At 46.4% G+C, this 142,900-nt stretch overlaps 2 protein-coding genes across 4 annotated transcripts; one reads left to right on the forward strand and one right to left on the reverse strand.

Annotated features, from left to right (window-relative positions):
* The first annotated feature begins 212 nt into the window (after positions 1–212).
* MAP3K9 (mitogen-activated protein kinase kinase kinase 9) lies at positions 213–70,076 on the forward strand. Of its 3 annotated transcripts, none has more exons than XM_076003897.1 (12): positions 213–801; positions 8,067–8,480; positions 43,033–43,213; positions 53,161–53,309; positions 54,242–54,417; positions 59,133–59,373; positions 60,949–61,071; positions 62,407–62,560; positions 64,857–64,925; positions 66,361–66,473; positions 67,341–68,210; positions 69,556–70,076. In XM_076003897.1, the coding sequence occupies exons 1-12, from the start codon at positions 399–401 to the stop codon at positions 70,038–70,040; spliced, it is 3,378 nt and encodes a 1,125-aa protein (XP_075860012.1). In that variant the 5' UTR covers positions 213–398; the 3' UTR covers positions 70,041–70,076. The 3 variants fall into 3 exon arrangements, with proteins under 3 accessions (XP_075860012.1, XP_012611596.2, XP_012611597.2); XM_012756142.3 differs by having other exon boundaries at positions 67,407–68,210; XM_012756143.3 differs by lacking the exon at positions 64,857–64,925 and having other exon boundaries at positions 67,407–68,210.
* A 43,446-nt stretch (positions 70,077–113,522) lies between these two features.
* Positions 113,523–141,084, reverse strand: TTC9 (tetratricopeptide repeat domain 9). Its single transcript, XM_012756141.3, has 3 exons — positions 140,471–141,084; positions 117,563–117,745; positions 113,523–115,114 (listed from the first exon to the last, which is right to left on the reverse strand). Exons 1-3 carry the CDS (start codon positions 140,871–140,873, stop codon positions 115,035–115,037), a joined length of 666 nt encoding a protein of 221 aa, XP_012611595.1. The 5' UTR covers positions 140,874–141,084; the 3' UTR covers positions 113,523–115,034.
* Positions 141,085–142,900: the final 1,816 nt, after the last annotated feature.

Below are 142,900 nucleotides of genomic sequence, written 5' to 3' on the forward strand. Positions count from 1 at the left end.
GGGCTGGGGCGGAGCCAGGCTCACGTCAGGTGGCCCCGGCGAGCGGGCGGTGCTGGGGGCGGGGCGGAGAGGGGAGCGGCGGCCGGCGGGCGGCGGCGGGCACCGGCTGCGCGGGCAGGTACCGGAGGCGGAGGTGGCGAGGCCGCCCGGGGGTGCGAGCGGGCAGGCGGGGACTCCGGCCCGCCGCGCCACTATGCTGCAGTGAGCGCTCGCGCCCGGCGCACTTGTCGCCGCGCCAGCCCCGCGAGCCGGCTCTCCCAGCCCCGCCAGCCCGGGCCCTACCTGCGGCCACCGTCGCGGGAGGGGGGTCCTCCCAGCTCCGCGGAGCCGCATGAACAATAGGCAGCGGCGGCTCCTGCGGGCGGCGGCAGCCCCGCACCCTATGGATCGGCCGCTCCATGGAGCCCTCCAGAGCGCTTCTCGGCTGCCTGGCGAGCGCCGCCGCTGCCGCCCCGCCGGGGGAGGACGGAGCGGGGGCCGGGGCCGAGGAGGAGGAGGAAGAGGAGGAGGAGGCGGCGGCGGCGGTCCCCGGGGAGCTGGGCTCCGACGCACCGCTGCCCTACTGGACCGCGGTGTTCGAGTACGAGGCGGCTGGAGAGGACGAGCTGACCCTGCGGCTGGGCGACGTGGTGGAAGTGCTGTCCAAGGACTCGCAGGTGTCCGGCGACGAGGGCTGGTGGACCGGGCAGCTGAACCAGCGAGTGGGCATCTTCCCCAGCAACTACGTGACCCCGCGCAGCGCCTTCTCCAGCCGCTGCCAGCCCGGCGGCGACGACCCCAGTTGCTACCCGCCCATTCAGTGTAAGGCGAAGGCGGGGCCGGGAGCGCGGCGGGGAGGGGAAGGATGGAGGCCGAGGGCTGGCCGGGAGGGAGGGGAGCCTCGCCAGGGTTAGGGTAGGGGTGGGGGGCTGGGGTGGGGAAATGCCTGACCTGGGTGTGGGTGGGTGCGCGCGCGCTGGGGCTGCGGGAGCCTTAGTTGGTGCAATGGGCAATAGAGGCGCCGCAGGCCCTGCCTGGAACCTCAGGGCGGTTGGGCTTCCTAACCTTCCTGCGGCTACCTCTACTGCAGCTTCTGATTTTCACCCGAGCAGGGGATCTCCCTGTCTCCCACTCCCTTCCTCTCCTCCCTGACCTCCCACCCGCCCCCTCTCCCAAGTCTGGAAGGATTTCTGGCCAGCTGGTGGTTACTGTCCTAATCTTAGTCCCCAAATCGGGGACCTAGCCAATGTCTTCTATCACCTGTCTCCACCCCTGAAAGGCATTTGCTTTTAAAGAGGTGGGGGTGTCTCCCGCTGGGCTGGGCTGATCCCGAAGTCCCGGAAACGTGTGAACTCAAGGCTGAAGTACCTTTAAAAGGTGTTGATTTCTTGGATCTTAATCCTGTATCTCAGAAGTTGTGCTAAGAAAGGTGTGTGTGTTGGGGGTGAGGGAAACAGGTGATGGATGGACACATGATTAGAGAGGGAAAAGTATGTCGTTCCCCCATGAGAGATCAGGAGTACAAGGTACATTGGTGAAATCCCAGTCCCTTGCAGCCAGGCTGTTCAGGCAATACATTTTCTCCTTTCTTCTCACCCTAGATCCTTGCCTATATTTGGAACTGGCCAAATCTCAGGGGGTCCATGCCCAGGGGTCCCTCCCAGGCCCTTTCTCCCAGTGTCCTCATTTCCCTCAATTTCCCAGGAGGCCACTATTCCACACCCTGTAATGGAATTTCTTTTGTTTTTTTCAAAGAAGTTAAATTGCCATCAGCTTCCCTTAATCAATTATACTAGGCCGTTTCAGAAGAAAGATGTAAATATCTACTAGCACAGCTTATACTATTTTGTATTTGAGAATCTACATAATTTTTCCCTGTTAAAAAGATATTGTTGGTGCTCGCTTCGGCAGCACATATACTAAAAAAAAGATATTGTTAATATATATTTATTACAGTTTATTCCTTATTTTGTATACTTTGTATGTTGATTTTTTTTAAAAAAAATTATTACCAAGGACCAACTTTATTTAGTTTTTAAAAATTTCACTTTAACAGTTGTTTTTCTGGCCCTGTAACTTATTTTCACCTGAACAATTGTGTTACTTTATCTAAGATGGTTTTTACGCACCAGTACTTCATATCAAAATCATAACCTCTTTCCTTGTTTTTCTGATCTTCTTCTTGTATTGGTGTTTTGACTGTCAGATTGATGTTCAAATCTTTAGTTCCTTTGTTTCTCTCCCCCTCTCATTCAACTGAAAACTTCACATTTCTACATTTTGATCTTTATAATGCCTGGAGGTAACACATTATTTTAAATTGTTTCCAGGTACTCCATCATTTTGATCCTGGTTCTGGTGAGATGAAAGCTAAGGGTCCTGGCATAGTGTTTTGAAATAGTATTGAAAATGAACGTAGTCATATATTGGAAGAAATATGAATAGTCTGGCATGTTAGAAAACACTGTGTAATTTTAAACATAAGTCTGATTTTGAGGTTCTTTGTAGGTGAAGTTTGGTAATTTTGTTTTTAGGGATAGCTGATGTCAAAGTAGAAGAGCTATGAGAAGTTAGTGAGCAGAAACTCAGTTTCTTTAATATCTTGTGCTTCTGGCTGTCAGAGCAGTCAGGAGAGAACATGACTTAGGCTGAGAGAACCTATCCTCAGACAGCCAGGCATGGCAACACTTTCTTCATTAGGTGACCTTTATTGCAACAGAAGTTACCTTGGCTAGAGTGGACTTCTAAATCTGGAACCCAGAGGATAAGAAAGAAGGAAGTACCTCATGCTTTTTGAAAGAATTGACTTGAAGAGTATGGCATTTGAAAGGCCTGGTAGGCTGGGCGCGCACTGGCTCATGCCTGTAATCCTAGCTCTCTGGGAGGCTGAGGCGGGCTGATTGTTCGAGGTCAGGAGTTCGAAACCAGCCTGAGCAAGAGTGAGACCCCGTCTCTACTATAAATAGAAAGAAATTAATTGGCCAATTAATATATATAGAAAAAATTAGCCAGGCATGGTGGCACATGCCTGTAATCCCAGCTTCTTGGGAGGCAGAGGCAGAAGGATTGCTTGAGCCCAGGAGTTTGAGGTTGCTGTGAGCTAGGCTGATGCCACGGCACTCACTCTAGCCTGGGCAACAAAGCGAGACTCTGTCCCAAAAAAAAAAAAAAGAAAAAAGAAAAGAAAGGCCTGGTAAGTTTTTTATTTGGCCCCACCAAGAGTTCTGATCTTGACTAGAATGAATCTTGTTAATTCAGAAAATTTAATTCCGGTCAAAAACTAATTATTGAGTACCTAATGAATGACAAATACTGTACTGTGTTAAATACTAGGGGATAAAGAAGTGATAAGGAGGAGCTCATAAGTCACATAAGGGAGATTGGTAATGTAAATATAAAATTTCAGTCCAGAGTTTTGATAAAGATGAATATGGGCAGTGCTGACAGGTGCATCTCTGATCTGCATGCACTGTCTACCAGTTCTGTTAGTATCACTCAGGAAATAAAGTGATCAACAAACCTGGTCTCCAAAGACTTGGAATAAAGTTGAACCACTGACAACTCTTCCCCAGAGTTACCTTTTGAACTTCCCCTCTGGGCCTGCAATGTGATATATTGTGGATTGTAAATGGAAGACAGTAAGTTAAGCAATAATGTTTGGTTTTAGTTTCATATTATTGCTTTTTGAAGTGAAAATTTGTTTCAAAATTTATTCAAATCAGAGGGGAAATTATTAAATTTTGTGACAAAACATATAGTAGTGATACTATAAACCATCTTACATTTATATAGTGCTTTTATCCCCTCCAATATAGATATGTATTAGAGTTTAGCTCTCTATGGATGAAAAATACAAATAACTTAGGGGCTTACTTGTCTCTTTATTTTAGTGAAAGATGAAAAATGTGCAGTTTAAAATTTATTATCTTGGGAGACATAATTCTAGCTGTTAAAAAAAGTTTCTCATTTATAAGAAAGTTGTGTCTATTTTCAAACAGGGCATACATTAAGGTTATTATTAATTCATACTTCTCTTTCCTACATCCACTAGAAATATAAGGGTGTATTTTCAGATGTACGTAAGATTTTCAAATGAGTGAAGTGTATACCATTCACTTGCCCACCAGAATGTGCCTATACATTCATTCAGTTTCCAGGCATACAATTGGGAAAGAATCACATTTAGACTCCAAAAATGCAAGAAATAAGGTTTTGTTCCTGATATTCATGGAAATACCCTTCCACAGAAACTGAAAAATGTGCTGAATGCAACTCGACCTGATTCTTACTTAAAACCAGGACTCTACTGGAGCAGCGAAGGGGAGGAGAGCCGAACATACTCTGCTGCTGCTGCAGGTCTAGTTCCTTAGTTCCTATCCAAAAGGACTTAGGGAAGGAAAAAGAAAGTCCCCCTTCCCTCTTCTCTTCCCGGGTTTTATCTATTTGAAAGTTGTGTTCTATGTGTTTCTTGGAGACTAGTCGTAGTATTTCTTTAACTAAATAGCAAGAACCTGAGATTTTATGTTCTACCCAAAGAGAGATTATTGCTTTCCCTTCCCCACAGAGGTTTTCTGTCTTCTGTGAGATCCCCGGGGGGAGCTGTCCTTTCAGCACTCTAGTACTGAATTCTATCTTTTAACCACTCCTGCATTTAAATAAATATTTTACACCTACTATGTGTTCACCACGTGTTCAGACCAGAGATTAAAAGGGAAGAGTACAAGAGACAATACAACAGTTAATTCTCTTAAGGAAAATTTAAATACTCAGTTGAGGAGCTAAGATAACAAATACAAATTTTTAAATGGTCACCCATCTTTTCCTCAATGTAAAAGCCAGTAGAAAAAAATGACTATTTCTTCCTTCCATAACCAAGGAGACTCTTCACTTATACATTTCCCTGAGAGGGTTTTTCTAATTTTTCTTTTTTTTTTTTTTCTTTTGAGATGGGTCTCAATCTGTTGCTCAGGCTGGTCTCGAACTCCTGGCCTCAAGCGATCCTCCTGCCTCAGCCTCCTGAGTAGCTGGAGCACATGCCACCATGGCCAGCCTCCAAGACAGCTTGTAATCTCTCTTTAACATAGACATATTTTTCTCATTCATACAGATGACATCAGGCAAAATTAGTAATCAGTTGAGATTCATTTTAGGACTTAGAAACACTCCGGCTATTTTTAAGCAAGAAAAGGAGTGAGCGCAGGAAATTAGGTACTTACAGAATCATTGGTAGGGCTGGGAGAAGAGGCTCTCAGCTGGACCTATACAGACAATTCCCAGAGCATCCGAACTGGCCTATCAGCAAGCTGCTGCTTCCCTAATTGGGAAGGTCCAGCATCAGTAGCTGCTGTTGAAGCTGTTGACTTCAAGAACCCCCTGTTGTATCTGCAGCCCAGAGATTAGGCCATGAAACATTCCTCTCCACATCCGTGGAGCTAGCAATTGGACACTGACATAGTATTGCAGAAAAATCCCACTTCTCTACAGCCTTGCTTGTCAGGAGAAGCTTCAAGAAGATGGTCGAGGCCAGGCACGGTGGCCCACATCTGTAATGCTAGCACTCTGGGAGGCTGAGGCGGGCGGATCGCTCAAGGTCAGGAGTTTGAAACTAGCCTGGCCAAGAGCGAGACCTCATCTCTACTATAAATAGAAATAAATTAGTTGGCCAACTAAAAATAGATAGAAAAAATTAACCAGGCATAGTGGCACATGCCTGTAGTCCCAGCTACTCGGGAGGCTGAGGCAGGAGGATCGCTTGAGCCCAGGAGTTTGAGGTTGCTGTGAGGTAGGCTGACACCACAGCACTCTAGCCTGGGCAACACAGTGAGACTATGTCTAAAAAAAAAGAAGAAGAAGAAGAAGGTTGTCATTTCACTTCTGCCTTTCAAATCTTGTGTATCTCATTGGCAGAACTTAATTTGCTTCAGAACTCTAGCTGTAAAGGAGGCTGGGAAATGTAGTTTCTAGCTTTCTGACCTCTGTAGTACTGAAAGGCCTGCTGTGAGGATTTTATCTGCCCACCATTTATTCTTCAGGAAGACTCCTAGATGAGGCAGTAACCTTTTGAATGTTTGGAACTTTTGGGGTCAAGATGAACTATACTTTTTGTATACCTAAAGACTGCCCACTTAACTTTTCCTGAGAGTCTCCTTTGTGCAGACTGCCAGTTGTATAATGAAATACAAATGAATATTAACCCCATAATAGGACAGAAGTGCTATAATTAGCAAGAACAGATTTTTTAGAACCACCAGCATCTGAGTGGCGAATGGAGGCGTCATGGGGCTGGCCAAGTAAGGAAGGGAACAGCCAGTAGTGGGCAGTTCCTCTTTTGGTCTTGCCAAAAGTTCAGAAATATATCTTTGTTTTCTTAGTTTTTTAGTAGAGTGTGATCTGTCTCTATATTTGTTTCAGAAAGCCCAAAAGTCCAATTCAAATTTTTTTTCCAGATCTGAATTTGGTTTGTTTCCTACTGAGGAGGATTTTTTCCTTTTCATTTTATTTAAACAGTCTATTGGTTGCCAAATGTGCGGCATGGCTAGTGCAATGGTGAATAGGCAGAGGGAATCTCTGTCTTTGTGGGTCGTGCAATCTAGCAGGACAACAGGCATTGAACAAGTAATTAATTAGAACCTTGATGAATCTTGCAAAATGAAAATTGCCACAGAAGTGTTTGATGGGGACCTGACCTCCTTTGGTCTTGGGGTTAGGAGAAGTTCCTCTGTGAAACTGATATTTAAGTTGAGCCCTGAGGGATGAGTATGAATCAATGAGGTAAAGACAAAGGAGACTGAGAAGATAGGGAACAGGGTTTCAGGAGAGAAACATAAAATTCACTTTGCTCATACAGCATTTAATATTACATCTGGCCCAAGTTATGATCACTGGTAGCTACTATTATGTGTCCGTGGAAGCCGTTCCAAACAGAGCTAAAGATATAAGCAAGTGCCTTGGGTTCCAACACTGGATTTGGGAAGGAGAACGAGTGGCTGGTGTGATACTGAGAACATCAGCGATTGAACCGGGGTACAGACCACTGCTGGAGTGAGACGTCTCCAGTGAGGCTTCTTTCCTGTATGTCTCTGTGTCACCAGGTCCTGGTTGAATCAAGTTCTGAAAGTCTCCCACATTGACCCCGTACTCCCCGCATTCATTGCTGCTGAGGTTTAGACCTCTGTGCTGCAGTGGCCTTCTTAGTCGTTCCTTTTGCTGCAAGCTTTCTGTCCTCCAGGTTATATTCTACATGGCTGCCAGTATTGGTTTCCATTCTAAAATACAGGTCTAATACCACTCCCCTTCTGAAAGATACATGCCTTCTATTGTTTACAATGCGAAGTTCAAGACCCTCAGATATTTCATGACCTGGTCACCCCCAAAAAGGCTTTGGGTCTCGTCTCCTATCCTGATGCATTTAGCCCAGCTGCACTGGACTCCCTGGAGTTCCTAGTGTACCGTATACTCTCATGCTCCATGTTCATGCTCTTTTTCTGCCCTCTGCTTGGATTGTCCTTCTCCACCCTTATTTCCTTTATTGCCTGATGAGCTCCCTCCCTCCATTCTTTCAGGCCCATGTCAAATGCTGCCTTCCCTGAGAATCCTCTCCCTACTAACCCTCTCAGTCCTCTCTTCTGCTGTGGAGTTGGTGCTTTTCCTAAGCCTCTGGTCATATTTCTGCAGAAGCTCTTCTCACACTGTGGTTTGCTTGCTGTGTGTCTGCCTTGGCACTGGACGGTGTGCTTTGCACACTGGCTACACAGTAAAGCTGAGCAAGTCTCACAAAAAGGGTCTCCCCCAGTGTTCCCTTTAGTTAAAGTGGTTGGTCTTGGTCCAGGATTCTGCATGATTTTTCAAGTGGGATTTAATGAATATTTATTGAATATTCTTAGAGACTATGTGCTAGTCACTAAGGAAAATGCAAATGAAAATAATTTAATCACAGTTCCTGCCCTTATGGAGTGTACCCTGTAATGGGGAGACAGAAAGGCCCAGTGAAAAGGCAACTTGTGATGCTTACCATCCAGGTAAATGGGTGGTTCCGTGGTGTTTTCAGGATGTTTTTGACGTTCTTCTTCTTTCTCTTCCTTTCTCAGTGTTAGAGATTGATTTTGCGGAGCTAACCCTGGAAGAGATTATTGGCATCGGGGGCTTTGGGAAGGTCTATCGTGCTTTCTGGATCGGGGATGAGGTGGCCGTGAAAGCAGCTCGCCATGACCCCGATGAGGACATCAGCCAGACCATAGAGAATGTTCGCCAAGAGGCCAAGCTCTTCGCCATGCTGAAGCACCCCAACATCATTGCCCTCAGGGGGGTGTGTCTGAAGGAACCCAACCTCTGCTTGGTCATGGAGTTTGCTCGTGGAGGGCCTTTGAATAGAGTGTTAGCTGGGAAAAGGATTCCCCCAGACATCCTGGTGAACTGGGCTGTGCAGATTGCCAGAGGGATGAACTACTTACACGATGAGGCCATTGTCCCCATCATCCACCGCGACCTTAAGTCCAGCAACAGTGAGTATGAACAGACAGGCTGGAGGGGCTAAGAGCAGTTGCAGACTCAGTGTGTGGCATCAGGAGGAGTGGGTTCCTAGTAGAACCTTAGTGGACAGTGAAACTCCTTGCTCAAACACATTCCATCCTTGCTTTGAGATGTGTATGTGGGGGGCATGGGTGCCAGGAGAGATTTGTTTAGGAAGAGAGGAACGAGGTACCCGGGGGGTTGGATGTAATTTTGAGTTCATATCAGCAAGTAAAATTGGCAATGTGTAATTCTGATATTCTGTGCAAAAAATATATAGATTTATTTTTCCACTTGAGGGAAGTGTATATGTAATCATAAGAGAGTTTTCCTCTTTGTGCGACAACAGGTAAAGCAAACCTGCACCACCTGTTTGAATTTCTCCCTAAACACCTCCATTTGAGATACCAATCACAGAAGGGACCATAAGAAGAGGAGGAGTACTGTTTAAACTGTGAGGCAATTTGGTGGCAATGTCCATTTGGAGAACATGACCTGGCCTGTAGCATTATAGACCTCTGATAGCCCAAGGGTGATACTAATTAATTGCCATAACTGCCTCATGTTTACTAGCAGGGAACTTGAGAAGTAACTGTTTATTAAACATCCAGAACCCATAAACTGGATTGTGAAGCAAGTGTTAGATATAATTAAATGGTGAGCTGGTAGAAGCTGCAGACTGTCACGCTGGCTGAACCCGCAGGAGTAGGAATACGCTTCTCTTCTGGGGTGGTGTGTGCTCTCTCTTGCCTTAACCGAGTGGTAGAGGGGATGTGTAATGTCATGTGCTTAAAATCACTTTGCGCATCCTGTCCCAAGGAGGAGGCCATTTGAGTTGAAGGACTTTGGGGGTGGCAGGGGCCCCAGGGACTCCACTCTCTCTGCATTCTTCAGCTTTGAGGCCAGAAATCCTTCAGACTTTGTTTTCTTCCAAGCTGTTCCATGTGTGGCTTTTCTGCTGATGCTATTGTGAATCTGTTTACTTTAAAAAATATATATTTTAAAATTATGTAAGTAGTGTTTGTCATAGAAAAATTAAAAAGTGCAGATAAAAAGAGAAAGTTAACCCATAATGTTTTCCCGTAGAACAACTATTACATTTGGGATATCCTTCTAGACATTTTTTTATTTTTTTTATTTTTTTGAGACAGAGTCTCACTTTGTTGCCCAGGCTAGAGTGAGTGCTGTGGCGTCAGCCTGGCTCACAGCAACCTCAAACTCTTGGGCTCAGCAATCCTCCTGCCTCAGCCTCCCGAGTAGCTGGGACTACAGGCATGCGCCACTATGCCCGGCTGATTTGTTATATATATATTTTTTTAGTTGGTCAATTAATTTCTTTCTATTTTTGGTAGAGACAGGGTCTTGCTCAGGCTGGTTTCGAACTCCTGACCTGGAGCAATCCGCCCGCCTCGGCCTCCCAAAGTGCTAGTATTATAGGCGTGAACCACCGCGCCCGGCCCCCTTCTAGACATTTTTAAAGCATATATGGTTTATAAATATATGAATATACTGTTCACTTTACTTTAAAATAGCCTTTATTATCTTTATCTCTGCCACCTGTGGCTTTCTCCTCCTTAATAATAGAAAAGTTCCTCTTCACAAGAGTGTGGAACATTAGGTGTGTATTTTAGATATGATGCATGTGAAGCATTTAAATTACATAAAACAAAATCTTGTTTCTCTTTTACCCTTTGGCATTTTCCTGTCTCTTTCTCATATGGTTATTTTCATGCCTCCTCCAAACTTCTATTCTTTAAGTGTATTAAATAAATTAAAACTTTTGGTGATGTCATTTCAAATAATTTCTGCCTAGAGATTGCTTTGGACGATGGAGTAAAAAGCATATGTGTTAGTGGAAAGTGGGAAGGAGATGCTGAATTTTCTTTATTTTATTTTTTTCTTATCATGTTGGGAGAACTAGGCAAAATGCTATAATGTTACATAATCGAGCCCATTTAGAAAGTTGGGCTAGGGTAATAGAATTGTAAAAGCTAACACTTCCTCGATGAAGTTTTTAATTTGAATATAATTTCAAGCTATACATGCAAGGTTTTACCTTTTATGAGATTTGTGTTTGGGAATCTAGGCTCTGGTGAAGAAGGAAAACTGCCTTGCCAAAGTTCTGGTGTTTGTAGAAGAGGGCCAGAGACGTGAATGTCATTCTGAAATCCAGAGGACAGAAAACTCTGGCCCTTTCTTTGTCCTTAAGTGAGTTTTAGGATTGCCGAGGCAGAGCCTTCAGGTGCAGTGCGCTGTGGCAGGAGTTGGACTTGTACACAGGGCAGTGTTTTAAAGGACCTCGTCATGACAATTAATGCCCAGAAACGTGCATGGTTGGTGCTGCTGTTGATGTCTGCTGTCAATCTCACATTGGAGTTGGGGCAGCACCTTGAAATTTGTCTGCTGTTGGATGTTTGTCTGGGATTGTACATATCCAGTAGGAGCCTTGGTGACACCATTGTTCTTACTGCATTACGGTGTGTGCATGACTTGAAAATTATTTGAGAAACATTATGCCACTTCTTCTCCCATTGCCTCCAGTTTGACTGTCATAACTTCTTTGTGTTTTGCAGAATTAGGGGAACACTGGCCCGTTTCCCCTGTTTCATTAGGGGTTTCAGTGCATTGGATTTTGGTCATTGTCACGTGAGGGCAGAATACTAGGAATTATATGTGTCAGTTGACTTTGAACCAAGAGAGAAGAGTATGTCTTTGTGAGAAAGAGAAAGTAGTTAGTGATAAATGTATCGTTGTTATAAAGGTTCAGTAAAAAGTGGTTTATTAAAATGTTTTATTATCCTGTTTACTTCCTTTAAAAAGTCATTTGCAGTTCACTGGCAGTGAACTGTGTATGGCATATAGTGTCCTTTGTTGATATATAATGTGCATTAAGTTTAGGTTTGACTGTATGTAGCCTAAAAAACAACACAAAATAACTGGCCAAACCAAGGTATATATGTATTTGTCTTAGCAAATAAGTCTGGAGGATTTTAGGGCAGCTCTGCAGTGCCATCAGGACCCAAGCTCCTAGTTTTTACCCATCATCCCTGTACATGGCTCGCGTCCTCAGGATGGCTGCTGGAGTCCCAGTTGTGTGGTCCAAGTCACAGGCCTGAGGAGGAGGAGACGCAGAAGCACAGGGAAAGGGGCCCCACGTGGCTGAGTCGGCTCCCATTAATTTTCCTGAGGTCCAGCGTGACACAACTGTTTGCATGAAATGGTCACCTGGCCGTGGCTAGCTGCATAGGAGTCTGGGTTTGAGTTGGAAGCTTTTATGCTGGGTGGCAGTGAGCCCAGCTGAAAATCAGGGTCTGTTATGGAGGAGTCACATGGCTGGTGGGGGAGCAGCTAGCAGTGTGACCAGGGACTCTTAATGCAGGATGAGCACCGGGAAGAACTGTTACCGCAGGTATTTAGCATCACACAGCCAAACAGGTTTACTCAGGCCCTGGGACTTGTGGCTCAGACCCCGGGTTTAACGGCTGGTTTATACTGCTTCACCACATCACATCATTAACTGAAGCATCACATCCCCAAACTGCTTATTAAAAGCCTCTGGCTATAAAAATGGATTTATGTGTCTCTGCTCCATCACATTGGGGAAGACCAGTTCCTTGATTATTATTAGCAAAGGCACTGGTGGAAGATGGTCTTTTGGTGGAAAGCTTGTCCTTTTGCGGGTAGGTAGATGGATCTCAGGATTTTGTGTGATAGGTAGGCAGCTTGGCACGAAGGCATTTGACGGAAGACTAGTTTAATAGTGGCCATTAAAAGTTAAATAAGTAAAAGATGAGATATTATGAAAAAGCTTTGGAAAATGTAAAAGTGAAGGTAGGGGTTATTATTATTATTACTTTTGTTTTATTATTAAATAACTTCTTTCCTTCTTTTAGAAAACACAGAAGGCAGTGTGTCTTTTTTCAGTTTTTCTGTGCATTTATACTTGTTTGTTTTTACCCTTAGATAGTATCCTAGTAAACATATTAATTGTAGCAGGATTTTCTCCCTCTTGTCAGTGTGTTGTCAGCCTGTGTCCCTAATCAGTACACTATCGCCTGCAGACTCCTGTCGGACACCTGGGGTATTTCACTGTGCTGTTTTGTGTGGCCCTGTAGTGCTTTAGTTTCATATAATTGGGAATAATGTCATTCTGCTCACAGGGCCATAGCATCCACATTTCATTAAGGTTTGATTTTTCTCCTGCCTGTACCTTCCTTAGGTTTTAAGCTGCTCATTCTTAATTGTATAGCTGAAAGGGCAGAGGTGAGTGGTGCACTGTATTTGGTTTGGGGCTAGCCACACCTCTCTTCTTTTTCTCAGATGTCAGCTTAAATCTCTTATGAGGTCTTTGCAACTTTATGTCCCTCTTCTCTTATAGAGGCACTTTCCCCTTAAGCCAAGCTTGTCTCCTCTCTCCCCCAGGAGTATACCCTGTACTTCCAAACCACTATGCTCACGTCACACTCACTCTTGCTCTGGGGTTAACCCTGCTTACAGAGGTGCCCTCGCCTCAGCTCTCTCTGCCTATCCACCCCATATCCAGTTTTCTGTGCTCAGCTCAAATGTGGCTGCTTCTCCTTCCAGTGACCCAGCGCATGTCCTTGCTGTGGTCAGTGCTAAGTAGTCATCTACTAAATATGCATAACCTGGTGGTACATAGAAGGCTACTAGAGTGACAAGGGACTAGAGCTGCTAGTCCAGCGGTTGGAAGCTCAAATGCCTTCCAGCCAGGGTAAGTACATTTGGGAGGCAGCTGGTAGGCGTTTATAGGTCATAAGAAGACAGAACACTGTGCTGGCCTGAAGGCCAAGCTAAGTTGCATTCCCTGGCCTCCTCTTTTGGTTGGCTGTGATCTCAGGAACATCCCTTATGTCTCCAAGTAGATTTTGTGTCTTTAGCTCCCAGCACAGTCCCAGATGCATAGTAGGGCCCTGAGCAAATGTATAGATAGAAGCAATGAATAAATGAGTGAATGAAGCATCACTTGAACTGGTTTACTTACAGGATCTCAAAACGTAAAAGGTCACTTTCTCTTATCCAAAGCCATCATGCACACCCCACTTGCGTGAAATTTGCTTTTTATCCTCATTAGAATCCCCTGGCCCTTGATCCATCCTAATTGTCTGAGTCCAACAACCTGTTTTGGATGCCCAGGTGTGGCATTTTGATGGTGCATTTGTTACCAACTTTGAACACCTCTGCCCCCTCCTCTCTCTGCACCCTCTGGTCACCATGCTGGGTAACTCTCTGGCCGATGTCTCCGCTGCGACTGTTGCCAGCTGCCAGAAACTACTGGAGAAGCCCGCTGCACCGCGCTGCCTGGATCCACCCCAGTCTGTTCTCTGCAGCCTCAGCGCTCCTTTTGTTCCCATTTGGGCACTGCCCATCATGCTCCTCACGGTGCCCGTCCTGGTTTTGTTGAGTTGTTCGATTGGCTGCTCCTCTTGCAGCTGGAGGCCCGTGTGGCGTCCCCTTTCCCAATTCTGTGTCGCATGTGCTCCGCCCGTGCTCTTCTCCAACCTGCTGTCGGAGTTCACAAGGCAGACGCTCAAGATGGGTTTTCATCAGTGCGAGGATGACAGAGCTTCCGTCTCCCCCTTGGCCTCAGGCCGGCTGGCTCTGGCTTGCTAAGCCCTGCAGGGTTCCTGGACCAGACACTGGCCCAAGCCCCTGAGTGGGATTTCTCATGGCTGAGAGTTTGCTGGCTGCCAGACTTGGGGTTCCCTGTGACCCGCCAGATTCAGCGCCCAGATTTAGCCCCCTTGTTCCTGCACACGTGGTAGAGCACATTCCACTTCATGGATGATGCCACTAAGGCATAGGCACCCCAGCCAGGAACAATATGACATGAGTCTTGCCTAGAAAAGAATGATGAATAGCTGTAAAAGCAGTTTTTCCTACAGGAGAATAAAATAAGAAACCATAAAACATTCCCAGAGTGGATTTGGGAGGTAGCAAAGTATCAGCTGGAGAACCCAATTCCTGGTCCTTTGTGAGAAGTAAACAAATGACTCTTTGCACACCTCATGACTGCATCCCCAAATGACATATTTCCAGTGGTGCCTGGCTCATGTCCTTCTGAATCTCTCACCCCCGTTTTCCTCCTCGTAGGGGTTATTTGCTACAAGTTCCTTCTTTCAGAGAGTCGGAGGATGACAGATGTGTTTTGAGGATTTTTCTAGGCAAAAGCGTATAAGCGCTCAAGAGTTGGATTTATCGTTTGGTTGCAAGAGGCCACACCTCAAGTTAGCTAGTAGCTGTCAGGCATGTTCTGGAGCATTGTGTTCAGTTGACGGATAGCATTTTCCCTGAACACAGAGACAAGTTCTGTAAGCCAAAATGCACCCATAAGTGAATGAAGTTGAAGTGAAGCAAATCACCAGCCAGGTGAACAGGACGCAGCAGAAGAAACCACCATGGCCAGAGGGCTGACTTGCAAGTTTCGTTGTATCTCTGGGTTCTTGAACTTGGCCTGGGAACCTTGGAGTTTGGTGGCCATTCTTATGGGCCATTCTGAGTGCTTAGTGTTAGAAATACAGCAGTCAGCAAAAACTGACACAGGCCCGGCTCCCTGTGGGGTCAGATGGATGGACCTAGATCAAAATAAAGTAACAGAAAAATGTAAAGTCAAGACTGTGGTGAGTATCATGAGAATGACTTATAAAGAGACAGGCCTGGACAGGGGTGTCGGAGGAGGATTTCTTGAGGACGTTTTGTTTCAGATGTGATCTGAACGAAGGAAGAGGAGTTGATTAGCCTGTGGAAGGGGCAGGTGGGGTGAGAAGGTTCCAGGCAGCGAGATGGGCAGGCCCAAGTGCCCAGAAGAGTATGGCCTCCCGGGAGGCAGATGGCATCTTTGGTGATCCCTTTGGATTGTTTTGCCTCCCTCCTTTCCTGTGGTTGGTGGAACAGAGGGACCACTGAAGAGGCTTCATGGAAGACATTGGTCTTGTTGTGGGCCATGTGCCTTCATTTCTCCAGGGGTTGCTCTAGAGTCTTGCCTCCCTTTGCTTGCTGTTTGTCACATCTGCGGCTTCTCTGCGGCTTACTGAGTGAGGCAGGAAGTAGAGGGACCCCGGGCAACACTTAGGCACGCACAGAGCTTGTGTCGGAGCTGGAGCAGAAGATGATGCTGTGTGGAGGGTCTTCGTCGGGATTTCTGGACTATGGGCTCTTAGTTACAGAAAATGGCCTTGGTGAGGGGTTGAGTTCAGGGCAAAGTGGGCTGCAAAAGGTGTGCAGGCTCTGACTTCCCGAAGAATATTTAGCCTCTCTCCATTTGCCTCTGTTTCCTCTGATTTGTGCCACTATTGCCTTGACAATTTAATAAATTCTTGTCTTCCCTTCTCCATATCCTTCCCCAAGCAAATGCGGTAGCAACTAAATAGTGACCACCTCTTGCAGGTGGCCTGTGCCTCTGTCATTGCTCAGGGTCAAGAGCTGTGCTTCCAGATCTTTAAGGAAACAAGAGTCTGCCCATCTCTCCTTTCCTCTGCATCTGTTGGCAAAATTTCCATTCCTTAACTCGGTGCTTCCCCTCATTCCTATGAGGTAGCTCAGGGTCACTTCTGGATAGGACACAAAGCCGTGATGTCAGTGGTCTGGTTGAGCCAGGAAAAAAACAGAGCTTCTTCCCTAGGTCCAGGGAGCCCAGGCCTTTACTGTGGAGTCCCTGTCACTACCCCTCCTGGCAGCCTGTCATAGAACCACGCTGTGTTCCTCTTATAAAGTATGGATTGTTAGCACAGGGCCTGTGAACCCCCCGGAATCTATGCAGGTTCATTCTGGGGGGAAAGGGTCATAGCTTTTATTAAACCAAGGCTCAGAGAAGGGTAAGCTTAATCGGGCATCTGTGTAAGAGGCGTTCTGGTGCAGCGGAAGGAATGCGGGCCCCAGGGCCGTCCTTGACACTGACTGGCTGGGTGGCCTTGGGCACACCTTGTGATCTCTCTGGACTTTAAATTCTCATCTGTAAAATGAGAGGTTTGGATGCCGTGGTCTCTGAGGTCCTGCCCAGGACTTAAAGCGTGAACGTCTGTGTATTCGGGAGCAGGTGAAGTCTGCGCCTGCGTGTGGGGCTGCAGTGTGCTCAGGTTCCCCCCTTCCAGGTGCTTCTGGCAGGGGCTGGATCTCCTGAAAGGGAGCCTTCACCGAGTGGGTTAGTGGAGAAAACAGCTGACAGGGGCCCCAGGTGCTCCCCTTCCCCATCGCTGCCCAGGGCACCACAGATGGCCTTGCTGAGAGAAGATGCTCCGGTCACATGAATCACTTTGTGGCGTCACAGCAAACCAAGGACAGTCCTTGTCTGGAAGCAGGACACAGTTATGTGAATGCCCCTTCTGTCCTTGCAGCTGAGCAAGGGGCGTGTTGGTGTCTCTGATCTTTGCTGCTGCTGCGACTTACGCTTGCTTCCTGCCCACTTTTCTGAAATGACACAGGATTGTTCAGGTGGTTTTACCTGTGTGCCTCCGTATCCCCACCCACCAACAGGATCACAGGAAGACCTTGTCCCCTGTGCAGTCCACTTTGCTCTACGTGTGAGACATAGAAATTAGACATATTAAAAGCTACGAATTGCATGTGCTTTTCCTCCTAACTTCCACAGGGGTTTTGCTCACTGTGGGAAACTTGGCGGTTTTGATCTGAGAAGGAAGCATTTCTCCCCTTAAGATTGACTTTGGGAACCGGTGCGGTCTACTGGGAGGAGCCCTGACTCGGGAATCAGCCAGACTCGGATTTAAGCTACTTCTCAAGCACCCGACGCTGGGCATGTGCTTATTAGCCTCTTGGAGCTCCAGAAAGCTCATCTGTAAAATGCAGACAATATAGAAAAGAGCAGTGTTGTTTTAAGATGGTACAAAATAATATGCACCAAGTATCACCTGGGCACTGCATTCAGTGAAGGGTGCTGTGCTTTTTCCCCTCTTTCCACGAAGTAGGAGAGACTTCCTTCCATTCCTTGTTATTTAGTCATACGCAGGACAGGGCTGGATTTCCCCTCTTAGTGGTGTGAGGATTTTAGGCAGCCCTGCACGGCCTTCGCAGCCAGCCAGGCATCGTTTTACTCATCCCACTGAAACAGGTGGATTTATTTCAGCTGAAGCCACTGAAAGGGCTTAATCCCTACCAGCCCTTCTAACTGTGCTAGCCTGCCTCTTGCTCCCTCTGGACCCAGCCTTAACTCGAAGTACTCAGACCCCTGAAAAATGCTGCCTTGTCCTGTCTGTTAACGGCCTTTGGCCTGATTGAATGGGACAGCTGGCCAATTTCATGGCTCTGCTGGACTCTCAGTTGTTAATTAAAATGCTTTCGCCCCAGGAGGAAGGCAATATATCTAGCTCCCTCTCTTCTCTGCTGCATCAGTTCTGCTTTTTTCACATCCCCTCCTGACTTCCCCACATCAGCTTGGCATTCTTGTTGCACAGTGTCTTTGAAGATTTTGAAATATTCAGGGCGGGCCAAAGAGATCCTATTTTGAGTTCTGTGGTCTTATTTTGGAAGGTGAATGGAGTGCATATGCTCCCCTTTTCCATCTCTGTGTAACCACTTTGTTTCCTGCAGCTACTCCCCAAAATCTGATTGTGCCCAGCACTTAGGAGGTTCCTAAGAAATGTTTGTGGTTCTGATCATCATGGATTCCAGCAGTGTGTCTTCTCCTATGCGTATCCCTTTTCCCTACACACACTCTCCGAACAACACCAAACCTTGTCTCCTTTCGTGCCCACTTTTAATGATACGAACCTTGCTTTCCATTGAGACATGTCCATGGGAGCTGTGGGTGAGGCTGGGTTTGAGTCCTGCTTGGCTCTGTTACTTGCTAGCTGGGGAGCTTGAGCAAATGACAAACTCTCTGTGCCTTAGCATTTGCAGATGTTAAGTGGGAATAATTATATCATCTATCTTATTTTACAGGATAAAAGTAAGGATTAAATAAGATAATCTAGGTGAAGCTCTTAGCAGGGCCTGGCACATAGTAAGTGCTCAGTATATTCACCATTTTTATTGTAATTCCAGCCACTACCTTTGTTCCTTCAGTATTTAGATCATGACTTAAGAAAAGTCAAGTCTCCTTCCCACCCTAAACCCCAAGCGTACTTTTTTTTTTTTTTGAGACATAGTCTCATTCTGTTGCCTGGGCTAGAGTGCCCTGGCGTCAGCCTAGCTCACAGCAACCTCAAACTCCTGGGCTCAAGCAATCCTCCTGCCTCAGCCTCCCTGATAGCTGGGACTACGGGCATGTGCCACCATGCCCAGCTAATTTTTTCTATATATTTTTAGTTGGCCAATTAATTTCTTTCTATTTATAGTAGAGACGGGGTCTTGCTCTTGCTCAGGCTGGTTTCGAACTCCTGACCTTGAGCAATCCACCTGCCTCGGCCTCCCAGAGTGCTAGGATTATAGGCGTGAGCCACAGCACCCGGCCCCAAGCGTACTTCTTAGAAGCAAATGCAATTAAGTTTTTTTTTTGTTTGTTTCCTTTGATAACTTATTTCTGTGAAAACATGGAAATCCCAATAGGATTCTTGACAGCAAAAGTGTTCCTGTTTATATCTTCCTTTCATCTTCCCCGGCTCCCGTGTCCGCCTCCCCTCCCCTTTCCTCCCTCGTATTGTGCATAATACAGCAGTCCAGGTGTTTGGCAGCAATTCCAATGTGCTAAGAAATCTTTCATTTTTTTGTCCCTAGTTCCTTTCTGGATGGACTTAAACTCCTTTACTCAATGAGCTGTTTGCTCTCTTCAAGCCCTTGCCTTTATAGATCTATTTCATAAGCTTTTCCAGGAGCCTGGGACCCTAGAGGAAGGCGTTCCTTGGAGTAGCTTGCGGAGTCGGAAGCCTGATGTTGGCCTCTGGAATTGCCCAGCTGTAGAGGCTCTGAGTGTCCATCCATCCCTTGCAGCAGGGTTGGGGGTGGGGCCGTTGCAGCACCAGGGGGACACCAGGGCCCTGGCTGCGACTGATCTCACAGCTGAAACCTTTCTTTGCAAATCCTTGTGACTGCTAGCAGTTGTGCCTGATAAGAAGGTGATATCACAGGAAAAAAGTATCACTGAAAAAAGAAAAAAAGTTATCCCAGATTCCAGTGTGCAAACATAACTGTTTTCATCTTTATATTTGGCTTTCCTATTCTGGTCTATATACCTCGTCTCCTCTTGCCATTTTAATCATGGTGTACGTGATGTCTGGACACTTGCATTTTTTTGTTTGTTTCTGTATTCTTTTTTTTTTTTTTTTTGGAGACAGGGTCTCACTTTGTCACCTGGACTAGAGGGCAGTGGCATGATCATAGCTCACTGCAACCTCAAACTCCTGGGTTCAAGTGATCTTCCTACTTTAGCCTCCTGAATAGCTGGGACTATAGGTGCCCAACATCACACTCAGCTAATTTTTTTTTTTTTTCTATTTTCTGTAGAGATGGGGTCTTGCTCTTGCGCAGGCTGGTGTTTCTGCATTCTGTTAACCTTCAGGATCCAGGAGGAATGAGGAAAGGACTATGGTTAGACAAAATTGTGATAGTCTTTAATTTTCGGTCATTCTTTCGTGTTTATCGATAAGGTTAGTGCTGACAGGTACCTACAGCTGTGACCCTGAGAAGTTAAGTGACTTGCGTAAGGCCATGCTGACGGATTCCTGAGTCTCCTGCTCTTTCTTTCAGCCACCCCATCCCCTGACAGTGGAGCCCTGTTACTCCGCCGGGCTCTCCAGCTAGTTCCAAAGTATTGCGGGCAGCAGTGGGAGGAGGATCCGTGCCCCGTCTGAGCCCCGAGGTCAAGGTTTGGGAGTGAAGTCTGAGTTTTTTCCTGGTTACTAATGTGAACACAGTCATCTTTATTGTGTTTTATAGAAGGATAACAATGTCCCTTGTTCTTCTAGGTGGTATCATTTTCATAAAGAAAGGAACAGTAAAAACATTTTTTATTTCTTAAGCACTGGGCAGGAATCCCGAGGCGGGTCAGTAATGATCTCTTTGCTGTTGGCGCAGTTGTGTGGAGAGTTGTTTTCCCCTCCCCTCTGCCATGGGAGACTGACCCTTACTGATTATTTGGATTAAGTTGGTAATAAAATGAGCTTGGTTTTTCCCAACTGCATGGCGCTGGTGACAAGGAGAGATGCCCCATCAGATCCCGTAGATGGCAGTGGGCAGTCAACTAAGGACTTAAATTTTTCGCACATAAGCTTCTCTCATATGATTTAAGATTATTAGTGTAATGTGACATTATCTGGGTTTTTTCTCCTAGCTTGTTATTCATGGTGACAATAACAAATGGTCCTCATCCCCCCACCCCCAACTCAACAGAAATAGGATGAAGAATATAGCAGTTTTCCCACCTTACCTTCAGTTTCGCTTTCCATGGTTTCAGTGACTCATGGTCAACTGTGGTCAGAAAATATTAAATGGAAAATTCTAGAAACAAACACTTCATAAGTGTTAAGTTGTGCGCTATTCCGAGTAGCATCGTGAAATCTCATGCCTTCCTGCTCCATCCTGCCCAGGACGTGAGTCATCCCCCGCCCGGTGTACCCATGCTGTATACACTGCCCGCCCGTTAGTCATCCACATCACCTGCTCCTGACATCCAGCCATCAACATTGTCATGGCTCGATGATCCAGGATCACCCCAAGCAGGTGATCCTCTGACTATACGTCAGAAGGTCAATGGTACCTAATGCTGTGTCACTACGTGACTGTGCCTGCATCATTCACTCACTTCATCTCATCCTGGAGGCATTTTATCATTTCATATCATCGTGAGACCTATAGTCAGAGGATCACCTGTTTGGGGTGATCCTGGATCATCGAGAGAGAGACCACGTTCACATAACTTTTTTTATAGCATATTGCTATAATTGTTCTACTTTATTATTAGTTATTGTTAATCTTTTACTGTGCCTAATGTATAAGTTGAACTTTATTATAGTTACACATGTATAGGAGAAAACATGGTATATACAGGGTTCTATCCGCGGTTTTGGGCATCTGCTAGGAATCTTAGAACCTATCCCCTATGGATAAGGGAGGACTACTGGGATCATGTTTTGTATCTGGTGCTTCAGAATTTTATTTGAAACTACCTGAGGTACTCCAGGAAGGAGGTGGTGGTATCCCCATTTTATGGCAGGAGAAACCGAGGCTCAGAGAGGATTAATGCATTCATTGCCCAAGAACAAATAGCTAAAAAGAAGGGGAGAGCCTGAACTTGAATTCCAGGGTCTCGAGTGCTTGTGTGGTGCTCTTTCTGCTTTGCTCTTTGGGAACAGACTGCAGTAGGAGATCCTCCTCTAGCCCCTCTTTCTGCAGGACGGACCTATTGGGTGTGATAGAACTAGACCTGGCCATTAAATCTGGTCTTGGGGGCCTCAGAGTAGATCATTCTCACGTCTGGAATTACAGGTAGGGGATCCTTCACTGCTTCTACTCAGGGCCTGTGGCACCTCTAGACCGGATGGCCCTAAAATGCACCTGGGCCCTAAAATGCACCTGGGAGCTAGTTTCTCATTTCCCTTTCCCCCAGGGCCCCTCCAAAAGCACAGTGTGAACCTCAGCCATCATTCTGTCACCTCAGCTTTGCTTCTTGTTAGTGTTTGTCCTGAACCAAAATTGTGCTTATGTATAACTGTCCGAAAGTTGGGCCATCACAGAAATTTCTACCTTATTAGACTTTTTTTTTTTACTTGTATTTGTGTTGTGGTTTTGTTTTTATTTAAACAAAAGAAGTATATATAGATTTTCAGGTAAATTCAGGTAAGAAGTTCAGGTAAGTTCGTAGATAATTGTTTATTGAATTAAAACATTTTTAACCAGAAAAGTAATATAAACATTCACAAATGGTTTAGGCATGTTCGTTAATGGCAGAGTCCTACGTGGTCATTCAGATGCTACAACTTTCAGCTCTGGGTCCTCTTGGAGTCGCCTCCTGGGGCACTGGCCTTTGCACCTGAGTTTGTGGCCACATGGGCCGTGTCTGGCCAGCATGGCAGCTCCAGTCCCCGTGGAGGAGGGCTGGGCTGGCTTTGTGTGGCCCACTTACGTATTTAGATGAATACCATGAGAGAGGAATTTGACTTCACTGTTCATTCCTTAATGCTACAATCCGGATTGATGGCTGAGGGAAGCTTCCTATCTATTTCCTTCTTCCACCTCACAAAGAGAATTTTGACTTTGCGGCTACTGGAACTTTTGAACTTTGTGGTGGGAGGAAAGAAATTCCTCTTTTAAAAGAGGAATTTTGAGCAGGAAATTTGGGCACTTCTTTGGAAGGACGGGATTAAAAGGGGGTTTGAAGAAATGTTGCCATGGACCATATGAATCCTCTGAATGCTGGAGAGAAGAGACGGACTAATTTTAATTTACTTTGGGACATTGTCTTCCTTCCTACCTTCTCCTTAATTGGACACATCTCTGCCCTGGGATTCTAACATGTGAGTCTTTTTGGCTTTATATGCATAACTGTAGGTTGCGTGGGCCAAGGGTCTGGCCAGTTTTAGGTTTTTCATAAACTTTTCGGTGCTTGATTTGTAGTATACTAGAGTAGAAGCTGATGGGAAGGGCATTGACAGTGACCTTTTCTGAAGAGTCAGAATATTCCTATCCACCCAAAAGGAGATATTCTAAGATCTTTCTTCACACGGGCATTCACCAAAGGCAGGGAATAGGCATTTGGAGCAATTTCCCAGCAGTTTCTGGGGATGCCTGTTCAGCCTGCCTGCCCAGGTAGCAGGGAAGGAAGGAAGGGACTGGCTTTCCCCCAGGCACTCAGGCATAGTGTCTTGCGAATCTGCGATTTTGAGTTTGCCCAACCACGGTAAGATCCTCAGCTCTGTCCCACGTGGAACTGGATTTGTAATCTTTGGAGGTAGGCTGGCAAGGTGTGGGCGCAGGCCTCGTCTTCCCCACATCCGCAGTGGACGTGGAGATGGGAGAAGGAGCCAGAAAAGGCATCCGTGGCATAGACTGAAAGACAGTGAGTCAGGGCAAAGCTAGTCTTGGCCTGAGGAGGTCCTTGAGGTTGGTCCCTCCCTGCTCGTAGATGGAGAGGTCGAGGAGTGACTCACAGGAAACTGTAATCTGTGTTTCGCAGGTTTCCAGGGCTGTTAAGGGCTGGTGGCTCAACATGGCAGCTCGTGGTGTTCTGGGCCTTTGTGATGGGGCTTCCCTGCCTGCCAGGGGGGGTGGGAGCAGGGAGGGGGGGCGAGGGGGTAGGGGGGTTGGGTAAGCAGGGTCTGTGGTGAGCGTGCTGCTTCCCTCCCTGCCCCTGGACTCTTTCTCCTCTGTGAAGCCCTGGTGAGATGTGGTCACAGAGCCTGGAGTGCTTGCCTGTGTTGGATTATGATTCACAACCAATTTAGTCACCCAGCAGATCCTCCCGAGATGCTGATGTGCCTGCCACGGTATGGGCGCTGTCGGAAATAGGATACATTGATTGTACACGTAACACAGACGGCTCTTCCACCACGTTTCTCCCATCCTCGAGAGCCATACTGTGTAAACACACCCCAAACAACTGTGACAGGATGACACAGGGTGAAATAGCGTGCCAAGGGGACATGAGCTGGGGTCTGGAGAAGGCAGAATTCACGGGAGGGCCTTGATGGTGGAGTTAGACCTTAAAGAATGGGTAGGATCAGGAGGAGCTGGTAATAGGGTGGGTAGGCCACAGCTGTGACCTTCCAGGGAAGGGGCCCTGCCCCAGCTCTGACAGCCAAGTGCTTGTCGGTTTCGTGTCCCATCACCTGGGTTCTTCAGGCAATCCTCACACTTGGAATGTTGAACTAGAAAACCATGTTCCAGTCTCCCACGTAGAAACAGCCCCTCTCTCCAAGTGGCCAGAGAGTGTAGCCTGGTGCAGTGTTGTAGGCTCTGAATCACACAGACCTGGCTTTGGGCAAAGTCCCTGACCTCTGAGTCCATTTCTTCTTCTCTTAAATGGGGATCATTCTAGGATTTACTCACAAGCATTGCAATAAGGATTAAATGAAGTTATGCATGCAAGCCCTTAGCATAACACCTGGCGCAAAGTAAATGCTCAGTAAAAGGTCACTTTTCCTTTTTAAAAACTTCTATTTCCAAGAGCAGCTGCTTATCTGGTAGCAGCAGATATGAGACTAGACTCACACACAAAGTGTTACCCACTGTTTCCATTACTACTTCGGAACAAACCACCCCAAGCAAGAATGAATTTTAAAAAATTTATCTCTCTCTCTGTCTCTCTCTGTCTATCTAATAGAGATTGGATCTCAATATGTCATGAACTCCTTGGCCTCAAGTGATCCTCCCACCTTGGCCTCTCAAAGTGCTGGGATAGGCATGAGCCACCATGCTCAGCTAAGAACCATCTTATTAAGCTCGTGGAGAATTTGGGTCAAGATTTTGGAAAGGGCCCAGTAGAGAAAGCTTGTCCCTGCTTCTCAGTGTCTGGGGCCTCAGCTGGGAAGACTCAAGGCTTAGTTAGGGTGAGGCCGCATGCGGAGGCAGGAATCGTGTGAAGGTTGTTCAGCCCCACGTCTGGTGCCTGGGCCCGGCGGACTTGGAGGCTGGGAGTGCTGATGGGTGGCCACGTGCACTCCCTCCGTGAGTGTGGCTGTCTCAGGGCTCTTGGCCCTAGGTGGTGGCCCAAGACTTCAAGCACAGGTGTTCCAGTGAACAAGGTGGAAGCTGTATCACCTTCTCTGATCTAGCGCAGAAGTCGTGCAACGCCATTTCTATTCTGTTAGTTGACGTGAGTCTCAAGCGCACCCAGATTCAAGCAGAGGGGACACGGACCTCCCGCTCCGAGGGGGAAGTGTCAGGATCATGCTGGGGAAAGCACAGCAGATGGGAGATGTTGTACCATTTGGAACATACAGCGTTCCCTGCCCGCCAAGGGAGCTCTGCTGGCGGTACAAGGCCTCCGAGAGCCTGTGTAGCCGTACCCCGTGGCCACATGCCAAAAAAGAACTGCTTTCTGTTGACAAAACTGTCAAGCATCTGATATGCTTCCTCTTTTTTGATTATTTTTATCCAGTATGTCGCTGGGTGCCTCTGAGGCTTGACAGAAATCTGGCAGCTCTTCTCAGTCAGTTTGAGCTGGGATGGTGAGAAAATTCAGGGCAGGTAGGTTTTGAGGAGATGTTGTTTAGTAAGGAAAGTGGCTGCACGAAAGCTCTGCCTCTGGCTTTTCTGTTTCCTGCCGGTGACATCTGTGTCTGGACAAGCCCGGGGCTGGAGTCCCAGCTGTGTTATCTGGGCTCAGTTTGCACAAGATAGCAACAGCTGTGGGTGTCCAGCTTGACGCCTTTTGAAGAAGTGGTATTTTAGGATGTTGGAGCGAGCAGGATGTCCTGCGAACACACGCTGGGAGGTTTGGTCAGGGAGATGGCAGCTGGTTTTCTGCTCTAATCACAAGAAACTTTTACTCAGCAGCATGAGAGGTGTGGGAAGGAGGTGCAGCCTCCAAGGAAGAGATGAAAGTGAAGTTCCCGTGGAAAGCTGGGGCTGGTTAAAGAAGTCATTTTTCAAGGCTGATGAATTGTGCTGTGTCTGTTTGAGGCCTATAAATACATTAGTTCCCTATCATGTCCCCTTCTGTCCTCCAGCCCAGCAAGGCCACAGAAATCCACACCTCAAGCTGTTAAGTCACGTGGCAGGCACAGGTGTGGCCATATTTTGAAGAAGCTTGAGTTGTGTCTCCAGCGCTGGTCCCCATGTATACATCTGGTTTTTTCCCTTATTCCCCATGGCACGCATTCCTGACCTGGCCAGCCGGAGTTGGGAGTGGCTTGGAACCCTGGACGCCCTCTGGGGTTTGAACTGTGGTCACAGTATCCCAGTTCTGTTAACCAGCAGCCTGTCTGAACACTGCGTGTAACCAGGTCCTGTCTGAAGGCCAGTCTGCAGGGCAAGGCATTAGCCAGCCCTGGGAAGTTCATCTATCAGTTCTTCAATTCTGTCCCCTCCGGCCTCATTCTTAGCCTGCTCGATTTCCTGAGCTCCCTGCTGCATGCCCTTGATGGACATTGTGAAGTGCAGTGCACTCATGTTTGGGAGCCTGCCAGATGTTCCAGATGAATGCAGAACTGAGCTGCTTTGGCAAATAGTGTCTGTTTTCAGCATGCCAGAACTATGGAGTTGCCTGTGGTCCAGTTAGTGGCAGTCAGTAATATGTGAGTTGGTGGCTACAACTGAAAATGAAGAAACCCTTTTCCTAGGTGGTTATGGAGGGGCTGGAGGGGCATGGGAAGCTTCAGTCCCTGTTGGAAGGGAAGAGTGGGTGGGTGGATGTTAGCCCAGAGGTAGGGGGAGTGGGACCCCTTATGCCCCCTGAACTCACTAAATGCTTTTCTCTAAGATTGGTAACATACAGACAGGTACCCAGCCAGAGCAAATAGGTGATGCGATGCCAGAGAGATTTCCCAGCACTTGTTGGCCACTCCTTCTCCCTATATGTGAAATTAATTACTCTGTCCGGTTGTCCCATCATCCCCATCCCCAGTACCTGAGTTTGGCCTTCACCATCTTCCCCTAGACAATTATAATAGGTTACTTCCCCTATCCTTGTTACCAAGCTGTTGCTTTTCCAGATGAATTTGTCTCACTCCAGCCGTGGTTGCTTTGCTGAAATCAAATCTGGTCACACCACTTCCCTGCTTGTGACTATGACTCCAGGGTTGCTTGCAAGCCCCTCGGCAGGTCTGTAGCTTTCCAGTCCTGCCGCAGCCTTCACTCCAGCTCCCTTCTGCCTTTTCTCTTCATGAAAGTTCTGCTCCAGCTACAAGGAACTATTGCCTACACGGGTCAAGTCCCACCTGCCCCCTTCGGCCTGGAATCATGTTATTCCCTCTGCTGAGAGTGGCTTCTCCTGATTCTGCCCCCAGACCCAACCCTCTCCTTTCTTCACAGCCCAAAGAGCAGCTGTATGTTCTGCGAGCCCCTTCTGAGGAGCTCCTTCCTCTGCACATGTGTTGTTTCCGGCATCCTCCAGAAGTTCACACAAGATGGGCGGGTGGGGTGGAGTCACTAAGAGCACGGCAACTGAAGTCAGTGGACCCTGCTTGACCACCCACTGGCTGTGTAGCTTAGGGGAATATCCTCACGTTGTTTAGCCACACTTTCTTCGCCTGTAAATAGATTAAAACAGTACCTATCTCATGAGGTCTCTACCTGAGACAGTGCATGTCAAATGTAGAATGCTTAGCACAGTGCCTGGCACGTAGTAAGTGCTCAGTAAATGCTAGCAATGGTGATGATCTTGTTATAGGTGTAGATTTATGGCCACTGTAAGTTGTGACAATGAGGGATACTCCATTCTGATTCCATTACAGGATCATGTATTTGTTCCTCTCTCTTTTGCCTATGTAGGTGACTGATGACCTTTTCTAGTAACCAAAGCTGTTGGTATCTTTTACCAACTTTTGCCAAAGTCAGTAGCTTCTCAGACAGGGAGGAGTTTTAATTTCTTGGAGTAACAACCTTGTTGTAATTCTGACCTTGGATGCTGGTCGTGTCAATATTTTAGAGGCTTTGGCTAACCCCACATCTCTTTCCACCCATGGTGGGGGTACCCCTTGCCCAGAAAACTGGGTGGATGCTGCATGAGTCGGGGTGGGGCCCTGTGGTCTGGATGGTATCTCTTCATGGCCAAGGCCTACTGCCTCAAAAGTTGACTTGCTCGGGTGTGTGACCGTCCGGTGACCAGCCAGTCCTCATGCTTCAGGACTTCACCCAGTATACCCTGACCACTTTTAGTAGAACCAGATTGGTCTGATAGGCGTGACTTTCTAAACCCTGGGCTGTGATGGAGTAAGGAGACCCTCCTTCTGTCAAATGACCTTTCCCTCTGTTTTCGAGTGTGAAGAATGTCCTTCCTGGGGTGAACGAGCAGTGAGTGACGTTTCTCCCGTGGGTGACCGTGGCTGTTGGTGTACAGTGGAGTGGAGGTCCAGAGGTTTTGGAGTGGACACTTATTCTTTGACTTTCTGATAGATGAGTCTCAGCCTTGCTGACCCTTTCTAGAGGCCCTTTCCACTTCTTTGGGGATGAGACCCTGGGTAGGACACACATTTTAGAAAGTAAAAAAGATAAGTGGATTGTGATTTGGTATGGATGGGGCAGGGACTGGAGATTCCCCTGGGCATTGGGCCAAGCAACAGGGTTCTAGAGATGGGTAGAAAGTGGGAGATCGGTCAGTCCAGGTGTTTTATAGTTCCTCCAGCCTGGTGTCTGAAGGGCTGGAGGGAGAGGACTCTAAATGGAAGTGGAGGTCCTGGATTGTAAATGCTATGTTTTGGGGCCCACTGAACAGCTGTATTGGGCCTCCCCGCTCCTGCTAGCACCCAGCACACACCTGTCTTGAGGGTGAGGCTCTAGCGAAGACAGCAGAGCTTCAGCGTCCTAGAGATTCCTCTGCTTTATTAGTTCTTTTCTTCATATGTTTGAACATTTAAGTTTTTGGTTCCTAGCTCTCCCAGTGAGCTTACTAATGGTTTTCTTGGATATATCACGTAGAGGATGCCACTTAAGGATATTGAGTTTGGAAACTCAAAACTTCTAAAATGGTTTCAGACCTGGTGTGGGAGGATTTCTTGTCTTGCCCCTCACCAACCCCCAAGCTAATGTGTGGTCTCAGCCATGTGCTTTAGCACATATTTGGCCTAAATTATACCTGGGGAGATGCTACCTGCCAGCAAGCTCTTGCCACCACACCTTGCCAAAGCTGTCATAGTTTCATCCTGAGTGTCCGTGAGCTTCCCAAATCTTTACAGTCTTAGCTTCCGAGGCACTCTCATGTATATATAAAGGGCTAGTTCCCTTCCTTAGAAGGATATGGAACAGTACTCAGGTGGTTTGGTTGTAGTCTAAGACCCCCTGGGTTCTAGTGGAAAGGGCAGTTGACGTAGGGGTGGAATTAGGTTTGACTCCTCTCTTTGGTGACCCCTGCCAGTTCTTCTTTGTTCTATTTTTTTTTTCTTTTTTTTGAGACAGAGTCTCACTTTGTTGCTCAGGCTAGAGTGAGTGCCGTGGCATCAGCCTAGCTCACAGCAACCTCAAATTCCTGGGCTCAAGCAATCCTACTGCCTCAGCCTCCCAACTAGCTGGGACTACAGGCATGTGCCACCATGCCCGGCTAAATTTTTCTATATATATTAGTTGGTCAATTAATTTCTTTCTATTTATAGTAGAGACGGGGTCTCACTCTTACTCAGGCTGGTTTCGAACTCCTGACCTCAAGCAATCTGCCCGCCTCAGCCTCCCAGAGTGCTAGGATTACAGGCATGAGCCACTGTGCCCAGCCCTTCCCTTTGTTCTAAACACAAATGTCCTTCCTTGTCCCTGCCATTGAGGAGTTGCCATCAGCTTGACAGTGCTGTGTAGCAAACCACTCCTAGTGGTGTCTCTGTGTTCAGCAGAGGAGTGGGCATTGGTCCATTCAGAACATAGGATTAGGTGAGTTTCTTGCCAATCAATTTATAATATGAGACTGTGCCAAGGGAAATAAAATGAAGATGTGGGTCATACACTGTGGCACACGAGAGACCAGTATTGTAAAGGTGTAACTTCTCAACATCTGTCCCCCAAGCAGCACGGTCTAGTAGAAGCAGCATGAGCTTGCAAGCCAGAGTAGTATTCCAATCCTGACTCTTTCACTTCCTAAATGTGGAAAAGTTGCTTAACCTTTGAGCCTCAGCTTTCTCAGCTATAAAATGAGGATGCTACCCAACTTGCAGGGTTGCCACGAGAACTGAATGAGGTAACGGGTATGTGAAGTTCCTAGCATTGCACCTGCACCTGGGACATAGTAGGCATGCAAGAGATAGTAGCTGCCGCTGCTGCTATTATTGTTATTATTATCATCAAATGACTTAATTTTTGGGAGTAACAAAACTACATGTTTATTACACATGATTTCAACAAATAGATAAATGGGTATAAAAAAAAAAACTTGTCACCTGTAATCCCATTACCCAGAGATAACCACTGTTGTTAGCATTTGGTATATATCCTTCAGGTATTTTTCTATGCAATTGATAGCATATCCTTAAAATAAAGAATTGTGACCAAACTATGAAATTTTACATATTAATGTTTTATTATAATATAGTCACATATATTATTAAACTGCCTACTATCTTTTTGATATAAATTTTTTGAAGTAACATGTGTATATAATATTTTAAAAAGCCAAAGTATTTTGCAAGGCGTATAATAAACAATAAAAGTCTCCTGCTCTCTCCTTTCTTACTCTCTAACTCTTCTTCCTGGCTAGTTAGTGATCTTCTTGAGGGGAGGTACTGGTTTAATTTATATAGTATTTGAACACCCAGTGCTTAGCACAGTGCCTGTTACATATGGGCTTTCAGTACATGTGGGTTTTATGTTTTTGAAAGGTTTTAGTCAATGCTTATTATGTTAATAGAACATGACATACTATTTTAAAAATATGCAGCTGAAACCCACCTTTCAGGTTGATTCATTTTATAGCAGCTTGGAGAGGCTGTCCAAATCTTTGACTATATATAGCACTGAGATTCTATTGGCTGGAATGTTTCTTTTGGTTTAGATTTGCAATTTTAGTATGTCTACTTCTGTTTTGCTATAAAGATATTTTGTAGTGGAATTGAATTTTGTATTGGTTACATTAGGTTATCCATGAGAAACAGATCCCTGGGGTAACAATAGCTACAATAAGAAAGAAGTCTGTTTCTCTTGTGTATAAATGTCTGGTGGGCAACAGCCAATGGTTGGCATCAGCCTGTGGTTGGCATGACATCTCTGTTCCATGAGCCTTGCACTCCTTCTTGTTCACAGCTCTGCCAGCTTTCAGGGCATGGTCCCATCCTCATCGTCCCAAGATGGTAGCTAGACCTTCAGTTATCACATTCACTCTCCAGGCAGCACAATATGTAGGAAGGGGTGAGGAAGAACAAAGGCCAAAGGCCCTGAGCTGGGATCTTTTGAGACAGGTAACAGGAAGCAGCCACATGACACTTCTTAGTTACCTGGCTACACCTTGGAACAAGGAGACCAGGAAATGTAGTTGATGTTATGAGTGGCCAGGTGCCCATCTTGAAATTGTGGGTTCTATTTCCATGAGAAGAGGGGAGAATAAGCACTACAGGGCGACTGGCAGTCTGGGTCACAGATTCCAGGCTCTTTTCCTATCATTAATCCCTTGTTAGCCCTTCCTATATGCTGCCAGGATTGCTAATGTAGCAATCCCTTTCTGCTGTGTTTTCAATTTGTTTTCTCTCTCTGCTGCTGACTCTGTCCTTCTGCTTTAACCCTTACTTGGAGATTTCTCTCCCCTTCACTCCTTGGAGTTGTGGGCCTTGAGACACCTGCTAGGATGTGAGATTCTCCTCGGAGGCAATGACCAGCTGCTTTCTGCATAACGTGCTTCTGGTTGCAGGATTAAGTGCAGTGGTGCCTTTGGTAGAGGACTCCTGAATGGTGTCTTTGAATCTAACAGTGTTTGTATAAAGTTAAAATTTTTAAACTTCTGTTTTTTCAGATGTGCCTAGGTGCTGCTATGTTGATAAAATTCAGATTTACGGCCAGGCGCGGTGGCTCACGCCTGTAATCCTAGCACTCTGGGAGGCCGAGGCGGGCTGATTGCTTGAGGTCAGGAGTTCGAAACCAGCCTGAGCAAGAGCAAGACCCCGTCTCTACTATAAATAGAAAGAAAACTAATTGGCCAACTAATACGCATAGAAAAAATTAGCCGGGCATCGTGGCACATGCCTGTAGTCCCAGCTACTCGGGAAGCTCAGGCAGAAGAATTGCTTGAGCCCAGAAGTTTGAGGTTGCTGTGAGCTAGGCTGACGCCACGGCACTCACTCTAACCTGGGCAACAAAGTGAGACTCTGTCTAAAAAAAAAAAAAATTCAGATTTACCTGAAAATTTATCCTTAGGGGGTATTTAATATGGCCTGGGGGTCTAGGTGGGGCTCTGACTGATTTCATTCAGACCTGGATTATGTCCTGGCTCTGCCTTTTAGCACCTGTGGACTAACCTATCTGAATGTCAGTCTCCACTTCTGAGAGTGTGTATAGTAATAGTATCTACCTTGCAGAATTGTTGAGAGGATTAAATAAGATTATGGATATAAATCACTCAGCCTAGTGCCTTGCACATGCTAAGGATCGTATAAAACATCAGCTGTGGTTATTGTTTTCTTCTTAATCAACATATACTAAAAGTACAACTTGCATCCTAATGGCATTTTTTTAAGCTGGAAGAACATATTTTACTAGGTTGAAAATCATGACTGTAGCTTCTCAGGGGAGTCTGATATAGCTACCACTTAAACAGGTATTTGGGGACCAGTGCCTAAACTGATTCAATCAGAGACCTTTTGGGATGATTTGCATTCATTCATTTATTCATTCCACACAAATGGTTATTGAGCACCTATGATGCCTCTTCAGGTCACAGGCATAGAAAGGGAGGCCATTGCAGTTCAGCTTTATTCTCGCTCTGGTACATGGGAAGAGGTCACCTCATCGAATGCTCTCTGACTTTGCCAGGAGTGCTTTGCACACATCTATTTACTTTGGTTTCCTCTTCTATACCAAGAGGGCGTGGATCCTAAATCCCCAAGGACTTGATTCTTTCTACTTTTCCATAGTTGTTTCAACAAGGGCTTCTGGCTGCCTTTGCCTGAGTGCCTGTTGGGAAACACTGCTTTGCTGGTTGTGCCAGTGGAACTTGGCGCAGCCCTGCTGACGGTGCGGAAGCCGGCTGGGGCCCCGGCAACGGCTGGCATCTCCCTGCTGTCTCTAGGCAGCACCACACCTCTGCTGAGGCCAAGAGTCAGGGAGTCTAGGTGGTGAATCACTTGCCTTGGTAAGCAAGTCTGGCCTCTTTTGGCCTTGCCTGGAGGGGACAGAGTGGGCAGAGGGCCAGGGGCCAGGAGAAGCAGGGGGTGCACACTGTCCGAGCTCTTGCTGCCTGCCTGGTGGTAGTCCATGAGTCAGGCTCTCTTATGTGGCTCTTGCTGCGTCAGCACAGCAGGGAGCCTGCTCTGTGCTGAGTCTGAGATCATCTTCCTTCCTCCATTCGAAGCATCGTGCTGTAGGAAGCAAAGGTCTCAAGTGCTGAGTGCCAACTCAGATGCCCTAAGGGCTGGCTGTGTCTAGTGAATGGGGCTTTTCTCTGGAGTGGAATCACCTTGTCTAACATCTCTTTGCTATTCCTCAGCTCAGATGGGTGATGGAGTTTGGCTGACCCCAGGGAAAGACTGACACTGCTTTTAGGGAACTACAGACTCTGAGAATGTCAGAGTTGGGGAAATGGGGGTGTGGTGAAGATCATACAGTGGTGGGGCCAGAACCCAGACATCCTGGGTCTTCATCTGTTGCCTTTTTTTTTCCTGCCTTGCTACAGCTCAGAGATCGTTCTTGTTAAGGTGAGGGAGGATGATGTGACATAGATCTGGTGTTTCAACTCTGGGCTTTGGCAGGAATGAGCAGTAGTACACATGTACCTTCTTCTATGACACTCTCCCAGGACAGAGTCTGCATACTGGGAGAGGTGGAAGAACCGAACTAAGGAAAGCTAGAAATCTGTGCAGGGTTCCCTTGGAAATTGAAAGCAGAGTTCCATACTCGGGTGGCAGATTGAACACATCAGATACTATATCTACTTCTGTTCCCTCCTGAAACCTGCAAAAGCTACAGCAAACCCATAAGGTGGACAGAAGACGAGACAATGGCAACTAAGTTTCAGAAGCTGGAAAACAGGTGGATGAGTGGCAACAGATTTAGGACATTTGAGAAAGATAATTCTAAGCTGACAGTAGAGAAAGCAAAAAACCAACCATAGAATCCTAAAAAGAGTAGGAACTGGCAGTACTGGGCAATTGGATGCTAAAGGGGGTGCTAAAATAAAAGATTAGGTGGAGATTTTATGAAATGCTACGGTCCCTGGATCTCTTCCTCCTCTGCTTTATGCAGCCACCTGACTGCCTTTTCTTCCGGAAGGAGTAAAATAAGAGTTTCTGGACTGTAGATACCAAGCACAGATAAAGAACACACCTTCTATGCATTCTTTCTAAGGAGCTCCTGGAGAATGCAAGGTGCCAAAGTAAGAGAGGAACCCAGTCAAGAGGGGAAATGGGGAGATGCAGGAATTAACATAGGAGAGAGACAAAGGGGACCCCCGAGGACTGTGTGCCAGGCATAGAGGATGGGCAGTGCAGACCCGAGCAGCGTGACTCAGGGCTGTCGTCACCAGCCTACCTGCTGTCCGTGAGCCACTGATTTAACTAGAGGACTGACTAACTGGGGGAGCCTGGTCCAGATCATTATCTGTACTTGGCTGCCTTGCTCCTGCCCGCCACTCCTTGCCCTGCTGACCGAAGAGACTCATTTCACCCTAACAGAAATGTTTTTGTTGCCCAACCCGGAGAACTAGAAGTAGGCCAGAGTGAATTTAGAGGCAGAAAATACGGAGGAGCCCACCTCCCCCAACCATATTCTTAATGGATATCCAGTATCTGCCCCCTGCCCCTACTGCCAGATGCCCCCACTGTGGTTTAACCTACCTGGTTTCCCAGGACTCATTCATGATCTTGCGACTTTCCCAGGAGGCTCTTGTCAATTCAACGGGGCCATGGCCGGAGACTCTGTTTAGCTTATTCCCTTCTGGGAGGCTTCATCTAGCAAAGACAGTGTATTTGCTATGGGTAGAGTACTGTCTCTCCCTGCAGAAAATATGTTGAAGTCCTAACCTGTGAAATTTAGAGATGGGGTCTTTGCAGAGGTAGACAAGCTAAAATGAGGTCACACTGGATTAGGATGAGTCCTAATTCAATAACTGGTGTCCTCATAAGAAGACACAGGCATACAGAGGAGAGCGCTAGGTGGAGATGCAGAGACAGACACATGGAGCGAAGATGACCAAGTGGAGATGGAGGCAGAGACCGGAGTTTTGCTGCCCTAAACCAAGGGACGCCAGGAACTCCTGGCAGCCATCAGAGACTGGAAGAGTCAAAGAACCTAGAACCTTTGGAGGGAGCATGGCCTGACCGACACCTTGATTTTGGCTTCTAGCTTCTAAAACCATGAGGGAATCCTTTCTGTTGTTTTAAGCCATCAAATTTGTAGTGGCAGCCCTAGGAAACTAGTACACACAGCTTCATTATTGCTTTCTAGTCACTTTTTCAAAACTCAGCATTATCTTATTTAGGGATATAAACATAGGTGGTAAAATCATAAAGAGAAGTAAAGGAATGTATAGTGGAAGTCAAGATTGTGCAATGTCTGGGGTGAGAGAAAAGGATGTGATAGAGACACAGAACTTCTAAAGAGACTGGATGGGGTTACATGGGTTTTTCGTCTTATTTTTTTTAAACCATATATACATATTTAATGTACTCTTCTGTATATATGATACACTTAACAATAAACTTAAAAAAAAAGGTCAAACCAAATAAAACACAGCCCTCAAAACAGAGTTAGACCAGTTGCTAAATCTAGTAGGGATGGCACTGAAATATCCAAGCCAAGTGAAGGCCTGGGTACGTAAGCCCTGGTGCCTGAGCATTTAGCAAATCAGAGCCCCTTGTGCTAATGGAGATGAATAATAAATAAGCATCTCAAAATGATAAATCATCAACCAAAGCTCATTTTACCATTCGGACCTAATGGGAGAATCTGCTCAGTTGTGCCAAGGTTTGAGAGCCTGGCCTCCAGCTAAATGATGTTAGGTCAGACTCCCAAAGCCCTTTGTGTGATCCCTGCTCCCCCAGTGGTTCTTCCACTGATCTCCTGGGAGGAGATGGCCTTGAGGCTATTTTAGGTGGTCTGTATTAAATGACATTGAATCTCATAGAAGGTCATTCAACCTCTTTGTATAGATGGAGGTTAAGTATTCATTTTGGTGCTGCTTTGCCTTTAATTTCTCTCTTAACACTTCCAATCTTTCTAATGGAGAAAGCAGGCCTTAGACTCAGAACTTAGACCAGGCTGGGCGGGGTGGCTCACGCCTGTAATCCTAGCACTCTGGGAGGCTGAGGCAGGCTGATCGCTGGAGGTCAGGAGTTCAAGACTAGCCTGAGCAAGAGCAAGACCCTGTCTCTACTAAAAATAGAAAGAAATTAATTGGCCAACTAAAAATATATAGAAAAAAAAAAATAAGCCAGGCATGGTGGTGTATGCCTGTAGTCCCAGCTACTTAGGAGGCTGAGGCAGCAGGATTGCTTGAGCCCAGGAGTTTGAGGTTGCTGTGAGCTAGGCTGATGGCATGGCACTCTAGCCGGGGCAACAGAGTGAGACTCTGTCTAAAAAAAAAAAAAAACTTAGACCAGTAGCAGGATCTACTGAAACTTAGTGTTTCCTTCTGATTTCATTTTTTTAAATACAGGTTACTTACCATTAATATTTGGCTTTCCAATTTATAACGGTGATGTAATATTTCTACTTTTAGTAATTTAAAAAAAATTTAAAGAAAAATATTAAGTGGTATAAAGATCATGTCCTGATCAGGAAATACTCAAGAATAATGTGACCAGTGAGGCGTGAGTTCTCTCGGAGAGCCTGGTACTGTGCTTGCTTCCTGGAGAGGGCCTGGCACGGGTTCCAGAAGAAATAGAATGAGGTTTTTGCCCTCTAGGAGTCATATTCCACCGCATTGTAGAGGAAACGATGAGAGACACATACGTGTAGCGGTTGGGAATGATTAGAAGAAGCGTGTGTAAGGCTAAATTGTGTGGCATGGGTTTTGGATGCTGAAGGAAGAATTTGGAAAGAGGGCGAGCAGCGAAGATTAGTTAATGATGGCTTTAGGGACCAGGCAGAAATGGAAGTAGGCTGTAAAGACACGTAGGATTCCTTTGTGGCCTCTGTGTGGCCCGGCACAGAGGGAGATAGGTGGCTCTGAAGTCAGAGAGGTCTGGATTCAGTTCCTGTCCTCATCCCTCACTGCCTGTGGGCAGCTACTTAACCTTGCTGCATCTGGTTTGGAGGGAGTAAAGTGGGCATGATAATTACACCTACTTCATAGGGTCGATGTAAGGATTAGTGAAGGTGACACAGGGAAGCAGCATATGCCGCTACACAGTAAGTGATCAATAATGAGTAGCTATCATTATTCATCAACCCTTCCATTTATACAGAAAAAAATTTATTGCATGGTTATTATGTGTCAGGGACTGCCAGGCTTTCCACTTCAATACCTTGAGTTCCTTGGTTTCCACTTATGTATAAGACATCTAATTATAATAATAATAGCTATGGTGTTCTGAGTACCTATTTATGTACCATGCACTCTGCTAGATGTTTTATTACTGCATTACTTTTCATCTTTATTCTCATTTTGTGGAAACAGTAATTGAAGTACAGAATTTAAGAAATTTGTCCGGGATCACAAAGAAAGGATCAAGTTTGGGATTAATTCATTTTCTCTTTTTTCTTGTTCCATAGAATGTACTTACACAATCCTAGATGGTATAGCCTAGTATGGCCTACCACACACCTAGGCTACATGGTATAGCCTATTGCTGTTGGGCTGCAAACCTGTACTGTAGTTACTGTACTGAATACTGCAGGCAGTTGTAATATAATGGCAAATATTTGTATATCTAAACATAGAAAAGATGCAGTCAAAATATGATATAAAAGATAAAAATGGTATACCTGCTGCATAAGGCACTTACCATGAATGGAGCTTACAGGACTGGAAGTTGCTCTGGGTGAGTCAGTGAGTGAGTGGTGAGTGAATGTGAAGGCCTGAGACATTACTATACACTGCTATAGAATTTATAAACACTGTATACTTAAGCTACACTCAACTTACTAAAAAAGTTTTCTTTCTTCAGTAATAAAATAATTTTAGCTTACTGTAACCTTTTTACTTTATAAACTTTAAAATTTTTTTAACTTCTTGACTCTTTGTAATAACTTAGCTTAAAATACAAACACATTGTATAGCTATACAAAAATATTTTTTTCTTTATATCCATAAGCTTTTTTTTGTTTTTAGAATTTTTTTTTTCTTTTTTGTGTGTTTGAAACTTTTTTGTTGAAAACTAAGACACAAACACACACATTAGCCTAGGCTTACACAGGGTCAGGATCATCAATATCACTGTCTTCCACCTCCACATCTTGTCCCACTGGAAGGTCTTCAAGGACAGTAACACGCATGGAGCAGTCATCTCCTATGGTAACAATGCCTTCTTCTGCAATACCTCCTGAAGGACCTGCCTGAGGCTGTTTTACAGTCAGTTTTTTTTTTTTTAACAAGTAGGAGTGTACTCTAAAATTGAGATAAAAAGTATAGTATAGTATAAACATAAACCAGTAACATAGTCGTTTATTATCATTATCGAGTATTATGTACTATACATAATTGTATGTGCTGTACTTGTATACAACTGGCAACACAGTAGGTTTGTGTACACCAGCATCACCATCATATGTGCAGCCCATTGTTGACTGAAATGTCATCATGCAGCGCGTGACTGTGTTCTCCATTGCCCTACACATCAGGGGTAAGGTTAATTCAGTGCACCGTCATGGACTTCACTGTATTTTGATAAAACATTCATAAGCTTTCCAAGATGTGAAAGCACAATCATTTATCGCCACAGCTGTTTATCAGTGGTAGGAGATTGCAGTGAGCTTAATGCAGTGAGAGAAATAACGTAAGCTGCTGTGAGTATAACCTTTCCCACTCAGGAAAGCATGTTGAGAGAGAACTGCACTCCGCTCTCTTTGTGTTTTTTTTTTTTTTTGAGACAGAGTCTCACTTTGTTGCCCAGGCTAGAGTGAGTGCCATGGCATCAGCCTAGCTCACAGCAACCTCAAACTCCTGGGCTCCAGTGATCCTTCTGCCTCAGCCTCCCGAGTAGCTGGGACTACAGGCATGCGCCACCATGCCCGGCTAATTTTTTTTATATATATATCAGTTGGCCAATTAATTTCTTTCTATTTATAGTAGAGACGGGGTCTCGCTCTTGCTCAGGCTGGTTTTGAACTCCTGACCTTGAGCAATCCGCCCGCCTCGGCCTCCCAAGAGCTAGGATTACAGGCGTGAGCCACAGCGCCCGGCCTCTCTTTGTGTTTTAAAGCTTTCTTCCTCAACAAATTGTGTTTGGATAACTGGAGAGCCACATGCGAAAGAATGAAGTTGGACCCCTATCTTATATTGTGTACAAAAGTTAAAATTGGTTATTTTAATATTAATAACCAAATTTATTAATAACCTAAATGCAAGAGCTGAAACTATAAAATTCTTGGAAGAAAACATAAAGATAAATCTTCATGACTTTGGATTTGGCAATGGATTCTTAGTACACCAAAACATGAGCAATAATAGGCAAAAGATAAAGTGGACTTCATTTAAATTAAAAACTTTTATGCATCTAAAGAGATTATCAAGTAAGTAAAAAGACAGCCTACAGAATGGAAAAAAAATATTTGTAAATCATATATTTGATACAGGACTAGCATCCAGAATATATAAAGAGTTTTTATAACTCAACAATAAAAAGATAAACCATCCACTTAAAAATGGGCAAAGGATTGAATAGATGAATAAATGAATATGTATCATCTCTCCAGAGAAGATACGTAAGTGGTCAATAAGCACATGAGAAGATGTTGAACATCATTATTCTTTAGGGAAATGCAAACCCAAACCACAGTGAGATACCACTTCCCATGCATTAGGTTGGCACTAATAATACTATAAATAAAAAGGAAGATAAGTGTTAGTGAGGATGCAAAGAAATTGGAATGCTCATACTCTGTTGGTAGAAATGTAAAATGCTTCAGTTGCTGTAGAGAACAGTTTGGTGGTTCCTCAAAAAGTTAAACATAGAATAACCATGTGACCCAGCAAATCATCTCCTAGGTATATGTCCCCCAAATTGAAAACAGGTATACAAATATATGTCCATACATGTTCATAGTAGGACTCTTCACAGTAGCCAAAGAGTAAAAACAACCCAAATGCCTGTCGATGGACAAATGGCTAAACACCTTGTAGTATGTGCATACAATGGGATATTATTCAGCTATAAAAAGGAATAAAGTGCTGATATAAGCTATAATGTGGATGAGGCTTGAAAACATTATGTTAGGTGAAATAAGCTGGATGTGTCACATATTCCATTTATACGAAATACTCAGAATAGGTAAATCCATAAAGACAAAGCAGATTGGTGGTTGCTAGGGGTTGGAAGGAGGAAGAATGGGAAATGATTACTTAATGGATATAAGATTTCCTTTTGGGGTGCTGAAATATTTCGGAACTAGATAGTGGTGGTGGTTGTACAACATTGTGAATGTACTAAAGACCACTGAATTGTTCACTGGTTCACTGTAAAATGGTTAATTTTATATTATGTGATTTCATCTTAATAAAAAAAAGTCTACCAAGAAAAAAAAAAAAGACTAAAGTACTGGGCGTGGCCCACACCTGTAAACCAAGCTACTCAGAAGGCTGAGTCAGGAAGATCACTTGAGCCCAGGAGTTCTAGACCAGCCTGGGCAACATAGTGAGACCTTGTCTCTCTTAAAAAGAAATGAGAAAGTAAAGCATTCACAAACTTTGGTGCTTTAATTATTAGTAGTAATAGATGCTTGGTAGATACCAGTATTTCAGAACACTATTATTACAGATCACTGGCTGGGACCACCTGCCAGGATGGCTAGGTGGTGTCTGATTACAGCCTGTCCTCTTTGAGGAGGGGGGACCCCCAGCCAGGCATTCTTCAGTCAGATGTCTTCCGGGCCTGTTTGGGTAAATGTTTGAGGCCAGCTGGGTGTTAGGTGGCAGGGAGTGGTGGGGATTCGGTGGAACTGGGCTGTCCCCGTGCATCTAAAGGGATTCACATTCAGGCTGCCTGTCCCTGTGCTGATGCTTACCCTGTCCCCATCCTTCTGCCATCCCTTCAAGCCATCCAACAGACCATTACTATGAAACTTTATCCTCCTCTCCATGGCACCCTGTCCCAGCCACTTGGGGGTTTGGGGTGACAGGACTGAACCCCACTGAGTATGTGAGGGGAAAGACTCACTCTGGATCTTCTGTTTATGAGCCACTGAGAGAAATGGTCAGCAGCTGGCGGCCGCCGTGATAGAGGGAAGTTTCTTTAGCGTCACTTGCCCAGCAATTTGAATGCCTATTGGTCTGTTGTCTCTGCCAGAGAAGAGGGGCAGAGAGGCACAGAAGAGTCTGGGAAGTTTTCTGTTAATAAATGAGATGGAGAGGTGTTTTTTTTGTGTGTGTTTTTTTTTTAATCTGTCCCAGCATTCAGGATTCAGAGGCCTGTGCCTGCTTGGGAAGGAGGCGGGTGGGGAGAGGGTGTGGAGCAAGGAGGCCTGGTCCATCAGATGTAGGGAGTGGCTGGCGCTGGTTTCTTTTGTGCCTGCAGCTCTATGCTACTAATAATCCCTCTTTATTGCTGGCTTTCTGAGAAGCACACGGGACATAGAGATCTTTGGCTCACGTCTTTTCATTACATAACAATTCAGTGGACGTTTGTGGGGGGCAGGCAAAAAAGTATAGCTGTGTGAATCGAAGGACCTGCCTAAGTCCCCTGCCCTAAAATGTCCACCTCCCGAAAGGAAGACCCTCTTGGTACCCAAAGTACCGCCATCAGAGATTCCTTTCTTTAGCTACTGGGAGAGTTTGAGCTCTCAGGAGAGCCTTCTGATGCTGTGGGGTACCCCAGCGCACACCAGGCTGGGAACCAACCTGCACCTTTTCACTGTTCGCTGGAACCGAGTCATCGTTTTTTCTGTTGTCATTCTGTCTTTAGAGATTCCTTTGCCTACACTCCCCAGTGGGACTTGAAAGGGAGGTGGAAGGAATCTGTCTTCTCTGAAATCCTGTGTTCAAAGCTCTGAATTCCAAGTGACTCAGTGTCTGGCCCACAAGAGGTTGTGCTTGCACAGGGCCTTTGGAACTATCCTGCTTGTGAAAACAGCTTCTACATATCCAGCTCCTTAGCTGCCCCCTCAGGCAGAGTTCCTTGGCTTCGCTTATAGCACATTAGTCGGTCAGTATTTTTGCTCTGTTTAGCAAGATTGGTTCTCACAAGGGCACAGTTATCTCTGGGGCCACCATAGAGGTGAGGTGACTGCCTTAGCTGCTGCCGGAGAGGAGCCAGGGTGGCTCCCACACTGCAGTGCTTTGAGTGAGAACTTGGGAGACAGGGCCACTGCGTCACTACTTCAGTACTCTGGTTTCTTCCTCCTGGGGCATGTTCAGAGAGAACATCATAGGTGTGAGCTTGTCTGCCAGTTTTTATAGGTGGGGTGAGTTCCTGAATTAAGTGGAAATCTCGTTGCCAAAAAGACATGCTTCCGTAAGAGTTTAGGTAAAGTAACCTGGACAGGTTCGTGCCAACCGTCCACACACCATCTATAAAAGTACGCAGCGCAAAGATGGGTGCGTTGTAGATATGTAAGAAATGATGGCTGCTGCTGTCAGTCCATGGCAGCTGAACACCGGAGCGTACAGGAGAAGCCAGGAAGATGGCAGGAGGGTTCTGTATTCAGTGGTTTCCCTGTGATTAATGCAGACTCTGGTATCTTCTGTATTTTCCTTTCCTTGCCCAGTATTGATCCTCCAGAAGGTGGAGAATGGAGACCTGAGCAACAAGATTCTGAAGATCACTGATTTCGGCCTGGCTCGGGAGTGGCACCGAACCACCAAGATGAGTGCGGCGGGGACATATGCTTGGATGGCGCCTGAGGTCATTCGTGCCTCCATGTTTTCCAAAGGCAGCGACGTGTGGAGGTAAGGTCCGGAGGGGCAGGGTCAGTGTTCCCCAGGTCTCTCTTGGCTGCACACATGCTTCGGGACTTGGAGAATTGAGGTTCCAAGACACCCCAAGTAGGTCTCAGTGACCCCCTCAGAGCAATCTATGCTAATTTCCACATTACTGGGGGATAGTTTCATCTACTAAAAAATCCCTGTAGCACCATGGCAAGTACTGCCTCTGTGCAGGTCCCTTCGTGTCAGTGACTGCTCCCTAGGAAAGGCCGGCAGATTGTGGGGGCAACCTGTACTTCCGTCTCTGACCTGTAGGGTGGCAAGGGCACCTTCCCCAGCATCAGCCTGGCTTGCTCAGCGACAGTGCTGGGCTTTAGTGGCTGTGACTGCTGATGCGGGAAGGAGGTTGACCCAATGTCCTCACCGTAAGTTCCTGAGCCAAGGTATATTCTTGGCTGTCTCTTCCTTCTTGGTGGCCCAGAAACTATCCTTTCCAGTTATCCAGTTAATCTTTTAATCAAGGCTCTGTTAGATGCTGGTCTAGAAGTGGGAAAAGATGGGTCCTAAGCAGGCACCAAGAACTGCAGAGCCACAGATTAGAAATGACCAGCTGTCCACCTAGTAAGTGTCAGCCCAAGAGGTCACAAGGACAGGGATCATAAAAATCTTGTCCCCACTGAGGGGCGATGAGTGACTATAGAGTATGCATCCTCATGGCTGTGGGTCAGTAACCACCTCGGTATACAAAAGAAAGGGCTGTAGGTTATCACTGTGCATCAGCCTATGAAGTTATTGCTTCCTGATGTGTTGTAAAGTGAACTGTATGTAGGTATGGGTGTATATACACATTTTTTAAAAAAATAACTTTATGGAGATATTATTCACATACTATAAAGTTTACCCTTTATACACTTTAAAGTATATAAATCAATGGTTTTAGTATATTTACAGAGTTGTTCATTGATTGCCATTATTTTTTTTTTTTTTTTTTTTGAGACAGAGTCTCACTTTATTGCCCAGGCTAGAGTGAGTGCCGTGGCGTCAGTCTAGCTCACAGCAACCTCAAACTCCTTGCTCAAGCAATCCTCCTGCCTCAGCCTCCCAAGTAGCTGGGACTACAGGCATTCGCCACCATGCCCGGCTAATTTTTTGTATATATATATTAGTTGGCCAATTAATTTATTTCTATATATAGTAGAGACGGGGTCTCGCTCTTGCTCAGGCTGGTTTCGAACTCCTGACCTCGAGCAATCCGCCCGCCTCGGCCTCCCAGAGAGCTAGGATTACAGGCGTGAGCCACCGTGCCCGGCCTTGATTGCCATTATTATTATTGATAGTTTTCTAAGACTGTTATAACAAATTACAACAGAAATGTATTCTTTCACAGTTCTGGAGGCTGAAAATCTGAAATTAGTGTCAGCAAGGCCACACCCCCCAGAGACCCTAGGGAAAATTCTATTCCCAATAAGGATTTTGGGAATTAGGGCATGGACATGTTTTGGGGCCACCATTCAACCTACTACAATCACTGTCTACTTCCAGAATAGTTTTATCACCCAGAAAGGAAACCTCATGCCTATTGGCAGTCATTCCCTAACTCCTCCTCCCCATATTCCCTCACAAACAATAATTTATTTTCTGTCTCTATGGATCTACCTATTCTGGACATTTTACATAAATGGAATTGTATAATATGCAGTCTTTTGTGAGTGGCTTCTTTTCATTTAGCATAATGTTTTCAAGGTTCATTCAGGTTGTAGCTTATATCAGAACTTCATTTCTTTTTATGGCTTAATAGTCCATTGTATGGATAGATCACATTTATTTATCCATTCATCCATTGATGAACATTTGGGTTGCTTTCACTTTTTGGCTATTTTGAGTAATGCTGCTGTGGACATTTGTGTACAAGCATTTGTGTAAAGAGGTGTTTTTAGCTCTCTTGGGTCCATACCTGGGAGTGGGATTGCTGAGTCACATGGTAATTCTATGTTGAACTTTTTGAGGAACCACCAAACTTTCTCATTATGGTTACAACATTTTACATTCCCATTAGCAATGTATGAGGGTTTCAATTGCTTCACATCCTTTCAATACTTGTTATTATACGTTTTGTCTTTTTTTTCTTTTTTAAATTATAGCCATCCTAGCAGGTGTGAAGTGGTATCTCATTGTGGTTTTCATTTGCACTTTCCTAAATGACTAATGATGTTGAGTGTCTTTTTGTGTGCTTATTGGCTATTTGTATATCTTCTCTAGAGAAATGTCTATTTAGATTCTTTGCCAATTAAAAACAGGGTAAAAACTTTTTATTTTTGTTGCTGAGTTGAAAGAATTCTTTATGTGTTTTGGATACAAGTTGCTTATCAGATATATATAATTTGAAAATATTTTTTCCTTTCTATAAATTGTTTTTTCACATTCTTGATGGTGTTCTTTGAAACACAAATGATTTTAATTTTGATGAAGTCCAATTTACCTATTTTTTCTTTTGTGGATGGTGCTTTCTTGGTCATATCTAAAAAACCATTGCCTAATTCAAGGTCATGAAGATTTATACCTACATTTTCTTAAAGAGTTTTATAATCTTAGCTATTGCATTTAGGTCTCTGATCCATTTCAGCTTAATTTTTGTATATGGTGTGAGGTAGGGGTCCAACTTTATTCTTTTTCATGTGGCCACCAGTTATCTCAGAACCATTTATTGAAAAGACTAATTTTTCCCATTACATTTGTCTTGTCACCATTGCCAAAAGTGAATTTACCAGCAATGTAAAGGTTTATTTCTGGATTCTCAGTTTTGCTCCATTAATCTATATGTCTGTCTTTATGTCAGCACCACTCTTGATTAGTATAGCTTTGTTGTGAGTTTTGACATTAGGAAGTATGAGTTCCCCAATTTTGTTCTTCTTTTTGAAGATTATTGTGGCCATTGTGAGTCCCTTGCATTTCCTTGTGAATCTGAGGATAATTTTGTTAATTTCTGCAAAATAGTTGTGATTTTGATAGGAATTACATAAAATCTGTAGTTACTTTCCAGGCTATTGACAGATTGATAATAATAAATCTTCCAATCCATGAATATGGGACATCTTTCCCATATATTTAGATGTCATTCAATTTCTTTCAGTGATGGTTTGTAGCTTCTGTGTATTGAATCTTATTTTACCACACATTAATTACAAGGCAAAATAGCTAATGAGAAGAAATGAATTTTGCTTTCCTTGATATATATAACCCAATCCCATTAGGTTGAGCTATATTCATATACTGATATTCAACTGTTTTTGATCTATAAAAACAGCAGTTTGATGTTTCAGCCGAACACTTTCATTACATAACCATATGCTAATGAGATTAATCAATATATTAATGCAGCTAAGCTGCTATTACAAAGAGACCTACAGATATGGAGGCTTAAATGAGACAGAAGTGTATGACTCTTTCAAAGAGTAGTTCAGACAGTTCGGGCTGGCAGGGCAGCGTTGCCTCATGACATCATTTAGGAATCCAGGTGCTTTCGGCCACCCTCAGTGCACTGTCCTTGTCTGAAGGGTTACATTTGAGTTACCGTTACTTCAGTGTTATAGTCTTCAAAAAGGGGGAAAGACAGCTTATCCGTGGCAAGCAGTTTATCTTCAATTTGGAGACAAACCTGAAGTTGTGCACATCTCCCTCTGCACAAACCCCATTGCCTGCACTTGGTTACGCGAGTACTTCTGGCTCCAAGGGAGGCAGACAACGTAGGCCCTGGCTGGACAACTGTGTGCCCAGCTAAAACTCTTACCATGGGAGAAGGGGGGACTAGATTTGGGGGACAGCCAGCCACTTGTCACATTGAACTTTCTCTTATCTTTCTTCATGGGACAGTGTGACTTCTCGGTAATGTGATTGTTTTGTAGTTCCAGTATTCCTGCTAGGTTTCTTTTCCTAGTTGGACCCTGAAATTCCCCAGGTTTTATTATGACGTACTCTGAGGGTTTCTGCGGGTGATGATTTGGACAGAGTTGCGTCAAGTATCCAGGCACGTTGTTAATGGGAAGGGAAAGCACAGCTGCCTAATGGAGGGTCTGCTCCTAGTGACAGAAATGGGAGGGAGGGAAGGACAAGGCCCTTGCAGGGTTTTGTGCTGCAGAGAAGAAACAAGGGCAGGACCTTTCAATTCTTCCCCAAAGTAGGTATCCTTGTTTCAGGCCTAAGCTCCAGGTCTTGCCCTTCACCCACAGATCCTGAAAGCAGGTGTGAAGAGCCTCTGGTGAGAGGAATCTAATGAAATTGTTCTACTCTCTGAAGAGAGTAGCTTGGAGATAAACCTCTAATCAACAGCACGTTCAGTGAAGTATCTTAGATGTTGTCATGTGATCTGCCAGTGGGTGTCTAGTGTAGAATTGTTCCCAGGACTTAAGCTGCCTGACAGTTTGGTTAATGAATGTGGTTTGAAAACATCGGTTAAGTAGGTCTTTAGTACCCTACTCCTCAAGCCCCTAAGTTGCCCCAAATGATCTCTCACCTTTACCAGAGTAAACTGTACCCATTGCTATACATATGGCAATACTTGTACACACTGGTAACAATAATGCTACACCTACAAATGCTAATGGGCTAGGCTCTGTGCTAAATGCTGCACATCATTTATCTCATTTATAATCCCCAAAGTAGGTATTGTTATTTCCATTTTGTAGGTGCAGCTCAGACAGTTTGAGTCAAGTCATGTGCCTAAGTTCATCTAGGTGGTAGATGGGAAGCGGTGATTAGACCTGGATATGTGTCTCAAGTGTTAAAAGTTAGTGCTTAGGCCGGGTGCAGTGGCTCACGCCTGTAATCCTAGCTCTCTGGGAGGCCAAGGTGGGCAGATTGCTCAAGGTGAGGAGTTCGAAACCAGCCTGAGCAAGAGCAAGACCCTGTCTCTACTATAAATAGAAAGAAATTCATTGGCCAACTAATACATATAGAAAAAATTAGTTGGGCATGGTGGTGCATGCCTGTAGTCCCAGCTACTCAGAAGGCTGAGGCAGTAGAATCACTTGAGCCCAGGAGATTGAGGTTGCTGTGAGCTAGGCTGACACCACGGCACTCACTCTAGCCTGGACAACAAAGTGAGACTCTGTCTCAAAAAAAAAAAAAAAAAAAAAAAAAAAGTCAGTGCTTGTAGCCATGTTACCATCTATATGTTCTTGTTCCTCTTCAGGGTGACTATAACTCTCCATGGCTAGGGCCTAGCAGGATGTCCCAGGGAGGGCCAGAGCATACCTAGGAATTTGGTTCAAAGCTGGTTCCCAAATGGATTTGTAATTCATTTACTCATTCAAGAAGTATTTGTTCAATACTTACTCTGTGCTAGGTACCGGCTGAGTCTGAGGCCCCCTCCTCCCCTCCCTCCTGGTGCCCACGGCCGACTGAGTTTGTCTTTCATCCGCCCTTCGAGTGTGCTTATGAGGGTCTCCTCCACATGCTTTGATGCAGGGTGGGATGATAATGGTCCAGACCCTCAGCTGTGTAAGTTTCCCGGTCTGCTTGGATTGGGAACCGCCTCACCGAGAGTGAGGGCGAAACCATTCCCTGTGGCTGTGCTATGTGGGGATGGCAGTGGTTATGGTCAGAGGGCATCAACTCACAAGGACTCCTTGCCTCTTGTGTGTGGGCTGAGGTGGAGGCATTTTCTTAATCATTTTAAGTTTTTAAAATTACAATAGTAAAATATGTTCCCTATCGAAAAAAAAAAATTAGAAAATAGAGATAAAAAAGGAAAGAGAAGAAAAGAAAATCACCCTAAACCCACCTATATTAATACAGAAGATAATCTACTTAATATATTGATTTTTTGGTGTGTTTACTCGTATTCATGGGCTCATCTACCTATCCCTTAAAATGGGATCATTCTTCTGTTTTGTAAGCTGCTTTATTTTATTTTATTTTATTTTATTTATTTTTACTTATTTTATTTTTTGAGACAGAGTCTTACTCTGCCTGTATTAGAGTGCCGTGGCATCAGCCTAGTTCACAGCAACCTCAAACTCCTGGGCTCAAGCGATCCTTCTGCCTCAGCCTCCTGAGTAGCTGGGACTACAGGCATGCGCCACCATGCCCGGCTCATTTTTTCTATATATTTTAGTTGGCCAATTGATTTTTTTCTATTTATAGTAGAGACGGGGTCTCGCTCTTGCTCAGGCTGGTTTCGAACTCCTGACCTCAAGCAATCCACCCGCCTCGGCCTCCAAGAGTGCTAGGATTACAGGCGTGAGCCGCCACGGCTGGCCTGTAAGCTGCTTTTTGAATGTAAGATAGCATGAACATGTTACCACATTAATGAATATGTTGTTATGGTTATGTCAAGGGTTATATTAATGTATATATTACATATATACGTTAGTAAACATATCCTCATTTTGAATGTCTGACCAGTTAGCAACAACCAGAAGGATAAGTGTATGTTATTTTACAATTTACAAAGTGTTTTCACATATATTAGCTCAATTATCTTTGCCAAAGATTATTAAGCAGTCCGCGTGGTTCCTGGAATGTAGGGTCACAGATAATTTACCAAGTGCAAGAGATTCCCCGGCCCAGCCCAGTCAAGGGAGACCGAGCCCCTCCTTTCAGAGCGTGAGTCCTGAGCTCGACAGCCTGAGAGATGCTGCAGGTTAATAAGAAAAAGAGCTCTGAGTGAATTCTCTGCGGGTTGGGTTAGGCAGCTCTGTGGGAGCTGGTGGTTCTGTGTTGGGGGAGGACTCAGGCAGTGGTTTCGCTGAGCTGGCCCTTCCAGGCTGCTTGTGAATGGTCTTAAAGGGACCTCTTGATCCTTTCATCCTGGGTGGGTGACAAAGTAGACTAAACCTGGTATTAAGTCACTTTGCCTTCTACTGCCCACCTATTCCTAGGGCTCAGATTTGGGTAACTTATATTTCTCCAATTTCTTTCTTGGACTCTATTCCTGCCAACGGAATACCAAGCCTTCGTTTACATCACCCACCTTCCATTGTAAAAAATGAAGGGGGACATTGGCAGAGGAAAACCGACTGGTTTAGTCAGCCCCAGAAAGGCCACTGCTTTGAATGCTGGTGTCCCTCAGCAGGGCTCTCGCCAGATGGTGTAGGCTCTGCGGAACCCTTCTCAGACATGTTCTCATTTCAGGCCCTTTCTGAGGAGAAAGCACACAGGTGGCAGTTTCTGGATGAGGAGTAGCTGTTGGTGTTATTGATTCCTTGTAGCTATTCTGTGAGGTAGGTATGGCTGTCTTTATCGTATGGGCGAGGAAACTAAGGTTTGGGGAGATGAACTTGCTTCCCCAAGAGCACGTAGTTGGTGAGTGATGAAGTAGGCATTTGACTCAAGTCTGTCTAAATCTGTCTTAGGTAGCATTCTTCCTACCTTGGTCAGCCGTTCTCACATTTCTCTTAGCTATGGAAGCCTTGAAACAGGCTAGAATGCAGATGAACAAAGAAACAAGCCAGGTAAGAGCAGAGGTGCCCTCACCCAAGCTAAGAAGGGTAGGTCCCGGGCTCCTTCCTCTTCCAGGTGGCCTGAGGCATCTCCACAGGACATAGAGTGCACAGAAGGGATGAAAGGACACAAACAGGACACGCTGGGATCTTTGAAACACTCTACTGTCTTTCTGGGTAGTCAGGGCTCAGATACCAGTTGTCTTTGCCTGACTGGAAGAAAGGGTTCTGCGGGACCTTTGGTGTTTGTTTTCCAGGATGGAGGTGGCATTAATGCCAAGAGCAGAAGGTGGCTTTGACCCAGGAATCTGGTCGGCTGTGCTGAGGGTTCTTAGACGTCACTTGGTAGCAGCTGCCCAGCATGACCAATGTCTAGATGAGTCACATTAAAGGTTTGTGAAGAAGTGCAATAGTGCAATTCTTGATGGTGTTCTAGGTTTACTTGGACAGCTTGCAGGACCATCTGACCGCGCGTGCCCTCCCCTCCAACTCACTCACTCATCTATGAGTGCCTACTGTGTACCAGAGCCTGTGTGGGGCCCTGAGGATGCAAACATTAAAAACTGTTGTCTCTGCTCTTTAGGAGCCCACAGGCTGGTAAACAAACAACTGCGATACATGGCAGCTCAGAAGGGCCGAGGACCATCTGGGGCTGTCAGGGAAGGCTTCCTACTGTGTCCAGCGTTGTTCCCTTCAGCCTCTGACTAAAATCCAGCTCCTTGGTCTAGACAAGTCAAGACCTGCAATTCTGTACTGGGCTTTTTTCCTGTCAAGACACATAAAGAAGATGACAGTATTTGGAGGCCTTGCTAGCGTAAAGCCATCATCCATTGAGACTGGTCAGGCTGCGCTGAAGGTCCCTCGGTAGCCTCTGATGCACTGACACGATTGGCACGTTGCTTTTCTTGGGAGCCAAGCCAGACCTCTTGAGATTCTCTGCGGGCCAGCACACACTCTGCATCGTGTCTCTGCACACACAGGTCCCTGCCTTTGCAGCACTGACCCTCTCCTTCACTCGGCAGTCACGGTTTGGCCCAGGGTCTGTCTCCCGCTTCCTTCCTGGTCTGGCACAGGTGGCCTTCCTTTGTGCCCTTGTGGTGTTCTGGTGGTCCTCTCTTCTCTCCTACTCACTCCTCTCTTTGTGGGTAAGATCTGCGTCTTTTATCCTGGATCCCAGGGCCTGGCATTGAGCTTGATGCAGAGTATATATTTAGTCAATGTTTAAAATGAATGAATAAATGCTGGGACGTTTGGGTTGGATCTGAAAAGATGATTAGAGTTTATCAAGTCGAGAAATGGTAGAAAGGCATTCTAGAGAGAAAGACTTGAGAGTTGTTGGTCCAGGGCCCATGAAGATATGCTCCGTGTACACCCTTAACCTATGCTACTAAACCCATCTAAATGTTATTTTCCTCAGCTGCAAAATGGTGATAGTACTTATCTCTCAGGCTTGTTATAGGGATTCAAGGTGATGTTTGGAAGGTACCTGAGCACTCTACATGTACAAGGTATCATGATACATGGTATGGGCTTTATTATTATTTTTAAAATTAATATGACCTTTATTGTTGGTTGCAAACTATTGATGAATATCACAATAAATTCGAGGTAGATGTTGAAAACCTCCGGAGCACCGTTCTTCTGATTGTTCATAGCCTTATATTTTCTTGTTCTGACTTATTCTTGGAAGGACTGCTGAGTGATTTTTGTCTGGTTCTAACTGTGAATTTGTAGAATAATTCTTCCACTAAGCTTTGTACTCTGCCTTGCCTGACTCACAGGACTCGAGAAAAGAAATTCTTCATGTGCACATGAAAGGTGGGGAGGGCACGAGGGCACGATGAAGTTCTCCCAGCGGACACACCGCTCTGCCCCACCGATGCGGGCTGCCCTTATGAAACTTTTCCCTTTGAATTAGACAAAGGTCTCCATTAAGGACCCACTCATGCTGCTTCGGGGGCAGGAATCTATTCAACCTAGCGGGCATTTAAAGAAATCTTGTAGGGAAGCAAAACCTGTTTTTGAGTGGTAGGCTCTCTGCTTTTGTAAAGCTGAAAAAAGTATCTGTGGCAAAAGCTGAAGTTTTCTTAAAATGGAAAAGAATTTATCTTTGGGAGGCTGCCTCTTCTACCAGTTTATTTCATTAACAGTAACAAAATAGCTGTGGCCATGGAGCACTTATTTAAACTCTGTAGTAACTCATTTAATTTCATGACAGCCTCATGAGACTGGTAATGCTATTTGTACTTTACAGATGAGGAATTAGAGCCTTAGAGAGATGTAGGAACTTGTACAAGGTCACATAGCTGGGGAGTTATGGAACAAGACTTTGAAACCAAGCATGCTTGGCTTTTTTTGCTTTTAGCAAGTAGGCTTTATGGCTTCCCTTTTGTATTGCATTAGTACTTCTATTTCTTGAGTTTCTCTGTGTGTTGGGGAGAATGTGGCATGCTCAGGAAAGCCTTGTGAGCTATTTCAGTGGAGTTATACCTGCGGTTTATTATATGGCTTCTGTCTCGTTCCTCTCCCTAGCTACGGGGTGCTGCTTTGGGAGCTGCTGACTGGCGAGGTGCCCTTCCGCGGCATCGATGGCTTAGCGGTAGCTTATGGAGTGGCCATGAACAAACTCGCCCTTCCTATTCCTTCTACGTGCCCAGAACCTTTTGCCAAACTCATGGAAGGTAAGTCATCCCCTGGCCTGAACAAAATTGGAGACAATTTACCTTCTTATAAGCACTTGGTAGATTTTGGCCAATTCTGTAAGATCAGTTACTAAAAGAGGAGATAAAGTATTAGTCACCCAAGGAGGCATCCTGTGGGCAGCTGGAAGAGCAACTTCAAGATGATGTCAGCATCCTTCTGTCGCAGGTCTCTGCCCTCCATCTCCAGGGACTGTGCAGTTGACTTAGTATCTAAAGCCAGTGCTTCAGCTGTTGTTACTTAACATGAAATAAGAAGGTATAGCAGCTTTTATTTCAGGACCTCTGAGTGTCTTACATACAGAAATGAAGAACATCTAAGAAGATAGGAACTCTTAAGTCATCTAGTCCTACCCCATAATTTTGTAAGTGAGAAATCCAGAGCTGAGGGAGGTCAAGTGGCCAGGTCGAGTGGCTGTCATACTGGGCAGCGGCTGATCTGGGATTAGGTAGAATTCACTTTGCCTGACTCCCACCCTGATGCTTTTTAACCTTGCCTTCTCCTCACTCCATTGGGGTGGGGGGAGAGTAGCTCCTTTATTTATGGGAAATTGAGCCCCAGGGTGTAGTTAACCATTGTTAGGACTTGAATCATATGGTAACATGGTAAATTGTGGTAGTAGTACTTTATTCGAGCAAATTCTTTGGGCTTGCTTTTTTAAAAATACTTATTTAACAGAATGGGACAAGTGCAGACCTGCTGCACTTTATTTCCAGTTTCATCCTTTACAGATGTTATGACGGACAGCTTGTTTAACTTCCCGAGCCCCATTTGGGGTTTCGTAAATTCCAACCTCTGTTTCTGGAAGGAGAAACGAGAGGTAGTTTTCTGGTAAATGAGGTCACGTCACATCTTCGGTCTTGCGTTGGCCTCTGTCTGTTCATGGTTTCTGTTTCCTCACGCGCCCCTGCAGACTGCTGGAATCCCGACCCCCACTCACGACCATCGTTCACCAATATCCTGGACCAGCTCACTACCATAGAGGAGTCTGGCTTCTTTGAAATGCCCAAGGACTCCTTCCACTGCCTGCAGGATGACTGGAAACATGAGATTCAGGAGATGTTTGACCAACTCAGGGCCAAAGAAAAGGTAAAATTAAAAAAATTAAAAAATAAAAACAGAAAAATGTCATGTGTTGAATTCATGGACCTCTCCCCTGGGGTCTCTGGACTGAGTCTGACTGCCCACTCTGATTCTGACACCACCACCCTCCTGCTTGGTATCCGCTTTGTTGTCCAAACCAGAAAAGTGCACAATTGGGCAGTTACCCGCTGGGTGTCTCACTCTGCCAGCTGAAAATGGGAGAGGGCTCTGGAAAGGTTTCTTGATTGTACGGCGGACTTACAGAGGAAGGTTAACTTGATATAGGATATTTCAACATTGAGAACAGTCATCAGAACATCCTACCAGTGTCTTTTGTGTTTTTTTTTTGTTTTTTTTTTTTTTTTTTGAGACAGAGTCCCATGGCATCAGTCTAGCTTACAGCAACCTCAAACTCCTGGGTTCAAGCAATCCTCCCACCTCAGCTTCCCGAGTAGCTGGGACTATAGGCATGTGCCACCATGCCTGGCTAATTATATATATATATATATATATTATATATATTTTAGTTGTCCAGCTAATTTCTTTCTATTTTTAGTAGAGACGGGGTATCGGTCTTGCTCAGGGTGGTCTCAAACTCCTGAGCTCAAATGATCCACCTGCCTTGGCCTCCCAGAATACTAGGATTACAGACGTGAGCCACTCCACTCGGTCCTTCTGATGTCTTTTGACATCAGAATTGGAAACAGAATATGGGCCATGGATAGGGTCTGAAAGTGTGTGGCATTTTTCGTGTTTTTATGAAAAGTATTCCAAGCACTTACCAACCAGGGAGTTCAGATCTCTAGCCTACTAGAGATCTGCCCTTTTGTTTCTGTGGCCATTCCCTAAATGGCCCTTCTTTGCTCCCTTGGCGTGTCACCGGCGGTCAGTGTGCACACAGGGGAAGCCAGTTACAAGCAGTTATGTTGCTTATACTGTAGTGGCAGGACTGAATCTAAGGGATAAAGCTCAGGCAAAAGGCACCTTCATATAGACTTTGTTCATTTCTTTTTCTTTTCTCACTCTGCGCTATGGGAATTTGGGAAGATAATAGCAATATGACTATAATAGTAGTCAAAAGTGTGTATGACTTTAGGTTTCCCAGTTTTTTCACTGGAAAGGTTTGATGAGATCTTTTTATCTGTTTTGTCCAGGGGTCCTAGGGCCCCTGCCCCCAGTGTGTAGGGCAGGTGTTACCATTTCCATCTCAGAGCTGAGGGTCAGTGATGTGCCTAACTCACAGAGCTGGTAAGTGGGGAAGCAGAACCACCAACCTGGGCCTTCTGATTCCCAAACCTGCATTCTTCGTAATATCATTGTTGTTCCCCTATACATGTTGCTTAAAAATAATTTCTGGAGCTGATTTGAAGAGATTAAACTCTTTGTATGGATCACAGCACAGTGCTAAGCCCAGTGCTACTGTCAGGTCCGTGAGCATTCTGTGGAAGAATGGAGTGAGCTTCTGACGAATCTTCAGACCTGGTGGGTGGACCTGCACTGACTATTGAATAATCATTGTAAGAACCTGTTCCCATTCTGGCTAGAAGAACCTGCAGAGTTGCTGGCCTTTGGGGTCTTTTTTTTTTTTGATTGCTGAATCACAGACTCTTTGTTACCCTTCTTTGGATTGATGAAATTATAAGGGTACCAGCCATTAAGAAAAATGAAAGTGGGAGTTTGTCAGTAAGTAGTTACTAGGAAACGTCAAACCCATGCTCATAATAGCTAATATCTGCAGAGCATGCACTACGTGCCGTGCTTTCTTATAATTTATATGAATTGTTTTGTGTAATAAGATAATCATCATCTTATGTCTATGGTGACAGTGCTATTAATTCTCTATTACATGTGGTGCCCACATTAACTTGCCCAAGGCCACACAGTTAATGACAGTGAAGCTGGGACCTGAATTGCAGGCACCTTGTTCCAGAGTCCTTGCTGCTAACCACCATGCCATGAAGCCTCTCTGTGATAAGGCTTATCATTTGGTAAATGAAAGTAAGATGTATAAAGAGTTTTCCTTCTGGAGTGACTCTTTTTCACAAGTAGGGATTAGCCGTGTGTTGTGAGGGTCTTTCAGGTGTATGGTGCCATAGGTGTATACTCCACAAATACCCTGATTTACCATATGATCCAGCTCATTCTTCAGATTGACTCAACCTACTACTGCTTCTAGGTATTGTGAAGATGGATTGGTCTCTAGTCTGGGATTTGAGTTCCTTTAAAGGAAGGGGCTAAGACCCAAACCATCCCTTAGACAAGAACATGCAGGAGATGAGCACTTAAAAGGTTGAAATTAGTTTGAACTTTTAAACATTTCCTTTTAACAGCAAAATCAACCCAGCAGGAATAATTTTCCTGCATCTCTCATGTTATTTGTTCTCCTGGTAGTGGGGCAGGGGAACCAAAGATTGGAGGGTGCACAACAGTCAGTTTGAGGCTGATTTCATCAGAGAAGCAGAAGTTCAAAAGTTCAAGTTCAGCTCTCAGGAACTTAGGGTGAATCTAGATTCCAGTAAAGAAGGATGAATTTGTAAAATTGTCCTTTGTTTCCTTATTATTTCTCATTTATTTATTGACTCCATAGTTACTCAACCACTGAGCATCTACCCTGCACCAGACACTTTTCAATGTGCTACTTCTCTTGTCTTTTCTCTCTATCATTTTTTTTTCTTTTGACCCCTGGTATTCTGATCCTTTCTATCATTTTTATGGCTCCTTTGATATATCTTGGGAGGTGGAACACAAGTTGAATGACAAGTTTATAACATCAGAATATTTTATTTGTATCTTGTCTCTGTCCTCTGTTCTGTTCTCTACCTGCTTCTCACTTCTCCATTATATGCTCACATACTTTTTTTCTAGCTCTAGGTTCCCCAAATAGGTTTGCCTATTTTGTTTTAGTTCAGAATGGCTTCTTACAGTGGTGTGTTTCATTGAGAAATCAAGTTTTGACCACAGACCACAGTTTTGTTGCTATGGCTGATTTATTGAAGAAATGGCATACTTTTTGGACGTGGTTCTCTCAGATTATTGACATTGAGACTTGCTAAATTTTAGTCTTTCCACTCCCAACCACCCCACTTAACTCCCAGGCCCAGGGTAACCAGTGTTAACAGTTTAGATACTAGATTCTAAAATGTTATACACGGGCTTTGTTTTCATTTCTGTTTTCTGTCTTACGTCCTGATTTTCTGTTCCCCACCCTCCTCCCAGGAACTTAATCCTGGGCTCACTTATAAAGTCATGCAGAATAAAAGGGGGAGGCAAGGAAGAGGTTTTGCCCACCTGATGTGGCTCCTACCTCTGTTCTCAGAGGAGGACAAAAGGGACTGTTTTTGGGTCCCAAGAAAGGATTCCAGATGGAACTTTGTCCCGGTTCTGCCTCCCGATTTCTGGCTCCAACTCTCCCCTCAGCAGTGAGACTGGCTGTCCTTGTCCTTGAGGTGCTGAGAGGCACAGCCTGTGCTGGGTGACTCTTCTGTGCCCACTGAACGGTTAGTTTCAGGGTGTGTGATAGAACAGTGGGCGAGTTTGCTTCTAGAGTGAGCACCTGGCAGAGACCTCAGGAAACGTTTTCTCTTCTCCTTGCTGTGCTTTCGTGATCCTTCCGTAGCAAATTGCTGTCCTGTAAAGTAAGGGGAGAGTTGAAACCACACCCCTCAGTGGACTCATTCTCCAAGCGAACACAAAGATGTGGAGGACATGTCTCACCTACGTTTTCAACAGCCACCTTGGAAATATATTTATATTTATAATTATTATTTTTTTGACAGAGTCTCACAGTGTTGCCCAGGCTAGGGTGCCGTGGTGTCAGCCTAGCTCACAGCAACCTCAAACTCCTGGGCTCGAGGAATCCTTCTGCCTCAGCCTCCCGAGTAGCTGGGCCTACAGGCATGCGCCACCATGCCCAGCTAATTTTTTATATATATATATATATATATATATATATATATATATATATATATATAAATTTTATATTTAAATATAAAATTCTAAAATCTAAAATATTTTAGATATCTAAAATATAAATATATATATTTATATATATTTATATTTTAGTTGGCCAATTAATTTCTTTCTATTTATAGTAGAGACAGGGTCTCGTTCTTGCTCAGGCTGGTTTCAAACTCCTGACGTTGAGCAATATACCTGCCTCAGGCTCCCAGAGTGCTGGGATTACAGGCGTGAGCCACTGGGCCCAGCCAAAATATATTTATTTTTATTTGAATGTTAGGTGATGCCTGGAGGATGCTTCATTTACAGTGGATACATTTTAAGCTAGACAACTCTAAGTGAGCTCTAGTTTTAAAAAAATCTTTTTTTGTAATAGAAAAAATTAAAATAGAATCAAGTCTGTCAAATTCAAATGCATTATTATATTTTCTATTCAAATTCTGATTCTTTTTTCAACCACAGGCAGTTTTAATCAAGAATGAAGGAGCAACTGGACACCCCCAGCCTTCATGTCTGAGGCTTGGCCCATGGCTTTGGCTTCTCTGGCTGTGTCCTCACGATGGCTGTTCCCAGCCTCCTGTCCCGCCATCCAAGGTGGTCAGGTGTTCCTTTGCCAGCTGACTAGTGAGCCGGGTCTCCACCGAGCATCACAGGAGAGTTCTCTAGGCTGCCATGAACCCTCTGGGCATTCTCAGGCCTCCCCCCAGGGCCCCTCTGCACCGAGTGCCCCACTCTTCTCTCTGACCGTTCTGCCCGTCCTGCAGGAGCTTCGCACCTGGGAGGAGGAGCTGACTCGGGCCGCGCTGCAGCAGAAGAACCAGGAGGAACTGCTGCGGCGTCGGGAACAGGAGCTGGCCGAGCGGGAGATCGACATTCTGGAACGGGAGCTCAACATCATCATCCACCAGCTGTGCCAGGAGAAGCCCCGGGTGAAGAAACGCAAGGGCAAGTTCAGGAAGAGCCGGCTGAAGCTCAAGGACGGCAACCGCATCAGCCTCCCCTCCGGTCAGTGGCCAGGGACCTGCAGGGCAGCAAAGAGCTGGTGTGGCAGAGGGTCTTAGGAGCTCTGGGGACAAGGCCCCTGGCCTCAAAGCGGAGCCCATTTAAAATGGGCCATTGTGTTCCGTGGGAAGACTGGCTTGCTGAAAATCTACCCCACTCCAGGGCAATTGTTGAGTGTAAATGAATGCACACGGAATATGAGGGTAGACCGGCGAGGTCCAGCCTGCTAAATCCTGGCGGCTCACACAGGCGCGCATCTCACTTTAGGCAGACCTGGAGAAGCAAGTGTGTGATTGGGGGAAAACGGCTCCAGGATGTGCATGTGTGAGACAAGAGAAGACTTGGCTCTGTAAAATAACTCGTCTCAAGGCTTCTTTAAAGAATTCGTTCTCTGGGTGCAGTCAAGAGAAGGTTTAATGTATTATATAATAATTTAAGATTTACCCATAGCCTTTCAGAAACATGCATCAGCTGAATACAGGTACATTTATGATATTACAGCCTTGGGGAAAATGTAAAGAGATATGAAACTATGAATTAGAATCTTTGTAGTGTGTAGTGTACCCATGGAGGGAGGTGAGTGTTTATGTAGATAAAAATGTTTGTAGTGTTCTGAGTTGATAAGGCCCTGGGAAGCAGGCTTATTAGAAGTGTAAGGAACCAAGGAAAAATGGCATCATAGGAGCAATGTTGGATGATTTTAAATACTAGAATGGTGGCTTAAGTGCACACGAGAGAATTCATTCAACGAAATGGAGTGAATGTGTTCGTGGGACATGTTTACTGGTTTCCTGGTTGCACATTTTTCTTTAATTTTGGACAGCATGGAGTCTTTAAGCATCTCTCAAGCATTTAGGTGCCAGCGTACTGTTGCGTGCTGGGGTTGCAGATATAAAAGGGACAGTTCCCACCTGCAGGGAGGTCACAGTCTGGTGGGGAGACCTAGGTGCAAGCAAGCAGCTATTTATTATACCTGTTTGATAGATGAGGAGACTGAAGCTCAGGAATTCAGAGCTGCCAGCTTTACGTTCTTTGTGCTGTACCCAACTGCCTGGGACTATGTCAGGGTTGGAGCTATCTGCCCCATCTCTCACTTCCCTGGGTCCCCACCAAGGGCTGGTCCGCAGTACCCTGCTCTGTCTGCATGTAGTGAGAAGCATCAGTCTCCGTACTTTGGTCCCTGAGAAAAGAAGGCCAAAATCTATCTAGTAATAGATTATATGAAACCAAGAATTTTGAGTTAAATTTCCTACAATAATCAACATGATCTCATGAGCTAAAAGCTATTCTGAATACATAATTGTCCCACCCATATACGTTATATTGACAGCTTTATGAAGACTGTGTAATGAAGTTCACTTGGGTAATGAATTTTTCATCTTTTCCTACTTTTATCCTGCCCTGTCCCTTGGGAAAAATACATGGTTCTGAAAGAGAACATTTCCCAGGTGAACAAAGAGCTTTTCAGGAAACTAGGGCCTGTCCCTCAGGCCTGCCAGGAAATGTCAGATTTCTTATACGAATCTGACTATGGGAAGATTTTAATGCACACGCATGTGTTTGTCTTTCCTCAAGCAGATTTCCAGCACAAGTTCACGGTGCAGGCCTCCCCCACCATGGATAAAAGGAAGAATCTTATCAACAGCCGCTCCAGTCCTCCCGCAAGCCCCACCATCATCCCCCGCCTTCGCGCCATCCAGTGTGAGACTGTTTCCCAAACTAGCTGGGTCCAGAACACACCAGGGGCACCTGTCCCCTGCCCTGTCCAGCCACCGACTGGCCCAGGCTTGCTCCATCCATACCTTCTGCCACTCTTGTCGCCATGTGTGTACACATGCACATATGTACGCATACCCTTAGCACCCCCTTGCTTCTTTCCATTAACTTTGCTGCTGCTTCCTCTCCCTTGTGCTCTTAGTCAGATAGCAGCAAGGGGGGTTCTGGGTCCTGAAGGGGTCTAGGGAATTACAAAGCCATTTGGAAACTGGGGTGTGATATAGACACAGGATGGTACCTGGCCTGGGGACCTAGCACACTCTCTGCCATATTTGGGGCATCATTTTTTTTTTTTTTTTTTTTTAATCCATGCTTCTCAAGGAAGGATTTTTCCAAAGTATAAGTCCTAAAGAAACTTGCCAAATACTTTATAATTGGCCAAATCTGGACCAATTTTATTTTTGTTGCCACATGTGTATATATGTATATACATATATAATATACACACACATGAATGAATTCATTCCCCTGATTTAAAGATAGATTTCATTTAAAAATCCTGGATTTCTGGCTTTCCTTGAAAAATCAAACCAGGGGGTTCCCTTTTCTACTGGCCATAGCTGGCTGGAACTAATAGCAAAGCCATATGCTCCATGTTTTGCTGCAGTCCCCTCGACTCCCTGTGTTTTGGTAACTGGTCCACTTTACTCATTTATGATGGAAGCCTGGTCCCTGAGGCCTTTGGGTCTCCACCTGCTCTACGGTGTCAATGCCAGATGCATGCTCCTCTTCTCAACCTACGATCTTTCTCTAGGCCTGTTAGTTCCCTTTCTCCTACTCCTGACTTCCTTCTCCACAGTCTGGAGCTCCTCACGTTCCTCCTTCCCAGCCCTTTCCTCCCAGAATGTCTGCGCTTCCACACCTTCCTCACCCCTTGTCTGTTTGCCCCTTCCTGCCTCCTCATTCCCCCTCGATCTATTTCCACCCAGCAAGATAAATTCCGTACGTCAGGCCTGTTTGGAACTCTGATGTCTGGCTGGCCTGAGCTCTAGCTTTACATCAGACTTGTGAGAATTTGGGAAGTTTTCCCAAAATTTAGTCCTTTGAGAGAGCTGTATGATGGGTGGCTGAGAGCTCCATTATTTTCCTGGAAGGGTCCACATGGGCTCAGTTTTTGATGAGGTCTAACTTCCCCGCAGCTCTAAGTGTGTGTGTGTGGGGGGGGGCGTGCACGCGCACGCGCCCAGGGATGTACAGGCTAGTTTTGGGGTGCTCTGTCTGTCCGTTTTCCAGATCCTACCCAACCTTTATTATTCACAGTGACACCGGGCGAAAGCAGCAAAACCTGGGGCAGAAGCTCGGTCATCGCGAAGGAGGAAGCGGAGGAGGAGGAGAAGAGGGCCTCGAAGAAGAAGGGGCGGACGTGGGGGCCAGGGACACTTGGTCAGAAGGAGCTTGCCTCAGGAGATGAAGGGTAAGAGCCAACTGAAGTGAAATTCTTTCTCACTGAAAGGCAGGTACATGGTTTTAAAACATGTGAAAGACCTTTTCTCCCTGCCGTATGTTTCAGTGCTTTCTGAGAAATGACAAGCTTCTTGATCTTTACAACAGAATTTTTCACCCTCCTTGTCCCCTGGAACCTTCTAGGACAGGGGTTGGCAAACTTTTCCCATAAAGAGCCAGATAATGAATATGTTAGGCCGTGTGATCCTTCTGGCTCTGTTGCCGCTGTTCACCTCCACTGCTGGGGCGCAGATGCTGCCGGGACAACGTGTAAATGAATGAGTGTGGCTGTGCTCCACCAGACCTTTGTAAAGAGTTAGTCTGCCGGGCCCTGGGGGTGTCGTACTCAGAGTAGCAAGCAGCCCAAGCGTTAACCAAATGTAAAACGTTTTGCCAGAGTGTTCTACTTAATATACCTGGCTCTTCTGCCTTAAAACATCCATTGAGAAGAAAGAGAAGGGAGAGCGGAAGCTAGCGGGACTCTCTTGACTCGAGGCTCACCCTGAGGCAGGGGCGGGCGGGCAGATAACCCAGCCCTGGTAGTGCAGGTGGATTAACTCCAGGGCACTAGCACTTCGGTCAGGCCTCACCCATAGCCACACTGACACGTAGGAGGGCCCGCTCTGGGCAGACAACAGGGGGGCCCGAGTGCCTTGAATGTGCTTCTGTTCTCACTTGTGGGGTCAAGGCCTAAGGGTCCGCTTCACCCCTGAGTCCCAGCTATTCACAGGCCGGGGCACTCGTAGTGTGGGAGTGGAGAGTGTGGATCCTGGCACCGGACTACCTAGATGTGAATCCTGGCTCCACCACGGCTAGCTGTGTGACTGTAATGTTTTCTCATCTATAAAATGGGGATAATATTAGCACCCATCTCTTAGAGCTGATGTGAGGGTTAATTAAGTAAATTCATCTTTGTAAAGCGCATAGAGCATTGATTGGCTGGCTCATGGTAAACATATGTAAATATCAGCTACGAGGACTCTTCTTAGCTTCTCATGCAATTCTGTTTCATATTTGAAGCATGGACAGAACAATGTATACTTATTCCTGGGTCAGAATCTAGAACAGTGTTTCTTGATTTCCCTAAGTGCGAGCATAACCAGCAGTCTCCTTCACCTTTTTTTAGAGACTTTCCAAAGAGCTTCTAAGGTTGAATATTAGGCTTATAGGGGGCCTGAACCTGTAACTGGCCTTGGTAATCCTTCAAATACTAAAATATCATGTCTAAGATCTATTATTTCTGCATGTCAGATCTGAGCTAAAGGTGATAATAACAGTTTAGTTCATAAAAGATTGACTCTCTGAAGCTAGGCTTGAAAAGTCACTAGATACTTTTAAATAGAAAACCTCGATATGTAGGGCAAAGTAGCTAAGCTGTGTAAGAATTCAGCAGTTGAATCCTTGGGGGTGGCGAATTGCTCTATTCTACTAAGTGCTGGAGGAGCAAGAGCTCTCCAGTTTGTTCTTTGAGCCCTGGGTCAGAGCAGGGTTGAGCTGGGTCCAGGAAACTCAGTCACCCTGAGTCTTTTGATATTTCTTGACATTAATGGGATTCCAGGTAGAGTTTAGCAGGCTTGCTATGGATTCCAGTAATTTCTATGATTCTGCTTCATTTAGAGATATTTTTTGTCTTGGTAGTAAATTAACATTTATTTCACATTACAAAATATTAACTTTGGGATTTTCTTCCTCCTTCCATAGATTTGCCTTCGCAAACTTGAAGCAATTCAAAATATATGACTTAATTATTCATGATCCGCAGTTCCTATTGAAGAAATAAAAGTTTATTTAATCCAGTCTCAAGTAAAGACCTCTTTAACATCACCAATGTTTGAGAACCTCTAAATGCTAATATTTCTAAATTTCATACCTGTTGACCAAAGAAAATATGTAATGACCAAAAGCTATCTTGAGTTCAGCAATGTTAAATAAATTTACATCTTCACCCTTTTGAAAATAGTGCATATCTGTCTGCAACATATACACTTGTCTGTAGACACCTTTTGGGATCCATGGATTTACAGGCCCCTGTGGCTGCCCAGGGATCTTTGTCCTACAGATTGGGAGGTCCTGGGTCTGTAGCAGCTTAAGCAGGGCCATCTGGTTAAGATTCTTTCACGGCGTGGGCTTTGCTGACCGGACCAGGAGGAGGCAGCTGACAACGTATAAATAGCTCGAGTCCAGCCTTGTGTCCATGTTTTGGTGCGGGAGAGGCTGAGCTGATGTGCCCTCCATTGCCTGCTACTGATTCTCTTTATTTGTTGAAGATCCCCTCAGAGGCGTGAGAAAGCTAATGGTTTAAGTACCCCATCAGAATCTCCACATTTCTACTTGGGGTGAGTCTAATCATCACCCTTTCACCAACTGTGCTGGTAACAAGCCCCCTTCCATTTCCTCGTTCTCACAGCACACCCCATAGAACCAAGCCTCGTTGTTGCCAGGGCTGAACTGTGAATTCATTTTGTTTTAAGCGGTACCATCGTGCACCTTGGGAATATTCCTGTGTTGATCTAACCTTACCTTATTCTTCACTCCGCTGACTACTCCAGTTAATTCTTGGCATATTCCTGGCACCCTTAGCTTTAGGGAGAAGACAACGTGGCTTTTTATTGTTTGGTCTTGAGCACTGGTTTTGACTTTGCTATTTTGGATTTTCCTGGATCCAGAGCTAAAAGTGAGGTTACAAGATTATAATTTGGAAGTCCCAGGCTGTGGGTTTAGTGGCAGGCTTATCTCTGGCTCTGTATTTTAGTTGAAACCAGGGGTGGCTGGACTGTACTTTAATTCATTCGTATTTCTGATAGCACTTGAGACAGAGTTCTGAGGTCAGGGAGAAAGTTGGTCCTTCCCCTTCCTTAAGATAGGCTGGGACTCTGGGGAAAGGAGACTTTTAGTTGAACATTTCTTTCTAGTGTTAAAAAAGGAGCCACTTCTGATCATAACTCCAAAATCCCCAAGGCAACCACAGCCCACAGATTCCTCGGTCCTCCCTTCACTGTCCTCTAAGGAAAAGACCAGTGCTCCTGGGCCTCTGATCCCTCCATGCTGCATGGGGGTCAGCAGGGTGCCCAGGCTGTATCCTGGGAGAGTTACCGGCTTGCCACATGAGCTGATTACAGGGATTTGAAAGTGAGCTCCTGTCCTCTTTCTCTCCACCCCCGACAAACTGAGGGCTCTGGGTCAGCGCTGTGTATTACCCCACATAGGTCTGTCCCAAAGTGCACTGGGTTGGCGCAGCTTTGTTAGTTGACTTTTCTTTTTGAAAAGTGGATGGCTTTGAAAGTTGCCTAAGCATGCCGTAAGCTTGAACGGAGAGACTGAGAAATGGTGTGAGTGGAGTGGCCTGGCCCACCTCTATGAGCTCCGCTGCCTGGTGCTTGCCTGGCTCTGCAGGTCTTTCATTGCAGCATTTCTGACGTCATGAGTGCATTTCGTTCAGTGTCTGTGCACTGAGTGGATGGATCAAGGCAAGACCCCCATTGGCTGAGCAGTCCTTATCCTTTCCGTCTTTTTTGTACCGCCCTGTCCCCCAGATCTTTCTACAGTCCCACAGCAGCATGTGGGGGGTGCATCCTGTCACTGCTTTGCCTTCCCTGGAGCATGTGCACTTTTGTCTGTGATGCAGGTGGGCTCAGTAAGAGTTGTTCCTGTCCCCCAAGGCTCTGTGGTGCAATAAAACAGACGGGGAGAGGCATTCCCATAGGCACATGGAGCTGAGGGAAGTAAGGGAAGTGACCAGTTCTAACAATTTCCTTCTGTCCTCTTATTCAGCCTCAAGTCCCTGGTAGATGGATACAAGCAGTGGTCCTCCAGTGCCCCCAACCTGGGGAAGGGCCCAAGGAGCAGCCTGGCCCTGCCTGGGTTCACCAGCCTTATGGAGATAGGTAAGCACTGCTCTTGTCTCGGTTCTCTCCCTGCTTCCTTGGGGAACCTTTGCCCAAGCTTCTAGGTTTGCTTAAGGACCCCTGGGACTATTCATGGGAGTTGTCTCCTCTTTCTCTCAACTGCTGGCCCCCACACTATCTCTTCTTAGTTTCCTCTGCTCCCATTTCACTGAGTCTTCCCAAATCCCCATTTACTCCTACAGCTACCGTGGAGCCTGCCCTTGGAATTCTGTCCCTAGGGGCCAGTAATCGTCCCCTTGGGGCCTCACACCAGGCATTTCCATTTTCTGGGTCTGTTTCCTCATATCATAATGTGGGGAGTCCACACAGTGGAGGACGGTGGTACAGACACTGCAGCCTCCCTCCCAGGGAGCTTTCCCAGAGTTCCAGTGACTGCTGCATGGGGGAGGGCTTCTCCAGGCTCCCTCGGATAGTGGTGTCCCTGTAGATTTCTAAGGAGGTGATGCGTCAATCCATAGAGGAGGTTGGCCTTCCATGGAGGAGATTCTAACCCTTCACAGGAGACTGGTCTTAAGACAAGTTGCTAAGCCATCATTCTGGAAACCCAGAGGCTCTTCTCATTTTAAGGTACAAAAACATTAGGAATGTTCCTGTCCTGTCCAGTGTTCTAGAGGCTCATACTGGACTTTGTGTTGAGGATCCCTTATGAAAGAAGTAGCAAGTTACCGGATGCCCTTTTCTGCAAATAGGGAAATGGCCTCCGGAATGGAGAGTGATTTCCTCACGTTGGTCACAGCTGAGTGTGGGAAGGGGAAGCCCTAATGTCCAATTCCACATCCTGTTCGTCAGACCGTTGGCCTTTGCGTCCGTGACACTGAGCCAGGAGGCCCCAGGGTCGGGGGAAAGGACCACTTTCTTATTCTAGCTGTTTCCTCCCCATTTCCTGTCTCCCTTCCATTCTCATCTTCACAGAGGATGAGGACAGCGAAGGCCCGAGGAGTGGAGAGAGTCGTCTACAGCATTCACCCAACCAGTCCTACCTCTGTATCCCATTTCCTCGTGGAGAGGATGGGGAAGGCCCCTCCAGTGACGGAGGCCACGAGGAGCCGACCCCAGTCAACTCGGCCACCAGTACCCCTCAGCTGACGCCAACCAACAGCCTCAAGCGAGGCGGCCCTCACCACCGGCGCTGCGAGGTGGCTCTGCTCGGCTGCGGGGCTGTCCTCGCAGCCACAGGGCTAGGGTTTGACTTGCTGGAAGCTGGCAAGTGCCAGCTACTTCCCCTGGAGGAGCCTGAGCCACCAGCCCGGGAGGAGAAGAAGCGGCGTGAGGGTCTTTTCCAGAGGGCCAGCCGTCCTCGCCGGAGTACCAGCCCCCCATCCCGAAAGCTCTTCAAGAAGGAAGAGCCCATGCTGTTGCTAGGAGACCCCTCCGCCTCCCTCACGCTGCTCTCTCTCTCCTCCATCTCCGAGTGCAACTCCACGCGCTCCCTGCTGCGCTCCGACAGCGATGAGATCGTGGTGTATGAGATGCCGGTCAGCCCGGCGGAGGCCCCACCCTTGGCCCCATGCACCCACAACCCCCTGGTCAATGTCCGAGTGGAGCGCTTCAAACGAGACCCGAAACAGTCTCTGACTCCCACCCATGTCACGCTCACGGCCCCCACGCAGCCGAGTGGTCACCGGCGGACTCCTTCTGACGGGGCCCTCAAGCCGGCAGCTCTCCTGGCCAGCAGGAGCCCCTCCAGCAATGGCTTGAGCCCCAGTCCTGGAGCAGGTGGGTCTTGTCCTCTTCCTTGTTTCTCTTTCCTTTTTTCATGCCTCCCCAGGGAGTGACGACGTTGGCAGGTGCCTTTTCCTTTTTCCACTTCTGGATTTGCGTGAACTCTGTTCTTCCCCTTAGTCGAGAAATACCGACCTGGGGTCAGGGAGTGGCCAGGGTTGGCTGACTTCTTTCTGCTCTGTGCCCGGAGGATTGAAAGAAGACAGGCAGGTTCTAGGAAAAATCAGACCTGGGACTCCTGTGGGATGTTCAGACCCTGGGCCTTTGGGGTAGGGTCGTGTTTTCCTGGTACCGGAAGGGCAGGAGTGTAGCTTCTGGTGATCCCCTGAGCAGGATGCTGCAATTACCAGCAAGGAAGCCTTCGGGGCACGTAGGAGGGGTGTTTTCTGCCACATAGCTGGGCTCTTGCCTCTCATTATAGCATTAGTTCACACACACTCATAAGGCAGGCTTCGCCCATTCTTCACACCCTCCAACACTCATCCCTCACTCATGCCCGTCTCTGCAGACAGGACGTGTGCCAGGTAAATTGCTGTCCCTGTGCATGTGCTTGCCCTCCCCAACTGACATCTGCAGCACTTGTCACACACTCATCCTGGGCCTTCCCTGCCACCATCCCTTGCTCCCTAGAAGATGTAAGTCTGACTTGGAAACAGCCTCTAGTCCAGTCGGGAAAGAGGAAAGAGGATGGCAGTACCCTTTCAATGAGATGCAAGTGTCAGTGACAATTGTGTTTAACCGGTTGGCTGGACCTTCCTCCCTGTAGATATTTTTGTTATACTCAGATATGTGACCTCTTTGGGAATAGAGACCCTATTAGATTTCCGTTATCTAGCTCTGGTCCCATCACGTGTTTATTCAATGGATGAACAGTGAATGGACGGACATTCCCTTAAGTCAGGGGTCAGCAAACTCTTTTGGATAAAGGGCAAGGTAGTAAATATTTTCGGCTTTGTGGGTTATACATTTTCTGTTATGACTACTCAGCTATGTTGCTTGAGTGGGCAAGCAGACTTTGGATGTGGCTGCATTCCAGGAAAACTTTGTTTGCAAACACAGGTGGCTGGCTTGCGGGCCATTTGCAGATATCTGCCTTAAGTTATTTCATTGCAGATGTGACCCCCATGTGTCCTATTGTTATTACCAGATGCAGGGACTGTGGCCTTCTAGGTCGCTGTTGTTTCCCCAGTGCCCCCAGCACACTACATGGCACGTAGGTGCTCCATACCTGGTTGTTAATGCGTGTTATCCCAGGTGGCAGGTGGGGAGGGGCCCATGTAAATCTGGCCCCGAAATCTGGGACCCTCATCTCATGCCTCTCCCTTTGTCTCCTGACCAGGAATGCTGAAAACCCCCAGCCCCAGTCGAGACCCAGGTGAATTCCCCCGTCTCCCCGACCCCAATGTGGTCTTTCCCCCAACCCCAAGGCGCTGGAACACACAGCAGGACTCCACCTTGGAGAGACCCAAGACGCTGGAGTTTCTGCCTCGGCCTCGGCCTTCTGCCAACCGGCAACGGCTGGACCCCTGGTGGTTCGTGTCCCCCAGCCACGCCCGCAGCGCCTCCCCAGCCAACAGCTCCAGCACAGAGACGCCCAGCAACCTGGACTCCTGCCTGGCCAGCAGCAGCAGCACTGTGGAGGAGCGGCCCGGGCTGCCCGCCCTGCTCCCCTTGCAGGCGGGGCCGCTGCCGCCCGCTGAGCGGACGCTTCTGGACCTGGACGCAGAGGGGCAGAGTCAGGACAGCACCGTGCCGCTGTGCAGAGCCGAACTGAACACACACAGGCCCACTTCTTACGAGATCCAGCAAGAGTTCTGGTCTTAGCATGAGAAGGGGCGGGGTGGGCAAGGGGGAAGCGGGAGGAGGTGGGGGGAGCTGGCTGGTACAGCCCTTTCTCAGAGTTGGGCCCCCCGTGATCCAGCCCTGCTTCTTGCACTGATAATGCACTTTGAAGATGGAAGGGATGGGAACAGGGCCACTTCGGAGGGTCTCCTGCCCCGCAGGGCCCCTCTACTCCTGTCCACTGGGGGGACTATGGCCATCAGCTCTGGCCATGTAGGGGAGGGAGGGGTGCGTGCATGTCCCCCACCCTCCAGTCTTCCTCGCCTTTCGGGTGACCCTGCAGAGTTACTCAGCCAAATCTGTCTGCTGCTCCCTGTCCTCAGCCAGTTGGGTATGCCCAGAGCTATTCTGGTTCCTCTGTCAGCCCTGAGTTTGGCCTCCCAATGCCAGTATTGGAGGTTCTGGGATTGGCTTTGCTCCTCCTCCATTCTCCCCAACACCCATGAATTGGAGGCTCATTTGCTGTGAGATCCAAGCTTTTCTGTGCTGTAAGCCCTCACAGGCCAGCTGGAAGACTGAAGGCCAGGTAGTCCAGGGTGGGGACATAGGGTTGATGGGCCTGGCACTACCTATGTGCACTTACTCATTTGAGCCCACAGGTGGAAAAGGGAACTGCCTCAGAGAGGTGAGCATGGAGTGTTAGGAAAAGTACAGTCGTGTTACAGTGAAGAGGGTGACAGAGTCTGTCCTTGTTCCTTTTGGAAAAACTCAAAGAAGGGCAGAAACCAGCACCTATTAAAGGTACCCATCTACCTACCTGGGGTCAGGATGTGGTCAGACCAGGTTCTGATACAAACATTTGCTCATCCTAGGAATAGTTTCTTGGGAGACTCACTCATTGGTGCCAGTTCTGAAGTCAGAGACAAAGTTCTGCTATTTGTTCCTTTTCTTGTCTGAACTTTGTATGTTATTCCATTTCCTGGGTTTTCCTTCCAATCCCTGGACTCCTGGGCTTTAGGGTACGTGTTTGGTTAGTAGATATCTCTGCAATGCATCAGGATAGCACATGGTGGTGGGTTATGGACACTCGGGGTTGGGGATCCCTTGTCAGCCAGGCCATACATTTTGTGATGCCCTTGAAGTAAAATGGAGCCGTCAGTAGTACCTTCTGTAAATGGATGTGACAAAGTGATGCTGTTTATAAGGTGCCCAGTGAGCCACTGATGTACAATAGCCGTCAGGTCCAAGCACTGGAAAGTGACCAGGTCCTCCTTTGTCTCTGTGCACAGGTAGCCTAGTGCTGGGTAGGAAGGACACCAGAGGCCAACCCTGACTTTCCTGGAATTAGTTTCCTTAGCTTGAATGTTGAGCTACTTCTGCTTCTAAAGCTTTTTCATGTCCATCTTCACTGCTCCATTACTCTGAGGCTTCCTGTGCTATGTGTGAACAGTTGTCTTTATGTGGGAAAAACAACTCAATTGGAAGTAGATTCTTTAGGTCATTCTCCTCTCCCCTTAAGACTCTAAATGTTGCTTCACTGTCCTTTATCTTGGAATATTTCCCTGGTGACATTGTTCCTTGTGTTTGCTGCCTGGTGGATGCCAGAGTCTGAGAGTGGTGCAGCCAGCGCCAGTGGGGGATTTGGTCACGGCTCTTTCTCTGCAACTAGCTAGAAGTCCTGCCCTGGGGATCACTAAAGAGTGACCTTGGCTTTCAAATTGTTCCTTGCTTTATGAGCCCGTGAGCACTTTGGTTCAAAGGTTCCACCACATCTTGGGTGGGGAGGCACTACTGGTTTTGTTGTCCAGGGTTTTGTTATTGTATCTCATCTCACTCTTTCTCTTTGTTCGACAAAGCCGATATGTAAGAAACTAATTTTGCCCCCATACCTCTACTCTTCAGCTAGGAGGGGAAAAACGTGACTCCTATCAGCAGTTCCAGCCAACCAAGTGACTCCTCGTCATTGTTGATGGAGAGAAGAACACAGAATAGTCTGTCCTGGGCCCTCCACAGCCCCATCCCCTAAGCCATGAGCATATCTGTCTATCCTTGGTGCCATTCAACGGTCCTCTTGCAGGGTGCAGCCTATAGCGAAATCTAAACCATGCTGGCTCCAGATGGTGCTCTATGGCAGGGATTTTTCCTTTCTTCATTTTTTCCTTTTTGCCATTTTGTTAGGTTGCAGACATCTTGGTCAGAAAGGTGTTGTGTCACTGACATAGTGTAGACTGCATGGTGGCCACCTGCCATATGAGTGAGGGGTCGAACCCAATTTCACTCATCCATCCAGGGGCCAGACCAGCGAAGGCAAAGCAGGGTTATTCTGAAGGTACTGCTGTGGGCACCATGAAGATGGAGGAGTTATTTTCTCCCAGCCCTTCCAAAGCCGTGTCTGGGGGTCCCTGCCTGCCGCATCCCCTCTGTGGGCAGGGCTGGTGGTGGGCCTAGGACCTATGGAGTCGCAGGTCTGAGTGAGTGGCTTTCTGTCCACGGGGTTCCCTCGCCCTGTGGCACGGTGGGGAGCAGGCCCTGGGGCCGTGGATGGGGCACTGGTGGGGCAGTCGCCTGTCCCTCCTCAACCCTCCCTTCCCTGTCCTCAGAGACAGCATTCCTTCTGCTCTGGGCAGGTTTCCCCGCAGAGGATGTGACAGGAGCAGATACTGTTCTCTGCCCCGCCCAGAGACGCTTCAGCAACTGCTGCTGATTCGGATTATCCTCTGTCCACCCGCTTGGGGACCCAGCCTGCTGCCAGGAGGCTAAGTAGGTATCTCAGTTATCCTTGTGTTATTTCTAAGAGGCTTCGGTGGGTGCTCTTAACTTGGCATCTTTTGGCATCCGTGGAATCTGGCAGCAGCAATAATAATAATAACAACCATGATGATATCCTCTATTTGGACAACTCAGAAGACCACCTACATGTCCTGCTGACCTTTACAAAATGACACCATTTTCCTTCCACATTTAATATACTTGCTGCTAGAAAGGGGAGGAGGTGCTTCAAGATGAAGATTGAAGCAAAGAGACATTAAAAAGCTATTTGGACTAATTGCCGAGTCGGGCTGCCAGGCTCTAAGACCTGAGCAAGTTGGCTCTCTTTCCCATTCTGCTCTGGCTGTGTGACCTTAGGCTTGTCCCTTCGCCTCTCTCAAGTTCCCTTCCTTTCAAAGCGACCATCATGTGCTTCCCAAGGGCAATGGGAATGTGTACCGCAGAAGGTCAGCGGAGCACGGTGGCACCTTGCCAGCTCCTAGCGGAAGCTTCCTTCCTCGCTACAGGATGAATTGCTGCAGCTGACTGTGCTGCTCACCGTCTTGCTGCGAGGGGGCACGCCGTTTGCTTCGCGCTTTGGCTTCTGGGAGAGGAGTGATTTGGCGTTGGCTTAGCATGACTCATGCGGGCCATGGTCAGGCACATGCTCTTCTGCGACATTTATCCTCACTATTTGTGTCTTACAGAGGAGGAAATGCAGATGAGGAGGTTGGTGGCAGCATCGGAGTGACAGTTGGCTGTCTCTGATTTCTTAGGGTCATCCTCAGATTCTGATTTGTTTGGAGCCTGGAATTAGGCCAATTCCTGGAATAGTCTTTGGAAAAGGGTCCCCTTGCCCTTGGTACATGTGTCATGGTGTAGGGTTCCTCGCAAAGCCCTTTTTCCCTCAGCCACTGTTGCCCAGGGACACAAGGAGACACTCTGGGCCTGGCTTTTGGTCATCACTCTTGTCTTCACGGTCCCCACATTGGAGTCCCCTTCCCTCCTCCCTCCCCACGGCCACGAAGGAGACACCTCCTGAACGATCTGCTCATCTGCTCACTTTTAACACAGAAAAGAGCGCTGGGTGGCTGTGGACGGTCCACCTTGAGTGGAAAGGTCTGCCCCGCAGGCCCCTCTGTGGCTGCAGAGCCTTGGCGTTTCACACATGTTTGTTTGAGCCTGTGCCTTTGAGTCAGGTGTGCGAGGCCTGAATCAGGCAGGGCAGAAACACCCATTGCCTCGGGAAGGACTTGGAGGAAGAAGCAGGTGTTGCCATTTCTGTAGTTTCAGGCCTTTCCTGAGGGCTCTGCCAGAGACTATCAACTTGGGTCGGAGGTAGGAGCGGCCCTCAGCACGCTGCGATCGTGAGGAAACATGGCGGCAGGAGCCTGGCGAGCTGAGCTTCCCCTTCCTGGCTGTGTGAGTTGGCATTAGTCCCTCCCCCCCTCTGGACCTCAGAAGCCCAACTGGGAACGATGCTACCCTCCTTCCGTGCCTGAAGCCCTTTTAACTTCAAAGTGTGTGGTCCTAGAGCCCCTGTCCCGCACTGATAAGCCTCACCCTGCTAGATCATTGCCCTTTGTGAGGGAGAGAGTGTCTGTGTGTAAATTTATGAATGGGCGTAGGGTGAAAACAGCTGAATATCAGCTGTTTCCTGTGGTTCATCCTAACACACCACCTGCCTCTCTCCTTGGCTTCAGGTCTGAGAATGACTTCTTGGAAAGATATGGTTATTGTTAGGAACACATTCCCAAATGCCTCTCTTCTTTCAAACAGATCAATGTTTTCCTAGATCAGGAATTCAACTTAATGAAAACCCATATGTGAGGGGGGGAAAAAAAAAAAACCCTGCTACTTCTGGGAAGGACCTGACCCCGAGAGTTTTCGCTGCCTGGGTGCTCGCCACCTCAGGTGCTGGGGTTGGAAGGCAGGTGGTAGAAGCTGAAATCCTGGCCGATTAAGGTTCATTATCAGGACATAGGTGCCTCATTAGCCTGACCCAGCCCTGGACTTCTGGTTGGCTGTGCAGGCAGGTGAGTCTCTCTGTTGACTGAGTATTTGTCATGTGTCCTGGTGATATTGACAGCCAGGCCCCACCCCCTCGGTTGTCCATTTCCGGTCGTGGGCCCTGGAAGCCCTGAAAGTACCCTGGCCTCCTTAGGCTGCGCAGGGAGCCCTGGCATTTGCTCTTCAGAATGTTAGACTCACTCCCTGTTCTGGAGCCGGTAGGACTGGTCCTTCCTGATTCTGGCTGCCTTCCATTCCTGTGTTCCCTGCATCCCCTACAAGGAGCCTGCTCTGGTACCTCCCTTTGTTAACCCTTGCAAACGGACCCTGCTGTCCCCTGACCCGTCTTCCCTCCTGTCTGGTCTGACCTGGTCTCCCTGGCAAATCCCACCCCCTGGTTTTACTAGACTGATGGGCAGGTGTGGATGTGACAACTAGATAGGTGTTTCAGGATGGGACACTGGAATGCAATTCCAGGGGTTCAAAGACAGGACGTTTCCTACGGGGATGTGTGGAGTGGTCATCTGGGAACGTTGAACTCAGAGGTCAGGATGGTCGTCAGAGGAGTCCTGGTGAGTGACGGCCTGCGGACATGGTGTTGCTTGCTCTGCGCTCGCTGAAGTCTAAGACCAGCTTTCAGAAGTAATATGTATTCACATTCCTGAAATCCTTCATGCCTAGCTAGACACCTGCCCAGAGAGAGCCAGGCTTTACTTAAAAAAAATTTTTTTTTGAGACAGAGTCTCACTTTGTTGCCCAGGCTAGAGTGAGTGTCGTGGCGTCAGCCTCGCTCACAACAACCTCCAACTCCTGGGCTCAAGCAATCCTGCTGCCTCAGCCTCACGAGTAGCTGGGACTACAGGCATGAGCCACCATGCCCAGCTAATTTTTTCTATATATATATTAGTTGGCCAATTAATTTCTTTCTATTTATACTAGAGACATGGGGTCTCACTCTTGCTCAGGCTGGTTTCGAACTCCTTGACCTCAAGCAATCCACCCGCCTCGGCCTCCCAGAGTGCTAGGATTACAGGCGTGAGCCACCGCGCCCTGCCTCACTTAAAAATTTGATACTGTATTCATTGTGGATTTTTTTTATTAATTCTGATTTTTAAAAATAGTGCATTGAACTATGATTTTTCTTCATGACTGAGCTTTTTGGTGCCCCCTTGAATTTTGCATCCAAGGCGAGTGCCTCACCCAACTCACCCTAGTCCCAGCCCTGCCTGCCCCTCAGCTGGACCTGTGAAGGGGGCGTGGGTACCACTGTGAAGTAAGTCGTGTGTCTTTTTCTGAGCACCCTTCCTCTCAAGTCCCGAGTGCGGTGGCAGTTCTCTGAGAGCGTCTGCGTTTAATAGGAGCGTGTCGGCTTACGACGGTGAAACGTCTAGGAGCTTTTAACTTTGGATCTGTAACTGGGGCTGACTTTTGCTGGGCTGTCTTTAATCCCTCTGAAACCCCCAGGCCACCTATGGGTATGTGTGTGCTCTGCGGGGAGGGAGGTGATCACCGCAGAGAGGATCCTTCAGATGCTCTTTATTTTTAAGATTTTTCTCAGAATGTCCCCCACCCCCTGCTAGATTCTCATCTTGATCTCTTTGGGACATCTTTGAATTCCAGAAGAAGTGAATAGACTTCACTCGTTCTGTCTTCCAGCCATCAGAAGGGACTGCCGTGAGTGGGGGCTTCTCGCTCCCTTGCGTGCGGAGGGCAGCGTCCCCTGGCCCTGCGCCTGCCCAGTGAGTCTTACAGTGTCACCCGTCACACCTCCACCAGGGTCGTCTCTGCCACCGTCATTATTCTCTGTCGTCTTTATTTCATCCTCATCATTGGCCTCCACCTCCGGTTTCTGAAGCCGTGCTGGCAAAGGCTGCTTTCTGCCTCACTGTCGGAGTGGGGTTGTGGATTGATCCTGGCCTAGGGTGGGGACTAATGAATTGCAAGAAACCACTAAATTTCTTCTACATGGTGGGGGGTGCTGTCCTAGAGATTTATTTGCAGAAATGTTTTGATTCCTTACAACAGTCCTGGGAGGTGGGTGTTACCCCCATGTCAGGATGTAGAGAGCGAGGCCCGGATGGTTCTGTAACTTTCCCGGGGTCACGCAGCTGGGAAGCAAGTTGCTGATCTGCCTGGTTCCGAAGGCATCTCTCCTTTTCCCCTGAGCACATTTCTGGGCCCCTGCAGAAAAGCCCTGAGGTAGAACTGGGCTGGCTCGGGTCCCCTGGGCTTTGATATTTGCTCAAGGAGGAGTTGTGTCCCCTGGCTTACCCGTCCTCGGCCTGTGTGACCGGACTGACCACCCCGCCACGGCTCAGCTCACCTGCTCTGTGCTGCCGGCCGGCTGCTTTCTGCTCACCATCTCCCCTCCACCACTCTTCAGGGATTCGCAGCACACAGGCTGCACGTGTCAATTCTGTCGCTCTTCTCCCGGCACCATGGAAGGCCCTGGGCCTCTCTCCCCTCTGCCTCCACCCCCACCATCCCCCTGTTCTTGCTCTGTGTTCCAGCTTCACCCCACTTTTCCCCCAGTCTCTTGAGCTTGGAAGCCTTATTGTAGCTCATGTCTCCTCCTTGGGAACTTGAAATTAGGCCTTTGCCTTTTTGTCATTGAGCCACATGCCCTTGGTCCCCAGTGGTAGCAAAGAAGGGAGGTGATGGACATGGTTGCCTTTTGTCTCTGATTTCCCTCACTGCCCGTCCCCCCCATTCACCCACAGCCACGCCCCCCGATATATGAGAGTCTAAGACTGTATTTTTTAAGGCATTAAGGAAAGGAGTTGGAGATGGGTTTCACTTAGTTCACAGAAAAGCTTTCTTGGGGATTTTCCTCCCCCTTAGGGCCTTTGAGTCTAGGTAAAGTGACAGTTCATATGTGTTCGTCTGTTCCTCTGTAATTAGCTACTAGTTTTTACCCCTAGTTCTTCTCTGCTGCAGTGTCCTGTCCGTGTGTCCTGATGACCCTGTGTTGTTGAATTCCCACGTTGCTTTGGGATTTAAGTTATTGTATGTTGTTGACAATATTTAAAGATGAAAAAGTCTTGAAGGAAACTCACCAGGTTCTTTCCTGTGGCTTTTTTTTTTTTCTTTCGAGGTACTGTAAATTGTTCACTAGGGGTGCCAAGCAGGCTTGGTTCAATGGCTAAACCTCTTACCGTATTACAGTGTAATGCTGATCTCAGCCTGGTCTCCACCAGAGCACACAGAGACTTGAATAAAACCATTATCACGATGACTTCTGGTTTGCCGTGGTTCTTTGCCAACTTGTCCTTTCCTCCCTTTTCTCTTACATTTCACTAGATGTTACTGGGCTGGTTCCAGGGAATTTCCATATGGAGGAAAAAAATAACTGTGGAGGGAGATGGAAATGCCGCGGGAAGGAGGAGGCGGGTGAGAAGCCTCTGTGGGGGCCTGGGAGCCCCTAACTGGACCTCGTGACTTTGCGAGCAATGGTGCTGAATGTCGCCTCCCCACTCCATGCAGTCTCTTCTCGCAGTTGATTTTCACAAAGGTCTTGGGTATTTTGGCTTTCAGAGCCGCTTGTGTGTGCTGTCTTCTCCCACCATTATCCACACTAACACTTGCCTCTTGCGAATGGCACTAAGAGGACAAATACGAAGGGGGTTGTAGATGTGTAGATAGGATTTGCCAGCTGTGAGTCGTGCATTCCTTGTGGCTCTGATACACTCAATGGCAGTTGTCAGCTGTGTGGCCCTGGGCAAGGCGCTTGACCTCTCTGGGCCTGTTCGGGAGCAAGCTGAGCACAAAGCAGCCCTCGTGCTCTCCCTTTCCGTGATGTTGTGTTGGGTGGGAATGAAGATAGAAGCAGGCAGGGTGCATCTTGTTTGGGGCCATTCTTCACCACGTGAGCCACCAGTTTCGTCCTTCAGCTACATGTAGAAAAATGGCTTCTGAATGTACATGTTACAACACTTCATGCTTTAGCGCTGTGACCTTTCATTTCACTCCTGACCCTTTGTCCCTTCCGCTGGCCCCTGGGGAAGGGTGGCTCCGAGGTGAGGTTTTGTGCTGATGCCTGGCCTGCGAGGGGAAGGCTGACCTTCTGCTGAGCCTCAAGGTAATTTTGATCAGGGTCCAGATTTAACCTTGGTAAAGCAGACTGGGCGCAAATGCCAAGCTGACCAAACTCCTTGCTGGTGCCATATAGGAAGGTGCCGTATGCCGTTAGCGTGTGTGTGAACAGCTGCATGTTCTGAAGAGTGGTTTGGCCATGTGGTATTAAGAACTATAACACAGCCCCAGTAATCCCATAAACGAGCACAACGTGCCAAGCTTTGCACTAAGACCCGACCTACATTACCTCGTTTCCGGTGTGTCAACATCCTTAAGAGCAGGTCCCATTACTGTCATCCATTTTCTAGTGAAGAAAGTGTCAGAGAGTAGGGTAACATGCCCAAGACCCACAACTGGCAGATAGAGGAGCTGGGATTTGATTCTAATGTCTGCACTTGAATCATAAGAATGAGTTAGATGCAGGCAAAGATTGATTTGCAAGTCACCCCAACATTATTTACAGGAGCATTCAAGTGACTAAAAATGACCCAAACAGGATTTTGGGGGTCTACCTCCACCCTCTTCCTCACCTAGCAGTACAGAATCTGAGAAAGGGAGAGCAAGGAGGCTCTCTTTACAAATTAGAAACAGTCTACATGCCTGACTCCTCTGCTGTTTGCAAGGCATTTATTGAGTGCCTTCTACGTGGCGGGTACCAGCTGGAGGTTGGAGATTCCGGTTCATTCAGACAGGTTCTCAAAGACCTCGTTGTCTGGTGGGAGAAACTAAAACATAAGGAAATCCGTTTACTATAACGTGGCCAGTGCTCGGGCTGCATGCTGAGGGAGCGCCGTGGCCTGGGCTTGGCCTGCGCTGGGGCTTCACAGAACACCCGTGGAGAGGATGGCACCTGAGTTGAGTCCTAAAGGACAGAGGGCACAAGGGCATGAAAGGTTGAATGGCTCTCCTAACAGGCAGCACACCTCTGTCTCCTCCTTTTTTAAAAAGTGAACCCTTGTCATCCCTCAGCTTAGGTTCCTATTTCCAGTTTTATCATCAACTATATGAGACATTATGTAAGCCATTAAAATTAAATCATTGAAGAATAATTAAGGAAATAGGAAGATGTTCACAATAAGTTAAAAGGCAGTATGCAAAAACCTTATAAAACAATTTGATCCTAATTACATACAGGAAATATATTTCCATCTTTTTAAAAAAATACACATTTGATAGGCATAGGGAAAAAACTAGAAGAAATTCAGTTATCCTTGTGGAGAGGTATCATGATTTAAAAATGTTGACATTTTAAAAACTCTTTTACAAAGAATATAGGTTACTTTTCTATTCAGCAAAACCAATGGCAAATGAAATAGTTTGGGGGATACTTTCCCATGATACCAGGTTTCCCCATAGATGTTCCAGCGGCCCAGGCCACTTGCTATAAGGCTGTCCCCTGCCCTGAGCAATTTACCAAGATGACTCCAGAAGTCCTGCTCTTGGAAGGTAGAATTGGGGCCAGGGCCAGCTAATGGGATCTTCCCCCTTGGCCCTTCCTCATCCGGTTCCTCCAATGCAGAGATGGTGCTGAAATGGTGAGTCACCTGCAGGCTGCAAGTGGAAGCTAGGAAGGACACACGAACAGAGAAGGTTCTACAACAGGTGGTGCCGTGGAGGTCTCCTAGAGGGCACGGCTGGTTAGGAACATCAGGTCCTGGCAGGGCAGACAGGATGCTCCTGCAACACAAGCACACGCCCCTCCATGGAAGGAGCTGGGCTGGGCCTAGGCACACCACACCCTGTTTACTTGACTATGGAATGTGCTGCATTCAAGGCTGGGACTGATGGCCTAATCCCCTTGGCTCTCCTGTCCCCACCCGATCTAGTCCAACGAGCTCAGGTTGGAGAACATGTTTTGGCAGAAGGAGTGGGGTGGGGGGTGGGGGCTTGCTCCTCTTCCCCCACACTGATCACACCCTGCTGCCATCGGATCCAGAGGGCTGTTGTGTGGTCTCAGCGGGAGGCACTGCACACTTCCTTGTGTTGAAAAGGGAGAGGGCCAGACAGAAGCTCAGCTCTAGGAAATGTGCTCAGGGAACACAGGTCTGATCACCTCACACCCAGTGTCGGCAGGAAAGGGTCCACATTCTTGGGCATGGCCTTGAGGGTCCTGCATGATCTAGTCCCACTCTACCTTCCTAGATGCGTATCACAATTCTGCTGCCTCCAGCCTCCCCCGCCTCTAAGGCTGTCCACTTCTCTGCTTCCCGTGAGACTTACTTTCCCAGGAATGGGGGCGTCCTGCTTGAGAGACAAGCTGACTTTCTGGCTACCTATCCAGCTGTCTAAGCTGACTGTAACCTAATTAAGTGGTCAAATTTAGGGGAAGGAGAGAGAGTTAGCCCAAGGGAGAGTTGGGCAAGAGAAAGAAGGGAAGAGAAGAAAGGAATAGAGACCAGATTCTGCTTTCTAGAAGATAGTCCTCCCTGCAAGACCAAATATGCTGGGATGCAACAAAGTTCACCAGACACCATGGGACACCTGCAGATGAAGAATGTCCGAAGGTCCATGGTTAGTGAGGGGTGGCCAGTGAAAGTAACTGATTCCCTTCTAGTTCTGTGCTTTACCCAACCTGAAAAGACTCGTCCCTCCCATCTTCTAATAAATATTTATTGAGAGCCTACTCTGGTCTAAGAGGCAGTGTGACTGGCCAACCCCAATTCTGTGTAGGGCCGGACAGGTCACAAGGGAGGCAGGCACTCTCATGACAATAAGATGCTGTGGGCAGTGGAAAGGCAGGCCTCATCCAGAAAGCATTCACTTAAACTAACCCTCAAACACATCACCTCTGCGTTTAAAAACCTGTGAGAGTGAGTGAGACAGAAAGTGACTGCCACCTTTATGGAGTTTGCCATTTACGTGGGGAAAGTCAGGTAAGGCAACAATTAAGGCACTGTGAGACTCTGTATCTAAATATCTGTATCTACCTTTGTCTATATTATCTACATGGGGGTAGGGAGAGAGAGAAATAGACACAGGTGCGAAGCGATGTCAAAGTTGAGATCTGAGCGATGAGCAAGACCTACCTGGCCCCTGGGTGGTGGTGGTAATGAGGATTCCAAGTGTTGGCAGCAGCCCACGCAAAGGGGATTTTTATCCTCTGCCAGCTTGCTTATCTTGCATTCCTCACCTCACAGAGAGCTTTGCTTTTGCAGCCTTTTCTTTATTATAAGGATTAGGGTTAGGCAATAACTGGGAGAGAAAAAGACAAGATAAATTTTTGCATAGAGGGAGATGGGGTCTAGCTGCGTTCCACCTGTGCTATTTAGTCTGCCCTGGGGTGAGGGAAAAATGTGTCTCTAAGGAGACTTTCTATGGAAAGTTGCAAAAGGGAAAAGGGAATGGAAAATAACATGGGTGGGGTGTGAGCTTTAGGAGATGGGTTTCAGGCACGGGAGGTCTTTTCCTTGATCCCATCTCTGAGCAGATGATATTAAAGTCAGAATATACTAATAGCTCCTCTCTCCTTCCTCCGGCAACCTATCATGGGTGGTTTGTCCCAGGTGTGTAAAGTTTTCAAAATTTGGTCCATTGATCCCTGGGGATATGTGAGGTCAAGACTATTTTCAGAATAACATGAAACTTGTTTACCTTTTCCACCATGTTGATATTTGCACCAAGGGTTGAGCATGGCAGGTAAAAACCCTTGGCACCTTAGCACATGGCAGGGTGGTGACACCACACTGGACAGCACTCTTTGCATTCTCCACCCCTGGGCATTTGAAGTCAGGGAAATGCCAGCTTCACTTAAGAATGTCCTTGATAAAGCAGTAATTACTTATTAACATTATCAAGTTAATTAAGTCTTGACCCTTGAGTACTTTTTAACATTCTTGGAGATGAAGTGTGAAGTTCACATCAAGTATGTCTGCTGTGTATTGAAATACAAGGTTGCCTGGAGGGAAAGCACATGTGTGATTAAGTTGTGAGCTGAACTAGCTGCCTTTTTTCTTCCCCCATGGAACACCATTTTTACTTGAATGAATGATTGTCAAGGAAACTATGGTTATTCAGTCTTGAGTATTTGGTAGATATTATCTTGCAAATGAATGAAGTAAGTTTGTCACTTCAAGGAAAACAACTTTTTGTTGCTAATGATAAAAATTAAAGCTTTCAAGTGAAAATTAGAATTTTGGAAAATTTGTGTCTATCATGAGCTTGACTTGATTTTTTGATGTGATTAGCAACAATGTTATTGAATGTGATTTTTTTATGTTATGTAATGAAATATGTCAACATTAAAGATCTGCATAACTCAATGAACCTATATTTTCCAAATGATAATAAATGACATTTCAAAATCATGCATTCAAATATCCAAAGTCTAAGACTAGTGGATTTTAATATAACCTAGTACAAAAAGTTCAAGGATATAGTTTTGTATTCCACATTCCAGCTACCCTTTAAGACACTGTAGCTTGTCGAGTTTTGGTACAGTGTTAAAGAAGAATACCCACATTATCTGAAAAGGCTATTCAAATGTTCCTCCCTTTGCCAACTTCATGCCTTGTGTGTGGCCAAGATTTCCTTCATATGTTTGAACCAAAACAAGATATTGAAACAGATGGAATGCAGAAGCAGATATGAAAATTTAGTGTATTCTATTAAGCTAGACATTAAAGAGATGTGTGAAAATGTGAAATAATGCCACTCTTTCATAAAATTTGTTTTGGAAAATATGGTTATTTTTTCATTAAATTATGTTATTTATGTTAAAAATTTAATGTGTTTATTATTTAAAAATGAATCAATAAATATTTTTGAAATAGTTATTGAGACTCTTGCTCAGGCACTTGGTTTTATTTTCAAGTAGGATAGATAAATACAATAGATCTAACACACATGCACAGGCCCTCTTATGGATTTTCAATGTTTTCTAAGAGAACTAGAACATTTGAACCACCACCAGATGGCGCTGATGAGAATAGAGAACAAATTGTATGCATGTCAAGGGGGCCGGGGGAGTGAAAGAATATAAAAGTGGGGTTTGTAGTAGTGAGTTTTATGGTGTGAGGTTTCCTAATAGTAATGATATTTGTAGATTCTATAGGGCAAAAAGTGACAAGCCTGGGATTTAATCAGTAGATTCCCATAATCTAAATTAGATAGGCAGATTTATGCCAAATTATATGTTGGTTTTTTTTTTTTTTTTTCACTCCCTATAACAAAAGCTAAACACATTCCTTGGAGAAGCTCCCTGCAGCCTCGGAAACTAAGCAGATTAAACTGAAAGAGCTGGGTCTTTTCCATTCTGTATTGCTAATAAGATAACATTAATCTCTGGAGCTTAAAAGTGAAATTTAGGCAGAGTCATTCCAGTAGGGAGTGCATTAGAGAACCCTCTCAGCCTGCAGCTTGTTCCCAGAGGTCCTTGAAAGCCCTGAGTGGGGAGGATGTAGCTGGGCAGGGGCAGTTGGCGTGGCGATGGGAGAGTTAGCCAGACCTCCTGGTGACAAAATAGCATGAATGTGTTTTGTGTGAGGAACTATAAACAGGTGTTGGGAAAATTTGAAGCCAGATTTATTTTTCCTTCCAGGGTAGTGTGGAATAGTTGACAAAGGATGGAATTCTTTTCCAGAGATGAAATTTTTATTGGCAATGCCCTTTTAGGGTCCACCAATAAAGGGAGTAAGACCCTAACCTGGGGGCTGGGTCAGTAAGTGGGTTTATGAGCTGCTGCAGAAGAGGGTGCAATGTGGTATGAGCCCTTCCCACCAAGACTGGGGGTTATGTGTGTTGCCCTCTGGGATACTCTTTCACAAACACTTCTGGGGATCCTACTATCTCTGTGCTAGGTGCTATGTAAGGTGCTGGGGCTATAGTGGAGATAGAAATAGACATGGTCCTCAGCCTCATGTGGACTTGTTTGAAAAAAAAAAACACCAGAATCAATACTGAAGAAATCTAGATACTTTCATGCCACACCCCCCAATAGATTTTTTAAGTGTTTTGCAGTCCACTTGGCTCATTCTCTAGTGAAACATTATCAGTGCAATAGGCCAAGTTGAATGGCAGACTTTCTGCATGAAGATGAAGTTGAGCATGCTACTCTGAAGAGAGGGTGGGGGTGCTGCCTAACCTTGACCACCTGATCTCCTTCCCTTTCCCCCTTCCTGCCTGTCCTTCTTTCCCCAAATATTTATTGAGCATGCACTGAGTGACAGGTGCTGAGGCAACAAAGCTAAACAAAACGTACTTTGTCTCTAGCCTGGTAGGTGGAGCTTACAACAAGTATGTAAGCAGCAACAAAAACATAATTGTGCATCGTGGTTCAAGAGAGGAAGGACATGGGGGATGAGAATCAACTTGAGATAAAGATAGGCAGAGAATGTCACTCTGGGGAAGTGAATTTAAGCCAGGATTTCTCAACCTTGCCACTATTGGCATTTGGGGCCAGGCAATTCTTTGTTGTTGGAGGCTGTCCTGTGCATTGCAGGGTGTTTTGCAGCATCTCTGGCCTCTGCCCACTAGATACCAGTAGCACTGCCTACTCCCCTTGGTGACAACAAAAACGCCTCCCGACCTTGCCAAGTGTTCCTTGTGGTACAAAATTGCCCCTGACTGAGAACCACTGATTTGAGCTGAGACCTGATGGTTGAGAAGCCCTTCAAGAGAGGATTGTACTGAGGGTCTCGTAGGCCATGGCAAGGAGTTTGGGTTTTAGTCTTAAGTAGAAAACTGGCAACATTTTTCAACTGGGGTGACATTATCTACTGTGAATTTTGAAAAGATCATTCAGGCTATCGAGTGGAAGATGGATTAGCTTGGGTAATAGAGAAAATCATAGTAGTCATAGGAGGCTGTGGCAGTTGTCTATCAGACACCCAAGAAATGACAGTGGCCTGGGTTGGGTGTTATCACTGGGGAGGAAGAGAAGAAGATCAATGTTCAATATTTTTGGAGTAGAACACCCAGGTTTGCTGATGGAGTTGATGTGGAGATCCCTTCCCTAAGCATACCCCACGTATCTCACTTGAGCCCTGGTGAAGTGCTAACATTTGCTCGGGAGTCAAACATCCAGCCGGCCCCCTTATCTGCTTGCTAGTAGCTCTCATTAGGATGTGCAGTTGGCGCTAATGTTTGCTTTGAGAGGATGTGTAGAAGTGAGTGCTCTGGGTTCAGGGCTCTCTTTCTCCCATGATTCCGGCTGATCGAGAAAGTCTCTCAAGCAGTCACTTCTGCTCATAATCCTGGAAAGGTAGAGAAAGCAGCACCGACTGATGAATGAAGGCTAATTTTGGCTGGGTGCTGACGCTTCACTTTCAACTTGCAAAGCCTCTCATGATGCAAAACCCACCAGCATCCCTAACTCAGGCCAGGAATCTTGTGTTCCTGAAGTGGAAATAACGGAGGCACAGTTGCCTGGAAGCTCAGGGTGGAAGGCTGTTGGTTTACAGGGCACCTGACCAAGGGCCTATTGACTGAAGCTGGAGGGTGATGGACAGGCATATGGGAACTGTGCTGGGGCTCTTTGGTGAAAAGCAAAATGTTACGAGGGAAGTGGGTGAGCATTAGGGACAAACTCTAACAAAATATTACGGGCACAAGTAAGGCCGGTTTGTTTGTTTTTAATTGCACAGAACACAGTTGTCAGGGTTTTAAATTGTAGTGCTCTAAGCATGTAATTAAGCGAGAGGGCTTAGTTGGCACCAGTGCAGTACCAAGTTGTTGATGCAGCTTATGATAATGATCTTCTGATATTAAAATTTCAGGGCTGTGTGCCTGTGTGTCCCTAGTGCTATTTGTATGTTTTTCCTCTGGGCCTCCAAGCTCCAGGTAAAAATAACCAACCCCTCTTTAGTGTGCTTTCTGTCGTCTATGTGAAAATCCCTCTGTAGGTCTCAATCTGGCTGGTGGCAACAACATTCAAGGGAAGGGGTTTCTGGATCTGAAACAGTGATCAGTCTTCCAGCCCAGTCATTACAAAGGCTCCACGCAATCTCTTCTGCTTAAAATCATGAAAGTTTAGGGCTGAGTGTGAATTTAGCAATTATCTTCTTATTTTCTATATGAGAAATCTGAGGGCCAGAGTCATGAAGTGACTTGCTCAAGGCCACCCATCGGATTGGTGGCTTTAGGATATGACCAGGCCTGGAGCCCAGGCACAGAGTCCTTTCTGGCCCAACCCTGAGGCCCCTCGCTTAGCTCCAGAGCAGTCTCTTCTCCACCCTCCTCTTCTACTTCCTTCCACATGAATTCACACCATCTTGAACATCCCTGCTCATCTTCCCAGTCTTTCTGCCAGAATATGTGACCCTGCTGCAGGGGTTTCATGGAGAGAGAAGAGGAACATCACAGCCCAGGTAACCAAAATGCTTTGTGAAATGGGAAAAGAGATAGTTCACTTTTCAAGTCACAAGGGAACCATTTCCACCTTGGCAAAGGCAACTTAGTGGGCTGTAATGGCCTGGAAGAGTTCCTGCCCCTCCCCAAAATGAGCAATTTCCTCTGCTCAGCGCTGCCTGCACCGGCCCATCACATCATCAAGACACTGTGTGTTTACCTAGCAATTATCTGGAGAGGGAGCCAGCCCCTTGAAGAGGCTCTTTCCCTTTGATCCTTCCCAGCAATGTCCTCAGAGTGGGTGGGCAGATGGAGGGCCTCTTGCTACAGAGGAGAAGGAGGGGACACAGAGGCTCCAGGAGTGTGCAGGAGCCAGGACCAGGGCTCTGGGCCCCTCCCCCAACCCCCGCATTCTGCCCACTTGGACTTTGCTGCTGCCCTGGCAGGTAGAGGATTTTAAAGAATCCCAGCTTCCCCTTCTCCAGGCCAGGGAGGGAGGTGCATCTTTTTAGAGATTGATAAAGAAAGTACCTGAGGATCTTGGGGATCGAAAAGCATTTGTACTTGTTTGAGGTCCTGGATATCTCAGATGCCCTGATTGAAAATATTCTGTCCGACTCTATTATAAGTTCATGTACTTATTGCAACTAATATGCTGATTTTTGGTTCTCAAGAGATGAATATTACACTTATTTGGAAGTGGAATTCTTCACCCCCTTCTTGGTACCTGACTTTGAGTCACACAAAACCCTCTCTGGAAAGAACAGGGTCACCCCACCCACTCACACCAGCCTGTCATCCAGGGAGCCTGTGATGGGGCCAAGCAGGGCTTGGGAACCAGTTCTGAGTTTAAATCTCAGCTCCCAGCACCATAATTGATGGTTGTTTTCTAGCTCCATCTCCTCCGGCTCCTCCCTGCGCTCCTCTGTTTCAGAGCATGAGCCTCCAGTCTATCCCTCTAATACTTGGCGCTTGCCTCAGGGCCTTTGCACCTGTGCTTGCTCTCCTTTCTCTGGAATGCTCTTCCTTCAGAGAGCCACTTGCCTCCACCCTTGCTTTGTTCAGGCCTTTGCTCAAGGTCAGTGTGTGCAGGCCTTCCGTGACCACTCTCTCTAAAATTGCAAGCTTCCCTCCCTCACTCCATCCCTCCCTTGCTTCATGTTTCTCCATAGCACTTATCACCCTTCAGCATTTCATATAATTCGCTTAAATTTTCATTTATTGTCTATCTTCCCAGCTACAATGTAAGCTCCACGAGGGCAGGGATTTTTGTTGGCTTTATTCACTGTCGTATCCTCAGAGTCCAGAAGAGTATCTGGAGCTTAACAAATAAGAATGAATAAGCTGGGCACACTAGCTCACGCCTGTAATCCCAGCACTTTGGCAGGCCGAGGTGGGAGGATTGCTTGAGGCCAGGAGTTCGAGACCAGCCTAAGCAATAGCGAAACCATGACTCTACAAAATATAAGGAAAATTTGCTGAGCATGGTGGTATACACCTATAGTCCCAGATACTTGGGAGGCTGATGCAGGAGGACCATGGGAGCCCAGGAGTTTGAGGTTGCAGTGAGCTATGATGACACCCCTGCATGGTAGCCCAGGCAAACGAGAGGCCTTATCTCAAAAAAAAGAGAATACATAAATTTGAGCAAGTAACTTATCTTGCTGAGTTCATATCCTGCCTCTCTTAAAAGGAAGGTGTGAGAATTAAATAAGACAATTGCTGTAGATAAAAATACTAGCCAACCTATACTGAGTGCTTTTTCAGTGCCAGTTTTTAAATGTGCTAAGTTCTTTACACAGATCACCATATTTAATCCCCACAAAAATCCTACGTGGTGAGCATTCTTCCTATCTTCACTTTACAGGTGAGGAAACTGAGGCTTAGAGAAGTTAAGTCACCGATTCTATTCTGGGTCACATAAAATCTAGATCCGTATGTGTCTGAGTTCAGAGCCAGTGCTCTTAACCTCGATTACATAATGCCAGGGCCTGGTGTGGAGCCATAGCAGATCACAGGGCGGGGCAGACCTGTGTGGTCTGTCTGCTCCTTTCCTTTTGGGAGCCTGTCCTTTCCCCTGAGACTTGGCACCTTGGAAGCATCCCCCGTGCTCAGGAGGCAGTGTGGTGTGGCAGTGAGTTGCCACATTTGTTAGCCGGGAGACCTGGGTTCTGGTACTCTCTTTCCCCCTAACTCACTGTGTGACCTTGGGCAATTGCTCCCCCTCCGTGGGAGCTGGGTTCTTCTCGTGTAATGAGTACTGGGGTCTCTCCCAGCCCGAGCAGCCCCCTAGGACTGTCGGAGGACACCACAGGGCCCTGCGGTGTGTGAGTCATCTCAGAGCATCCTGCCCCCCGCTGTGGCCTTGGCCCAGCGGCTCTGTCGCTAATGCAGTCTCTCCTGCTGGGCTCTCCCCTCCCACACCTCTTGGGCTTGAATTTCAGGCTGCCGGGATTTGAGTGGGAGGATAGAGGAGGCAACCATCCAGCTGAGACCAAGAGAAAATAAAAAGGAAAGTATGAGAGCCCTTCCCACCCCACCTGCACAGAGTCACCGCAGGAAACGCACATCTCCGCACAGCTCAGGGACTGCCCGTGTGAAAGGGCATCTGCCCAACAGCCTTGTCTGAGTCCCTAGACGTGCCTCCTGCCAAAAGAGCCCCAAGGGTCCCCTTCTTTGCCGACCCCAGAGCTGTCACACTTCGGCTCCACGTTCCATGTTGAGAAATCTTTTTCCTCCTTGTGAAATGGAAGTTGAATAAACCAAGCTTGCCAATGCCTTGGGTTGTTTCTTCAATTCATTGGTTCATCCATTCATCTAACATTAATGTGCTAGACCCTGCCAGGGACTAAAAGAAAATTAGGCAGGTCTTGGCAAACTTATATTGGGTAATTGGTTATTTGAGGAGAGTTTAATAAAGAGACTATTTTCAAAGGTGAAGGCAGAGTGTAGGAAAATAAGGGATAGTGCAGTGTCCTGGAGCTAGTACCATTAGGAAGATATTATCAACCCTAGGCTGAAGGGATAAGGGGGAGAGGAAGCTCCCAGAATCCAGTTCTAGAGACTGGAAGTCCCAGGTCTAGGACTAGCAGGGTTAGCTTCTGGGGAGGGCTCTCTTCCGGGCTTGCAGATGGCTGCCTTCTTTCTGTGCCCTCACATGGTGGAGAGAAAGTGAGTGAGCAAGCTCTCTGGTGTATCTTCTTATAAGGATGCTGATCCTGTCAGAGCAGGGCCTCACCCCTGTGGTCTCATATAAGCCTAATTGTCTCCCCCAAACCCCATCTCCAAATACCACCACCACGTGAGTATTGGGGGGCAAGGACACAAATGGTCGGTACATAACATCACTCGATATCTATTGTCTCATTGACAGTCATAGAAGGTTTAGCTGGGCACTTTGCAACCTAACCGAAGATATTTCCCTGACTCTTTTGCAGTTAGGTGTGGTCATGTGACTAGGTTCTGGCCAATAGAATGTGAGCGGAAGTGATGTGCGCAACACCTCAGTGGTATCCGTGTGAGAAAAGAGGCATATCCTCCCCCGTCACCCTTCCTTCCCTCGTGCTGGTTGGAAGTACAGACGTGAGGTGGTGGGAGCTGGAACAGCCATCTTAGACCACAAGATGGAAGCCTTGTGTTGAAGATGGAGGAGCAACAAGCTAGAAAGAACCACCCTGTGGGCCCCTTATCAGCCATGGACTTCTTTTACTTGGAGGATCATTTGAGAGAGAAATCCCTACCTTGTTTAATCCACTATTATTTTGTCAATAACAGGTAAATAGGTATTCTAACTAATGCATCCAGGGTGGGGCTAAATTGTGGTGGACTCTCTCATTTATACTGTGCACAATAGTAACTACTAATGTCCTTTGGATAAAAGAATGAAAATTAAGAAAAAGGACAGATATTTACTGAGTGCTTGTCATATGCTAGGTATTATGTTAGGTATGTGTTAGAATTTCAAAATGGCTCTGTAAGGTAGGCATCATTAGCCTTATGTTAATGTCGAGGAAAGTAGGGTTCAGAGAGCTTACCCAAGGGAACACTGTTAGTAGGTGACAGAGTCAGGATTTGAATATAGCTCAGTGGTTCTTAACCAGAGGCAATTTTGTCCCCAGGAGCCATTTGGCAATGCCTGGAGAAATTTCTGTTTGTTATGGTGGGGGTAGGGGAGAGATGCACTCCTGGGTAGCAGGACCACTGCTGTACACACAAATATGCGCAGGACAGCTCCTGCAATAAAGAATGACCCAGCCCCAAATGTCGATAGTGCTGAGGTTGAGAACCCCTGAGGTTTAGTCCATGGAAAGCTCATACTCCTTCCATTACGCCAAATTGGGAGGTGGGAGTTAAAGAAGGAGTTATGAAAAATGATACAGTAACAGAATAATGTCATGAAAAATTATTTTAGGGAGCTAAATATAGAGTGGCTAGATGGATGAGCTGGAAATAGGAGAAAGTGAGGCTAAGAAGACTGTTGGAAGCCACAGACATGGTCCAGGTGAGAGGCAGGAAGGACCTGGAGCAGAGGGCTGGCTGGAGTACATAAAGGGAAGAGAATTTAAGTGCCAATGGCAAGAACCTGACCTAGAGCACGTAGAGAATGGGAGAGGCAAGGAGAAGGGAAGACAGACAAGTTGGTAATAATGATTCTACTTCTCCACGTACTTCCCCTCCTCCCCTGCACCTCCTCCTTCCCTCCCCCCTTTCCCCTTCTCCTCCTCCTTCTTTTCCCTTCTCCCCCCCCTTCCTTCTTTTCCCTATAGCCTCACCCCACCATCTGCCTCTGCTTCTCTCTGTCTTCCTTCCTGCTGTCTCCTTTCTCTAATGAATGTGATGTCTTCCTCTGACCCTCAGTTCTAGGCTGTGGGTCCCAGCTTCCACCCTCATCCACTGCAACAAGGAAATATCTGTGTTTCTTCGGCTCTGTCTGCCCTGACAAGAACCATTAAGCTCCCACAGTGACACAGCTTTTCAATCTTGCTTCACTTTCCATTTCCTGTTTATAGGGTGGCTTAACAGCTTTGACCAGTGTCTAGGATTGTTGTAAAGACAGACCCAAGTCTCCTTAAAGAACCTCAAGGGAATTCTGACATGTGGGAGGAGGAAGGAAATCCTTTGTCTCACTTCTGCTGTTTTCTCTGGAGTGTTTTCCAAAGGACACTGGCCTGTTGACAAGGCATCCCAAGGGCCTTGGGGGTGGGGTGGCCTTCCTCCCTTTTCTTGCCCCTGGCCTGTGTCCTGGCAGCCTGCCCTCTGAGTCAGGGCTGGGCACTGGGCTGCCAGTCAAGCTCTGAGCTCTGCTGGAAGAGGCATTCGTGTTTGGTCTTTCTCTCTGCTTCCTTCCCCTCTCTTCCCCAGGGCTGGCTAGACCTGTTGAGAGGCCACTGGAGTCTCATGCCTTTGGAAAACTCTGGTCAAGAAGGCGGCTGTAGTGATGAGCTGATTGCTTCAGGGCTTACACCTGCAGTCTGTGCTGTCCTGGGTCCGCCTGAACCAGCCATGCAGAGGGCGGGTGAGCACCTTCAGGCCAATGCTGGTGCCTGAGCTCCTCCCATCAGCTTTGGGGAGGTGCTGTGCCCATTTCTCCTCTTCTCGCCCTTCAGCCTATGTGCATTCCTCTCCTCTGGACCCCACTGCTCCTGTACTCTTTTTCCATCTCTCTCATGTCCTGTTCTCACTCCCATCCCACGCCATCCCCAGTGAGAGCCAGGTTTTGGAGAATGGAGGGAGGTCCATTCTATTTGGCTTTAGCTCCAGTGTCCTCTTTCTGTGCCCTTTGCCCTCCTTCTTTCTGGTATCTGTCTCCTTTAACACTTTTCCACCTCTTTATGTCACCATCTGTTCTCAGGAAAGGTTGGGTGTCGGTCCTGTGTACCTTCAGCAGCCTCACGGCGCCATGTTTTGAAACATGCACTCACAAGTTTAATAGCTTGGGTTGGGATCCTGGCCCTGTTCCTTACGTGCAGCTTTGGGTATGTTAACAAACTTCTCTTAGGCTAAAGTTTCCTTAGTCTATAAATTGGGGCTAACAATAGTATATACCTCATGGAGTTGTGAGGATTAAATGAGGAATGCATGTAGACACTATGGACAGTGTCTGGCACTTGAGAAGTTTTACAAAAAGTAGGTATTATTAATATTGTCCATACGAATATAAATTGATGTGCTATAGCTGAATAAGGAGTTCTTCTGCAGTAGAAGGACTTGCCATGGCAGGCTGAATCAAGGGCCATCGTGGGGTGAGCAGGCTATGGGGATGGCCAGATCAATGTCTGCTGCCATCAGAGTGGCCAGGCGAATGTTGGTGATGATCACGAAAGGCTGATCCAAAAGCTCAAATCGACGCAGCGGGCTTGAGTCTTGGGAGCCACTGTGGTGCTGGGAGCCCAGTTGAGACAGGACGGGAAGGCAGGCTCTGCATGGGCAGGGGTGATACCACTGCCACAGTCACTGCACGGCACGGCGAGCATCAGGCCCTCGGCGCAGGAGGACGGCCAGCGTGTGCTGCCAGGAGGGGAGGGTGAGAAGGCCAGAATGGAAGACAGGCGTGCTTGCCTGCAAACCTGTTAGAGCTCGGGCAGGTGGGACTGTGGCCTGCGGAGGGCTGACTGCCACTCAAGACCATTTAGTTGTCACCCCTCTTGAACATGACCTCATCCTGTGTCCTTGCTCAAGTCCTCAATACAATTCATGGACTCTTCTCTCCCCTCTCAGGAGAGCCCCTTGGAAAAGCCTCTGCCAGCAGCCTCACCTGAGGGTGTGTGAGTGACAGTCTGGTGTGTGTCTTCTCTGCTTTCTTCATTAGGGAGGGATGGAAAGCTCTGACTTTTACTAAGGAAACAAAACCTGTACCCAGCAGGAGGGCAGATGTTTGGAGATGCCCAGGACCTCCATTTTGGTGCTCCCTGGCTCAGTGGCGGGGCTCTCTTCCCATGGCAGGAGCAGCAGGCAGGACATAGCCCCCCCCCCCCCCGCCACACACGTCCCCCTCCCCCCGGCACTCAAGGCTTTGGGGACACCATTCATCCTGGGGCATCACTCAAGTCTGCGGTCCCCGGAGCTGCCCAGGGTGCAGAGTTGCCCAAGGACCCTGCCTCATCAGGGACTCTGCCCCAGCATCCTCTCCTTCCTGTTCTTGCCTCTCTTTTGTGAAGGGCTGTGGGTGGGGGCAGGTGACTATGGGAGTGAGAACAATCGAGGAGTAGAAATGCAGTGCTGAGAGAGGCCACTGCTGGGGGCAGGAAGAGAAAAACTGTGGCAGAGGGGTGGGAAGACCCCCCACTCCCTCCCTTCCCTGGTCTCCCCTCATGCTTCTAGAGAAGCTGCACTGCTTTGGAGGTGAAATACCAACGCAGCCAGCTCTCCACTGGTTCACTGGGAAGACAAGCGCCCGAGCCAAAGCTGCTAAGAACCAAGCCTTTGTCTGGCACCTTCCACAGCATTGCCAAGCTACTGAAAGGATCGAGGATATCTGATGCTGGGAGCAACAGAAAAACAGGGAACCCACAGGGTGAGCAGTCAGGTTTGTGCACCTAGTGAGGCGGCAGTGCCTGATGCCCTGCCGTAGACCCCTGTGGTCTTCCTGGGCTCAAGAAAGCCAGACTCCCAAGTAACACAGTCACATGGCTGGGCAGGGCCGCAGCCCCAGTGACTCAGCAGGAAGACAGTTGCCTGCAAGGATCTACCCTTCGTAGTGGTTGGTCTGTTTGCTTTTTCACTCTGCAACCGCCTCTCCCATTCATTGATACAATTGTGGTATTTTCCAATCTTAAGCAAAATGTTATACAAAAGTATCCTCAAGCTGAGACCTCTAGGCCCAGGGGTGATTTTCAAAATAGTGCCAGAAAATAATCCTTTTATGCTGGGATGTCAAGAAGGTCCTGCAGTCCAGGGGAAGGGGGCTTGGGGGGCTCAGGGCAGTGCCATTTACCAGCCCAGAAGAAAAGCACTTTGATGTTTTTAACGACCTGTATGTATACACATGTGTTGGTTGAACATCAGTCCTGCCTAGCCCCTACCTCAAACCGAAGCTTTATTGCATAAGAATTCTGGAACTTACCCTTGCCTGCATGTTAAAGAAATCCCATTTCTCACCTACAAATCCTTCTTATGGTTCTTTCCCCAGTGTGAATTTCAGGAGACTCTTGGAGTGTGAGAAATCTCTCGGTTTTGGCCAGGTTTTTTGGGCAAGGCCTCAATCATCAATACAGGTGTGTCACTTCCTTTCCAGCTCAGTCCCAACTATTTCCCTTCACACATCACATACTGTCCAAATGGAACTTCTTGCTATTTCTTTTCAAGCACACCCTGAGCATTCCTGTGCAAGCCTTTGCTTGTGCGGTTTCCTGTACACGGGATTTCTTTTTCTCTTTCCTCACTGTGCCCAACTCACACCCATCCTTTAAAGCCTATGCAAATGCCACCTTTTCCATGAAAGTCTCCAGCTGTTCCTCTGCCCAGATGTGATCTCCCTCTGTCCTCTGACATTCTAAAACAATTTCTTCAAACTTCGGCATGGCACTTACAAATTCATCATTATCACTATTGTCATCACCATCATCATTGTCATCCTTTGGTTGTATTTATTGAGAATCTACTGTGTGCCATGAAAATATTCTGTGCTTTACAGTCTCGTTTGCTTTCCTCTCTTGTAAAATAGTTATTTATGCGTGTTTTCTTTCTTTCTAGGTGATGATAATAAAGCAAACAGGGTTTGGAATCAAACAGGCTTGAGCTTGGACCCTAGTTCCATTACTGGCCATAGAACTTTGGGCAAATGACTTCTAGGCTCCATAAGCCTCAGCTTTCTTGTTGATAAAACACAGATGATAATACTTACCTCCTATGGGGTAATCGTATTACATAAAATAATAATAATTGCCAGCATTTGTTGAATTCATATTATGTGCTGGGCAGTGCTCCAAGTACCTTTTCTGTATGCTCTTATTTAATAATTTAAATCCTCACAACAGCCCTAAGAGGTAATTAATAGTACCCTGACTTTACAGAGCGGTGATCTAAGACAATAAGTGGAATGACCGGAATAAGAACTTTGACTTTATTTATTTATTTATTTTAACTCATGTCTGAGAAGTTCTATAAGAACTTTGACTTTAGAATCCTTACTCTTAGTCATTACCAACAACAGCCTGCGTAGGGCGGATAACGTCCAGGAAGGGGGGGGGCTGGATAATGCCTGTACGATGCTCAGCCCAGTGTCTGGCAAGCATTTCATAAGTGGCAGCTGTAATTCTTCTTCCCATTCTTATTGTTCAGGCCTGGGGTCTGTGCTATGCATCTTTGTTTATCTGCAGCACCTTGTAACAGTAACAGCTGCATTTATTAAGCATTGTCCATGCTCTGGGGATTGTACTCCGTCTCCAGCCCTAGCAAATGAATAAACGAGTGATTGAATGAATGAATGAATGAATGAAAAGAGGGGACAAAAGCTCTTGAACAATGAGCAAAGGCCATCTGAAAAGAGGACTCATCCCTTCCAGGTTGTTAGCCAGGGAGGAAGAGGATGGGGTGGAGGGGTGGCCACCCAGGCACCTAACTCCCTCCTAGCATTCATCAGTGTTTTCATTAATGGCTCGAAGGATGGAGTGCAGAGTGTGCTAATCAGATTGGTGAAGCCTGCGAGGCGGAACAGAAGCTGAGCACTTAGGAGGCAAGCTAGAGCTTGCAGACAGTACTTGACAAATTAGAGAAATAAACAGAGTCAATAAACAGAACTTCAGGAGCTGCAGACGTCAAGTGGCTCCAAGGGAGCAGCTGCCACTGATGGATATGTCCAGAAAAGCCTTTGACCCACTTTTCTTTGGGGCGTCACCTGGCTTGATTGCATCTTTGGAGCTATGCTGAGCGAGAAGGACTCAGTTTCGTTGATGAGGGAAGTGATTTGGGCCTGGAAGCCTCATGGACAAAGTCCCTACTCCAAAGGCTAAGCTGTCCCCACACTCCTTCCTGGCCTCTCCCCTCCTCACCTTCCCCATCTGCCTCGCTGTGTCTCTGTGGAGAGAAGGGGACGGCTCCCCCTGCTCCCTACAGGCTCAAGGTTCGGTAAAAACATAAACTTACCCCATGACGCCCCATCCCTCCCCATGGAAATGGTGCTGTCCTTTTCTGCTTCCTACGCATTCTTTTCTTTTTTTTTTCTTTTTGAGACAGAGTCTCACTTTGTTGCCCAGGCTAGAGTGAGTGTCGTGGTGTCAGCCTAGCTCACAGCAACCTCAAACTCCTGGGCTCAAGCAATCCTCCTGCCTCAGCCTCCTGAGTAGCTGGGACTACAGGCATGCGCCACCATGCCCGGCTAAGTTTTTCTATATATATTAGTTGGCCAATTAATTTCCTTCTATTTATAGTAGAGACAAGGTCTCGCTCTTGCTCAGGCTGGTTTCGAACTGCTGACCTTGAGCAATGCGCCCACCTTGGTCTCCCAGAGTGCTAGGATTACAGGCGTGAGCCACCGTGCCCGGCCCACATTCTTGTCATTAATTTCTTTTCCCATTTGAGGCTGCCCTGAAGGTTATTCTGACCTTGGTTTTCCTTGGGAAAGTGTGCTGGGTGGGAAAGGAGGGCAAACAAGACGGTGCAATCTGGTGGGGAAGCCCCACCTCTGCCCTGACAGCCCTGAGGAAGAACACAAAGTCTGCGTGGTTTGCTGGTTGCAGGAATGTGTGGGCTTTGGAGCCCCAGCTCCATCTTCTTAAGCTATGTGGTCTCAGGTGAGTTACTTAACTTCTCTGAGTCAAGCTCCTTTGGTTACAAATAATCGAAAGACACTTGGTTTATCTTAATTAAACCAAAGTATTTAATTGGAAGAATGAGAGAGGGTCTCGTCTCAATAAACCTGGGAGCTGGACACTCAGCTAAGACTTTAGGGACAAGTTTCAGGGACAGATGAGCCACTATGAACCAAGGCATGGCCTCTTTCTTTCTCATTCACTTTCTCTGGAGTTTTCCTGCTTTTCTAAGCATATCTGATTCTTCTTTCTTGATTGGCCATCATGGTGCACATGACCACACGCTAATGTTCTAGTCCTACCTTTATGAAGAGCCCAACAGTGAGGACAAATGTCTCTATATCTGACCTACATTTCTGGGCAAAAGAAACTGACTTGTTCCACTGGAATCTGGTTTCTACCTTGGCTGAATCTGCCAGGGCTGGCCTGAGGAGTGAGGGTGGTATTGCTGGGTTCCAACATGCCAGCAACAGCCCATTTTTGTTAGTAGGCGGAGGGTTCTCAAGAGAAGAGAAAACTACCCAGTTAGGTGCTCAGTGCAGTCTTTACCCTTCAATTCTCTCATGTGAAAATGTGGATAATATTACCTATCTCTTTCAAGGATTAAATAAAGTACCTGTGTAAAGTGCTTAGTATAGTGGTTGAAAGAAGTAATGGAGCTAGCTATGTTACCTGGGAGCGAAGTGAATTGCAGATAAAGGGAATAGCCAGTACAAAGGCCCTGAGGTAGGAGCCTGCTTGGCACCAGGAAGGAATCACAGGGAGGCCATGCATCGCTGGAGCAGGTGGAGAGAGCAGGTGATGAAGTCAGAGTATTACAGGTCCAGATCATGGCGGACCCTGCAGTTCACAGTAAGGACTTTAGCTTTTACTCTGAGCTTTACACTGAAGCAGAGCAGTGACATGATCTGGATTAAATTTTATTAATAACAGGGATCACTTGGAATAGACTGCAGGGATCAAGGACAGAAGAAGCGAGTCTACTTAAAGGGTTTTGCTAGGGGAGCTAGATTTCACGTCTTGGACCAGGTGGTAGTCGTAGGAGTGATAGACGTGGTCAGTTTCTAGATATATTTTGAAGGTAGAACTAGCAAAATTTGCTCCATTGCTGCTTTGGCCTGCTAGCAGTGACATAAATCCCAATTCCAGGCCCCTAAGACATAACTTGGCAAGTGATCCTTCTTCCTGCCAACCAATCCTTTCAAAGGCTCTGTGAAACACACTCAGAGGCCACTCCCTTTTCATGGGGATCTGGTGTAGAGGACTGCTTGGGGTCACAGATATGGCACAAAGGGCAGGAAGCTCTGAAGCCAAGTTCTCAAAGAAGAGGCTTGAGAGATTTTTATTATGGCTGCAGCTTTCTTTTAATCTAGTGACCTGACAGTGAAGCCCACAAGTTACTTTTTCTTTTCCTTCTTAGTTTTGAGGTATAAATTTAGGGGTCCCAGGATTGAGTTGCCAGCCCAGAAGGGCATGGGAGAACCAGGACAATTAAGAAGTACTGAACTCAGAGCCCCAAAAGACTGGGTCTGAGTCCCAGGCCTGCCACTGTGGTCCCCAATCTTTTTATAAGGGTCCAATGAGATGAGCTCCTTTGAAGCTCTAAAGGTCTGTGAAGTTTGGCCAATAAAATGTTTTGTTATCTGAGATATTTATGTCTCTTTGGTTCCTTCGGAGTCCTTGTTCTTTTAAATAGAGCCTACTATAAATCAAGAGAGGTAGGTGAATTGCATTTTTCCAAAGTGACACGATGACAGAGGCTGCCTTTGAGCTAAACCACCAGGCCAGGGCTTGGAACATCCACCACTGTCCTGTGAATGGGCCTTGCTCCCAAGCCTGAGCGCGGATGCTTGTCTCTGAGGCAAGAAGGAGTGAGTCAGCAGAAATGAAGGGTGAGGGAAGGTGACACCTGCAGAGTTTGGTTTCCTTGTTCCTAGTTGCCTTTATGCTCAGGTTTCTTGTGAGTTGCCTTCTCAGAAAGCAAACGAAACTTCTCTGTCAACCCCAGGGCTATATGCCTGACAAAGGCAAGGGTGAGGTTTACTTGGGAAGAAGTGGGGCTGTCTATATTTTGGGTGTCACCAGGTTACCCTTTCACTGGTTCTTTTTAGGGCAGGAGCCTGATGGGAGGAGCTGGAGAGAAGGAATGTGAACACTAGTAGCTTTGGACAAAGGGAATCTCTGTTCTGTGACAACACAGGGCCTGCCAGCCATCCTGAAGCCAGCTCTGGAGCTGCTCCTTCAAACCAATGATTCGAACAAACAAATTCTCCCTGCAATACTCCTGAGCTGGTCATCATGGCCCTAAGACCATATTTCCTGAATGGCCTCTGAACAAGTGACATTGGTTTGTTGGTTACTCTGTATGAGGTTACTGGAGGAAAAGTTATACACTAAATAATTTTTTTTTTCCAATTGGGATTCAGTGAACAAATTCTGTGGTCAGAATTATAGCTCATTTAGGGATTTTTGCTTTTGGGTGCAACTGTCATGCTTAGACAGTGAGATAAGTGAAATACAAAATAAGAGTAGTAGAGGCTGAGGAAAGGCTGGGTTTTCAGTAGGACAATTTTAGGGCATAGATATGTCCTCCCCTTAAGCTTTGTACAGAAGTAGGTGATGCAGAGTAGCTCTAGCTATTCAGCTTTTCCATACCCTTGATCTTTATTGTGAACTCTTTCCCTTGCTATTAACTGTCGAGAGGCCAGTGGGTTATGGACACTATTATATCCTATCATCAAGGATGCAAAAGTAAGAAAGGCAAATGGTCTCTGCTTTTAAACTTCTGTCTAATGGGGGAAACAAGCATGCAAACGATTAACTAGATGCTCAACTCTTTACTGAATAGCTGGAGATTACTTATAAAAAATTCAAGGTGGCTGTTCTTAGAATAAGCTAGTTCTTATCCAGGTCACTGCCCATACATTTTGTGGATGAGAACCTTTCTTTTGTTTTTCTAACAAGATGCTATACTATATTAAAAGACTTGGTTTAAATATTTACCTTATTCTTATTCTATACTTGCCCATATAAAAGCTCAAAAATGTCCTTCTGAACGTCCATGCTAACACCTTCATCTTGCTCCCGTTCTTATAAGTTAGGCTCTTATCAGTCAAGTGATTCTGGTTCCCACCTCAAGATCATGGGATGTTTCCATGGATGATGAGGAACTCCTCGCTTGGGCACTCATTCCTTGGCCTGTACCGGGTTTCCCAGTGCACTGAGGGTTCTCAGTCCTCAGTCTTCTACATTCTGTTCTGTTCTGGTCTGATCTTGTCTATTCTAGTCTAATACTCTTCTATTCAGAGGTTCAAAGCCATTCGCCAACTCTAGACCCCCTCCAGCTGCCTGAAATTCACCCCGAAGCTGATTTTGCTACTGACTTTTTGCTTGTTCTCTCTTACAAGAGCTCCCCATAACTCAGATCAGTAAAGGGGTTGGAGAGTGAGGCAAGAACAATGAGCTGCACAAAGACAATGGGTGGAGCTGCCAGGTCATACACTAGGTTCATGAACAACCTTCCCAGCAAAGCTCTAGGCTCTGCTCCCCATTCCTGACAGAGCTCCAGAGGTCAGAGGACAGACCCCATGACTCCAGCAATCACAGAAGAAACCGTGGAGAGACCCGAGCAGCCACGTGAGCTGGTGGGAGGGTAGAGGAGGCAAGTCCAGCTTGTTCCCTTGTGGCAAGTGCCTTCTGGTTGAAAGTCAGAGATTTCCTCTTCTTTAAGTGGTACCTGGCAGAATTATTTTATTTACTTATAGAATAATTAATTCAAAGAAAAATCAACCCATATGGCCATGAGAGAAGACACTATATTATGTTTTGTTTTCTATCTAACTCTCTTAGAGATGGACAAAATGCAGGAAGGGAAGCCAGGGCTTTTGCAGTGAGAGTTGCAGGTCCCCAGAGGAGGAACCCCTTTCTTCTTCATTGCTTCATCAGCAATCATTTATTAAGAAACTCTGATATGCAAGAAGAGGTTTTCCTGCCTGGAATACCCTCCCTTTTCCCCCTTCCCTTTGCAGCCTGGGCCTAATCAACAACCATTTACCCTTCAGATCTCAGCTCTCTGAGACTTTTCTCCCTTGAATAGTGATCAGGCTTAAAATGCAAACTGCCTAAAAAACCTCATGCATATGGAGGCACTGATAAGCATTTTCAGATCTTTCCCTGAAAGCCATTTTGGATGTGGAAGGGAAGGAGGGTAGAGGATAAAGGAAGGCAGGGGCTCCTGAAGTGAGTAGAGGAGGGGGCTGTAAGGTGGTCCCACGGAAGGTCGCAGGGAGGTTTAGGGGTCTCAGAGGTTAGTTTGGCCAACTTCACAAGTGCCAAGGATGCTCAAAGTTTAAGTCAGACTCATCCTGGACATTCGAGACCCAGCGCAGTTTCATTGCAGGCTAACGAGAGATTAAAGAGATTAAAGTGGCTGGAGTGGTTTAGGGCCAGACACAATTTAGGCTGAGAAGAGGATGTTAAAGCCCCTGACATCCCAGGAGGAAGGGATTGCTCACTCTCCCAGGACACTACATCCACCCACAGTGGGCCAATAACTTGGGCTTAGAGTAGGACAGCCTGGGTTCACATCTCGGTCTTTCCACTTATTAGTTACATGACTTTGGGCCATGTATTTGATCCTTCTGGGTCTCAAATCCCTCATCCCTAAAATAGATGTTAAAATAATAACTGCCTCATAAAGTGATGTTTACAAAACCAATAAGGACAGCAAAAAACAGTTCTGGGTCGGGCACAGTGGCTTATGCCTATAATCCTAGCACTCTGGGAGGCTGAGGTGGGTGGATTGCTCAAGGTCAGGAGTTCAAAACCAGCCTGAGCAAGAGCGAGACCCCCATCTCTACTAAAAATAGAAATAAATTAATTGGCTAACTAAAAACATATAGAAAAAATTAGCCAGGTATGGTGGCGCGCGCCTGTAGTCCCTGCTACTTGGGAGGCTGAGACAGAAGGATCGCTTGAGCCCAGGAGTTTGAGGTTGCTGTGAGCTAGGCTGACGCCACAGCACTCTCGCCTGGGCAATAGAGTGAGATTCTGACTCAAAAACAAAAACAAAAATACCCCCCCAAAACTCAGTTCTGGTACATAGTGGTCAACAGACGTTTCCTATTGTCGGATTGGATTATTCCATAGGGAGGAAGACGAAGTAAATGGCAGGGTTGGGGGGATGGATTATAAGGGATGGATTGGGGCCATGCAGAGAAGGACTTAGAGATTAGTAGGAGGGGTTGGAGGTTGAAGTGGTGCATGGAGTTCTCACCCTGGTTCCCATGATGTTTGGAATGGTGAAATACCCCGAAGTGTTTGTAACGCTTAAGAATACTATGATTTATTTATAAATAATATGTGGCTAGATGCAGAGATGGTGAGAGGGAGCATCTGGATGCAGGGCTGGGGCTTCGCTGCCTCTGCAGGCTGGCTGCCTCTGCTCAGGAGCCAGGCTCCTCTCTGGCCTCCCGCTCAGAGTGTGGTCCGCAGACCAGCTGCATAAGCGTCACCTGGGACCTTGTTAGGCAGAATCTTGGGCCCCACTCCAGACCTACTGAATCAGAATCTGCATTATAACAAGATCCCCAAGTGATTCATGGGCACAGTTAGGCTTGGAGGAGATGTGTGAGCTGTTGGGATTTTAAAACTCTTTATACCAGGACAGAATACCATCAGGTGATGTTGAGAACCTGATTACATTCTAATTTTAAACTCTCATCTTTGAATAAATTTTTTGTATTTGGACCAATAGCAGGAGGGAGCCATATCACCAATGTGCCTTTAACATATTGACCCTTCTTGGCCTTGGCAGGCATGCACGCACACACACACACACACACACACACACAATAACATCAGCAATATTGAGCATGAGTTTTGATTACCAGACATAATTCCTGTATTAGTGGATTCACTAGACGTTCCCTAATGCATAATTTCCATTAATAGTCTTATTAACAATTCCCGTATTGCCACCTGCCAGGGGGGTGCAGTAAATCAATTCAAGCAACCTTCAGCAGTCCTGAAGGGAGAATTTAAGGTCTGTGTGCAGAGAATCCCAGAAGGACTAAAAACCAGGTTAACATGGCTTTTTGTCCATGTCCATCATGGTTCTTTGGATGTATCACTGCTCTGTGCCTCAGTTTCTCATCTGCTGAGTGAGCAACATGATTGACAAAGAGGGTTTTAGCTTATTGAACAGACTCTCTGCTGCCTTTCCCTTTCTATTTTCCCCTTCTTTTTTTCTGGGTTGTAAAGATACCTTGGATTCTTTTAACTAGATGCTTGTGCCAACCTGGGAAGGTGTAGGATTAGACCCAGGCTAGGGCTTAGTGGCTCAAAAGGGAGCTGCAGTTGCAAAAAGTGGAAGGGGAATGGAAGAAGGCAAAGAATTTAGCCCTCTGCAACCTTAGTGGCAGCTCTGATGGTACCTAAGAGCCCTAAGTTACCTTAAGCTCACAGGTTGCACAGTTTAGTCCACTGTGGAGGTGTCAGCACCTTGTTCACACTGAATTGTGTGCCAAATGGGCCACTGGTCTGCTTCTTTAATCTCTTCATTTTCCTATCATGGAAGTTTCCATAACGTGCTGGTCTACTGTGAACCTGCAAACATACCTGATGATCAGATACTCCATCTGTTTTTTCTCCATCCCCATCAGTTTTTTCTGTTTTCTTTCTTTTTTTTTTTTTTTTTTTTTGAGTCAGAGTCTTACTCTGTTGCCTGGGCTACAGTTCCATGGTGTCAGCCTAGCTCACAGCAACCTCAAACTCCTGGGCTCAAGCGATCCTCCTGCCTCAGCCTCCGAGTAGCTGGGACTACAGGCATGTAGTGTCACCATGCCCAGATAATTTTTTCTATATATATTCTAGTTGGCCAATTAATTTCTTTCTATTTTTAGTAGAGATAGGGTCTCGCTCTTGCTCAGGCTGGTTTCGAACTCCTGACCTTGAGCGACCCGCCCACCTCGGCCTCCCAGAGTGCTAGGAAGGATTACAGGTGTGAGCCACCATGCCCGGTCTCCCATCAGTTTTTTATCTCCATTCTTTCATCTTTCCTTAAGCTCCTCTGCATGGATGAGGAAGGGCCAATTCTGTTTGAGTTAGCTAGATATCCTACCACATATTTATAGAATATTAGAACTGTGAAAGACCTTACAATAGTTCAGTGATTCTCAAATATCAGTCTATGAACCAGTACTGGAATTTTGCCTTCTAAAATGAAAAATACAGTTTCCTAGACCCCACACCATCTGTATTTTTTAAATGCTGGCTGAGCGATTCTGATAGCTCGACTCACTGTCCCCCATTTATAGATGTGGGTGGGATAAATGAGGCCTGCCATAGGCTCAAGTTCCACAGCCAGTGATGGCTCATCCAGGGTCAGGTTTCCTTGGTCACAGGTTGTGTGCTTACCCATATTTCTAAGCCCACGTATGTGTCAAAGAAGCAGAAGCCCTATAACGCTAAATCAAAAGTAATCAAAAAGTAAAAATTTAAGAAACCTTTTGATAAGGTGCTCTTTGCTTTACCAGAGTTCTCCTCCGAAAGGCTGGAAGAACCAACACTTCCCAAATGTCCTTCCCCCCTGTCCCCCTCCGACTCCCAGCCTGCACTGGGCCTGGACGCAAAGCCTCACTGCTTTGAGGCTGGGGAGCGAGGGAAGGGATTAAGTGCTCTCCGTGATTGCACAATTTCAGTAGCTTCTAAATCTAGAAAAATAATTTTCCTTATAGTCTGCCAGGCTCCATTTAGGACTTATCAAAACAAACAAAACAAAACATAAAACCAGACCAAACAAGAGCTTTAGTGCAAGACTTCTCAGATGACCTTGGAAACCTTCATGGCCCTTTCCTGTGGGTGACTGACCCAGAGCTCACTTCCCTCCCTTGGGACCTCTTTTCCTCCACCACATCACTCACTGCCCATTTCTATGCAAGTGACTCTCAGACCTTCCTCTGTGCCCTGCCCTCTCCCCAGCGCACAGCCCACCGTGATGTCCTGGCACTGCCTCCCTCTTGCACACATCCCAAACAGAACTCAGCCCGCCCCGTCCACACAGGCTCTCTCCCTCGGCCTCCTTTTGGCTGGTGCTTCCACAGTGCTTCCCATCTCCTAAGCTTGGAAACCGAAGGGCGGTTTCCAGTTAAGTACCCCTGTACTCCATCTTTGGTCTTGTTCTGTGTTGGATTGAGGACAGAAGGAATGATAATCAAGTCTGTAGGTGGCATGAAGTTGGGGAAAGTAGCGGATATAGGTGGCAGAATCAAGACCAAAGTGCTCACAACAAGCTATGAGAAAAGACTGAAATCAACATGAGTACATGTAATAGGAATACAATTGTATTAAGATAAAAAGTTATATTGCAACGTTATTCCATTTATATGAATTCCATTTATGTGAATTGCAAACACAATTGTTGTTCCTGCAAAACTAATCTATGGGGCTGGAAATCAGAATTGTCATTATTGCCTATAGGAGTTCAAAGAGGAGATTAACTGGAATGGGGCATGAGAAAACTTGCTAGGGTGATGGTGATGTTCCATATTATGATTGTTGTGTTGGCGCAGGAGCGTATTCATTGGTTAGGACTTATCCGCTAACATTTGAGATCTGTGCATTTTATAGTACATAATTTTAACTCAACAATACAATATAACATTTAAAAACTTGATGGTACAAGTAGAAGATGGGCCACAAGCACACTACATACAATCCAACTGTGAAAAGAGCTGATAAGAAAGGAGGGCACTTTGCAGTCCAGATGTAGGAAATGATGCTGCTGCACTGGCCAGTATGGCTCTGTGCATCACATTTTAAGAGGGACAGTAATAGACCATAAATGTGAGGGTTTATTTTGGGGTTCCTATTTCTATTCCATTGATCTATTTATTGTCTATCTTTATGCCAGTGCCACCCTGCCTTTATATACTATAGCTTTGTAGTAAGTTTTGAAATCAGGGAATGTGGGTCCCCCAACTTTGTTCTTTTTCTAGATTGTTTTGGCTATTCTGGGTTCCTTGAATTTCTACATGATGTTTAGGATCTGTTTGTCAATTTCTGCAAAGAAATCAGTTGGAATTTTGATAGTGACTATGTTGAATCCGGAGATCAATTTGAGAAGTATTGCTATCTTAGTAATATTAAGTGTTCCAGGCTGGGCGCGGTGGCTCACGTCTGTAATCCTAGCACTCTGGGAGGCCGAGGCAGGCAGATTGCTCGAGGTCAGGAGTTCGAAACCAGCCTGAGCAAGACCCCATCTCTATTAAAAATAGAAAGAAATTAATTGGCCAACTAATATATATAGTAAAAATTAACCGGCCATGGTGGCACATGCCTGTAGTCCCAGCTACTGGGGAGGCTGAAGCAGAAGGATTGCTTGAGCCCAGGAATTTGAGGTTGCTGTGAGCTAGGCTGATACCACGGCACTTACTCTAGCCTGGGCAACAAAGCAAGACTCTGTCTCAAAAAAAAAAAAAAAAAAAAAAGTGTTCCAGTTCATAAACATGGGATATCTTTCCATTCATTTAGGCTTCTTTTAGTTTCTTTCATCAATCTTTTGTAGTCTTCAGAATATTTGTTTTGCACTTCTTTTGCTAAATTTATTCCTGAATACTTTATTCTTTTTGGTTGTTTTATTAATTTTATTTTTGCTTAGAATATATTATTAAAACAATTTTCCCTGTTTCTTTTTACTTTTTAAAATGTGACTATTAGGGCCAAGTGTGGTGGTTCATGCCTGTAATCCTAGCACTCTGGGAGTCTGAGGCAGGTGGATTGCTCAAGGTCAGGAGTTTGAACCCAGCCTGAGCAAGAGTGAGACCCCATCTTTACTAAAAATAGAAAGAAATTAGCTGGACAACTAAAAATATTTTAAAAAAATAGCTGGGCATGGTAGCGCGTGCCTGTATTTCCAGCTACTCGGGAGGCTGAGGCAGGAGGATCACTTGAGCCCAGGAGTTTAAGGTTGCTGTGAGCTAGGCTGAAGCCACGGAACTCTAGCCCAGGCAACAGAGTGAGACTCTGTCTCAAAAAAAAAAAAAATATGTGACTGTTAGAAAATTTTAAATTACATCAGCGATTCACACATTTCTAATGGACAGTGCTGCTCTAGAATAAAGAGGCTGAGATTACACAAAACAAATGAATGTAAAACAATAGGATACATCCAAGGTACTTATGACATGATGCTTCTGGGGCTACATTTGTGAAACTTGCTCTAGAATTTTCCCCTATTATGGTAATCACAAATCTTGAAGAGCTTTGATTGCATTTACTGAAACCATGTTTAGCTACTGGTTCTTCTTCTACATGGAAGGGATTTGATCAGATATGGCCTGCAACGTCTTCTGTGACTTCTCAGCACTTGGGCCTACAAAGGTAGTAAAAGTGACTTGCATGAGTTCAGGCGATACAAACAAGGAAAAAGGTAAGAAGACAGCTTGTGATGATTCTTACAAATCTTTCCACCGTCATATCAATGGAAAAGGAGCGAGAGCGTATTGTCATCGACCCTGGTCTAAAGTTTGCTCTCTTGTCACTCCTGCTGCACCCACTTGGCTTCATCTCAGGGACATCTCCCCAGGCCCTCCGGAATTGGTGTAGATGCCCCCTTCTGTGTGTTCCCATGATGTGTCTCCTTTGTTATATAACACTCCCTATACAGAACTGACACTGCCTGTTCACTTTTCTTTCTTCCTCGTAGACATAAGCCTCACAAGCAGAGACAATAACCACTGACCCACCTACCGCAGTGACTAGAATGATAAATACTGAGTGAGAAAATGAGTGAATGAGTTCCATGTTCCGTATTTCTTTAGAAGAGAATAATTTCACAGCATTGAACATATATATTTTAAGACGTAGGTGCTTTTGTGCATGTGTTTTAGTTCAGTGGAAAGAGTATTAAGTTTGCTGTCAGGAAACTGAGCTGAGTTCCAGTTCTGGCTTTGCTACTTAGTGTGACCGTGAATAAGTCACTTAACCTTCTCTGGACTTGATCCCTCATCTGTAAGAGGGTTGGACTATTGAGCTTTGAGCTCCTGTCCAGCCCTAATAAGGCAAGTCTGGGACTCAAATGTAGGCTCCCTTCCAGACAGGCAATGCAGTGGAGCAGTTGAGATCCCAGCCTTTTTCAAGGGCCTCTGCGTCCTCTCCCTCCTCCATGTCTTAGCAAATATTAATAGTCAAGGGCCTTGCTGAATGTGGTTTTTAATAGAATCCAATTGCAGTCCATTTAGAGTGGGACTTTTCATGCTGACTCGGTAATTTGAACTATGCCACGCTTGATGGGCTGAATGCATTTTCCCTGCCTCCGCTGCCCACCCTGGGCTGGTGGGGAAAGAGAGTGCAGGCATTAGGGACAGGGAGCGGGGCATCTTAATGAAGGCAGCTGCAGAGCAGCTATGTAACCAGTCTTGTCTTTCCTGCTCTGAGGCAGGTGCTGGGGATACCAAGGGCATTGGAAGGAGAGCAGGCAATGGCCATTCTGTTTCCTCGCAATTGTCTTCTTGCATCTCAGAGGCTGCTGGCCTCTAGGTAGATTGTCAGGAAGAAAACTGTGTTAATCTTTGGATGTGACTTGAAGACATTTGGTTTTGAGGACCACCAGAATCAGTCCAGTTGATTGCTGTGGGGTCTCCGATATGCCTAGAGAGGGCACGGGGTAAAGTATGAAGCTTTCTCTGTCTCCCTACACTCCCATGCCCCGCCGGCACTTGTCCTATTTGGTCAAGAGTAACCCAAGGGCCTGTCGGAAGGCTGTGTTCCTTCTAGAGTGCAGAGAGTGGGAATGTGGAAGGTATTAGCAGCCACACTGCAAAGGAGGAAACTGACGCTGAGGAAGGTTGGGGGAAATAAATGTTTCCTCTGTGCTTACCCTCTACCACACACTGAGCTGGGAGACTATCATTTCTTAATCCTCCCAGCACCCTTTTAAGGGATATAACATTATCTCCATGCACAGGTGAGGAAAATGAGGGTCCAAAAAGATGAGCAACTGCCCCAGGGTCACGCAGCTAGTAGATCTCAAGGATGGCATTTAAACGAAGCTCTCACTAGTCACTCTAAAAGGCCACATGGTTTCAAATGGCAGGCACTCTGAAGTCTGTCCGCTGGTCCACCTCACAGTGGCCCCTTAACCTGGCTGGTCAGAAACACTTCAGGATGTTCAAGAACTAGAGTACCCTGAGCATTGTCCCCATGAGTCCCCGTCAGCAAGTCTAAAGCAGAGCCTGAGATTATGTATTTTTAAAAAGCTCTTCCAAATGATTCTGATGTCTTGGAAAGCTCAGGGCTGGTACATGTGGCTTCTCTTCTGACCTAAGTCTCCAAGGACATCTTCATTTCTCAGAAGCACAGATGTAGTCCAGCCCTGCATTTACCTTGAGTAACATTTGCCGCTGAGTCCATTAATCATTCATTCTAGGTTCAATGCTCAACATTTTTTGAATACGTACAATGTGCCAGGCATCGTGTTAGACATTTTGGTTACAAAGGTGAATAAACCACAGTGCCTGCCTTGAGGAACATCCAGGTGGTGCAATAGATGAAAGTAAACTGGAAATTCCAATTTGTTGTAGCAAATGATAGGCAGAGGTAGGCTCGTGTTGCTTTAAGAGTTCAGACCAGGGAAGGCTTTCTAGCAGTGATCCCAGGTCAAGGCCTACAGGAATTGGCAGGGTACAGAGAGAGAGAGGGTTGAAGGGGTGAGGCATGGCCAGTGAGGCATAGGGAATAGAGTGGAAAGGCCCAGAGAGACCCAGCACAGTGGTTCAGGGCATCACAAGAAGGATACCTTGGGAAAAGGGCCAGTAGGTGAGCCTGGAAAAAACCACTGGAGAAAATACATGAAAGACCTTGAGTGTTATGTTAAGGAGTCTGGTCTTTATCCTAAGGGTGATGAGGAGCCACCAAAGATTTATAGGTTGTGGAATGACATGATCAGATTGTGTTTTAGAAGGGTCATTATGATGGCAATGAGAGGATGAACTATAGGCAGGAGAAGCTGGCAACAGAGGAACAAATGAATTGCAGAATTAAGAATTTATGTATGTCAAAAAGCACCATAAACAAAATTTGAAAGCAAAGCACTTGGAAAGCATATTTGCTGCATTTCTTGACAAAAATAATATTCTTAACAAAATTACAAATTGATAATAAAGATAAACATAACAATATCAAATAAATAGAAAATTCACAAGGAAGGAAGTTCAAATGGTCAGTAAGCATATGAAAATGTTACTAATAATCCAAGAAAGTTCAAATAACAAGTTAAAGTAACATTGACATACTATTATTTTGACTATCAAATTGGTAAAGATTTGATAAGTGATAATACCCAGTGTTAAGCAAGGTGCAGGGAACAGGGCACCATCAAGATCCAAATAAGGAGAGTGTTTTGATACAAACTTTCTTCAGGGCGGTTGGCAACATGTATCAAAATTCTTAAAAATAGCCAAGCAATTCCTTCTTAGATTTTACCCTAAGGAAATAGTCATAGATGTGTGCAAAATTTAGCTACAAGAATGTCTTTTGCAACATTATTTACAATAAAGATTGTGAACAAATGAAATAATCATTATCTGGGGAATGATTACAAAATGAGGGTCCACCCATATAATGAGGATGCTGTTGGAAAAGTTTGAGAGATGTGCAGAAAAAGTCCATGATATATTAAGTGAAGAAACAGAAAGAGTAAAAAAAGTGTCCAATATGCTACCATTTGTGTGTGATAAAAGAATATATATACATACATTTGAAAATGTGGAAGCATTTCCAGAAGGACATATGAGAAATTAGAGGAAAACTAGATGCTAGCAGACAGGTGGGAAGGAGATTTACTTCTGACTAGAGAACATTTTGTACTTCTTGAATTTTTTATCTGTGTATGCATTACATATTCTAAAATATAAATACACATTGTGAAAAGTAAGTTATTAAAGACTATATACAGCAAGGATCCAGCTTTTGTTTAAAAAAAACCCACAACTGTGCATGTGCATGTGTACATTTATACCAAAAGGAACTAAAAGGCATATTCAAAAGGAAAAAACATGTTTGTCTTGTGTGGTAAGATTATGGATGGAATTGGATTGGATTTTGCCCTTTTTTTTCTTTTTTTCCTCTGAAATTTCTACAATACACATGTGATGCTTTCATAAACAAAAAGTGAAGTTTTTCCCCAAAGAGTCTATCACAAAAGTCCAGGCAGGAGATGACAATGCAGGTTGGATAGATCCATGTTAGTACTTCTCTATATATAGTTCAGCAGTGACATCCACAAAATGTGTAAGTAAATCACAGTCATTGTTTTGAGGAGGGGTGGGGAGAAGGAAGCCAAAGATTTGGTAAAGTGAATGAACCTCATTTTGCTTAAGAGCTCTCTGAAGTCTCTGTTGGACAAATGCACAGAAAATTCAGCTCTGCCACCCCACATAGCAACCAATACCCCGGGTAGCTTTTTTTCTTTGGGATCATTTAACTTCAGGTCACAGTGAATGGAGTTCCAATAAGCATGTGTGTCTAAGTCACCACACAAGCAGATACACTTGTTCTATGAGGTTCCTAGAGGTTGTCCTCACCTAGTTGTTCAGCCTTTTTCTTGGGATGGCAACAGTTGTATCCCCAGCTGTCCAGCCTGGCCCAACACACTCATTTAGGTAAGACCTCTCTCCTGCCTCCATCTTGGGAATAATTACTGTGAGTCCTTCCTGATGCATGAAGACCAAAGAAAGACCCTGTCAGTTTGAACTGGTTCTGCAGGTCACCTCTGCCCTCACCTTCATCTTCAGATGAAGATTGTCAACTCCCAAACCTTCTGGGCTGGAAGCTTGGAAATGGGAGTTTTGCACATATGCCTACGGCAGGCCTTGGCGGAGCTTTGGGTTCAGGTCGAGTGAGGCCATTTTGGAGAAACAGGGCGAAGGGCTATGGTAGGGATGGAGGAGAACATGGCAGCCAAAACAGCTGTTTCCTTTCCTTCTGCTCCAGAGGGTGAGCAACTGTGGGCCCCTGGCACCTTCCTGCAGCGTCCATTGAAAACCTTTGGGGAGCTACGTGAATATAAACTGTACTGCTGGCTTCTAGGCCCCTGGACAGTGGTTGGATCTGTGGTGGTGGAGCCTCTGCCTAACAAATAACCCATAATTAACTCTATGTTTCCTTTTAGTACCTATGACTGTGACCTTCCCGAATGCCAGAGATGGGGTGAAGAATGTTAGGTGAGTTGTCAGGGTATGTGCGGGCTCCATCAGCAAGTAGAATGAACCATGCACAGAAATTGGGTCTCAGTTGTCTTTTCCTGGCTGATCACTGCTCTGCCCACAAGGGATTCTAGTCTCTGGTCCTTTTATGGCCTTGAGTAATTACAAGAGGAGGCCCATGCATCACCATCGACAGGGTGAGCACTTTTCAAGTTAATGCATGTTGTCCTGCTCTCAAGCAGTTGTAAGTGCCCAGTGTAATACAGAGAGGCAAGTAAGCATAGAATAGTCAGTAGCTGGAGCTCTGGAGCCAGACAGAGCTGGTTCAAACCTAGCTATGCCACTTAGGGCCATGCAGCCTTGGCATAGTTAATTTTTCTGTTTTTCCATTTTCTTGTCCATATCATGGGATTAGCATCTCACAGAGTAATTTCATGAAAGAAATGAGATTATACATGTAAAGATCTGAACATAGTGCATTTAATAAATCCTAACTATTAACATTATTGCATCTGTATATATTTTAATTTTGTACAATATTGTCTTTCCCACTAATCACACGAAAAATACATGAAAGTGCTTTGAAAAATTTAAAGCATCATATAAATTAAAGGTGTCATTGGTAATAATCTCATCTGCATTTCTTGACTCTTCCATCTCCTCGAAGACTGGGACTACATCCTGTGTCCCACAGTGTATTGCACAATGAAGCCCTCTTGTTTGGACTGAAGCAATATGGCATAGCATAAAGAGCATAGATACCAGGAGACTAGGCTGGGATGAAATTAGTTTAAGGCAGGAGAGCCAGTCTGCAGTCAGAACTTATTCATTCAACAAATATTTGTTGAACATATTCAATGCGCTAGATATTGAGTCCAGATAATGTCATCAAAAAAAGGTTGTACAAATTCCCACCAAGCCAAGCCCTTGGGCAGTCTCCACAATCCCAGCCCACTCTTAAAAGCACAAAGGCTGTAGCCCACATTGTGCACCACTGGACAAATGGCCAGTTGCTTTGGGGAAAGCCCCATCCTGCCTGGCTATAAGAAGCTCTGATTGAGGGTTGGGGAGAGAGTAAGAGGGAGGGTGTGGGCTGCTTCCTACAGAAATCACAGGAATTGCTGCCTGTTAATTTATCTTTATTTACACTTAATTAGTCCACAGTTCAATCCCCAAGCCTATACAATGCTCTTTCTCCCGGGCGTCATCTCTATGCCCTGCTTTGTCACCTGAACGGCTGCCTTGCCCCAAAACTTGGCCCACTTCGCCCTGTCCTGCGGTCACAGCTGGCTGCTGGGTGGGAGGATGGGGAATGCTATGTGTGGTCACCAGAGGGCACTGAGCGTGGGCTTCAGTGGCATGTGAATCCTGGCAGTCTCGGATCCCCCAGGAGGCGAGAAGAAAGCACAAGCCAACACAATAAGGGAGGGAGGCAGGGCCAAGGTGCCTGGGGGAAGGGGGACTCCAGTGTACACATTCACGGTCTCTATGTTGGCTGCACCGTTGTTTCTGGTGTTTGTCTCATCCCTGGATTTGTAACAGTTGCCTTGAGATGCTCTGGTCTGTCAGGAAGGTGTGGGAGGGTCCAGACCCTGGGCTCTGTGCTGGCCGCCTTTGGGATGATACACCTGCCCGGCTCTGCCTCTGCCAGAAGCACTGGCCAAAGTCAAAGTCCCAGCCCTCCCAGCCTGGGAGACCATCTGCAGCTGTCCCAGCAGAAGTTAGGTCCTTCTCAGTTGCCAAATTGCAAGAGAAGAGGATGTTTCCATTGTCTGGGCAACCCGCCAGATTCCAAATTTGCATTTCTCCTTCCTTTCACTGGGAAAGAGTTGGGGTGCAACAGGAGGAAAAAGGGGGAGCTGTAAGAAGCGGAGAGAAAGGGACAGAACCCAGGGAGGGGCTCTCCGTCCGGCAGGGGTGCCTGGACGTCCCCGGGCAGCGGTGGGTGTGGCTGTGGAGAGGCGTCCTAGTTACATGGCTTCTTTCTCTCTCTGGGAGCATCTGCTGAGCTTCATCTCCGTCAGCTGGATGTAGCGAATCACGTTGGTGTCTGTGAGGAGAGAAGCACACCTTAGGGAGCACCTGCTCTGGGCAACTCTTGCGTCTACACAGAATCGGGCACAAGCTGGTTCTGCGGGTAACGGACAGGCCAGACTCATTCAGCCAAGGCCCCTTCTGCCTATCTGTGGTGGCCAAGATGGCAGCCAGACGCCGGCCCTCTCCGTCACTGCCTCCCCTTAGCAAATGCAGACAGGTCGCCATGACCCAGGGGACAGGTGGGAGGGAGAGGAGAGAGAATTTCTCCTCTTATTTCCATGCAGCAGAACCCAGCGGTCCCCAAGGCAGCACAGTTAGCTGAGACGCCGCTTGGAGTTTATCCCCAGGCAAGGGACCAACTTCTCCAGCCTCCTGTCTCATTTGCAAGAAACAACCTCCATTTTTTTTTTTTTTTTTTTTTTTTGAGACAGAGTCTCACTTTGTTGCCCAGGCTAGAGTGAGTGCCGTGGCGTCAGCCTAGCTCACAGCAACCTCAAACTCCTGGGCTTGAGTGATCCTTCTGCCTCAGCCTCCCGGGTAGCTGGGACTACAGGCATGTGCCACCATGCCCGGCTAATTTTTTTTTTTTTTTATATATATATCAGTTGGCCAATTAATTTCTTTCTATTTATAGTAGAGACGGGGTCTCGCTCTTGCTCAGGCTGGTTTTGAACTCCTGACCTCGAGCAATCCGCCCGCCTCGGCCTCCCAAGAGCTAGGATTACAGGCGTGAGCCACAGCGCCCGGCCTACAACCTCCATTTTTGAATGCCTACTTTGCGCTAGGCTTTTAATCGTCACTACCTTATTTCATCCTCACTACAATCCTGCAAGGTATGTGTCCTCAACCTCACTGTGACAAAAGGGAAGACTGGGACCTGAGGAGTTAAGTGAGATGCCCAAGGAGACACATAGCAGGTGGCGTGTCTGACTCCGAAGCCTGTCTCTTCTGGGGATCGTAACACCCTCCTCCTAAAATTACTGTGAGGATGAGAATAGATAAGTCTAAAGTGCTTAATACAATGATCGAGAAATACTAACTGAATGTAATTTGTTTAAACTTTAAGAGTTTAAAATGACTTTGCTTTCAGCGTCTTATTTTTGTTCTAATAAGGAGGGTCAGGTGACCACCTCACCAAGAACTGGACATTTCCCCCCAATTCCTGTTTCTAAATTGGTGAGGAGGGCAATACAGGGAATAATTGCTTTGCACAGCACACACCAGAACATAAGAATTGCAGGGCTGTTCTGAATATGACTTCCAGCAGTAGAAATGAATACTCTATCAGGCTTGAAATGCCAGGCATAGCATCCGGAACAGTGCTGGTATACAGTGGGTGCTCAAGAAATTCTGCTGAATGATTCCAGTTCTTAGTCTTCAAGTTGCTTGCAATACGTTTTGGTGGAACACAATTTATATACAGAAAACAAACCAACAACACATAAAAATAGATATTGGTGTTCTTAAAAAATTTTAAAAAGTAGATAGTTGGACATTTGCACATTGATCTTAAAGTTCTTAAGACTTCTTGGAAGGAGGATTGAATTAAAAAAAATTAACAATATGAACAACAATGGCAACATCAAGTTGAAGTCATTATTTAAATGTTCCTTCCTCAGAGAGGCTCTTTCTGAACACCTGGTCTAAAACAGCAATCCCTTTACACTTGATCCCTTTACTCTGCTTTGTTTTCCTCATAGCACTCACTACTACTAACACTACATCAGTTTCCGGTCTGTTTGTTTACTGGTGCCCTCCAGGCAACCCCTGGTGGAGAGTCCCTACCTGGGTTCTGCTCCTGTCCCCCGACTTTCTTCCCACTTGCATTATTACAGACACTAAACCATTATAGTATAAGCTCTTGGAAGGCAGCGACTTTCTTTTGTTCACTACTGTGTACCCAGCTTCATTGTGCGCCCTCAATAAATATCTGTTGAATGAATGAATGATTGGGTGAGTGAGGGTATATGATCTAAGTTAATGGTACAGAAGACACTTGCTCCCAGAAATAGGAGACTGGAGAAGTCAGAGCATGCTTCCTGAAAGATGCTGGGCTTAGCATCAAAACTGCCTGCTTGTGTTCTGTCTTGCCAACCAGATGTGAACTCCTTGTGGGTGGGGACCATGTCTTCTCATTGACCTTCCTATGTGCTTGGCACATAGTAAGAATTCAGTAGGTATCAATTGATAAGCAAAGAGAGCTGGACTCTGAGTTGGAAAAGATGAAAAGTTCAATACTCTAGTTGGAGAGAAGAGGTGCCCATGCCTCCTGGAACCCAGACCACAGGCAAATGCATGGACTGTGTGCTCTTCTTACTCCAGGTCCTAGCACACACCTGACCCCTAACTTGCCATCTCTGTCCTGCCCGGCCCTGCCAGCCGTGAAAGCTGTCTGCTGCAATAGGGCCCCAGGACCTGCTGGAGAGGGCTGATGGTAAGAAAGCAGCAGTTGCTGCCTTACCTGTGGGTTGTCGGGTCCTTGCTTCTTTCAGGTAGTAGAGTGCTTTGTCATAGTCCCCAAGGTGGTAGAAAGCCACACCAGACCGGTAAAGGGCCTTGAAGTTCTCCCCTTCCTTCTTCAGGACTTTGAGGCAATATTCCTTGACTCGTTCGTAGTTTACGAGCTCAGCCTGGAGCAGGCAGGCTATGGTGGAAAGGAGAAGAAAGGGGAAATGCCATCAACACAACAGTGGCTGGCTCTCTATGTTTCTCTTTGGTTCCTTCTCCCCATAGAAGGTTTAGCAGTGCTGGGGCTTTCTGCTGGGGTTTATGCCATGGGATTTGTCATCAAATAATCTTGGGCTCCAGGACCAGTTTCATCAATAACAAGCTCTGTGACCTTGGGCAAGTAACTTAACATTGTGTTAGGGGTTGAATTGTCTCCCCCCAAAATTTGTCTCCCCCAAAAATATACATTGGAGTCCTAACCCCCAGTACCCAAGAATGGTACCTTATTTGGAAATAAAGTCTTTACACCGGTGATTAAGTTGAGGTCGTTAGAGTAGGACCTAAACCATTATGACTGGTGTCCTTATAAAAGGGGAAATTTGGACTCAAAGACACACACAAAGTAAAGATGTGGAGATGAGGCACAGGGAGAAGACAGCCATCTGCAAAGCCAAGAAGCGCCTGAGGCTACCAGAACAGATTACCCCTCACAGCCTTCAGAAGGAACCAACCCACCAACACCTTGATTTCGGACTCCCAACCTCCAGAATGGTCAGTCGATGAATTTCTGTTATTTTGAGCCACTCAGTTTGTGGGACATATGGCAACCCTAAGCTACCAGGGACAACAATAACAATAATAATCATAGCCAATATTTGTTGAATGCTTGAGCCAGGTGCTGGTCTCATTGTTTGACACATGTTACCTGATGTAATCCTCAGAATACTACGATGTTGATACCATTATTATTTTATAGGAAAGGAAGCTGAGCCCTAGAGCTTAAGAAATTTCCCAAGGTCACATAATGTGAAAGAGGCAAGGATGGGATTTAAACCAAGGCTGCCTGGCTCTGGAGTCCAAGTTCTCCCTTACCGAGTTATTGGGGGATTACATAAAATAATGGCCATAAAGTACTTGTCACAGGAATTGGCACATAGTGAGCACTCAGAAAATGTTAACATTATTTTTTACTATAATAATTCCTGACAGCCTTGTACCAGTGACATCTGCCTCTGATGTCCCTCAAGTTCCCTTCCTTACATGTTTGTGCAGTTCCTGAGAGCATGGGCCCTCGGATGGGCTGGTGACCAGCTCATACAGGGGACATCTCCGGATGTGGCAGACCTGGGCATTCCAGGCAAGAGAAAGGTAAGACAGGTGGGTGCCCATGGTGGGGACCCCGCCACATTCTATAGACAGCCGTCTTTGAGTAAACCACCTGCCCTTGAAGATTTCTCTCTCCAGCTCTGAGCCACGGGGCTGGGACCAGGATGAGGACGTCCTTGTTGGAGGGTGACTGGATGACCATGCAGAGTGACTGACATTGTGTGCCCTAATCCCAGCCCTGCTGAGCTGCCTCTGCTCCATTCAACCACCCAATATTTAGTAGGCATTGACTAAGGGCAAAGAGGTGTGTTATACACTGTGTGGGGATTAAAACAACAAGGAAAAAAAAAAGGAGGGAAAAGGCACCTGTCTACTTTTCCAAAGTGAATAAAAACAGACGCTTAGGAGGCAAAACACCTCCCTCTTGCCAAGACCTGGCTGGGCAGGGTGGGGGATGCTGATGCTCTGCTTCTCTGTGCTGGGATTGTTCCCACATTGAATGAAGTGTCCCCAGGATAGAGACAAGTCACAGATTTTAATCTTAATGGGTCTAACTTCAGTTGATTTGATTCCTTAAATAACTTCCCATGTTTCAGAATCGCTGGGCTTCTTTTTATGAGACCAGATCTTTCGTTGTGCATTTTGGACCAAAACAGCCCATTCCTTTACAGACTGCGGAGGAAGTGAACCACACAGACTCTCAAGTTGAAGGTATGAGAAGCAGGAAGTGAGAGAGAATCAGCCCAGCTCTAGAAACTGACCTGTCAGGTTTCACTGGCCGCAGGGCAGAAAGCCAGGTCAACAGAAGCAGCAGGCTGCTGACCCTTCTGGAGAACTACAGTTTGCTGGTGCACCAGGGGGTCCCTCCCCCTAAGCTGGTGCTCCAAGCTCCCCTTTCCTCCCTCAGCTGGGGGACCCAGTGTCCCCCCCACCCCCCGCCCCCTGGAGCTTGGAGCTTACAGAGCACTGCAGACAGGAAGGGGTTTCTGTGAAAACGTTCCTGGAAGTGACCCTCACTGCCTGCTACCTGTGTGGGACTTGGCTCCAACATCTGCTCCCAGAGCTAAAGGATTTCCTGTCTGCAGCGTCCATGCACCCATGCCTGGCCTGAGCCCTCCCTGACCAGGCCCAGTGGCCCTCTTCCCGTCAGCCCGCCCTCTTCAAACAGACACTTCTGTTTGCTGACCTGGGCAGTTTAGGAAAGTGGACCTTTGTTTCTTTTAAAAAGTTTTTTGAATGCTTCAAATAGAAGGGAAGGAGGCAGAAAGGCCTGGAAATGGGAACGCCACCCCCTAACCCCAGTCCCCAAAGGGGAAAAGGAAATAGAGCAATTAATTTCTGGGACTTATTTGGTGAAAACGTTTCTGATTCTCCTGCAGATCTGGCAGGAACTGGGATACCTGGCTGTGGACCAAAGTTCAGACCTGGTGGGGGGGCGGGGCCAAGCTGGTGACAGGGCATGGGGCCCCTGCTGACACCAGAGGCAGGGCCAGGAGGGATGGGCTGGTGTCCAGAGAAGGGCTGGGCCCAGAGGTGGAACCTGAGAGGTGGAATCCTGATAAGAAGCGGGTGCCAGGCCAGGATGGAGGTGGCGGGGGTGGGAGACGGTCTGGAAACTGCCCTTAGCCCTCCCCACAGGGAGTCTGAGGCACCTCTCCACTTTGGGTGGGGAGCTCTTGGTATGCATCACAAACCCACGGGATAGGTGAGACGGGATATTTGCAGGCTCATGTGAGAGCTGGAGAAGTTAAGAAGAGGTTGACTGGCTGCCTCCTGATCATTCTTCCCTGTCCCTGTGACTGTTAACCCGGGCCTGGGGACTGCAGTGGACCCTTGGAATAAGTGGCATTGTCCCACAGCATGTCCTTCTCACAGTTATTCATCCCCAACCCCGCATCAGAGCTGGTGCTAAATACTTCACATACACTATGTCTTTCAATCTTCACAGCAACTCTATGAACAGGTTCTATTTTTACGCTTCTTTTATAGATGATGAAACTTAAGTTCCAGAGAAGATAGGTAACTTGCTGAAGGTCACCCAGCTAGAAGGTGGCGGAAATTGGATTTCAGCCCACTTCTGCCAGGCTCCCAAGACGGTGCACTTGGCCCTGAGGGTGTCTGTGGGCTGCATCTGGAGCCCTCAGAAACCCACATAACCCCTAGGGAGAAAGACAGGTCATCTGCGGGAACTCTCTTCTTCTGTGTTCCGAGGCTAACAAGGCAGAGAGCGATGCCTGACTGTGCTGGCCACCGTGCGGGCGGCGGGGTCAGGAGTGGAGCCAACCCTCCACCCTGTCCTCCTGGCGCTGACAGACTGGTAGGGAGGGCAAGTGTCCATCATTTCACACGAAGGAGAAGGGCAGATTGGGAGCACATGGGGTGGGGGTGGGGCGCTCATCCTAATCTAAAGTGTCATGGGAGGCCTTCTTGGGAGAAGTGGTATTTTAGCTGGGATCTAAAGACTGAGGGTTCTCAAACTCAGCACATTAACATTTTGGGCTGGAGAGGTTTTTTGTTATGGGAGGGTGTCTTGCATATTGTAGGATGTTTAACAGCTTCCCTGGCCTTTCCTCACTCCCTGCCAGGTGTGACAACCGCTAGTTGTGATAATTGCCAAGTATCTCCTGGAGGGATGAAATTACCCCTGTATGAGAACCACTGGTATAAGTGGGATGGAGAAAAAGTTTTGTAGGGAGAGCTCAGAGAGTGAGCGAGCGAGAGAGCACAAGCATAAGGCCTGTATGAGAGGCTATGGGAGCCAGGCTGCAGCAGAGCCAGAGGGACGAGTGAAAGATAGAGAAGCTGGAAAGAAAGAAACCAGGACACACAGACCCTTCTGATCCATGTTGAGGATCTGGGACTTTGTTCTGAGATAAGAGTGCATTTGGATGATGAAGTGATGCTGACTAGGTTGACCAGAGTGGAGGCAGACAAGCCGGACACGTGGATGAATTTAAGTGGTGTCCAGGAGGAAGGAGTGACCAGCATTAGGGAAACCCTGAAATACTTTCCCTCTGCTGTCCACGTGCGAGGGAGAGCCCTTCACCCGGGAGATCTTTATTGTCATTCATGATTTACTCATGATCAAGATGTGTTCTTCCACGTTGCTGTGACCTGGTGTCTATTTGAATTAAGGTTTATCATACAACAATCTCTGTACTCTGCTGCATGCTTTATATATATATATATATATATATATATATATATATTTTTTTTTTTTTTTTTTTTTTTTTTTTTTTGAGACAAGAGTCTCGCTTTGTTGTCCAGGCTAGAGTGAGTGCTGTGGCGTCAGCCTAGCTCACAGCAACCTCAAACTCCTGGGCTAAAGCGATCGTTCTGCCTCAGCCTCCCAAGTAGCTGGGACTACAGGCATGCACCACCATGCCCAGCTAATTTTTTCTATATATTAGTTGGCCAATTAATTTCTTTCTATTTATAGTAGAAACGGGGTCTCGCTCTTACTCAGGCTGGTTTTGAACTCCTGACCTCGAGCAATCCGCCCGCCTCGGCCTCCCAGAGTGCTAGGATTACAGGCGTGAGCCACCGCACCTGGCTTTGCATTAATATTTTAAAGAGTACTAGACTAGGAATCAGAAGTGCTGGATTCTAGTCCCACCTTTGCCACTAACCAACATTATGAAAACCACTTTCCCTTTCTGGGCTTCGGTTTCCTAGTTGCAAAATGGGGGACCTACGCCTCACTAAATAACCTCAACCATCCCTTTAGATCTAATAGCCTATGGATACAAGTGTTTGCCACTTAACAGAGGGACAGAATTGTTTCCATGATTCTTCTTCAAATGGAGTTCTGTTCTTCCTATTAACTAAGGTGAGGTGTTTTCTTTTGGGGATGACAGTCAGAACTGGTCAGGCAATGATCAGGAGGGCTTCTGTAAGACAATTCCTCTCCTGCTAGGTAGTTTATTTATTTATTCATTTTTTTTTTTTTTTTTTTTTTTTTTTTTGAGACAGAGTCTCACTTTGTTGCCCAGGCTAGAGTGAGTGCCGTGGCGTCAGCCTAGCTCACAGCAACCTCAATCTCCTGGGCTTGAGTGATCCTTCTGCCTCAGCCTCCCGAGTAGCTGGGACTACAGGCATGCGCCACCATGCCCGGCTAATTTTTTTATATATATATCAGTTGGCCAATTAATTTCTTTCTATTTATAGTAGAGACGGGGTCTCGCTCTTGCTCAGGCTGGTTTTGAACTCCTGACCTTGAGCAATCCGCCCGCCTCGGCCTCCCAAGAGCTAGGATTACAGGCGTGAGCCACAGCGCCCGGCCTTATTTATTCATTTTTGACATGGAAATTGGTTTATGTTCTGATGTGTCCTTCCCAAGACAAGGGAGTAAACTTCTCCCCATCAGTCTTCCTCGGCAGAGGAGGCTGTTGGACTGAATGGAGAGGGAGCTTGTTCCTGGGAACAGGAGAGGGGGCTTGGCCTGGACTCTGAGGAGGTACTAGATTCAGAGATGCAGTCAGTTGGTGGCAGGAGAGGTGCAGGGTGGTAGCACAGCCACAGTGGACACATGACCATGGGCCTGGGCTTCCAGACAACCATATCTAGAAGTGCTTAGATATGAAACATTAGATAAGAAATATTATTAGCAGTCTGGCCCCTGGGTCTTCTGAAAAGTCTGAATAAATGCTGCTGCCCGGAATCAGCCAAGTTGTGGAGGATTAAGACAAGACTCTATTCATGCTTGGAAAGAAGAGCTAGAAGATAAACAGCCTTCCTGGAGCCTACCACGGCGATGGCAGAGGTGGGCAGTGCACATTACAAGTGAAAGGTAAATTTGGGGGACAAGAATTGGGACTGTGAATCTCCAACCACCCCTCCCAAGTAGAGATTCCTCTTCCCCTGCCAATCTTGGGTGGTTGGGGTATGATTTTATGGAAAGGGCTGCCAGGCTTTCTTAGCTCCACAAAGGGGTCTGTGGTCAGAAAAAGTTAGGGAATCAGTGCCTTAAAGAGCCCCACTGTACACTCATGCATGCAGACAGAGAGAATCGCACGTTTGATGTTCCCCAAAGCAACCACACCGAGACCTCAGGCTAAAGCATGTCAGGTTCTCCTAGCTCTGACATCTGTCTTGTTTTTGTTTTCGCTGGCGCATGCAGGGCAAAATGCCACCCACTGGCATGAGATGAAGGGAAACCAGAGGAAGAACAAGTTCACTGCTTTTCTTATTATAGCTGACTCACTATAGTTTGCTCTTACCTGGTGAATAGGAGGAAAACATGAGCTGGATGGGAAGGAAGAAAAGAGCCATCTGGGGCCAGGAGCAATGAGAAGGCACCCACTCTGCCTTGCTGTTATGGGTGGTACTGTGTCTCCCTACCCAAAAAGGTGATGCTGAAGTCCTAACCCTCAGTACTTGAGAATGTGACCTTATTTGGAGATAGAGTCTTTACAGAGGTAATCATGTTAAAATAAGGTCATTAAATGAGGGCCTTAAAACAATATGACTAGTGTCCTTATAAAAAGGAGAAATTTGGACACAGAAACACACACAAAGGAAAAACAAAGTGAAGAGACACAGACAGAAGCCAGCCATCTATAAACCAGGGAATGCCTGAGACTATCAGAAGTGAGGAGATAGGCATGGGACATCTTCTTCCCCATAGCCCTCAGAAGGAACCAAGCCTGCTGACCTCTTGATTTTGGATTTTGAGCCTCCAGAACAGTGAGGCAATAAATTTCTGTTATTTTAAGCCACACAATTGGTGGTAATTTAGTATAGCAGCCCTAGAACGCTAATATATCTCTCTAGTCACTCCTTTGTGAGGTGGGCCCAGGAAGTGGCCATTGCATTACTGGGGGAAAATTTTCCCAAAAGCTGGCCAAATTATTTGATTTGCTTCCAAATTCATTTCTAGGAGCAGTGGCATAGTAGTAAAGTGGAAGGAGCTTGGGATCCGGACAGAGATGATGTGCAGAGTATTTAACGGCAGGTGTAGATCACGAGAGGCACACAGTGTTGCGCCAGCTCTGGGCTGCCCTGGTTGAATGAAGGTCACCGCTGGGTCTGGATGCAGTCCTGAGCTGGAATCTGAGCTCTGCCACCTCCTAGCACAGGCCCTGGGGCAAGTCACATACTCTCCCTGGGTCTCATTCTTCCCATGTTAAATGAAGATAATAATACCTACTTTGTGGGAGCTCTTGTGATGATGAAATGAGATAATTAATGTATGTTCCATGCTTCACACAGTGCCAGGACAAGAATGGATTCTCATAAATACTAGTTCTTTAAAAAGCCATTTATGAAATATGGTTTGCCCAACAATGTGTCCATGAATTGGAGAAAATTTCCAACGTGAGTCCTATACGCAATGTAGGATACAAACACAAAGCTACAGCTTAACTTAAAGCGAATTTTCTAGAGTAGGTCAAATATGCCAGGAAGGCTGGCTTAACGTAAGTCATTTGGGAGGGCGGGTGATTTAGAGCTGTGGTCCCCAACCCCTGGGCTGTGGACTGGTAGCAGGCTGTGGTCTGTTAGGAACTGGGCCACACAGCAGGAGGTGAGTGGTGGCTAGTGAGTGAGCAAGCAAAGCTTCATCTGTATTTACAGCCACTTCCCAACGCTCACATCACCGCATGAGCTCTGCCTCCGGTCAGATCAGCAGCAGCATTAGATTCCCATAGGAGCACGAGCTCTACTGTAAACTGTGCGGGTGAGGGATCTAGCTTGCACGTTCCTTATGAGAAAGAATCTAATGCCTCACGATCTGAGGTGGAGCTAAGGAGGTGATGGTAGCCCTGGGGAGCAGCTGATAATAAAGATCATCATTAGCAGAGAGGTTTGACTGCACAATAAATGTAATGCACTTGAATCATCCTGAAACCACCCACACACACCCCCTAGTCCATGGAATAATTATCTTCCATGAAACTGGTCCCTAGTGCCAAAAATCTTGGGGACCGCTGAATCAGAGAGTCCTGTTTTGGAGGACATGTAGTGTGTACATGTGAAATTTTTACTCCATGAGGTTCCATATCCAGGACTGCAATGACCTAGCCAATTTCACCTTTCCATGAAAGTGCTGATCTTTTGCATATACAAGCATATACAAATGCCTGCATTCAGGTTTCTTTTCTCATTTTTGTTTCATGGTCTAGGATGCACATACACTTACATCTGCTCCAAATGTTGCCCAAATCTAAGGACTGAAAGGTATGATGACAGAAAGATGGCTGGTTCAGGGAGTAAGCCCCCTAGAAGTGGCTGTGTCTTTGTTCATACCAATAACTGCTTTCTCTGCCTGACGCCCACGTAGAGAGTTCTCCCACTTCTGCTGCCGCTACTCCACTGCCAGGACTCATTCAGCTTTATCTAGTGGGCTAAAACTCTTCTGCTTCCATTCACATTAATTTCTGACCTTCTGCTTTTCCAGCCTAGCATGTGGCTTGCACTAGATGAAAACAAACCTGTCAAGTGTTTCTTTAGTTTTTGTTTTAGCAACGTCATTGGAGATGTCTCCGTTTTACCATTACCAACCTGCTCCTTGTTTTCCTACCCTCTGAATTCTTCACATGGATGCCCCCAGCGCTCGGGTCCCTTCCAGAGCTGCCTCTCTCCACTCACCATCACTACACAATCTGGGCAGGTGCTCTTAGTAAACTTACTCAGTAAGGATTCATTCATCGTGGCAGGTGCCCAGGGCTTCATAAGGAAAACAGAAAGCATTCAAAACATACTGATAGCTTCAAGGAGTATATATTCGCCTTATTCACCCTCTTTTGGCAAATACAGTTGTCAAAGTGGCAGGTGGAAGAGCTGAGGTGGAAAGTCAATCTAAACTTCTGTAAGCTGAAGGCTTACACTGACAGTGCATATTAAGACCTATTGGAATCTGTTCAAGGAGTAGTAATGCCAAAGCCTCAGGTCAGTGCAGCTTTGTGGCGCCTACCATGTGCCACTGTTTATGAACAAAGACACCGATCTGGGTGCTATGGCAGCACACTTACAAGTTGTCCCATCCATGGCCCCTCACTCTCACGCTTGACCTTGATGCGGCAGACAGAGGGGAAAAGGCGGTAGTGGGAAGAAGGTAGGCTAGATCTGTTTTCTGCTGGAGTTTTCACGAACAACCCTTCCTTGGTTTGCAAGTGGGACTTTGGAGGAGCCAGATTGGCCATTTGGAATGTGAGGATGAGTATACAGTGTGAACTAAGATAAAATCTTTAGTCCCCCAGCCGACTGAATGGACCCCCTCTTGGCGAAGGAGACCCCAGAAATATTCTAAAGCTGAGTTGCTGGCTATGAGAAGGGAGGGCAGACACACCTCACCATGGCTTCTTCTCTTATGGAGATATCCTTTGTAACTCATTACCAGGCTAAGGCTATGCAAGGCAAAGCTTAAACCACACTTGCAGGTCCTCAACTTACCCAACAAATCTCACGAGTCTACATCCGGTGACTTGTCTCTGATCAGCAAACTTCCTTAACTTAAAACATTCCACATCGTTGGACAAATCTTCCTTTCTTTAACCAGTTACAAATCAGAGAATCTTTAAACTCACCTATAATCTATAATCCCCATCCCACTGCAAGATGTCCCACCTTTTCGAGCCCAACCAATGTATGCTTTCCAGGTATTGATTTATGTTTTTATGTGTAATTCCTATCTCCCTAAAATGTGTAAAACCAAACTGTAACCCAACCACAGCAAGTCCATTTGCTCATGGCTCAGAATAAATCTCTTTAAATTATTTTACAGCGTTTGGGTTTCTTTCCATTGACCATACCCAGATATATTCAGAAGAAACCCATTGCCCTGTATTATTTTTTCCTTGCTGGCTCTGGCCAAGTACACATGTCATGCCCATGGCAGAAAGCCTGTGCCAGGATTGGGGGGAGATCTCAGAAGACAAAGTTCCATCCTGTTCTCTCTTTAAACATTAAAGAATGTCTCCCCCATTTTGATCACCTCTCCTTCCTCTCTCTGTTACCGCGGCAACATCTCCCCTGTTCCTGTTGCTTCGCTGGCCATCCTCCCTTCGTGTCATCAGATGTGTGTGGGGATAAGTTAGTCGCAGCCACATGTGCAGCAGAAAGAGCACTTCCACAGCCGCTCTGTGTCAGCACTGTGTGTAGTTATGGAGTGTTGGAACAACTTAAATATCCATCGGTGGGAGATTGGTTAAATAAATAAAGGGACATTAGTGCAATGGAACGCTACATAGCCATTACCATCACTGTAGAAAAATACTTAATGACACTGAAAAATGTTTTCAATGGAAAACATCAGTGGAAAAAATGAAGGTTGCAAAGGTTTGTGTGGTATTGTATTAACCTGAATGTTGTGAAAAAATAGATATGTGTATTATCAGGGTGAAGAATTTATAATAGCTGGTATCAGGGTTCCTCTTAGGGAAGAAATTATCTATTTTTTTTTTTTAGGAGACCATCAACTGCTTTAGGTGGGAAAGGTAAAGCTTAGAAGTCAGTAGTAGGCAAATTAGGTAGAAGAAAAGATGGCCAAACTGCCTTGCATATGAAATGAAAGGAATTTGAGAGTGGGAAAACCTAACAAATGGAGAGGGGCTGGAGGGGACAGAAGAGTCCAAGAAGCAGGGCAGGTAGCTGGAACCTGCCAAAAAAAGGTAAATAAAAGGTAGGTGGTCGATAAAATTCCTGGTAGTCTGATGGCCAAATGACTTTTAGGAATAAGAATTTCTAATATTCAACTTTCGAGATGTAAACTCCTTCTGTATCCCATAACTTTCAGTAAAATCTAGTCTAACTACACGGCCCAGGGTGGTGGTACTGTGGAATGTGAAAAGGAAGTAGCAGCACCAGAAGTGGAGCTGCCCCTTGGCTGACACCCATCTGGAAAGAGCAGCATCTTGGGGGAGGGAGGGGAGGTAAGGAGACCCGGAGGTACCCGCAGTGGCTCCAACACATGTGAGGCCGACCCCTTCTTCCCTAAATAAACTGGAGTAAGGCAGGCCTTGAAGTGTGCTGGCTGATCTTTTGTTTTACATATAAATGTTTATATACACCCATGGAAGAAAGACAGGAGAGAAATAAAACAGGTAAGAGTTGTCATCTTGGGGTAGTGAATGACAAGAGGTTTTAATGTAATTTCTTCGATGTAATTTCTTACATTTTCAATAATGTCTACAAGCGCAATGCTTTACTTCTGTAATTAGGAACTATAAAGAAAAATCACCACTGACCATTATCATCCCTTCAAAGCGAGCAGGGTGGAACTTGGGAGGAGAGATGTGAAAAAGGGTTCTGAAGGGTTTTTTGGAGCAGAAAGCACTGCCTGTTCATGGGGCACTGCCTTGGGGACACCTAGGGTCATGAGAGGACCTTGGGCGTTTTGGTGGAGGAGCACCTGTGAGGGGGCCCAAGAGACACACCTGTCAGTGCTCTCACTCCAAGATGCCCAATCAAGTCAGGGACTTTCTTCATCCTGCACCAAGAAGGAAGCTCAGTTAGCTGGCACTGCGTGATGCACAAGAGGCCGAGTGTTGCAGGGCCAAGCTGCCAGCCTCCTGGCTTCTCCCACGATGTCTCCTTCTCCCATGAGCCTCTGCCTTCCTCCATCTCCCCTTCCCTTTCTTGCTTGTTAAGCTCTCCCAGTGACCCAAATGATCACAGCATGCATCTTTTCTTCCTGGCAAATCCTCGGTCTCCACTGTCAGATCTGAACTGGTCTGACTTGTGAGAAAGCCTAGAGTTCTTTCCCTGCTGGCTCAGTGCAAAGAAAGGGTCAGGGGGAATCCCAAAGGAGAGTGAGGAAGGTGGCAGGGAACAGGAACTATCTGCGCCTCACATACTTGCATAATCTCAGGCTGGAGGCCATGCCTGCCCAGAACCCAGGAGTTTCTAAGTGTTACCTGGACTGACACAAATCCCGAGATGCTGGAAGGGGGCACAGACCACTGACCCAAGGGCTCTTGGTCCTGCTGGAGCTCGGCTGCCCTTCAAGGAAGCCTAATGGGTTACTTGTTGATTCAAACAAACTCCCTGGCCAGGAATGCACCAGGTGGGAAACTCCCACACCAAAGGTTGCTGGTTCACACCTTGCTTATCTTCCCTGCCCTGCAGCCACTTAGGGAGAAGGAACTCTTTCCTGTCCCCTGTTTTATCCTCATCTGTTTGTTCCCTTGCTTCTCATCTCGCATAGCCTCGTTTGTCCCTCCTGTATACTTTCCCCTGTCTTCATACATATTGGAGTAGGAGTTAGATTTACGTATAACCATCGTTTACTAAGCACTGTGCCACTGTGCCAGGCACAGTGCTAGGCATGTGTGCATGTATCACTTAATTTAATCCCCATAACAATCCTGTGTGGTACATTAGCATTACTCACATGCTGTACTGGACACAGAAGCTCATAGAGGTTGGGAGCTGTCCAACGTTAATGGAGGAATAAGTGGAGAAGCCAGGATTCAAATCCAGACCCTCTTACACTAAGGAAAGATCTTTTCCCATTATGCCACGTTGCCCCTGAGGTCTAAGTCTGCTGCCTGTCTTTTCCTCTGTGTTCTGTCTCTTCCTTCCCACCTTCATGGGCACACACCAAGATATAGCCCTCCCTGTATAGGTATCAGGGAAGAGTTCACTCAGGTTTCCAATGGCCCTGTGGTCCACACAACCTGGAGTGCAGATCCATTAGATGAAGGAGCTCAGTTCTAACTTGGTGTGAGCAATAGGCCCAGAATCACATCCCCAAATGCTCAGATCTGGCCCAGACCCCCAGGGCTCTCCAGGCTTGAGCCAAAGATGACAATTCTCTGAGATGCCAACAACTGTTCCCTGAAACTCTTGTCCTTGCCAGACTATTCCTAAAAAGCTTTTTATTCCCCCTTGCCACCAGTACTTCCTGGCCTAATTGTAGCCAATATTGCAGGTGTCTGAGGCAGAATGACTGCTTGGCTAGAATTAGTCTAAATTTTGGAATCTGGGATGATATAGCAGCAATGGGTAATGTTTGGTGTCATCAATTTAGATTCCGGGGCCCAGATTATGTTTTACACAGACTTCAACCCCTACCCACATTTCTCTCAGAAACCCAGTGTCCGAATCTATCATCCTGGGAGGCTTTGAGGGTCCCTTATTTTGGTGTACCCCAAAATTTTCAAGAGTGGCCTTGGAAATCTCAGTTGAGATCTTTTGATGATCATTTGTCAGCACATACCAGTATACTTGAATAAAAGAGAGCTTGTCTCTTGTTTCCTTCTCCAAATTTGGCTGTTTCAGAGAGAAAGGCCAAGGCAGGAAGTGGGGCTAGAAACCCTTCCAAATCCTAGGTGGTTCAATGCTTCTGAAAGAAAGCTTGGTAGACATCTGATCCAACCCTCAGTGTTCACATATGGGGAAACTGAGGCTCGCTGTGATGTGGCTTGCCAAAGATGAATGAGCAAGCTTCCTTCTGGGCACTTAGATGCTCTGCCTGAACTGCCAACAGGCAGGATTTCTAGATGAAGGGTCTGATGAGAATCTTGGATGCTGGGCACCCACATCATCCCTTTCTCAACCCCAGAGACTCATCACTAATATTCAGGTCTGGTTTATAGCAAAAGCTCTCACCTGACTCTCTTCCTTGACCCACCAGCAGATTCAAATGGTCATTAACATATGACAGTCTAGAGGGGCCATCCTTCTGTCCCGTGGGGTAGCCTGCTGCCAGGATCTAGCCCTGTGTGTAGATTCGGGTAGTGGGCACTGCAGAAAAGCGGATGAGTCCTTTTATAGGATATTAAGAGAAAGTTTGAAGCTTGAGATAATTTTGTTTGACATCTTTGATGTTATTGTCTGACAAGGATAGATAGGGCATAGGTAAAACCTGGGATGCCATTAACTATTATGTTTATAGGCTAGGTTTTCTTCAGGAAAATAAAAGATAGCAAAATTACTCATAATTTCTCTACACAGATAACCCATGTCATCATTTGTCTTAAAAATAAAAGTAATGATGCATATAGTTAGAAAAGTCAAATATTATAGAAAGATTTAAAATAAAAAGTTAAAGTCTCTTAATTCCTTGCTTATCCTCTTGTATCAACCATTTAGTGCTTCACTAGTATGATTTTAGGTAATCTTGGATGCAAATATGTTTATTCTCTCATTAACATTTTAAACAAAGAAATCATATTAAATACTGTCCATACTCTGCCCTTTCATGTAATAACAGATTTGGAGACTGGTCTCTATAAGCACATACAGAACTCCAGTAGATGTAATGATCATACAGTTCCAAAAGAATGGCATGGTGAATTTTACTTTCGAGAGCTGGAAAGGGGCTCAGAGATCTTGTAACTCAATCCTGGCCGGGCACCATGACTCACGCCTGTAATCCTAGCACTCTGGGAGGCCGAGGCGGGCGGATTGCTGGAGGTCAGGAGTTCAAAACCAGCCTGAGCAAGTGCGAGACCCCGTCTCTACTAAAAATAGAAAGAAATTAATTGGACAACTAATATATATAGAAAAAATGAGCTGGGCATGGTGGCGCATGCCTGTAGTCCCAGCTACTTGGGAGGCTGAGGCAGGAGGATTGCTTGAGCCCAGGAGTTTGAGGTTGCTGTGAGCTAGGCTGACGCCATGGCACTCACTCTAGCCTGGGCAACAAAGCGAGACTCTGTCTCAAAAAAAAAAAAAAAAAGAAAAGAGGAGGAGATATGGGCCTGGCTTCTGTAGTCTCTATGTTCATGAGAACTTAGGACTCACAGCCTCCTCATTCCTCTCTGTCCACATAAATTTGTGTCACCTTTCTAGTGACATGGGAGGACCTGGGGAAACTATGATCTGGTTACAGAACGCAGGGCACTTAACCACCCAGGATGGCCATGGAATGGGAATCCTAGCCAACCAGGCACATTCACAGTAAAGGGATGTTTAACCTTTAGAAGAAAAGGCTGGAGGATGGGCAGGAGAGTAACCCTAAAAATGTCAGGGCCTGTCCTTGTTATAGTGATGAGCCGTATTCTGTTTTTCTCCAAAGAGTAGAATATGGATGGGCTGATAGAAATTTCAATGAGGCAAATTTTAGAACCTAAGGAAGAAATTCTTACAGATGTAGGCTGTGGGGTAAATGGCTAAGACCACAGGCTTTGGAATTACAGACCTGGTGGCTGAGAAATTCTAGTTTGCCAGGTACTATTATACTATGTGATCATGGGCAAATGACTTAACTGTTGTGAGGTTGAGTTTTCTGTCTCACAGAGTCATATAGATCAAATGAAATTATATATGTGAGCTCATTGAAGGCATAGACCTTGTTCTTCATGTTCACTGCTATATGCCCCACCTCCAAGCCCAGGGGCTAGTACATAGTAAGTGCTCAACAAGTATCAATGGAATGATTGAATTTATTGGATCCTTTACATGAGACAGGTGCTAGAATAAGCATTTTCATTCATCTCAAACACATTTGTGGAACATCTACTATGTGCCAGGAACTGGGCTCATCATGGCAAACTTTTCTGTCATTATTTTTAATATTATTAAAGTTGTTTTGGTGGTGGTTCAGGGGGTGAAGTTCACTTCAGGAGGTGGTAAGTATCTCTACCATTGTAAATGCCTAGCTCATGCTGGATGACAAGTTGGTAGTGTTGACAAAGAAATTCTCCTGTGTAAGGTCATATCCAAATCTGATATCAAAATTCTGATTTTATAGAACCCGTGAGCAAGGTAGTTAGCACAACTTCAAACTTCTGTGCTTTCCGTATAGAAACACTGTGGAAGGGAACCATTTGCCCCATAAGCTTCCTCTGTGTAAACCTTGTTGCAATTTGAGTGCTCTTTTTAAGCCTTTTTGGTAGACAGGTGAAGGAAAGGGAGGGTCCACTCAAATCCCTTCCAGTCTGGGATTTTTCTAGTTCAAGTCAACTCTCCTCATCACCATACACAGCTTCCTTTTTCAAACATATTTGGGAACTGTTGGTTTGGGGTCCTACCGGACATGGCATCATCTTGGTGCTGAGATGTAACTGTGTATGTATGTATGTTATGTATGTATACATACATGTGTAATATATGTGTGTATATATAATGCAAACAATTAGCAGTGTATAAAGGCCATATAAATACCACTGGGAAGGCTGAACACCTTTAATTTTCGTAGTATTATCTTTGGCCTTTTTATGTCTGGTACCCCTGCCTGTGCTAGAGTTTGTAGGTGCTGCTCTGTGGCTGTATGTAACTGGGCCACACTAATCATCTGGGTGAAAATGGAAAACTGGGTCCCAAACATTGATATCCGACTTCCCAAAGGAATTAGGAAATCTCTGGTTGGCTAATTGAAACATTCAGTTTTCATCTTAGCTGTCTGGAGTAGCCACAGTCTGGTGGTGAAAGAGAGCAACTGGAAGGGGAGAACCTCGCATGTGGAGGTCACTCACGAACTGTGAGGCTCTAGGAGCAGCTTTGGCTGTGCCAAACCTTAGCAAACCTGTCTTCACTGTGGCTGAGTCTCCTTGCACTGGATGGGGCACTCCCATGTATTTTGGCTGTAGGGACTCTGATTTGAAGATGTCCTAAAGAATTTCTGGCTAAAAGCCACCCACTCATTTCCCTTGGAGGTGGACTAAGGAGCTTCTAAATCCACTTTAGAAACTCAGCCCAAAGTCTAAACTCAGAACGTTCTTTCTAATACCTGCTGTGAAAGCATTCTACAAGTTTCAATTCTCACACTCTTCCTTGGAAGATGATTTTAGGAGCCACGTTTATGTATCCTTAAGACTTATTGGCCAAGGTGCTGCCCAAGGAACAGCCCCGGATCAACAATGGCCTGGCCAGTCAAGCTCTCCCGTCCAGAGGGCAGCATCTTGGCTGAGCCTCTTAGCCATGAGGCCCTTCCTTTTCTCCCCTCCTTTGACCAATCCTTAGCAAAGAAACTCATCTTCTGGCTACCAGCTTACAGCTTGTCTCTAGCCCCTGACCTCCTTTTTGCCACTGAAGTTTTTCATTTGTGACTCATCCATCTATACTCTTGGTTCTCTGAGTCTATACCAATTTCTGTTGTATACCCTTTGTTTTTTTTGTTTATCCTTACATTTGCAAGAGTTACCTTGGAAATTTCAGTTGAAATCTATCTTCTGGTGTCTCATTGAGTGCTGGCTTCAAGGATGGACACCTTGTACAGTCTCATGGGCTCCATTCTCAGAAGGCCTCTGTACTTGGTTTAATGCTCTGCTTTTGGCTTCTGGAAATTCTTAATCATTTTATCTTTGAACTTGTGTTTTGCAAGTGAAGTCTGATGGGACAATGGAGCATGAACATGAACAGAGGAGATAGGTACAATACCATTTGTATCTAGCATTCACAATGCCCCCCAAGCACAGAATTCCAGTAGACCCATGATGTCTACTGGATCATGATACCCATGATGTGTGAGAGTTTATTGAGATATAACATGAATACAAGGTAAGGGTATCATGCCAATAACTAAGTTGGCAAACATGCTGACAGTCTCAAGAAGCCATGCTCTCTATTCAAACTAGAAATTGCTTCAAATTCAGAAAAAAAATAATAGTGTTCTCAGAAACACAAATGACCTAGTAATCATATCATATCCTTTCTTATTTATGTTAGCTACCATGTATTAGCCAACTACTTATGCTAAAATGAAGACACAGAAGGAAAACGTATGGTAACACATAGTTCCTTTTCCTTTCCTTGCTCATCAGTCAGCCTGGTAGAAAGTGTGCATGTAAAGTATGTATGTGAAGTATGCTATAAAGAAGTAAAATAAAAATAGTCAAGTTTATTTTGCACAGCATTTCCACCGTTCTAGTAAGAATAAGCTACATATGTATGTATGAGCTATGAAGTCTGAATTGTATAATCTGTATGATTCCATATATAAATGTTCTTTTATGTTCATGTAAAACTGACATATAATATAAAATAATATTTATAATATAAAATTTAATATTTTTTATATTAATTATTTTTTATATTATTTAATATTTTAATATATTATAAAAATAATATTTATAATATAAAAATGAATACTAAAATTTATGCCAGTAATTTAAAATTTTCATTTTCTTTACTTGTAATGACATTAAATAGCAAATAAAAAACACCATGTCAAGTCAAAAGAGAGAAACAAATCATAAAAGAAAGAATAAGCCGGGCGTGGTGGCTCATGCCTGTAATCCTAGCTCTCTGGGAGGCCGAGGCGGGCGGATTGCTCGAGGTCAGGAGTTCGAAACCTGCCTGAGCAAGAGCGAGACCCCGTCTCTACTATAAATAGAAAGAAATTAATTGGCCAACTAATATATATATATATAAAAAAAAATTAGCCGGGCATGGTGGCGCATGCCTGTAGTCCCAGCTACTTGGGAGGCTGAGGCAGAAGGATTGCTTGAGCCAGGAGATTGAGGTTGCTGTGAGCTAGGCTGACGCCACGGCACTCACTCTAGCCTAGGCAACAAAGCGAGACTCTGTCTCAAAAAAAAAAAAAAAAAGAAAGAATAAAAGCTGATCTTTTAGGGTCTTTAATGATACTTTCCCCCTACTTTTTGAACAATGAGTTCCATGTTTTCATTTTGCACTGGGCCCCACAAATTATGTAGCTGGCCCTGATCCCATGGCTTTAAGATATGTCCACAAGCACTGGTAAAGCTGGTTTTAGACCAGCACCATACCAGGCCTTTTACCAAATGTGACTTTCTTCTAGGCCTTCTCACATCCCTGTCCGGGGCCTTCAGTTGGGATCAATGGATATTATCTGCCCCTTTGGTAAAATAAACAAAAATCTCCCAAACACAGCTCTAAATAGATGGAAAAGTGGAAGTAAGATGAGGTTGTAGGGGCTTATCCAAGGTTACAAGGTATGTCGGGGATAGAGGCAGAAGCTCCTAGCCTTCAGGTCCAATGCCATGGTCTGTTGGCACCCATCTCCACTGCTGGCATTTGAGCCTCGAACGTCATTTGAAAATACCAACAAAGTCATTATGTGTCGCATCACCTTGATCACACCTCAGCTGGGGCCACCATAGCCCCACAGGAACAGATGCAGAGTAAAAGCCTGTGCCCTTCCAGGGGTTCTGCACAGAATAGTCTAAGGCCCCAGGGGAGTCCTATGTCTTGTTCAAGGTCAGCAAGAGTCAATCGACAGGCTGATGCATGCTTCCTTCGTGGCCTCAGTAAGGATCAGGTTCTTATGTCTCCCTAGGCAGGTCAGAATATCTTTTCTAATCATTGTATCAGAATCATTTGAAATTCTGAAGGAACAAAATGCCCCATGTCTTTCCTTGAATTCTTAGAAAATTAAGACATGCAAAATCACATCCAGGGGCCCTACACAACCAACTAGATCGCTTCCAACTGAAAGGGAACCCAAGCCAGAACAGAACTCCAACAACCTGGAGCACTTTGCAAATTGCCTGTGCACCCTTCATGCGGTTCCCTCACATCATCCAAATGGGTTTTTAGATCAATGTCTCTCTCATAGCACATTCTAGCTGTCCCCTTGTTATTCTTTTGTAGGCTTCTGTGCAGAGTACCAGGGTCCACTGAGCCTAGGTTTCCTCTAGAAGCCTCACAATAGCCCCCTGCTTGGAACAGAGATTCCCTTAGCAACACAGCTCAACTCTCCAGGTATCCTAGGTTAGTTAGTCCAAGTTCCTTCTAAACCCTGAGCCTCTCTCTCTCTAAACACCTCCATACAGAAGGAGGGCAGATCCTTGAGAAAATATCTTCAGACTGCTCCAACCTGGAGCCCGCTGGGCTGCCGCAGCCTTTCTGCCAGAATGAACCCGCAGTTGCTGGTCTCCTTCCTTTTTTAGCAGGTACACAAGGGAAAAGATATCTCATGGGCCATGCTGCACGTTCTCGCTCTAACAACAACAATGATCCTCTTTCCTTCTTTTCTATCCAGTGATAATCTTCACGAAAATATTTTAATGAAATGTGAAAATGCTTCTGACCTAATGGCAAATGGGATTAAAAGTGGGATACCTGATTGTATGCACAGAAGGACCTCAGCTTTGTAAACTGTTTACATTTATGTACAGAAAAAATACAGGAAGGAAATACACTGAAATGCATTTCTTTAGATGATGGGATTAGAGATAATTCTGTATTTTCTTCTTTAAACTTTTTGGTTTTTCCTAAAAGAAAATAGGTATTATAGGTATCAATTACTTTTGTAATACAACAAGAGAGCATATGTTCCTATTAGCTAGAATTTCTGAGATAGTGGTCACTGATTTTATGTATTGTCCTGAAGGAAACCAAATCAGACTTCTATTTCTACCTAAAGTGACTTATATGTAGAACCTTCTTCTCAGCCGAATTTTCTATACAAGATACAGCTTTTGGCTTTAACAAGACAGTTCAGCTTGTAATCACTCATTTCTTTCTTATGTGAAACTTGACATTTGGCAATAGCCCTATTGAAGCCTTGAATCAAATTACCGTGTTTCTGTCTCCTGGTTATGAGAGCTGAGCACTCCCCAAAGGGTTTACAAAGTACAGGGCTTTGGAGCCCACCTGAAACTGGGCTTGAGGGATACAGGCCCAGAGGATGCTGACTTTGCGCATCAAAGTATTATGACAAGAACATTGCCTTTGCAGAAGAATGGCTCTGGAGCCTTGGGCTTTTTCTCTGCAAAACTGATGATCATCTTTCTTTTATATAGATTATAAATATTTAAAAAGACAATGTATTAATATGTAGGGTGCCTAATAGTGCACACAATTAATTAATAATATTAATAAGTGGTGGGCACTGGAGAAGGCAGCAGAGGGGGAAATCTGCTATTGCTGTTTTCCATTCTTTTACCACTGAAGTTTTCCAAAGTGTGTGTAGGGTGGGGACGGAAGTGCAGGACATGTCTAGATCTCAGCCCCGCCCTGACTGGGCCAGCCTGGCCAAGGACACATCTTTGGTTTCACCATGGAAATGTAACCACTTCTGGGGTGGAGGGCAGGCAGTGCTAGCTACTGGATGGCAGCCAAAAGCATGGGGTGAGAGGCAGCCCTAGAATGTCCATGGATAATTCTGAATGTAAGACTCCATTACCACTCCAAGATCACTGCATTAGCGATCCAGAGTGCCTCTTCCTCCACCCCCCGCTGCGCTGCCCTTTAACTATTCATCGGGCAGCAGCCAGCACGCTAGACATTTACGGGAAATAAAGGGAATCAAGCTGTGTCTCCTAATGGATCGAAATACTCCATTTTTGCTACTGCTACTTCCTCTGCTGCCATGACGACTAGTACTGCTATCAGCCCCACCATTTCTACAACTGCAGCTACTACTACTATCACTATTAACCCTTTAAGTTTGTAAACTACTTTACAATTTACAAAGTGCCTCCTTGGCCTGGGTTTTGCCCTATTAAAGATGAGACTGGACATGGCATCATGGGAGCGCAGAGGTGGGCTGGCACCAGAAACCCCAAAGGGAGCAGAATTATCAGTATTTATTTCCATCGCCCTCTGCCTGAGCCCCACATCCACCATCCCCAGCCACACCCAGTCACACGTTCCCACCTGCCCCTGCTCTAACCATCCACAGCTAGTTTAGGCAACTTTGAGGGTTAGGGACTAAGAGAAATGGCCTTTTATTTGGCCAGAGAAGGCCGACCGACCATGCCAAAAATCTCACCAAGTGGGACTGGAGAAAAGGAGAGAACCCTTTTCAAATATAAGGCTATTACCTCTCCCACCTTTTCACGGGAAGGCCCTGACAAGTGCCCGACTGTTCCTATGTTAGACTTTAAATTTTCCTGTGCTTTCGTCAAATTTTTAAAACATGCCCGATTTTGATCCTCCTCCCAAAGTGAACTCTGGAAGTACACCTTCCTCTCCCCATAGAAGGGCCCCCTTTTCCCTCACCGCTAGCTGCCCTGGCGAGAGGACTGGTGCTACACCGGGTGGGCGCGGGTCAGGGCGGAGAGCAAGAAGACAGCACAGCTCAAGCCCAGCCACCAGCCAGGTTCCCTCTGAGATTGCCGACTTCACCTGGCAACCAGGATTGCCAGCAGAGCTCAGAGAGAAGAAAGTGGTATTTTGGAATCCATTTTGCTCAAGATGCTAAAGGCATGGTGGCAAACTCCTTTCTGCTAGTGGGGCCAAAGCACTTGGGAAAAGACCTTACCCACAGGCATGAGGTTAGTTGGGGGTAAGGTGAAAGCCACCTCTGGTGCCAGTGATATCTTGAGGAGAGCAGACAGGTGCGTGGCCGCCCTTGGGACCCACCCGCAGGCTAGTGGTGGGTACCGGGGCCCACCCTGGGCGCTGCCTCCGCATTTGGGACCCAGGTCCACTGGTGAGCAATAGCAGAAGCCACCACCACCAGGCCGGCTGGGTCCCCTTCTGTCCGTCCAGTCATTTACAGGTGAGATTTACGACGTATGCCAGGGAAGGGACACGAGATGACTACGAAATGACTACAGCCTTTGGGAGGCATAATCTTCAAAGTCACACTTTTTCCAAAGCGCCTCCCTCCGGGGTTCTCCTCCCGGGAGCAGCACAGTCACAGCAGGGGAGTCAGCACCGCGGCCGCGCCGCAGGGCAGGGCCCGGCCGGACGCAGAGGGACCGGGTGGTGGACTGGGACCCGCGCCCGGCGGCAGGCGGGAGGGCAGGGGGAGGAGGCCCCGGGGCGCGGCGCGGCTCACCTGCCAGGCTGTTGTAGCAGTCGATCTCGATGGCTTCCACCGTCTTGCTCTGCTCCTCCGAGAGGCGGCCGGGTTTGGGGGCCCCGGCCGGGGAGGCCGAGCGTGAGTCCCGCTCCCGTTCCCCGGGGGGCGGCAGCAGCCCCTTCAGCTCCAGCAACGCCCGGTGGTATTTGCCGATGGCTTCGCGGAATTTCTTGTCCTTGTAGCACTGCGCCCCTTGGCTTTTGAACTCGTGCGCGCGCCGGATGAGCTCGGCCGGCTCGGCCGCCGCCCCAGCCTGGCCCCGCGCCGGGGCCCCTCCGCCGCCCGGGGCGCACAGAGGCGGCGGCGGCCGCTGCCCCTCGCCGGCCGCGGGCGGGCTCGGGTTCCCCTTGGCCCCGGCCGCCGAGCCCTTCCTCTCCATTCGGCAGCCGCCCGGGCGCCCCGCGCGCCGCGATCCCAGCCGCCGCCGCGCCCTCCCCGGTTTAAAAGCGGCGGGCGCCGGCCCCGCGCCTCGCAGGCTTCGCCGCGGCCGTGACACCCCGCGGCCGTCTGGCGCCCCGCACTCCCATTCTCCTCGCCAGCTGCCGGAGGCTGCTCTCTCCTCCCGGCCGTCGTCGTCCTCCTCCTCGGATTGCCTCCCCCTCCCTCCTCCCGCCCTCGCTGCCGCGCCGCCCGCCCTCCTCCCCGCCCTCCTCCCCGCCCGCAACCTGCCCGCCGCGGCGACCCGGTCCGGGCGCGCTCGGCGCCTGCCGGTGTGGGGGGCCGCCGACCTGATTGGGGTGGCGGTGATTGTCTCTGACCCGGAAGAGGCTTGGCTCGCTAGAAGGAGGGGAGGATTAATGACAAAGACAGCCGGGCTCTTTCCCATTCATTCCAGCCCTCGAGACGCTCCTAGTCTCAAAGAGACGAATGGGGGAAGGCGCGCGCGCGCGCGCGCGTGTGTGTGTGTGTGTGTGTGTGTGTGTGTGTGTGTCTGTCTGTCTGTCTAGGCAGGGGGAGCGCCAGCGACGACATACATGCAGACTTACCCTCTAGAGATTTCTTAAAAACTAAAAAGAAGAGATGCGGCGGGGAGCAAGGGACGTAGGAACAAGCCATAGCGTCTTGTTCTTTGCAGTAAGGCATTGATATTTTTAAGGGGTCAGGGCCTCCTTTTTGTGGATCCAGGTTGTCGCTCAGGTGTGTGTGTGGCCGCTGGGGCGCCCAGAACACGGTGTGCACTTAGCGAGTGGGGCATTGTGTTCCAGGAGCCTATGTGTGCTGACGCCGTGTGTGCGCAGCTGTGCGGAATGGATCACAGACATCAGAGATGGAAAACACCTGTTACTGTGGGTCATCGTGCTTGGCGCGCACACGGTCTAGTTTCTATTTACTGGGCAGTTCCGTGCCCTTCCTCGGAGGCTCCATTCCTTCGCTCATTCTTGCTGTCAACCCTGGGTGTCAGCTGTTTGTTGGGGATTTGCTAAAGGCAAGAGGCAGAGGAAGATAGGGAAATCACTCCCCGGGACCTCAAGAAACTCCCAGTCTACAAGGGGGACATACACCTACCGCCCACAGGTAGAGTCACTAGACCAGCTGGAGATTGGTAGGTGTTACTGGGGCGGAACAGAAAGTGCTGTGGAGCCCCAAGAGGGGAGAGGAGGTGGCTTTTTGAGTAGAGGTGGATCAGGAGGCTTGATGGGGGAAATAACATTTGAGGGCCTTGAAGGATGAGGAGGGTTTGGGCATAAGGAAATACAAGGAAGTGGCATATAGCCAGAGTGAGGAAATGGAGCAGAAGTCCCGGTGTTTGAAATCACAAGTGTGTTTAGGGCATAGTGGTTTGATTTTTGTGGCCTAAAGAGAAGTAGTGAGAAATGATTGGGTTGGATTATGGTGGCTTTTGGATGAAGAGATTGGATTTGATTTTGTAGGCAATGGAGAAGGCTGACATATTTTTGAATGCCCTCCCCTCCTTTACAATGCTAAGAAAAAATTATAATCTAAAAAGCACCGGTTGTCAAAGTGTGGCTCCCAGACCTACAGTGTCAGCATCACCTGGGAAAATGTTAGAAATGCAAATTTTAGAGTCTCACTCTAGAGCTACTAAACCAGAAACGCTAGGGGTTGGGTCCAGCAATGGACTGATTCAGATGTACCGCTCTAAAGCCTTGCTACTCAAAGTGCAGGCCGTGGGCCGGTAGTATCAGCATCACCCAGGAGCCTGTTAGAAATGCAGAATCTGCAAAATCCTAGACCTACTGACCCAGAAGCTGCATTTTAACAAGATTACCAGGTGATTCATGTGCCTATTAAAGTAGCATGAAGCACTGCTCTAGAGGTTTTGGAAAATAAAGAAAAGTATAAAGAAGAAACCCCCAGCCTACACCCAAATATTTTTTGTTTATATTTTGATATAATTCCTTCCAGTTGTTTTCTAGGCATCTATATATGTACAAAATTCTCTTT

Source organism: Microcebus murinus, chromosome 6 (genome assembly GCF_040939455.1).
Source record: "Microcebus murinus isolate Inina chromosome 6, M.murinus_Inina_mat1.0, whole genome shotgun sequence".
NCBI classification, from domain to species: domain Eukaryota; kingdom Metazoa; phylum Chordata; class Mammalia; order Primates; family Cheirogaleidae; genus Microcebus; species Microcebus murinus.

What these genes read in the sequence shown, in the direction of transcription:
- MAP3K9 (XM_076003897.1), top strand. Translation starts at nt 399, where the DNA reads ATGGAGCCCTCCAGAGCGCTTCTCGGCTGCCTGGCGAGCGCCGCCGCT. An exon ending in CCGCATCAGCCTCCCCTCCG is followed by an intron (nt 59,374 to 60,948) that starts GTCAGTGGCCAG and finishes TTCCTCAAGCAG; the next exon opens with ATTTCCAGCACAAGTTCACG. An exon ending in GAGCCCCAGTCCTGGAGCAG is followed by an intron (nt 68,211 to 69,555) that starts GTGGGTCTTGTC and finishes TCTCCTGACCAG; the next exon opens with GAATGCTGAAAACCCCCAGC.
- TTC9 (XM_012756141.3), bottom strand. Translation starts at nt 140,873, where the DNA reads ATGGAGAGGAAGGGCTCGGCGGCCGGGGCCAAGGGGAACCCGAGCCCG. An exon ending in CTGCTACAACAGCCTGGCAG is followed by an intron (nt 117,746 to 140,470) that starts GTGAGCCGCGCC and finishes TTTCCACCATAG; the next exon opens with CCTGCCTGCTCCAGGCTGAG. An exon ending in AAGGACCCGACAACCCACAG is followed by an intron (nt 115,115 to 117,562) that starts GTAAGGCAGCAA and finishes CTCTCCTCACAG; the next exon opens with ACACCAACGTGATTCGCTAC.